This window comes from Caretta caretta, chromosome 13 (genome assembly GCF_965140235.1).
Source record: "Caretta caretta isolate rCarCar2 chromosome 13, rCarCar1.hap1, whole genome shotgun sequence".
Lineage (NCBI taxonomy): Eukaryota > Metazoa > Chordata > Testudines > Cheloniidae > Caretta > Caretta caretta.
Window position 1 is genome coordinate 20187659 of NC_134218.1, and position 136458 is coordinate 20324116.

Below are 136458 nucleotides of genomic sequence, written 5' to 3' on the forward strand. Positions count from 1 at the left end.
TTTTAGTTCTGCTGTAAAATGACTTTCAGTAAGAAAACTGGGGGGTGGGCAGGTTTATGTAGGACGTGGGTAAATTCAGGACTAAAAGTGACATCTCGTGGAATGACCGACTCGAGAGGTTTGCTTTGCACCGTGCTTGGAAGATGCTCAGTATTCAAGGGAACAGAGTGCCGTCTGGTGGTTGAATGAGGAAGTGTTAATCTGGAATTAAGCATTTTCAGAAATAAACAGTGAAGTAAAACTATCCCAGTGTGTTTGGTAATTCAGCGTGCTGAGATGCCCTGGATCCCAGGTGCAAAGTAAGGATATCAGGAGACTGAAGAGCATTTCCAGGTAACTGTGTAAGGAGCATGGTCCAGAACCTCATTCAGTGGAACAGTCCGTTATAAAAACAAAGAACTAAATATGCTTCTCTGTGGTATCACAAACATCCTTAGTGTGAACAGGTGAACAATATTCATATTTATTGTACACTACCTTTTTTTGACTCTATAACACCTTTTACTCTGAAAAGTTCTCAAACCATGTACATACATGACCATGGAAATGCAGCCAGGTCTGGGGTGTGGAAGGCAGATAGGGGCCACACAAGTGTCCTGCATCACTAAATGAGAAAGGTGGCGTGATGCCCTGGAACAAGCTGCGGTGGGAGGAGCTATACTCAAAGGAACCCTGCTGGGGAGCTCGCAGTCTGAATAGACCAGTGACTCAGGAAGGTTAAGGGGAGGGGAATATGTAAGTAGTTCCATTCCAGTCTAACATAGGGTAGAACTCCTTGAAAGAGTTTGAGAGCCCTCTAGCGGTCTCTCTGTGTTCCATGTTTCAGAAGCCCCAGAAACAAGACAAGCATCAGTGTTTGTGTGTAGCTAGGCCTGGCACATTTGTGTATGTTTGTGTGAACATGGTTATTTGCAATTTAAATGTGCTCCTGCAGTCTCCTCGGATTGTGTTTTTGCTGTGTACAGAGCAAAAGGATCAGTAGTGAAGCTGGGTGGGAAGCAGTTTCCTGTCCTGTGAGAATTGGAGAGTTCAAAAAAAAAAAAAAAAAAATCCCCATCCTGAACTGGGATAAATTGTCAAAATCTCAAACATTTTCACAAACTGAAAAGCCTCTCCCCCACCCCAAATTTGAATGAGGTCAATCAAAATGTTTTGACAATTTCTAAATGTTTGGCTTCAACTTTGACTTTTTATTGTAAATTACTTTAAATTTAGAAAGAAAAAATCATTTCAAACCATTTCAAAATCATTTCAAACTCAGGACTTTTAGTTTTGAAAATGTCAAAACGGGATATTTCTATAATCTCTAAACTTGTTTCCAGTGTTTCTTGACACGGGCAGTTCGTGAGAACTGGCCCTTTCCTGCGAGTGGTTTCAGCTTTGGTAAAATTAGCATTTTCTGATGAAAAACGTTGTGTTTAAAAAATTCCCTGGCCAGTTCTACTCTCCCCCAGGCTTTGCTTACAGATGAGATGCCAGCTATGCCGCTCACCCAGCTCATGGCAGAGGTGGCTCAGGATGGGAGGAGACGGTAAGGCGAGAACCGCAGGGAGGAGGGCTCATCACAGGGGACTTTAGGCTCATGCCCTATGATATTGTTTTAAGGCTCATTATCAACTGGCTCAGCTGTCATTTTGCAGCTTTGTTAAACCATTAAATTTTCTGCTGCAAACAGCCTCCAGTGGAAGGGAACAGGACTCATTTTGACTTGGAGTTGGGCCCGTATTTATTCCAGTGCTGAATGCACCCCCCACCTCCACCCCCGATGGAGAAAAGAGCAGCAATAACTTGGAAATTCAAAATAACAAAGTGCTGTATTTGGGGGCTCAGCTACTGCAATGTGTAATACAGCTTAGACCCACTTTGCACCCATGTGAACAAGTGCAGCCCAGCGCCCCTGAGCCAAGGCTCCCTGAGAACCCCCGATTTGCACACATGCATTGGTGGGAGGGATGTGCAAAATGATGTGCTTGAAAGAATGGATTAGGTGCTTGTTACCAATGGAATTTAGTGCTGAATTGACACAGAGACGTGCATGTTGAGCCCCCTCCCTCTGATTTGATGCTGGTTGTGCTCACAAGCATGGCTGTGCAAGAGTTTTGTGTGTGAAGTTGTATGGTTGCTATTGATTTTGCACACACAAGACAAGGGTGCGCCCGCTCTCCTGTGCGGCTTTGAGGCTGTTGACCCTAAGCATATGATTAGATCCTATATCATCATCATCTATGCTCTGTGCTTTTGGCAGGATGGCAGGAGACCCTGAGTGTCAGCATGGGGCCAACATCCTCTTGTCTTGGTGCTGCTTTCCCAGAGGAGGCGAGTTTTTATTTCCTTGAGAAATGTCAAAGTCCACCAGGCTTTTCATGTGACATTATTAAAAACTGTCTCTCCCGCCCCCCGGTGTTTGTGTTTGAAGGCAAGAGGCCCATGGCATGAGTGGAATTCAGGGGCTGAAAGATTCTTTAACTCCCCTCTAGGTTTTATGTCTGAGCCCACCATGTTAAAATTACTCTGCAATCACTTATGACACACAGAATCCACAGCACAAAGACACAAATGAAACACACAGCAACCCATGTCAAAACCACCCTGGGAATTGACAGGTGTGATGTTTGCCGTGCCAAGCTGGGTCCTCAGGCATAGGCTGCCGCTGACAATGGTTGGACAACCCAGAAAGGCAGGGCATCTGCTCACATATTATTATGGCTGTTACAGCGCCCGAGTTGCTAGGCGAGATTGATGTTAAGGTCCCTCATTGCTTAGCAACTGCCTGAGCATGATGTTGCTTTTGGAAGTTGGTGATGGTTTGACAGCAGGAGATGCCATTCAGCTCTCTGCATCTTGCTGGGTTGGGCTGGTTTTACTTTCTAGCCATAGGCGCTGCTGGAGATTTCTCCCTTGCCTTCCTCTGTCACCTTTATTCTGTTCTGTTCCACTCTTGCTTTCCCTATCCCTTTCATCCTCCCCCCATTGCCCCTCCTGCAAAGGCCTGCAGGTAATGCCAGGTCTGACGTCTGGTGCCTTGCTCTGGCAATGGGGCCTGTGCTGCACAAGAGGGTAGTAAGTTCTCATGTGCTTAAGAAACAAGCTAAGTGGGGCACACTCTGTGACTGTCCACTCAAGTACAGCAAGGGGACTGGCTAGAGCTGTCTCCCTGCATCTGGGTGCGCCCTTCCCATGAGTGACCCAGTGAAGTGCTTGGTGGCAGGAATGTGCCTGGAAGAAGCCGGTTTTTAGTGACTAGTGGGGAATATTTGCAGAAGGCAAATGCCAGATTTGTAATTGTGTTTTCCTGGGAAACCTGCTTCGGAGCCTTATGCTCATTCAGTCAGGGAACAGAAAGAATGCTGCGGGCCTTCGGTCTCTGGAGCGCTTCCCGTTCCCCCAGGTAACCCTGTACGGGCAGCAGTGAATGAGCCTGGAACCCCTGGATCTTAAGGCATGAGGCCCAACTCCTCAAGGATATTTGGGCTCCTAGCTTCCAAAGAAATCCGTGGAAGTTGGACGCTAACTACCTCTAAGGACCACTGCCTGAACTAAGAGCCGTCACTGCTAGCTAAAGCTGTAGCCGGCTCATCAACCTCTCTGTACAGCTCAGCCACCCCTAGAGGACAGAGCGCCACACGGAGCGGGTGCGGACTACGTGACCCGGAATCCATATGTTCTGAATAGGGGACGCTCCGGGAGACCTGCTTGTGACTGTGCTACTGGCTGAGAGTTAATTGGCAGATAGAAAATCACCAGACAGAAAGAGGCTGAATTCACTGACTATATTATTGGCTGAAAAGGATTAACTTGTCTCTAAAAAGGAGTGAAAGTACGTGCTCATGAAGGTAACTTAAGTGTTTTACAAGCGTCTCTTTGGTACTTTGTGTCCTTGGGTGTAGAACAAATTCAGCCTAATTTTGTCATTGTCAGTAGGAACGGAAGCAGATAGTCTCCAACACTCAGCTGTAGACAGAGAACACCACGCATCTGAGACAGCCAGGGGCCAGGGATACTCATGCTGGGGTCTTCACTGTAGTCTCTAACTGAGCTCACTAATAGAGGTGCCTTCTTTAAGGGAAAGCCTGACGCACCCACCTCTCCCTGCTGCTCCCTCTCTGTCTCACCTCTATACAACAATACTTGGGAGGCCAAAGGGCTTGAAAATGGGATTCATACCCAGAGGAGTGGACAGTACTGCAGGCCCTAGCTACCTTCCCTTCCTCCTGATCCCATGGCAGTAGCTAAATGTTATTGGGGATCAATGCGCTTTTACAGCCCGCTGAGGTGATGAGAAATTTAAGATGAACGCTGCTATGTCTTGGAACTGACTCCGGAGTGTGGTAAAGTTGTTCACTTGAAGGGATTTTTGTTCCTGATGCACTGGTGTCAGAAGTGAAATTTATTGACATTGCACTGATTCTCTCCTGCAATGGATCCCATGAGCTGGGGCCTGAGCCCTAGCTTTCCCCACCAGCTGGGCCTGCTCTCATCTGAGTGAAGGGTCTGAAGGCTTCTCAGCTTTCTGTCTTCAGAGAGATGCAGAACAGATTACCTTCAGAGAGTGGCCACAGGTCGAGACAGGACACCAGACGCCGTGGACCAGTGCTCTGAGGTGATTCAGAGAATCCTCTCTTAGATGCCCAGGTGATGTGTTGTGCTCATGTAACACTGACAGACCGCGGTTGGCTGCGGGCAGGATGAAATTGGGACCTGTGGAGCTCAGTGTATAAGCCTCTATTGCATGAGCTAAAAGCCACCTGGCTCTTAGCTAAGGCTGTAGCAGACTCATTCATCTCTAAGTGGTTGCTGTGCCACCAGAGGGAACAGAACACCACATCCAGGTGGTGTGTGGGTTACGCTCACATGCTCCAGGTCAAACAGATCATTTGGGGTTGGGAAGGAATTTTCCTCAGGTCAGATTAACAGGAACTTTGGGGAGGGGTGGGATTCACTTTCCTTTGCAACGTGGGGCACAGTTTGCCTGCTAGGATCATCTGGGCATATCTCAGCTCATCAATTCCCTGCTACGGCCGGGACCTTGGACATTCATGGTGCCTCATTCTCTCGTGTGCTGTAGACAGAGCACAGAACAGCTTAGTCTCTGGAAGTGCACTGTAGGGATTGTGACATTACACCCCATATTCTTCATAGAAATATGGTACTGATAAGAATTTGGCATAACTAATATCTTACAGGAGCTATCTTGCATAAAGTATATCATTGGAAAGGTTATGATTTACTGAATGTGATTATCCAATTTGTATATATGTATCATTTCTGTATCTGAAGTTAGGAATATTGATTATGTAACAATTACAACTGTGTGTGTACTTGAGGAAACGCCCACTAGCCAGTAAGCAATCAGCCTTAATGGGCCATTAGAAAAAGACAATGAGTCTTTGAAGAGGGCAAGCGGGTTAATCTGGACTCTCCTCCATTGCCTCCCCAAGAAGAAAGACTGCTGAAAGTACCTGGAGGGACAAAGGAACTAACCTGAGGGGAAAGGCAGGGTTCCAGTCTGTAAGAAGAAATAACTGGAACTCTAAGCTACAGAAACTCTGCAACTTGCCTAAAATAACATTTAGGGTGAGAAATTACTTCTCGAAACCAGACTCTAAGATCTTATGCTTAATATGCATGTTTTGTTTTATTTGCTCAGTAATCTGCTTTGTTCTGTTTGCTATCCCTTATAATCACTTAAAATCTGCCCTTTATAGTTAATACGTTTGTTTATTATTAAACCTAGTTTGTGCAATTTCTAATGGGGGGGGGGCAAGAAGTTGTGCATATCTCTCTTCACATTGAGGAAGAGAGCAAATTTTTATGAGCTTGCACTGTGCAGATCTTTCTGTACACTGCAAGACAGTATTATTTTGGGTTTATTCCCCAAAGGGAGTGTGCAGGTGAGTGCTGGATGAATCCTCTCACACAGAGCTGACTTAGAGAGAGAGAGAGCCTACATCAGCAATCAGGGAGAGGGAATCCAGGCTGGGGGAGCAGAAGGGACTCCATGAAACCCCATTAAATCAGGTGGCATCCCAGAAGTGGGGTCTAACCTATCACAGAGGTATCTGGAGGAAATGAAATGGCTTGTGCAAGACAGCAGGTTGGACTAGATGATTTGATGGTCCCTTCTGGCCTTAAACTCTATTTTCTTCTGGAGGTAGCTCTTGTATGGGCATGTTCATCTCTTGGCATTTCTGCTCTCAACCCACTGGGCAAGAGGGTCTTAATCTTTAATTGATCCTTTGTTTCTAAATGTAAACTATTGGTCACAGTAGCTTTTAGTAAGAGAACAGCCTGAAAAGAGGGCTTTGGGTTCAGATATTTAAGTGAAGTCAAGCAACAAGCTATTTGTGTTAATTATGCTCCAGTCACTATAGGTGTTCAAGGCCTGATTAGATGGAAGGAATGTATAGGGCAATTTGTGCTTGAAGCAAGGGGTGAGACTAGTGGGTCATCAGAGTTCTTCCAAGCTTATCACCTATGATGAATCTGAGTCAGTCCATGCCGTCCAGTAACCATTTAGGCAGTGAGGATTTAATGGGACAAGGAAAAGGTGATTCGGGGCTTTAGCGTGGGAAATCTCTTGTAGCAACATGTCTGGGAACCGAACTGATGCAATTAAAAACCTCAGATGCAAAAAAAAAATTTTTTTTATTGTCACCATTATCAACATTTGTCCTTTAGCTTAACACTGAATTGTAAATCACTCAATTGTCACATATTGTCTGAATAAAACCTACAGACAGAAAAAAAGTACAGGAGAATCCTCCCTTCACTAGAACTGACTCTCCAATGAGATGTGGTGAACACTTTGCACCAAGAGCTACACCTCACTTCACGTACTACAGCATTAGTATGGACAGTACAGTCTGCTGCAAAGGCTTCCAGCCAGGGGAGTCCATACACCTTGCAAACAATGAAATGTGGGAACATTGGAAAAGGGACCCTCTCTGAGTCACAGAGAAATGGGATGCCAGCCTTCTAGCTGTATACAAGTGATCAGTGTACTCTCTCCTCCCCTGCAGTGACATCATGGCTAAGATTTAACTGACTCATGTCCATTACATTTAGGAAAAATACAGAGAGGAGAGTTGCAAAGACACAAATTGCAAGTAGAGGCCACTGAAAGCCAATAGGAGTGAGGCAATGGAACCCTGGGGCTCCTTGCTGGTTATGAACAGAGAATGTTGGATACTTCTGAGACATTTAATTATCCCCAGCAATCATTGAATCCTTAATCCTAGATTAAGGGTCAGATCTTGCAGCACTTATTCCCATAGATAATCCTTACTTGACGAGTCAGTGGGGCCATTTGCATAGCGGCTGCAGCAGGATTGATCCATGAGCGAGCACATACACACACTAGGGAATGTTGCACTTGGTTTTTCTGCGCAGAACATTAAGCAGCTGCACTAGTACTACCAACAGGGTAAACTCCACAGTAGGCTGCCACTGCTGTCTCCACCCCTGAATCACCCAGCCCTGCTTGGAACAACTGCACAGGTACTGAAAAACCAGGGGTGTGATGTCCCAGAGTAGATCAGGCCCACTGCAAGGATGCTGGCAGTGAGGTCAGCCCTAGGGGGGAAGGTGTGCCTTGTGTCACTGTTCTGGTCTCATGCCCCAGGCTGGCAGGCTCTGGCTGCAGAGCTAGTCCCCAGGGAAAGGTGTACTCCCGGCCAGTGGGCCCTAGCTGGAACCATGGTCAGCCCCTACTCTTCCCGCCCATTTGGAATAAGGTTTGGGACCTAGATCTGGGGATTTTGGGGTGAGCATCTGAGCCCAAAAGCAAATTTCCCACAGGGAAAGTGCGGGTGGGGGAGCACAACAAAAAACAGAGTGAGAGAGCACCCCCCCCCCCCCCCCCCAGGTTTCAATCTACTTTAACCCCTTCTCATTTGCATGGCATTTGAGCCTATGGAATCAGTGCTATATTTGCTAGATGCTCCTGTCTCCCATTAATACTGACCCCAATGGCAGGTACTGGGGAAGATCCTGCCATTGATCTGCATACAGACCTACCGTGGGGGCGCTGCAGTTGGCTCCGGTTCATTCACCCATGGGGCAGTGCATCCCCCTATGCTTTTTAAATTTGAAACTGTTTTGCAAGAAGCTGCCTCCAGCTTTGATCCCAAGGATGAAGGTGCCCTGCAGCCTTGCATTCTCAGCCCGCTTTGGGGTAACAGCAGTTCCCGCAGGGAGGAGGCCAGGGCTACACATTTTAACTAGCTTGCTGGTTATTTCTCCCCTGTAGTTCTGCCCTTGGGGCATTAGAAATGGTCACTGGTTTCATGGTGGGTTAGGAGCTAGCTAACAGCAGCGATCTTTTCATGTTCTCTGGCCTGGATTTCCCCCCCTGTACAATTCACTCTGTTTCCATCCTCTAAATATTTCAAAACAACATTCGGTTTTAGAACGATTCAGTGAAACAGGAAACTGGGTTTTGGTACATCAGAAATGTAACCAGCTCAGGCCAAATTTTAAAAGTTTTTAGGTGCCTAAAATGATCCTATTAAGCACCGATGGGAGTTAGACATTAGGTGTCTATCTCACTCTTCAGGTGCCTAAATGCCTTTACAAATATGGCCCCTAGAGTCCTGTGCTGCAGCCTTTACTGAGCCAACAGAGCTTGGCTACAGTGGGGATCTTGCCTGAGTAAAGACTGCAGGATTGGTCCCTTTGATAGGCTGCTGCTCACTGCATGGTGGGTGGACTTCGTCCCCAGCGCTGGGCTGCCCCTTGAATCCTATACAAGGTCCCAGGACCTGGCCTACAACAGATAAGCCCTTCTCTCACTGGTGAGCCCGTTTCACAGCCACACATTGTGCACAGCATACTACGTAAATGCAAAGTCCAACTGTTAAAATATTCTAGCTTTGGCTGCATTTCTAGATATGGTAAGTCACAAAGGGAAGAACAGTTAGGTCCTAAACTGTATTTGCTGGTGCTCTGTAGAGCGTTGTCTCCTCTCTGCCTCCCCCTTGTTTTCAGCAGCTATCCTGCATTAAATGAAACTAAAGCTACAAGGAATTCTCTCCTGGATGTTATTTTCCCAGTTAGCATGCAGTATACTTTGTGTGTAAATATAGACTCTTTCAATAAACCCCTTTCGTGTCTGGCCCAAATTCAGCCCTGGTGCACATGCATACAACTCCACTTTACATGCTTACCCTATGTCTGAATTTGGCCCTTCATCTTTTTAAGTATAGCTGCTATAATGTATGTATCTTTTGAACAATATAACCATGGTACTTTGCATTACAAAGCTCTTTACATCTTCCAGACACTGCCCAAACAATAGCTAGTTAATGTTCCACTAGTGGTTAGAGGTCCCAGTATTATTCTGTCAGGTTCTGCAGTCTACCTCGGCAGCAGCTTGGCAATTTTTAAATCAACGTAGGGATTTCTTCATGAAGTACCCAATGGCCTGCGAAATCTACATGGATTGATCTTAGATTCTCTTTTGAGGTCTAAATTTTATTGGATGCATTATATCTTGAATTTAAAGTTAAAACATTCTTAAAATCTAGTAGATCCTGTTCCTGACAGCTTGGAAAGTCATTAAATCAACCCTTCTCTCTCCATCTTGGGTGGAATTTTTAAATGGACAAATACCATAAATGAAAGGGACAACACCCTTCTACCCCCTCCCCTCAGCGCCTTCAACGAACAGCTCAATACACTACTCAGAAAAATCTCCCTTTAGTTTGCCTGTGATATTCTAAATGAAACAGGCAGCTAGAGAGCAGAGTTGGCATAACCCCAGCATGGAAAGCTCTGTGCAATGGTGGGGGCTGCAGTGGCAGTGGAAAAACAGTCTCATCAAGTTACAAATTCCAAATATTCCAAGAAAATCAGGGAGACTGAAATATTCATAAAGTTTATACTCAAAGTGTTTTAAAAACTGTAGTATGAAGTCACCTACAGCTGTGTTTCATTCTTCATCAAAGAAGATCTTTTGTCAATGAGCAAATTTGTTTTCCCAGAGTCTGTCTATATTGTAATGAACGTTTCTCACATGGCAATAGGCCAATCTTCATTTTTATTAACCATATATTCTAAAGTAATATGGATCTTTTCAGAAGTGATGTAATTAATAATGAAGACAATTATCTACTGTTATCACCAATATGTACTACATCCTGCAAGTCACAATCTGTGCACATTAAATGGAATATATTATTGCTCGTTAGCCTATTTAGACTCTCTTTATAAAATATTTTTATACAGAATACAGGGTTATGACAAAACTAGCTAAGTAGTTTTCATCTTGAAAATACAACATCAATTTCTTCAACAAAGGCTTGGATAGCAGCTGAGACTTTATGAACAGTAACATATTTCTAACAATTTAATGATCAGTTTACAGAATGTTCTATAGGACTCTTTCCTGGTAATTATTTACATGTGCGGTTTTTTTTTAAGTTGATAAAATATAACATGGAACATATGAATCAAAAGAATGAGTAAACTTCATACCAAGAGCATAAAACATTTTTGAAAATGCTAAATTATGTTGGTTAAAAATCATTAAAGAAAAATATTTCTCCTGTTTTAAAATATTAATAACAGTGTATAATAAACTAACTTCAAATGAATTTCATAAAAAGTTGTCTTGCTGTCCACACATTACCAAACATGCTTAGGTCGAGATTCTGCTAATTGCTTCAACATTATAAATAGTTCCTTCCAGAACTTGTGACATTCTGACTCCAGAAATTTTTACAATTTTTAAACAGTACCTTGATAAAGGATCCAGTAATTAAGAACATTAAATATATATATATATAGTCACTCAAACAATCTGTGATTCTCTGTGATTTTCCTTCAAAAATCCTTTGCCAAGAAGTTGGGATGCATAGGTTGGGCGGCCCAAAATTTGCTTAGCCCTGATCCTGCAACTGGATCCACACAGACAAACCCTTATGTTTGGATCAATGGAGGTGCTAGAATCTGAATCAATGGATTCAACTACATGATCAGCACCTTGTTTTGTCTCTATATCATGCCAGCTGGATTAGGGCAAGGAGAAAGCAACACCAGGAGATTTGAAAAATCACACTTTTGCCTGAAGAAGTCAGGAGTGATCACATAGTCACAACTTCAGTGTGTTCACACTACAAACGGGAAATCTGTACAATAGGTCTCGGTTCTAATATTCTGCTCTCCTTGTTCATGGCATTCCCATTGGGAAAAGGTCATTTTGCCCTTAGTGATGTAACCATCATCACTTCCTTAAAGCAAAAGGATAGATAGCAAACAAGGTAACATCTAGGGATTGATCCCCCGTTCCTTTTGCAACTGAACCTCCCATGAACGCTAAGGGTAGCTTTAGGTAGGCAAGAAATGGAGAATTAGCCCTGTGCTCGGCACACAACAATCTGTCCCCATACCCACCCCTTATCTTTACTCACAGATCAAAAACAGAAAAGGAGTACTTGTGGCACCTTAGAGACTAACAAATTTATTTGAGAATAAGCTTTCGTGAAAGCTTATGCTCAAATAAATTTGTTAGTCTCTAAGGTCCCACAGGTACTCCTTTCCTTTTTGCGAATACAGACTAACACAGCTGCTATTCTGAAACAGATCAAAAACATTATAAGTTCCTTTGCTTAAAAACAAAACATAATTAACACCTAGATTTAAGACACAAAACAACTGTTTTGTCTTTTACAAGTCGACCTTTGTTCAGGTTTCAGATGCTAGCCGCTCTAGTCAACTGCTAAATGCTGTAGTCAACTGCTACTTTAACAAACTCAAAGTGACCAGAGCAGAAGTTAGAGCTACCATATCACATTATCTTAGACACTGTCAGGTTAAATCTGAGCAAAAAGTTTGGTTTTGCAAAAATCAGCTTTTCCAAGCGTAAGACCCTGTTGAACTCTCCATCACTTGGAGTCCTTATATCAAGACAGGATAGCTAGCTACAAGATTTTCTCTATAACTATGTTATTGAGCTCAGTGCAGGAAGTACTGGGTGAAATTATCCCACTTGAGGCATGCAGGAGGTTTTGCTAGAAAAGTAGATGATCATAATGGTTCCCCTGGCCTTAAGCTCTTTGATTGTGAACCATTAGAAGGGTTTCTGTGATTTGTTTTGTTTTAATCCCAGTGAAAAACATTTTGTATTTGCTGTAAATACAATCCTTGAGTGTATGAAACCCAGACACTGTAGCATTTCCCTCGCGCACAAGAAACAATGAAACTGATTATCACTATCCAAGTTGTGAGAAATGCAGAAGATAAGCAAAACAGCATAAAATAGATGGTTAACATAGTTTTCAATTGTAATAATTTCTGGTGTTAATAAAATAACAGAGAAAAGAAAATATATATTTTTAAAAATAGAAGTTTTAACCTGACAGTGACCTTTTAATGTGATTAAAAACACAAACAAGACAGTCTATAGAGTTGAATAGTCCTATATTTAACTAAACTAATCACATTTGAGTTTGGAGAGCTTTTGGAGGAAGTGGGACCCCAAAATGTGGAATTTGCTATTCATGGAGGAATCGAGCTTTCCAACTGCTAATCCCAAAAGGAGATTTCTTGAGATGCTTTCTGGCATATTTAATTCCTCCCACTCCCAATTAAAAAGATTTGGGAAAAACACTGCATACCTCTTACTGGACACAGATAAAATGTTACTAACTTGTTATACAGGTAAATAGTATCCAAACAAAATACCCATATAAAATTTTCAAAGTAACTGAAGATAAAACCCCTGTCATTCAGTTATCAGGTTTGGAATGTATTTATATTTTTCCATAGTCCTTTTAAAGACATAGTTATTAAAAGATCCAGTGCTACAAACCACTAAATCTACCTAATCTAATCTAGTTCATACACATATTGTACAATATTGCCTAGTACTTATTACATACCAAGAGGAAAAGGTGTTGACTTGAATTACGGTAAATGTGCTTTTTTTAAAAATAGAGCCACAACATAGTTTGATCAGCATGCAACAAACTTTCTTTAGCTAGTATATAGAAATTGCCTAATACAGTTAGAAAAAATAATTTAGACTGAGGCTAGAGACATATTTGTCGAATGAAATTAAGAGATCAGACTGAAATGTTGGAGCTTTTGCCACTTTAAGACTCTTAAAATTCTCAGGTTTATGTACTCTCCCTCCCCCACACATTACATCAATGTTTACAAAGCATATTATTGGGTCCATTATTTTTGCTACTATTCTGTAATTATTTCAGAATAATTTTAAGTCCCTCGGATAAGATATAACAATAAGCAGCTAAGTTCTCCATCTTATACAACTCGATGCTTTATTCTTACTTATTTGTGGTCTGCATGGAGAAGCTGTCAGTGCATTGCAGTGACAGGTCAAGAATCCATTGGCTCCTAAACATTACATGGGACCTCAGGTTCTTAAATCACAGAACAAAATACTCCCTTGCACCTAGAATAGCAAACCACTTTGAGACAGCAGTCAAGTCTTCATTAAAAATTATGAGGAAAAACCCCTAGTAGAAAAAGCTTAACTGCCACGAACTCTTTGAGATACTCCAGACTCCTAAAAATGCTCCACAGTTTTGGGGAATGGGTGTCTCCAAGCATAAGATTTTGAATCACCTGAATGATCTAGAGAAATACCCCGACTAATCTAGCACATGGTACTGTTTGAGAAAGCTGCTCTCTGCTTAGCAGTTGATCGAATGTACAGTACAGTACTTCTCTTTACTGCATTAACCTACAGGATTTGCTCTACAATTAACACCTGATGTGCCTTTTTGCTGTTCTTAAATCAACAAAATATACATGCTGTGACTACTATGTCTGGTAGATTTCCCCAACCGCTCTCCTGTGCCTGTACTCTGGGGAAGGCATCCTTCTCTTTCGGTTCACTTGACAATGCCTGTGTGTTAATGGGATTGCATTAAGCAACACAACTCTTTTTTTAAAGTGAGGAGGGGCATGTGCTCATTAGCACTCCTTCTTGGGTGGCAAACGGAGGTTTCTCTTTGCTACACCCTGTCAAGAAAGGAAATCTCCTTTCCTGTAGTAGAGTAAAACGGTATTATTTCAGGTCAGTCCACAGTACAGCATGTTAGCAGAGGAAGGTGGCACTTCACAAGATATGTACCCAGAAAGAAGGAACAGAATGCAGAAGCTAGAAACCACCATGATGGAGGAATGAGCAGCAAAAACTAAGGGGGTTTGTAAATTGTGAAACATCGTATCTGACAATGTGCTAGTAAATCACATCTCAAACTGCAAGTCTGATGTTTGACTCACATTTCCAGTGACCAAAATTGCAGCTAATTTGTTAGCTCGCCTCCTCCATTAGAACTGTCCGGTCTAACGAAAGCGTACTCCACTTGTATTCCCATCGAACGTGCTTCAGCAGCAGTGTTCGCCAAGTACTGTATTAAAGACACTTGCTGGTAATTTGGCACAGTTTAAAACCATGGCAACAATCGTTTTATAGCTAACGTGATTCTTGGATGTGGAATTTTTTCTAAACGCACAGTTCCTTTTTTCTTTTCTTTTTTTTATGATTTTTAAGGAGATAGATCTTATAAAAAACAAAAATCCAGTTAAACAGTCAATTCCTGCTCTTTTCAGATCAGATGTTTGCTTTCCAATCTTTCAGGCATCACCAAAAAAAACCCCAAAACCAAAACAAAACCATAAAACCCCACAAAACCTGTATTTTATGAATTTCTAAAACAAAATTAAGAAAAATATCTTCCCCTGCTCAAAAAAACATTGCTGCAATTTTTTAGGGTTAATACTGATCTGAAACAGGGGTGCATGAATGACAGCCAGAGAAGTGAAACAAGAGGTGTATGTATAAATTTCACAACTAGGACTCATGCCCCATGGCACCTGCTACTTGGATTGAGAGGGCATACGGCCCTCCCCCTTATCTTCTGTCTAAGGTCACTCTTCCAGCTCCTCAAGAACTGATTGAACATGCAATGCACTTGAGGTCAGAGTTCCAGCAAACAAAACCTTGACAGCATGTTTAAAAAACAGAAGCAGTTCCCCCCTTCCTTGCTCATTAAGACCTGTCACAGCAGGGTCCCACTGTGCTCTCCAAGGAAAGCTGTGAAGACTGGCGCAGAAGTGGACCTGTAGTGGGATCTACCATCGAGGAGGTAGGGAAAAGCTTGTACCAGCCAATTGCTAAAGTTGTCAAATCCAGTTCTTCCAAGAGAACCCTGGCAACTCCCATGAAGTGTTTGCGCTCCATGCGTCCATAGTTCCCCCAGACTATCACCTTGGAAATGAGAGGTGGGACCACAGTTAGTTCTCAAGTAAAGAGCACCAGGAGATTCATACTTTAGTTTTTGAAAAAGATAAAGATATTCACACTGAGCCAGATCCAAAGCCCACTCAAGTAAATCCAAAGACTCCCCTGGACTTTTATGGGCTACGGATCAGACATCCACTTTTTACATCATGGAAAATACAGTCCTAAATCTGCACACCTTGCCACATCCCATTCAAAATAAAATAAGAGACTTTAAAAAAAGTGTTGGGCTTGTGCTACAAAATCACCGACTGCGTCTATTAGGCCCCAAGTTTATGGTTTTATATGGTTTTGCAAAGCTTAATATTGTAAGATTTGTTTTCTCCCCAGAAAAAAAAAATGTGAGCGCTCTCAAGTGTGTGTGTGTATTTTGTCTCAGGTTTAAATATTCTGCAGAATTTGTAACAAACCCTGCAACATTGGACAGGGACATCAAGTCTCTGTGCCTTATTTCCCCATCTGTAAAATGGGGATACCAGTACTTCCTGTCACCTACCCTTGTTTGGTTAGGCCCTGATCCTGCCAGCTGATTGGCACAATCCCATTAACAAGAATCTCAGCAAAAAAGAATTTTTAAAAAATAGTGAATTCATTCTTAGAGCTGAATCTTTCAGCCAGAGCTCAATTAACTCCCCGCCTTAGTAACAGTGAGAAGAGACAGGAGGTCTGCAAATCAAGTGTGGATCTAGAGGAACAATCTGGCCCCATATAGTCTATTTTTCTTTTAGTTTTGCATTAGCCTGAAGCTTGACACACGAACAAGACCAGATGCTCATTTCTCCTTCAAACTGTTTGAGTCATTTAAGCCTTTTTTAGGAGTGGAAGAATCGGGGGGAAAGTCTAGTGATTTTAGATGCGTTTGGATCTGCTAAAATAAGGGCCAGATTCTGATACACTCACATTGAGCAGTACCAGGACAACTCAGACAGGATTCAGTGGAATGACTCCTGGAGTAAGATACTATACAATGCAACGAAGGGTGACAGATAAAGGAATAAGTGACAATTATAAAAATACAAATATTCTAGGCACTTAAGCTCCCTCAGAAGTCTCTCCTGTGCAAGCATCCTGTACGTGGATCAGATGTTCATGCAAGTTTCATCACATTGTAATTCAGGGGGCAGTATACTTGTTTATATCAATATTTAAGTATTTTAAGTGATCTTTTGTGCAAGCATTAGAGCGGAAATTGAATAGACTGAATGTCACAGAAGAGGCCTGCTGAGAGAGATGGCAGAAATGGGTCCACTGAACTGGAAAACCATGGTTAGACATTAGCTGTCAGAGGACTAAGTAGCAGCATCAAGAGCAAGCTCCATATTTGCTTTTGCATCCAGGCCTTGTGAAACATAACATATGGTGTTGACCCATGGTTACTCACCCGGAGAACAGGCCAGAAGCTACGGATTAGCAAACTAGCTCTGCAATACAGGATGCATGCTTGGAGTTACATGGAGAGAAAGGAGAACAGACAGGGGGAAGAAAGTCTCCAAGACTACAAGGGAGACCTAATGAAAAAAGGGCTGACAAGGACACAGGTGGCGGTGAAAGCAGAATCACACTTACGATGCAATGGATGGTACAACAGGTGCAGCAAGGGCCATCGCAGTGAAAAACAAACAAACAAACTGGAAGCTTGTACACAATCAAAATGGTCCCATTTGGTTCAAGACAGAGGTGATCTGTGACCTCAGAGTGAGGCCTCGGTTCTGCAGAGGAGAGGATGAGCGTGATGATGATGATAACTGAAGATGAATGGTGCCATCTGGCTAATCCCTAGCAGCTTCCAGCTTCCTCCCATAGTCTCTGTATTAGCAGAATAGTGCAGCTTTCTCAGGGCAGAGCTGCTGCCTCACCTGTAAGGTATCAGTAATGGGGAGGGGAGAAGATACATGCCAAATTAAGTCAAATGATTATTCAGAGAGCTAGAATTCAGGGGAGCTAGACACTGAAGTCAGTGGTTTGGCTGGGGTATAAATTAGCATAGAATTCAGCCCCTGTTTTTATTCTCTTTGAATAAGCTACAATGAGACATTAAGCTGCTTTTTTTTTAAGTTACATAATTCAAGTGGAGTGGGCTTGGGAATAGCAGAACCACGAGTTCTGTCCAAGGATCCCACCCTGCTAGCTCAGTGTATGTCATTCCCTGAGTACTGCTCTCCTGCTAAGAGCCAGCTACCTGGGCTATTCCCCAGCTAAGTGAAACATCTCAGAGGGCATCGTTCTGTTGCCTGTGTTTAGTTACTTTTTGTTTGCAAATAGTTTTCATTGCCCCAGTCAGCACTTATGGTTGTAGCTGGGCACAAGGTGTCTAAATGACATGTGCCATGGGCTGTCCTGCACAGCCATCGATCATCAAGAATTACTGACTGGAGAGGTGACTGCCGACTAAGGCCAACATCTATCTTGTCAGACACATGGGTGGAGTTTAAATCAGCATACAGAATGTTGGATACTTCCTCAATGTTTTCCACAGAAGCAGCTGGTTCTCTATGGCCATGAATCTCTTATGTGCATCTGGTGGGTGTGGGTTGGTTGTTTTTTTAAAAACACTAAAATTTCAAGAGGAGGTTGAGGACATGCAGACTACGATAATCATGATCCTGCACTGTGTTGGGTTATGCTGGACTCATCACTTCTCATGGCGACAGTGACATGGACACCCTCCCACCTTACACTGGCCAGGAGAAGGTACCCTTTCTTCTCAGATGAGGAGTTAGCCACTGTGATCCAGGGTAAGTTGTTGAAGCTCACTCTACTTGGATGCAAACATGAAAGCCACAGAGCAGCTGTACCTTGTACAGCATGTGACAATGCATCTCCGAAGAACAAAAGCTGATAGAAGCATATCCCACAGATTTGCCTTATACTCCACTGGCTTCCTCTCCTTTTTGGATTGAGTTAAAATTCCTTATGATTTACATAACTCTTCCTGGGCTTGGATCTAGCTACCTGAATGGCTGTCTGACCAGCATCCCTGAGCCATCAGGATGCTGCATGCCAGAGGAGCAATTTGGATGGGGAAGCTCAGGGTGCAATTCCGGAGCCCTTGGAGGCCGAGTGTTCTCTGCAGCAGGGTCCCAGCTGTGGACATCCTTATTAGAGGAAAACAGGCTGAGCAAAACCCAATCATATTCCTAGCAAACTGCAAGCCCCACGTTTTTGCTAACACATTTTCCCAGTAACACACATTGTACCCATGGGAGTTCGATGGCTGGGATGATGGGACATAAGAAGAACAAAAAAATGAGAAAACAAGGGAGAAAGAGAAAAGGAGCAGAGAGAGAATAGGAAGCAGGGAAACCTAGCACTGTGGGGAGGCAGAGAGAGACCACCTCCCTTGGATACGGGCAGTGGTGAGCTGGAGCTGGTTCGCACCGGTTCGCTAGAACCAGTTGTTAAATTTAGAAGCCCTTTTCGAACCGGTTGTTCCGCGACGGACAACCAGTTCTAAAAGGGCTTCTAAATCCCCTGGAGCACCCAAGGGGAAAATTTGGTGGGTGCAGAGCACCCACCGGCAGCTCCCCGCCCCACCCCCGGCCCCAGCTCACCTTCACTCCGCCTCCTCCCCTGAACGCGCCGCCCCGCTCTGCTTCTCTGCCCCCCAGGCTTCCTGTGAATCAGCTGTTCACGCAGGAAGCTCGGGTAGGCTGAGAAGCAGGCTGCGGCTTCTCGCTCAGGCCCAGTGAGGTGGAGGTGAGCTCGGGCAGGGGGGCGCGAGGAGGGCCACCCGCACCACAGCAGGTAACCCGGGGCGGGGGGGCGGCGCAGGGGAATCGCTCCTCGCCCCAGCTCACCTCCGCCACCCTCGGCCTGAATGTGAAGCCGCCGCCTGCTTCTCTGCCCCCCCCCCACCAGGCTTCCCATGAATCAGCTGTTCGCGCAGGAAGCTGGAGCAGGCTGAGAAGCAAGGCTCAGGCCCAGGGAGGCGGAGGTGAGCTGGGGCAGGGGGGAGGGTGGGGTGCGAGGAGGGCTGCCCGCACCGCAGCAGATAGCTGGGGGGGGGCGCGCAGGGGATCCGCTCCCCACCGCAGCTCACCTCCGCCACCCTCGGCCTGAGGGTGAAGCCGCCGCCTGCTTCTCAGCCCTCCCAGGCTTCCCACCGAACAGCTGATTCGCGGGAAGCCGGGGGGGGGGGGGGGGCGGTGCGTTCAGGGGCGGAGGCGGAGGGGAGGGGAGGTGAGCTGGGGCCGGGTGCAGGGTGGGGAGCTGCCGGTGGGTGCTCTGCACCCACCAAATTTTCCCCATGGGTGTTCCAGACCCAGAGCACCCAGGAAGTTGGCGCCTAAGGCTCCACTTTTGAGGTGATCAGTGGGGGAGCAGCCGCTCCCCCTGCTCCCCCCTAGCTATGCTTCCCCGCCCCTAGGAGCCAGAGGGACCTGCCGGATGATTCCTGGGAGCTGTCCCAGGTAAGCACCTCTGGGACTCCCCACCTCGCCCCCCGGCAGGTGCCTCTGGCTTTTAGGAGTGGGGTGGGCACCCACTACGGTGGCCCACGAGACCCTCCTGCCCCGGTTCTGGGGGCAGTCAGGGGACAGGGGTGGATGGCAGGGGTCGTAGGGGGTGGGGTGGGCAACGACCCCCTCGTGGGGCGAGGGGGGAACTCGTTGTTAAGATTTTGGCAGCTCATCACTGGATACGGGTAGTGCTAAATAAATTTGCTTGGCACTTAGATACCAGGGTGATAAATACAACGGACAGGCAGATTAAATGAGAGGTCCAGAAGAAACCTGACCTAGGATGAGCCAGTTAAAAAGCAGATAGCTGCATATGCAATCTAATTGGCTGCAACATGAGTTCAGAGGAAGCTGCTACTGACTGATAGGGAGCTAATCAGGATGAATTAATCTGCATGCGGGATGTGATTGGTAGCCAATGTTTAGGGCCCTACCAAATTCACAGCTGTGAAAAATGTGTCACAGACTGTGAAATCTGGCCTTTTGTGTACTTTTACCCTAGACTATGCAGATTTCACGGGGGAGACCAGCGTTTCTCAAACTGGGGTCCTGCCCCAAAAGAGGGTGGTGGGCGAGGTGTCGCAAAGTTATTGTAGAGGGGTTGCAGTATTGCCACCCTTACTTCTATGCCGCCTTCAGAGCTGGGAGACTGGAGAGCGGTGGCTGCTGGCCAGGTGCCCAGCTCCGAAGGCAGCACCCCGCCAGCAGCCGCCGCACAGAAGTAAGGGTGGCAATAATACCATTCCATGCCACCCCTACTTCTCTGCTGCTGCCTTCAGAGTTGGAACAGGACCCCTACAGTTACAACACCAAGACATTTCAGATTTAAATATCTGAAATAATGAAATTTATGATTTTTAAAATCCTATAACCGTGAAATTGACCAAAGTGGACTGTGAATTTGGTAGGGCCCTACCGATGTTCCACACTTCAGTAGAGATAAGCAGGAGAAACTTTAAGACTAATTACTCCAACGTTGCCAGCCAATCAACAGCCAGGATTTTTTGTGTGTAATAAATTTGGATGTGAATTAACAGTACAAAACCTTTTCTACCCCCTAAAACTAAGGAGAAAGGTTGGAAGTGTCCATAATGGGGCAGTATATGTATCACAGCCAAAGAACAAAGGCAGATGCAGAGGAGACATCTGAGCAGGAGCTGGATCTAGAAGATCACTCTTAGTCTAGATAAGCAACGAAAACAAGCTGCATTCCATGATTCTTTAGCTACTTTGTACCTGGCAATGAAGAAAAATGGGCATTTTATCAGTAGAACCACATGCCAGTGTAACCCAACAGGGTTTCAAATAAGAACCCATCTGAATAGGAGGACAACAACATTTTTCCTCTATGTTTGTCAAATCCAGATTGAGTGCGTTTGGTACAATAAGTTATTGATTCATAAATATTTCCCATTACTGTTAATTACTCTGATTCCTTAAACTCCGTATACTTTGGTGGAGGCTGAGTGCAGAGAGGAGAAGACATCTCACTTCTTCTCAGAGGTGCTCTTACCTGTAATACTTTGCCTTGTGGGCTCTCTGCAAACAGTAACACCTGGTTGTAAAGGGGGTCTAATGATTTTCGAGCCACTTTTGTCTTCTTTTTTGCAATGCACACTCCATTTTCTAGTAGATATGCCTTGATGTAAGCAGCTGAAAGAAAAATGTATGGTCAAAAAAAGTAGAATCATAATGGTTCATGTTAGAAATGGCAGGATAAAACTTTTCAAATATGATTACAAAAGAGGTGTTTTCAGCAAAGGATTTTCTATCCAACTGTATTTTCAAGCAAGCACAAACAGTATGTGCTCCCAGCTGGGCAAGGCATTCTCTGTTCCAGGCAGAGTCAATATTCTACCTGTCCTCAAGTGCTCCAGGAGGAAGGGGTGCAGTGGGCTCTGAGTCACTTCAAACAGACTGAAACACGCTACCTGGAAGGGTTTTGGATCCAGGTTTGGGGGTCAGTCCTCGGGCCTGAATGATATCCACTTCTAGCTGTCCATTTCGCTCCTGTAAACCAATTTCCACATCTCCTACATAACAAACCGGAAATGATTGAAGAGAATCAGATAGCAAGAAGGCTTTTACATAACAAGTCTGATTGTTAAACTGTTTCAAAAAATCCTCATGTCATGCACTGGCAACAACTGCAAGAAAAATGCTGGCCTAAAGTGCCTGTTTCCCTCCTCCATTACTCGATCACAGCATTAGAGGGGTGTAACTCTGGGGCGATTCAAGCCCACATTTCCAAAAATGATCTCTTATGGTCTTCTAACCCCAGATGTGGAGACTCAGGCTAGTGCCATCTAGTCTCTAATCTCCCCAGAATTAGAGGCCTCTTTGGAAAATGCAGTTGTGATGCACCACAAGAAAATCCTTAGAGCGTTTGTGTGCTTCAGCGCATCGGAGAAATGTGAAGACGCCCAAGATGCATTTAGAGGATGCCCATTTTGGCTTGACCTTGCCTTTCGTATTTGAAGTGTGTCGGAGGGACAGGTAATGCTGCCGCTTACATAGCATTAACTAGAATGGGATGACACAAATCAAGAAAATCTAACAGCCAAGCACATTTTATCAAACTGAGAACAGGGGCATGGGAAGAGAGGTGCTGGGCAGGTTAGTGGGTGGCTTGTGGGAGTGATACATACAGTATGCATTTTAAACTGATCTCTGCCTTTCTGTTCCTTACCCATGGAGGTGGTGGCCAAGGTCTGACGACCAACAAATTGTGCAGGACCCATGCTCCCCAGGAAGTCACTAAACTGCCCGGCAGATGCCAGATGGATTCCACTGAAATTCAAGCTGCAAAATAAATTGATTTAGGCAAATCATTATTTCAGTACTTGAAAGCAACCTGCTGATTTAACAGTCTGATTTAATGTATGCTTGAAATGAATAGCTATATTCCACAGACCTCTTCCTTTCAGAACTCATTGATTTCCATGCAGTCTAGTTACACGTGATGCATTTAAAGTCCCCTTCCCCCATCCAGTAGTGCTGGAGTAGTTAGCTGTGATTACAATATTTCTTTAGCTATAAATTAAACACCTAGGATTAAAAAAAAAAATCAACTCTCCTGTCCCTGGTTCAGGTGCTTCCCATCACCCCTTCCCTGCAGGATTAAAGGTGAGCAATATCTGGGGTGGCCTGTAATTTATTGCCTGGTAGTGGTTCCTCCTTCCCCCTTTTCAAAAAACAAAACAAGGACAATAGTACTTTGGGGCATGGGGGGTTTCAAAGTGATTGAGTTCAGGTGAGGGATGCCAAACTGAGATGCCTCCCCTCCCCCCGGAATATGCATCTTTCCTGACCCCCAGGAACCCCATCTAAGGGTGGGAGTAGTACATTTTGCATTCTGTATCAAATGCTTTTGCAGCCTGGCAGCATCCAGCACGTTCCCAGAGTAGTTTTCATTCAGCAAAGGGTATGAAATGATCATGAAGACTAATCCTGCATCCCAGGATGAATATGCAGGATTTACAGAGTGTACCTTCAAAGGGGGAGCAGGGTGAGAAAGGAAGATACAGCACTGCAGCCAAAAAAAAAATAAAAAATGGAGCTGTTAGGGATGCAAGCGTGTGATATGCCATTTGCAAGGCACCTATGGCCTTGTCTGCTTTGGGGTTTTAGCCATTGGTGTAGCTACATGGGTGCAAACCTACAGTGTAGATGTGGGGCACACCAGTGTAAGCTGCGCGGGTGCAAATCACAGTTTGCGCTGGTGCGCTGCGTTTACACTAGGGGCTTGTGCCAGTGCAGCTACACAACTGCCTAAACAGCCCTTGTAGACAAGGCTTGAATTGTGTCCCACAGGTTCCTAGTCTGTTTATACATATGATTGGCCTGCTTTTGACCCATCTTCCCCACAGAAGCTGCTACACATGGATGCTAAGTGTAATTATGAGTCCTCTGTAGTCACATCCCCACAGGGGGGAGACACGCCTGCTTAGTGACACACTTCACAGCTTCTTAAAATTAGGTCCTTAAAACAAATCTGTAATAAGGGTCAAATGTTCACTAACACTCAGTCTCAAATCAGTACAAATCAATTTTGCAAAATGGTAGTTAACTTACACTAACACGGGCTGGCGAGGGGCTCTGCTTGGCTGCGGGATGGTGGGGAAGAGACGTTAGACTCACGTATATACTATTTAGTCAGCCGCAATTACTCTTATTAGCTATCCACAAGCCCAGCCTCAGCTCACTGCGCATATTTATTTCCCCTTATGAGTAGCAAACCTGCCCGAAGAAATCAGAGAGAGCGGCATGATAGTCCAGCCCGAGCCGCACACAAGCAACTGAGGGCACATCGCCCACTCACACAAGGGCCAGATTTTCGAAAAAGCTCAGCATGCTGGTGCTGTGGAAAATCTGGCTAGAAGCGTCACAGTGGGAGCTGCTAGGTGCTAAGCACCTGAAAATCCAGCCCTGAGCACTTTCAAAATTCAGCCCAGCGCAAAATGCCCACAGATCTGCATTAAGCTTGGGGGAAACCCTCTGCACAGGGGTCAATTTCCCCCTCAGTCTCCTTGAATTAAGAGTTTTCACCATGTGTCTCCTGGTTGTGCAATAGTTCCAGGTGGCATTTCCAGACAAGCCTCACATGATATGATCTAGCACTAATTGCAGACAATGCTGATGCTTTTGCTTTATTTGGGATTCAGCTGTTGAAGTCTGCTTCACTGATTCCTCAGCTAAGAGAGGCACCTCCCCGGTGAAGCATGCTATCTTCTTGGGGAAGGTGTAACTACTGGCTGCAGTCTGCTTCCAATCAATGCTATACTCCCACTTCTCTTCCTGGCTTTCTTCTCCCCGCTCTGCTGGAGGATGGGGTCTGTCTGCTCTGCGGCGACACTCTCCCAAGTTAGCGCTGCTGGGAGCAGAGGAACAGGACAGATGTACTGAATGTGAGCTGGAGCCCTGGAAAAGGGACCTTTGGGTCCAGTCCTGCACAGACACAGTGCTTACTACTGGGAGTAGTGAGTGGCTGGCGGGGGTGGGAGGGCCAAAACGGAGCAAGTAGCATTGTGACCCGGTGCGTGGGAGTCGCAGCACCACTCAGGTCATGATGGGGGGGCCATGGGTCCAAAGCTATGGGGCACTGTGACCCCATGCACCAGGTCACAATGCCACTCAGTCACATTTGGCCCTGTCATCCTGTCATGACGGAGGGCTGGAGGGCCAAACCTGAGAGGACAGTAGGGTGGCCCGTGCTGCTTCTCCTTACCACTACCAGGGAACCAGCTCCTGCGCCAGCTCTCCCCGCCAGGGGCCTGCCTGGCCCAACCCCACTTCCAGCAGCCCATATCCCCTCTGCTCTGCCCCCAGAGCTTACTTAGTGACAGCTTCAAGCCTTGCTACAAATGCAGGGAGCTGCAGTGAGTGCCTGCATGGGGGAGCCGGGCAGGAAAGGGGCAGCAGGGTGCCCGTGGGAGGCGGACATGAGAGGGGTTTGCCTAGGGCTGAGTGATGGGGCTCCGTGGGTGATTCCATTTTGTTTGCTTGCACTGAGCGGGAGTTTTGTTGGAGAAACTTAGAGCTGGAATCCCTTGAGGCACCATGCGTTGGGCACCCCATGTGAAAAAATTGCTGAGGGTGCCCCTGTGAGCAGCCCTGTGGCTGTAAAACCTGCAGTGCAGAGATCTCCCCTCTCTGGATGAGACACATGGGTTGGGGGCGGGGGGAAGATCAGCATCCCCGCCTCTCTTGCTTTAGCTATTGTTCCCACCACTGGATGTTCTTCCAGGTTCGCCCAGCCACTGTGTCCTGCATGCTGCCTTCTCTCCCGCAGCTGGAATCCACCCAGGGTCCCCAGTCGCTGCCTATTCCTGCTGTGGTCTCCCCTGGCCACTGTCCCCACCCAATCCATGCAATCTGGGACTGCTTCAGCTTCACGCAGCCCTAGCCTATGCGGATGGTGCTGCACCTGGGTCTCAGCCGCCCCCTCTTGCCTTGTCAAAAGGCAACTGCCACTGGAGGTGGGGAATGGCGAACAGAGTAACTACGTGGGTGTCCACGAGGCCCCAGCGTGCGTAAGCTGCCGGTGGCACATCCCACGGAAGCCAGCGTAGCTACCCACAGTAGTGAGGCACCATGCTTGGTGTTCGCAGAGTCAGGCTAGTTGGTGGGAAATTCACAAGAGCCCTTCTGTCCCCATAATCCTGTCCCCATAATAATCCTGGGCCAAAACAATAGTTCCTGCCTAGAAAAGTACTATGCACCCTCAAGCAAAGCCACAGCTTCTGCCTGGGGAGAGGAGAGGACAATAAAGCTGTCTAGAAAGTTAGCAAGCCTGAGAAGAAACATCTGCAGAAAGGATTGAGCTAGATCAGCTAAAATAAGGACCTTCAAAGTCAGTTTGATGTATTGTATGTGCTCTAGTGCTTATATAGCAGCTTGGGAAGCTGCACTGGCATCTGCAAGGAAACCACTGGGCTCTTCTGGCAGAAAGTTAAGTGGATCAAGTGAGAACAAATTCTTTCCTTTGCCATAGTTCAGATCAAATGACAGCTCTTGGGAAGACGTGCAACAGATACCAAACTTAGCAAGGGATGCACTGTCCCGCTGCTCTCAGGGGAGAATCATCACTTGGAGCGGTCAAACTCAGGCTTGTGAAGTACGCATGGACACAGTTTAGCAGAAGACCTGCCCCGGCAGGGGGTTGGCCTGGGCGATCTATTCTGGGTTCCAAACTCAGGTACCGCGGCAGACTTTGAGATGTATCCGTTTCCTGGTTCAGTACAAGTTTCTCTTTGGAACTTGCAGCGTGGCTCAAACCTGCAGGACTGAAGCAGAGGATTTCTGAAAGCTCCCTCATTTCCTCCTTCTGAAACTGCGCAGCTGCAGAACAGCTCAAGTGTGACAATTCACTCATTGCTCGGCTCTTTCAAACTCAGGCTCGCTGTTCCTGAGAGTTTTCCCCCTGCCGTTTGCGGCTTCACAGTACACAGGGCACTCAGCAGCGGACTTTCCTGTCAGTCCTTTGAAGAAATTCATCTGTTTCTCTCCAACTGCCTTTGATTCAGCAATAATCTTTCCAATTGAATTCTCAGGTTGGGAGCATTGGCAGAGACACACGATTTACAAGTCGGCCAGCCTCACACAAAAGAGGCAGCTCCAGCTTGGGTTACAGCCAACAGATGGTTTTCACACACACTGGAGTGAATCTGAAAGGGCTTTATTATCCCATCGCTGAGTATGCCTCAGCTCTGGCCTCATTTCCTTTCCTCTCAAATCAAACACAGCGGATATGGAGAAGAGTCGCTTTCCTTCTGAAACCCTCCACCCTACTGTTACAATCTCTCCTGCCCTCAGTCTGTGAAATATAAGCAGAATGAAAAGGAGGACTTGTGGCACCTTAGAGACTAACCAATTTATTTGAGCATCAGCTTTCGTGAGCCACAGCTCACTTCATGTAACTTTTTTTTTTGACACGTGTCAACTTCAGCATATTTTCATACAGTTTAGAAGATGAACTCATGGGGTTCTTTTGTTTCCGTTCAATATTCAAATTCAGATGCTATTTGACAAAAGACCCTCCACCTTAGATAGAGGAAAAGGCCACAAATTGGCTCTGACCAAATAACGTGCTGATTTTTCTTCTCCAAACCCAACAAAAAGCTACTAAAAATAGCTGCCGGAAATAAGGAGGTAGCGTTTCTCATTGGACTTGCAAAGTGCCTGCTGTACCTAGTGAAGCCCCTGGGGCCAGGCAGAGCAGGGTTGCTGCTGCAGTACTAGCTGCTGCTGCAAAATAACACACGCAAAGATTGTCAGGTGACACCTGTCAGCATTTTCACAAGATTGGCAGAGAGTCTGTACTCTGTACCCTTTAGACAGGCAAGTGCAGGGGCTGAAGCTATGGCTGGCCTGAACAGGGCTGCACCCCAGGTCGCGGAATAGAAAAGGGAATCCATTTCTCTTTCACGTTCCTCTACTCCCATTTACACTGACTAGAACCCTTTTGTCATGGTGGCATTTGAATGGAATTAAGGCTGATGGATTTTTCACGTGGAACTTGACTCCTTCACTGACCTACAGGTACGTACAGCACTGGGAAGGTCAGTGGTGCCTGCTGGGCACGTGGAGGACCTGTTCTGTATGATCAGGGGAGATCAAAGGGCAGCCCTGCTCAGTTTGACCCATGGCTGCAATAATCTTCAATAGAGAGGTGCAGACCACAGAGACAAGCAGAACAAACCATGGCTGTGTGTATGAAGATACCATGGCTGTTACTGAGTACTGATCCTGGAAAATTCAATGCCACACGCACAAGCCCCTACCACTTGGGCTAATGGAGTAGACCAGTGGTTTTCAACCTTTTTTCATTTGTGAACCCCTAAAAAATTAGAATGGAAGTGTGGACCCCTTTGGAAATCTTAGACAGTCTGCGGACCCCCAGGGTCCACAGACCACAGGTTGAAAACCAGTGGAGCAGACAGCTAAGCAGGATTTATTATTGTTTAAATTGTAAACGGCAGGCTATTACAGTTGTTGCTGTTACCCACTAGAGGGAGACAAGATCACAGACACAGTCTTAGTTCATTAGATTTATAATGCAATGCACCATGTTAATCCAAACAGACATGCAGCGTTAGTACTCTGATAGACAGATCTGCAAAGATATTAGGTATGCAATGTACTGGCAAAATGTGTATTTACCCTTGTTGGGTTTGCAAATGGAGTAATGACATGTGCAAGTGATGCACTTCTGGGAGGTACATTTGTAAGAACTCAGATGTGCAAAATTACATGATTTGTGCACACAATCCTAATAATTGTGAGAGCAAATTAAGCCTGTATGTGCATATTTTACATATTTAGTTATACACCTTATGCCTTTAGAAATCTGCCCAGTGCTCTCTGCAGGCTGCATGCCTATCCTGAAGATTGGCGCATCTGAAACCTGTCCTATTTAGTTGTCCCAGGCCAGTTGTTGATGCAGCACCAGTGGCCCACCACCTGCCCCTGTGTTCCCCTGATGTTGTGCATAGCCCAAAAATTGCCACTGCTAGTTTTATGCCCTTCACTGCCAAAAGAGACAATTCCTTCTTTGCTGGACCATCTCCCTTTAAATATTCAAATTCCTAAGCTGCTTTTTCAAAGCCTGTTTGGGTTTTGAATTGTGGTTTGAAGAGTTAGGTGGACAATGCCAATGTCAATAATGAATGGTTTGAAGAAAATCCAGAGCACCAGAGGTTATCGCCTCTGTCCCGCGTACGGCTGTGCTCTTCCTTTCCTCAGCCCAGCCCATGCTGTGTTATGCATTAAGTATGCAGAGCTCCTCCCAGCACAGCCAGCTTAAGAAAGACGCATCATTAATTTCTTTTCTTGTCCTTGTGGAGTTTGTGACCTCTTTTCACATCTATTTTTAAATCACTTCTGGGATCTTGTGCACCAGGTGCTGTCATTAAGTTAGTGCAAGTGCCAGGTTTTTTATCTTACAGTTCACATATTCTGGGCTCTTTCTTTCCAGCTTCCATTTGGTGTGTCCTGACTCTGAGTATCAGTGTCCATTGGAATATACCATTCTCTAATCTTCATATTTGAGCCTCCCTAACTCTTTTTAGAAGCTTGCTTTGCCTCTGGTGCAACTCAGAACAACCTGGTGGGTGCTCTAAATCAGTGGTTCTCAACCAGGGGTACGTGTACTCCTGGGGATGCGCAGAGGTCTTCCAGGGGATACATCTCGATATTTGCCTAGTTTTACAACAAACTAAATAAAAGCACTAGTGAACTCAGCACAAACTAAAATTTCATGCAATGACTTGTTTATACTGCTCTGTACACTGCTCTGTACACTGAAATGTAAGTACGATATTTATATTCCGATTGATTTATTTTATAAGTATATGGTAAAAATGAGAAAGTCAGCAATTTTTCAGCAATAAGTGTGCTGTGACACTTTTGTATTTTTGTCTGATTTTGTAGGCAAGTACTGAGGAGAAACTTGGGGTATGCAAGACAAATCAGACTCCTGAAAGGGGTACAGTAGTCTGGAAAAGTTGAGAGCCACTGCTCTAAATTGTGCCAGCTTGCAATAACCTGTTAATGACAGGCACTCACCGCTGGAGGACCATATTGCAGCCTGGTGTGGAACCTCAGTTGTGTCTCTGCCTCAGTTTCCTCTTATGGACTATCAGGAACTTCAACGAGGTTTGTCGATAGTGAACAATGTCCCTTCAGGGTCTTGCTTATGTAATCAACAGCCAAACATGGTATGCAAACAAGCCTTCAATCCAGCATCCTAGCTGGAAGGTTCAGGTATTCTTAGTCAGCCAACCCCCAACTGAGTCCTCCTTTCTACTCCCTCCAGGGTTTTCACGTGTAAGACCTTCGCAACCAAGGACCCTCTTCTGGAGCCAGGCCTCCTGCCCTCAGGAACGGTTCCTTCCCTGGACTCTGCAGCTCTTCCCTGGAGCAGCGCATAGTTCCCCAACAACCTGGCCCTCTTGCCTCTGTTGGTAAAGTCCTTTTGCTGGGGCTGAGCCTCCTGCTAGGGTTTGGCCCCTCGTAGCTCTCTTGGGACCATGAGCACCTTTCCTAGATCCTCTTTTCTAGTGAGCTCTTGAAACAGCTCTCCTGAGAAGACCCTCTCCTCCAGAGCTTTCTCCGCGTTCTGGGGCCTCCTGACTGAGCCCTCATAAGCCTTTTATTAGGCTCAGCTGCTCCTTACCTAATTAAGTACCTGCCAGCCACTCAGACAATTAACGATCCTCAGGTGGGTCTGGGCTGGCTCATTCTCCTTAGCGGAGCCTGTTACAGGTAGGGTGGGTGTCTGACCCCTTCAGTGGGCCAGTTACCCTGTGACATGGCCCTACATCAGCAGTTATGCCAGCACAAAAGAACTGTGGCATGTCTCCTCCTTCCCCCTGTAGGGTCTTGGTGTAGAGCCCTTGTGCCAAAGAGCCCCCCAATGATGGGGGTATTCAGTAACAGCATGGCAGCCCCACGTCAGTGGGGCCATGCCAGACTCCACCCAATGGTGTAAAAAGGGGCTGTATCATACTGCGCAATCAGGACTTCCACCCCTACCACACGAGGTCTGTCCCAACGCTTTTCAACCATGTAAATCAAACGACTCCGTGAGCTCTGCAGGATCAGAATATCCGGCCTGACTTTAAAACCAACAGAGGGAAGTGATTCCCCACTGGGCCCGACTCCCCATTACCTTACACCTGGTTCACACTGGTGGAACTGGGTTAACTTCAGTGAAGTTACACAGCCACAGCATATTCAGACAAAGGCTATTTTCTTTTCACGCCCTTCTGTAATTTTCATGGATTCGCTGACACACTACAAGCAACAGGCTACTTGCGATCAACTCAAAACTTTAAACATGGAAACGTTACTCAGAGATACTACAGTCAGTGCTTTCCACTAGGGGGTTAGGATTCCAATATTTCTCACGGCCTAAAAGGGAATGTCTCATAAACCGTATCTTTTTAAAGGCTCCTCCATTGTTCTGTATGTAGTATGAATATAAGATCGAGAACTCCTTCTGAAATGGCATGTGTTCAAAGACAGGATGCTGCAAGGATCAGAAATGATTATTTCCTAAAGACACATCACCTCCCCCAACTGTCAGTAATAAGTGAGTTGCCTGAATATGACCACACTACAGAATAAATGCAGTGGACAGCCTTTTAGAGTTAAGACTTTCTTTCATAGCTTCATTTACAACACAGGTCAGCCCTCTGTTTCTGTCTTCACAGGCTGTAAGAAGCAGGTGTAGCTGTCTCTCTCAGGGAAAGGAGATAAGTTTCCTGTAAGACTGAGAACTTCTACTTCATCAGCTGCTACTTCATCACTTCACTGGAGGTGCGGAGGATTTCAGAGGTTCCACCCAGCAAGCCAGTTTCCATGAAAGAGGAATGTTCTGTGTAATAACTGGGTATCCCAGCTGTCCACAGGCATAGTTTGATTTCTATATTTGACGGGGCAGCTCCAGTCAGGTCACTGGGGCTATGCGCTGGGGAGGCAAATTCCACGCCTGGCCAAGGCTTGCAGTTTTGTGGGGGGCAACACCCCCCTGCTCCCACCAAACTATGCCCATGGTTCTGTGTAATAATCTAGCTCATTTTTAAGGCCTCCCAGCATTCAGATTTCATAATCTGTCTAGTTTAGTGGCCAGCTGAATATCTGTCAGCTCAGCAGGATGCAGAATTTCTTTGTTTAGGTCGTAGTATATTTAACCCAAACTCTCTCATTTTCAGTGTTGACAGTACACAGTGGACATTATTAGTCATTAGCATTCCTGAATTGCTACAAGAGAATAGTACTTTGGAACATGTCCAGTTAGGCAGCATGAATCCTGTTTCTTCCCTGGGAACCTTCACTTCACCTATCTGTCTTAAGGTTCTCTATAAAACCCACCACCATAGTGTCGTGAAGTAATGACACAGCTCTGTTTAGTCATCTCTATTCAGCTACGCAACATTCTTTGCTATTTGAGCCCTACACCAGCTCTTCTACAAGCTCTGCTGATGCAGTCATAGCTCTGGTCAATAGCCCCCTCCCCACCAGCTACCCTAGTACTTTCTGCAGCAAAGCTTTCTAGCAGCACGACGTACCAGCTAGTTTTCTGTAACATGGTGTTCTCCATTGGTATTGCAAGTTCCTTGTATGATTGTATGATTTTTGGCCATGTTAACAACGTTATCAAAAAGTTCTTCAGTGAAACCTGCACAAGAGACCTCTCCCACCCGCACCTTATTAGGCAAGCTCCTAGTATCCCACCACAAAGTATCCTCAAACGTCCTGGATTCAAATCTACTCGGACTACATTACAAAATTACATCTATTAAGCAACTGAAATTTTCCAGTTCCTTGAGTGGTTGCTTGGGATGGGTTTCCCTGTAATTATACATACTGTCCAGAGTTGCTGGACAGGCTTGCTAATTTCCTCACATATTACACAATCACTCTTCTGCGCCTTCACTAGTCATCACCTGCTGAGCTCTTCTGAGACAAGCAAATCACCTTTGTTTCCTGCATCCTAATCATCCCAGCAGTAGTTAGCAAAAACAAGAAGGCCTACAAGCACCACACATTATAGCTTCTGGCCACCAGCAATCTTCTGTTCCAGGGCTGCATCTCCTCACACAGCATTTAAAAAAAAAGGGCTGGCAGAGGGTTATGTAACAATCCCTGCAGGGGCGCTGGAACAATTTGTATAGTGGGGGTGCTGATCGCCATTGAACCAAACTGTAAACCCTGTCTATAACAGAATCCACTTCAAGCTAGGGACTGATGCAGCACCCCCATCTCCCCTCTGTATCCCTAGTTCCAGCACCTATGAGTCCCTGTTTGCCTCCTGAATGTCATGTAACATCATTTCGTTCAGAGGGAGCAAAACCCCAGCATAACAGAGCTCGAGCAGAGGATAAGGCATGGAGGAACCAGGCTCAAACCTGAATTTCTTTGCTCCTTGTTAAACTATCAGATGTTTATTTGTAAGTTCCACACACAAGTCAAATTCTGATCCATTTGCTCATGACACTGTATGCTGGGAACGTACTGAAACAGGTAACTCTCAAGAGAAATTTTCAAAAATAGGTATTTGAAAATGTCTGAAAGGAAGAAAGTTATTTCAAAGTACCTATTGGTAATAGCACAACTACCGTGCTGAAAAAAAGATTACGTGAGTGAGTTTTTTTTGTATAAGAAAGATTAAAGAAACCAAGAGCGCCATGCTGACATTATAAAGGCTCTGGTAAGCACCTCTTTTTTAGACCCAACAGTACTTTAAAATAACTGTATTCTTATATAACAACTTTAAATGAAATCATCTGGATTTCACACGCAGTGATATTCACACTTAATCCCCACTATAAACTAAGTCATTTAGAATTTTACACGAAGGAAAATTCTACCATTGTAATTCTATTGGATCTGAAACGAGATGAGTACAACTCTTGCTAGCCACACGCCCAATGAATTAAATATATGTGAAATGAGCGCATCAATCGAGTCTCCATTTTTTAAAAGCATGTATAACTCCAATTACTGGGAGCAGAGATTCTGTTCCCTCGTTCAGGAAAAAGAGAACTCCAGAGCAGAGGTCGGCAACATTTCAGAAGTGGTGTGCAGAGTCTTCATTTATTCAATTTAATTTAAGGTTTCGCATGCCAGTACTGCATTTTAACGTTTTTTAGAAGGTCTCTCTCTCTAAGTCTATATATTGTATAACTAAACTATTATTGTATGTAAACAAGGTTTTCAAAATGTTTAAGAAACTTCATTTAAAATTAAATTAAAATGCTGATCTTACACCGCCGGCCCGCTCAGCCCGCTGCCAGCCTGGGGTTCTGTTCACCTAGGCTGGCAGCGGGCTGAGCGGGGCCTGCAGCCGGGATCCCGGCTGGCAAGGGGCCGGCAGCCAGAACCCCAGACTGGCAGTGGGCTGAGCGGGGCCAGCGGCCGGGACCCCAGACCGGCAGTGGGCTGAGCGGCTCAGCCCGCTGCCGGTCTGGGGTTCCATCTGCCGGCTCCTGCCAGCCAGGGTCCTGGCTGCCGGCCCTGCTCAGCCGGCTGCTGGTCTGGGGTCCTGGCCCTGCCATAGAGTAGGTACCTACTTTCTCACTGGTTCTGGCCCATTCTCTTCCTCTGTCTGCACTGAGATGAGGGTGGGAGTGCACTGAGAACAGGGCTGGGGGTGAAGGAGCAGGCTGGGGGTTGGGGTGCAGTGTCTGGCCAAGAGCTAGAATGAGGGAGGGGGCTCAGGGTTGGGGCCAGGAGGTTTGGGTGTGGAGCGCTTACCTGGGCAGCTCCCATTTGGTGCAAGGGATGCAGGTGGGAATGTGGGTGTGTGCAGGAGCTCCCGTTTGGTGCTCAAGGTGGGGGTGGGGATGTGGATGTGGGGGTGCAAGAGTCAGGGCATGGGGTGTGGGGGGGCTGGGTATGTGTGGGGAGGGTGCAGGAGTCAGGGCAGGGAGCTGAGGGGGCTGGGTATGTGTGAGGGGTGCCGGAGTGAAGGCTGGGGTTGTGGGGGGGTACAGGGGTCAGGGCACAGGTCTGGGTGTGTGTGAGGAGGGTTCATGGGTCAGGGCAGAGGGCTGGGGGTGTGTGAGGGAGATGCAGGGGTCAGGGCAGAGGGCTGGGAGTGTGCAGGGGTCAGGGCAGAGGGCTGGGGGGCGTGGGGGTGCTCCCAGCCCCCTGCCCTGAGCGGCTCACGGCAGGGGGCTGGAGGGGATATGCTGATTCCACCCCCTTCCCCTACGTCCCCGGAGCAGAGAGCGCACTGCGGCTCTGCTTTTCCCTCTCCCCCTCCGTAGCAAGGTCTGTCACCTGATCGGCCGCAGGGAGGTAGAGAAGGAGGGATAGGAACCCTGCATGCTGGGGGAAGAGGCGGGGCGAGGGGGAAGCTTGCCTGCCCTGGAGGAGAGAGCGGTGGGCGGAGAAGAGTGGGCCGGGCCGGGCCGGATTTTTAATTGCATGCTGCTGTCCCCGGCAGACAGCAGCGTGCCATTAAAAATTGGCTCGCGTGCCGTTTTTGGCACACATGCCATAGGTTGCCGACCCCCGCTCCAGAGCTTCACCTGCGGACTGAAAGGTACTGAGGATTAACAGGCTGTCGTTAAGAGATCTTCCAGGTAGTCCTCCCTCTCATGGAGGATTATAAGAAAATATACTCTGAGTTCCCAAAGCAAGCACTTTTGGAGAATGGGCCTAGAACCCGTGATCCCTCCTGGAAGGAATTTGCATATTGATGTAGGGCTTGAAATATTGGTGCAATCTTATCTTGTTAAAAATTGGTTTGTTAAAGGCCTTAAGCGAAGACGGTCTCTGTCCTCATTATGTCTGTAGCAGTAAGAAACCAAGCACTAAAAAGAAAACCCTGCCAGAGCTAACGTGGTCACATAAATCTCCTTTTCTCCTGCTGTAATTGTGTTCTGCGGGCTGCGAGAGAGGCAAAAATGGATTTGGTTTAACATAGAGTCTAAATTTCTGGTTCTCAGAACAACTCCCCAAATGCTTCCCTTCTTTGTTAAGAACAAGAATGCTAAAAATAATCCAATATCTCAACATGTTTCTAGCACGTACAGCTTTATGGGCTCTTCGTGCTCTCAACCCTGTTTGCTAGTCACTTATGCTTCTGATGGATAATTGCTGATACCGGAGGGGATTCTAAAAGAGTTCAATTAACTGAGCTGAGGAAAAAAAAAAAAAAGCATACAAAAAACATTTATCACCCTTTCCAGAGGAGTATGGGGAGAGCTGTCCCATGCCTGGCAGAGCCCTCTAGAACATTCTGACTTCTTATTTGAGAGAAAATGGTTACAACAGGAATTTTATAGCAGCTTTAACAAATACGTGGGAGTTGCATGAAAGGATTTATTTTCCTATGCCAAGCTTATAGTTACGTGTTATTTACCTTTGCAAGTGCAGCACACCACAGCACAACGGCATTTCCCGAGGTGCAGTAATTTCATTGGAAGAGGCTTCTATTTCTCTACCAATGCCTGGCCATGTCTGTGTGGCTATGCAGGAATACGGCACAGATGTCCCAAAGGATTGTACAGCCTGCCAGAGAGGCCAAACTGCATAAATGGAAAGGAAAGAATCCTGCCCTGCAGGGAAAGCAGATTCTCAGCCTGCATTGCCAAGGAACAGGGCTTAATCTCTAATCCTCCAAGTCTTGGAGTGAAGGCAGAACTCAGAGTGGCAGGACTGTGTGAGTGTGGCAGGATATTTCCCTGGAGGCAGGTCCTCACAGAGGAGATAAGCTACACTACAGCTTTGGAGTGACAGGATTTCTGCCTCAGAGACAGCTCCTAATTATTATTATTTCTGCCCTGGATGCAGATCTGTGTAGTGTTCCCACTGTTATCCTTGTTCATATATCAAAGGAAAGTTTGGTTTTGCCTTAAAGTAGTTACTTTTCTCATCATACAGTTTTAATTATTATTTATTTTAGAGAGCCTTAGGTCTACATGGGCACCTAGACAGTTCAGTGATGGGTTCATTTGGAATGCCATGAATGAATGGACAGATAGGACAGACAGAAGCCACAGCTGGTAGTTAATACTTGATTCCAATTCAGACTTCAGTAGCACATCTAAACGGAACAAAAACTGAGTTTAGTTACACGCTGTGAACTTGTGAAGTCAGTTACTGCTCTTTCATCCACGTGCACTGAATCTGATGTAACATGGCCCCCTTCTTACTGCAGAAGAGTTTGCCCAAAAAGGGTCCCTCGGAAGGCCCCTGGATAGAAAAAGTGATCATCTCCACACATTGCCTCAAACCATGCAAAAACAAAATCAGAATTTCAAGCAACTCAGATCCCCGAAATGTTGGCCTGTCTGTATTTTCTATGCTTCAAGATTTGTACTGTCATGAAACTGCAAGGCCCAAATCCAGCGTATCATGCTATCACTGTTCTGCAGGCCCAGAAAGGTTTCTAAATATATCGCTCGAAAATGATAACTCAGACACCAGAAGGTTAACACTTCCAAGAGTATAACATGTATTTAATTATTTACTAGAGATTATCTTGCTAGATATATCCCCTTCATCCCTTGACACAATCATTTCCCGTCCAAGGCGTTTGTGGGAGAAGACAGACAACAGAAATGTAACACATTATAAACATCGACACTTGTAATCTTATTTACAATAACCACTCCAGAGAGTTTTCTTTTAAAGGCAAGTCTGTAATAAGTGATGGGTATCCTCTTCAGGTCAGACTCATGAGCATACTAAAAGAAGTGTATGAACAGTAAAACTATTTGCAAACCTTGCAGGGAAAGAACTGCTCTGTTCTGACTCTTAGAGTAACTGAATTCCCTGCCAATGCACCTACAGCATGTGTAAGTCAGACAAATGTATCATCTATCATGTAAGAAGAAATAGGTTTAGCGGGAATGGAGCATTCCAGAAGTGATTATCCAGCTGGCCCCTGCAGACTTACTTTCCTTCAGATCCATAGCTGTTCATACTGTCTTCAATGGATTCATGGCTGGCTTGACGGACCGTCCGGCTTGGCATTTCGACAGCCAGACCGGTTTCTGTGCTCCGCTGGATAGCGCCTTTGAGTCTCCGGCCATCCCCGTCTAAAAACAAGAGAGACATCAAATAGAACCAAGGGAAGGCCTTTCAGGGAATTACTCTTGGAATCCAGAAATCACCCTGCACTTCATTCTTTTCATATTTTGTCGCACTCAAGCCTGTAGCTCTCACCTTTGTTCATAACGGGCCTGAGGTTCAAACAAGCTAGATACCCAGTTGGGCATTCAAAATGCAAATGTAATTGCTAGCCTACTTTGAGCATGCAAATCAGATAATAGAATGTGTGCATGCGCATACACAGACATACACACACACAGCCAAACTGTGTGTGGACTTGCCCAATTAGTATGCACACTGTACAATTATGAGCAGAGATTAGGTACTAAATTGTGGACCTAATGTGTTTGAAAATCTGCCCCATTGTTTCAAGTTGTGAGGAATGCCGAGGAATCATAGTGCCAGGACAGTAACAGAAGGATCAGAGGGGAGAGAAGGGGCTGGACAGTACTAGGAACACTCTGAATGAGAGAACAATAAGGGACTATAAAGGCATCTCCAAAATGGTTTCCCAATGCAGGCCACTCAGAGGGGCTTTAAACAGCAGAAAAGCCCACAGTAAGGGCTACTACATTCACACACGCCCTCAGCTCGAGTCGGGTGGGAATCAGAATTTGGTGTCACAGATTATTTTTCCCTTGGGGGGGGGTTAATCTTCAAAGACTTTGAAATTAACAGCTGCTATTTGCATCCTTCTCTTTAGCAGTCTGCGTTTCTCAGAATGAATTATGTTATCTAATGAATATATAATGAACACCATTAACATTAATTGCTTTCGCTGCTGTTAGGTAGCTGACAAGTTTCAGCCTACACACAATGCTTATCCTGAAATATCGATGTCGGCTGCAAGTTCTCTGAATGAGTTGGGATGTGGGAATCTTTTTAAAGGTGCCCACCCATAAACCTGTATAAGAATGAGCTGGTGTTAACACTCACGTGGCAGACATGTGACCCACCAGACTGCTTTGGTATTCTTATTGAACACTGAACGATGGCAGAGTCCAATGTCCTCTACCAGCTCTGGGCCTCATTTTGCTAGGTGTGACCAAAATGCTTGCAAGTATTCAAAATACCCTGAGAGAGCTGAACATTGCTAAGTGGCATCACTTCCAGAAGCACCACAACTTTATGAAGAGTGCTTCTGTATGCAAAATGAACCGGTTCAACACAACGTCAGAGAGTTCTCAAAACATGGAAGAGGATGGGGCCCTCACAGCCACTTCAGCAGCTCTGGGAGCTCAGTCTGTACACATGGAAAGTATTGTGCTATTCTTTCCTATGTGTATAGCAAGCTGCTTAGCCTGGGAATGGTTTTCTCCGGTTCTCTATGTGAATGGACATTTCCCAGAAATTGCTGGCCTATTAGCAGGGTCCCTGCCCTATGCTCCATTTGAAATTAACTCTGGTAGGTTAACACTAGCGCAGAGCATCTGCCATTAACTTAGCTAAAAAGCCCCCTTTCTCTGCAATACCCTGAGGTTTCCAACTGAGTAAATATTTAGGCCCAAAAGCATTCGGTACCAGCTGCTGCCCACAAGTACAGTACTGTATGCAAGCATCAGACAGCATTTGTATGTTTTGGTTAACATTAAATACAGTTCGTATTGTTTGTGTGCCCAGAGCAATGTGAGAGGCCCATCATATGAATCAGAAAGTCAAACAAACAATTTAAAACAACTGCTATCCAAGTCAAAAAGCTTCAGCCAAAACCAATATTAATCATCGACTTCAGTGAAGGAAAAGCCCAATGAGATGGCCTAATCTAGTCCCAGCTACTGCAGGATTATTCCCAATGGTGTATTTTTTAGTGTTTTCTCCAGCCTTGTTCGAAATGTCCACAGCCTAGAACACCCCTCCTTCACTGTAATGTTATCCGTCCTGATAGCCTAATTTCCCCCTTAATTTCATTTTGTTTCCCCTCGTTATACCCTTTCTACCATCCTCAACAATGCCCCTCCCTCCTTGCTATGCAGACACTCTCAAAATACTCAGATCCTTCCTCCATTGCTTAGTCGCATATTCAGTTCTTTTCTCATAAAATCAACCTGAGTCAATAATCATAAACCAGCACTGAAAAATGTTCAAGTGCCTAACCATGAAATATCTGGTCTCAAGATCATTTGATTTTCCCACTGTAACTGGAGATGGCCAGGGAATGAAATACTCAAATTACCATATACCTGCGGTTAACAACACACTAATAGAGGCTTGTGGTGTGGGCAAGCATTTGGCATCCCAAGGCACCTGCCTGGCACAGTGCAGTGCCTTGTCTCACAGATTTTTCTGGTCCAGTGCGAAGGTTTGCCATACAGCAAAAGAGAGCAATAAACAGGGAATGCAGGACACACTCCAGCACCGTGTTGGAGATTGTCTCTCACTTCCAGCTGGCACTGGATACATTCTGCTGCAGCAGAAAACACACAGCCACGCATCTGCTGGCGTCCTGAGGTGCCTGCCGCATCTCCTTGGCTGTCCAGTTAAATGTGTGACTCAAGAGCAGGGGAAGGGATGGGGAGGAGAACAAAGGCAGTTTGCAAAGGACTGTGAGAGTCTGCAGGTCCTGAACCCAGGCCTCCGGGCCATTGCTGCATCCACACCACCACCTAGGAGCCCTGAGGCCTTAGACTCCGCTAAAGGTACCACCCACAGGGACTTGATTAGAGGAGCCTCAGAGTCCCTGATTGGGCCGGGTACATTATTTAAACCAGAAAGACACGGGAAGTTTTCTGTGCAGCAAAGTGGATGCTGGCTTGCTGCTACTGCTACAGACCCTGCCATCCGCTACCTGACTTCCTACTGCGTCCCTGGTCCCTGATTTCGACCCTGCCCCTGCTTCCAATTCCTGCCCTTAGCCTTGTTCCAGTCCCTGAGCCCTGTTCTCTTGGCTTCCAACTGCTCCGGCTCTGACCCAAGGCTATAGCTCTTTGGCTTCTGACTCCGCACTGACCCTTGGCTTCAGCTCTGACACCTGGCTCTTGACTTCAGACATGCCCATTGCCTCTGGCTCCTAAATATAATGCTGACCACCCAGCCGGACCACCCACGTCCTGGTCACTGGTACCCTCTTCCACAGACCCAGACAATTTGCACAACCCCTCCCACCAGCCCCGGATCCCAGCAGGAGTAGGAATGGATCAGTTGGGACCTCTCTCTGTCCCATGGGGCGCTGGGATCTCAAGAGTGGGTTATCCACCTCCAGGCAGATCACCAGGAGCTGTGGGCCCAAGTGACACAGCTGGCAGCCGAGAACCTGTCACAACAGACATGAGCGGACCAGCTCCTTTCTAAGAACGCTGTGCTTCAGGGGCGGCTTTCAGCATCGCACCCTGAACTGTGCTCCCTGCTGCTCCTGCTTTGCTTCGGAGCGTACTTCTCCAGGGGCCGCATCATCAGTCTCTTGTCGTGGGAATCATTGGACAGGGCGTGCAACGGAGTGCAACAGCCCAATACTAACTGACCAGGGTGCCTTCCTACAGGTGTTCTCCATGATATTTGATACCTGCTCAAGAGAACTTGCCCTGTGGAAAAAACAATAGAAATGTAGGGCTGGAAGGGACCTCAAGAGGTCATCTAGTGCAGCCCTCTGTGCCGAGGCAGGATTAACCACACATTCCTTGACCAACCCTGATCAGTGTTTGTCTAACCCGTTTTGAAAAATCACCAAGGCTGGGGCTTCTACAACCTCCTCAGGTAAATTGTTCTAATGCTTAACTAACCATATAAGTTAGAAAATTTCTCCTAATATCCAACCAAAATCTCCCTTGCTACAAACTAAGCCAATTACTTCTTGTCCTACCCTTGCTGTACAGGGAGAACAATTGACCACAGTCCTCTTTATAAGAAATGCCACAGACGCATCATGGAGAAACAGCACATTCTGCGTGAGAAGGTGGAAGAGAAATAACAAGTGCTAAACATTTATTATTGTTATGTTTCATCTTTACATGTGCAAAGCTCTTCACAAACAGTCACCCAGCAGCGACTCCCACTGACCAATAAAGGAGCAGCATGGATGGGATCTGAAAGGGCTCTCAACCAGTACTCCCTGAGCCCATGTATTGTATCCGAAAGGTAGGAGTGCTAAAAGCTCCTTTGAAAGACCTGTAAAATGAGGAGTGTAATGGTACCATTTGGATGGGGATGTTGCCTGGCAAAATAATTTGTCTTCATTTATTTGTTAGTGCTCTCTGGAATGAGTACAGTGAGCTTTGATCTTTCCTGCCACGTCTGTGGAAGATTTACTCTCTGCACCTTTTCCAATGAAGCAATAAAGTTGCCAGTGCCACATGTTGCTAAAAAACAGATTCTGGTTTGGAAAGATGAACTGCTTTGCCTGGGCAAGACATTCTTCCTCATCAGCTGGTAAATATCTTGTGCACAGAGCACTGTACATGCCAAACAGTCCAGCAGTGGACTAGAGGGAGTGAAAGTGGCTGCCTGGATAAAGCAGCGCACAGATGATCGGACACTTCTGAGCATTCTCTCTCTTCAATGTATTTGCAGCTGTCAACTCCAATAAAAACCAGCTCTTCTCAAGAATGGTGCAACAAGATTGGCAATGCTGATTGCCTTTTGGAATTGCTTTTGTCTCAATATTGGTAAGAAAAATGGTGGTGCTTCTCTCACTTTCTCCTCCACCTTCTTCCACCCCGCACTGGCCCCGCAAGCAGGCCCAGTCTTGCATGGCTCACATTATCTTGTGTGTCAATGCAAAGCACAGGTCTGCAAAGCTCTTGTCTCGGTGCTACTGACAGGTTTCTCCATGTGCAGAGGACACAAAATCCTAAAAATCCACTGAGAATTGTACAGCAATTCATGTAAGGACAGGATTATGCTATTATTGCTATTGGGCACAATTACACTCCAAGAGATGATGGCTTCTCTATTTATTCAGCAGATCTTCCTGACACTTTCAGTCCTCCTGTTTCCCTTTTATTCCCGTCACCTCTTCTCTTCTCTTCTCACTTCTTCTCCCCTCCCACAGTTGCTTTGTTACCATCTTTCTCTCTTCCAGTTTCTCACTTTAAAAATTATCCCCTATATTCATCACTCAATTTTTCTCACGCTTGGTCCATTTGGCTTGAACTCTCCTGGCACAGGAGGAAACTAACGCAATGTGGGTAGAAGTGTCTGAGTGGTGCCTTCCATGCCTTTTAAATTAACTGGCATCAATTCAAGGTTGGGAGTAGAAATCGACTGAATTTAAAACTGATTAGCTTTGCTTTTAAGTTAATCTATTGCTTCAAAGCACAGAGCCTGTTAATATGCACAGTTTACATACAGACAGAACTAAAACACTATCCCACTGCACAATCAAGCCCCCTGTGGAACACATTAATTAGCCTTTTATCTCTCAGTGTTCACGTTTTGGCTTTGGTTGCAAGTGAAAATCAGCTTTGGCCTTGCTCCTAAGTCCCATTTCTTCCCACTGCAAAACTACTTGACAAACATTTTACATACTCTAAGAGAGGTCTGAGGCTTGGAGAGGGTGCTCCAGGTCAAGACTGAGGTGCACCAGCACAGCTGAATCAGAGCAGCAAGACCATTTGTCTCCATTTACTGAGGGATTGATGCGTGGCGATCAATCCACCGGGGGTCGATTTAGCGGGTCTTCACCCGCTAAATCGACTGCCCATCGCTCTCCTGTTGACTCCGATACTCCACCAGAACGAGAAGCATAAGGTAAGTCGACAGGAGAGTTTCTCCTGTCGACCCAGCGTGGTGCAGACACCGCAATAAGTCGACCTAAGGTACATCGATTCCAGCTACCTTATTCACGTAGCTGGAGTTGCTTAACTTAGATCGACTTAGCCCCGTAGCGTAGACCTGCCCTGTGATAGCAGAGGGCGTTACAGGTCAGCACTCAGGGATGTCAATAGAGCAAGACTGGGCTGGAAGGTCATGACTGAGGTGCACTGGCAGAACTGCAGGAAGGAGTTTGTTCAGAACCTGCCTGCACTCTTAACTCAAACAAGGTGCAGTAAATCCCCCTTTACTTCCATAGGCACTAAATTAATTCAATTTTTTTTTAATAAACAGAAAAATATGGATGCATTTTTGCTCACTTCCACATTTAGCAGGTTTGCCTTGAGTTGGTAAGAGGGCTGGGGATTTGGGGTAGCCCTGTGGGTGAAAATAGGCAAGGGGGAGCATTGTGCAGCCAGTGAATATCTCAGAAAGGAATCAAATCCTGGGGCAGACAGTGGGTGGGAGTGAAGGCTCCTCGGGTGGGAGTGAAGGCTCCTCGTTTGCCTTTAGTGACTAGACTGACAAGAGCACAATGAAGCAGGTATTGCAAATCTCCGCTCAGAAGCTAACGAGTGATTAAGCTGAATTGCCGACTACCTCTCGCTACTCTGCCAAATAAAAGTCTTATTTTCAAAGGCTTCTCTGAGAAGAAAACTTGAACGCCAGCTTCTCCATTTATGAACGCTGTTGTTTAAATGGTTTTCTTTTCTGCTTATTCAGATGCTGAGCTGAATCCCCAGCAGACCATTTGCCAGGAGGCATTTCATTATGAATCCATTCTGAGATTAACAAAACAATCCCTTTGTTCAAATCCAAAAGCGAGGGAAAAAAAAAAATCTCTACAGAGTGGCATGAATAGCCAACACTTGTGACAGCCTGCCATCCACATGGAATGCACAAGTCAATTTGCCTGTACGAAGCATACCAAGCAGGCCTTTTTAGAGAATTTGGAGTATTTATTTGTGTTTGCAGCAAGTAATGTTCTGTTCAGAAGTGAATGCTGCTTCTTAGCAAAAATATTGTCGTTTCTGATTGCAGTTTAACTAGCTGACCCCCCCATCTCCCCACACTCGGGAGAGCTGACACTATTGAGAAGCATTTCACATGTCTACATCCTAGTGGGCTGTGAATTACAGCACCTGAAGAGAGGGGGCATTTTGCACTGTGCCCAGAAGCAAGTGGGACTAAGATTGATTATCATCTCTGCCTACATAATCCCCTAGAAGCAACAGAAAATGGCAGGGGATATATAGGAGCACTACTCATCAGCTAGTTCACTTCAGAGTCCTGGTTTCAGCCACAAACCCCCATCTAAGGGCACACTTTCTTTTAAACTTTAAATGACATCTTGGCATAGGACAGAAGAAATATTTTGAGTCATTATTCTTTAAATCTCCTTAAATTAAATGTATCGACACTGTAGAGAACAGTCTATATAATATTTCTTGTGGGGGCTAAAACTAATTAAAGAAGCAATTTTCAAACTGCAAACCTTAAATTGGCCATAAATCACTCTGTTAGACCCTAGCTATGTTTGCAGTTATCAGTAAGTGTTGAAGGAGGGATTCCACCCCATGTTCTACTCACTACACACTAGGGTGACCAGACAGCACTGTGAAAAATCGGGACGGGGATGGGGGGTAATAGGCGCCTATATAAGACAAAGCCCCAAATATTGGGACTGTCCCTATAAAATCGGGACATCTGGTCACCCTACCACACACTGCGCTATAGGGACTGTAAACAGCCTGTGGGGAAATTCCCCAGCACAGTCTCTACATTGGCCCCCTGCAGAAGACAGGCTGAAGCAGGGTTGGAGTACAAAGGGCTACAGCCATTCAAGCCATAGGCAGCGCTAGAGAGGTTACCTACCCTAACTTAGAGTAGTCCTCCTGCAGGGCTGTCTTGGCTCCCCCAACAGCCTGAAACAGGGAGGGCTTAAGTCATCTCTGCCCCACTCCTAGAGATGCAGCTCAGGAAGAGACTCTAACTCTCTCATTTCACAGAGCTCAGAACAGTCTCCCCCCGCCCCTTTAAAAAAAAATAAAACGAAACAAAAAACTGTGTAGATAATTTTTTTTAAGACACTGGTAGAAGGTGCCGGCTGGCTGAGGACCCTGGAGACTGAAATTTTCGTTATCTACTGAACGTGAGCAGCATAAGGAACAATGTCCTCATTCTGGCTCATTTAAGCTGAGGTTTGTAAAACAACGTGTCTATTTTAAAGAGTCTCACTGAAGCTAAACCAAACTCAACCTTCCTTTTCCCTTCTTCCCCTGTAGGTGGTGGGAAGTGGGACACAGTTCTATCAATCTCTTCTACTGAACCTGCCTTACCTCTGCTCTACTGAGGTACCCACTCTAAAATGGGAGCAGCTGGCCTTTTATAACTTCACTCCAGAAGCAGGTGTGTTCTGGGAGGAGCAATAGCTCTAGCTCTTTCTCAGACACTTATATAAGTAGGAAGACCACAAGCACTAGCTTTTAGGGAAAATTTCTAGGTATGCGGTGTTCCAAACACAGGCCCTTTTTCCCCACTAGCATTATTAGAGCAGGAGGAGTTTTCCTCTCTGAGGAGATGTGAGCTGCGGTTTGTTATTAAATCAAGCTGTAACCACACTTATACAGGCCCTTACCCTATCACCCTTCCCAATGCATCTTGCCTTCATAGATTCAAGGGAACTACTTTAGGGGAATGAGAGGAGTGGATTCTCTGTAGCCATGTAATACTTGGTCTTATTGCTGAAAAGTTAATGGGGGTGCCAGTTATAGGGAGGCATCTGCAATAAGGAAAACCATCTGCTGCAAACTGGGCTAAGACAAACTCATGTCAAACACTCCACTAATGAGTCACTGGAGAATAATTTCTGAGTAGGGTTGGATTTGAACCAGTGATCTAGAGGGGAAATACTGTAGTATAACACTGTGGGACAAATATCAGCAGGTGGAGGATCAAACACCCATTTTGCTACAGAGGGTGCTAAAGGCACTCCTCTTTCAAGGAGAGGATGACACTGAACATGAAACCAAAAAAACATTTAGGATGATTGAAGACACTTTTTATTCCTTAGATGGCCAACACCAATGGAGTTGGGATTTCTGAGCAATGGAGCCTACCAGCAGGCTATTCCTACTGGACTGCAAATTAGGCTTGGGATCAATAAACCATCTAGGTATTTTTTTCTTTCTATTATAAAATCTGAAAAAGGTACTGGTCCATTTTTGAGGCTTGTGTGAATAATTCCTGTGACATCATAAGCCTTTTTAAAAAGCTACTTGGAAAATTTTCCAGTAACCTTTCTAGATGGAACATGCCTTTTCAACCAAATTGAGAGAGAGAGAGAGAGAGAGAGAGAGAGAGAGAGTGAGAGTGTGTGTGTGTAAAAAGCTTCATTGTGATTGGAATTTTTCATTTTTCAATGAAAAAATTCAAAATGGAAAGTTTAGAAGTTTTACAAAAATTCATTTTGGCAGGAAAAGCCACTCTCTTACTTCCTTTCACAGGGAAAAGGTAGCGAAGTTTAAAGAAGTGGGTGCCCGCTAAAATGAAAAAAAAAAATCGTAAGTTTTCAGAAGACTTTTTTAAAAACCCCTCTTGTTTGAGGGTTTTCAATCACAAAATTTAAAAAACTGAAATTCTTGAACAAAAATGACAAATTTTATTTCTAAGTATTTAATGGAAATTATTTATTAACCAGATTTATGCACGTCAGAATTCTTTCCACGTTTCCATGTAACTTGTTTGTGACAGCACGATCCAAACAGCTTCGTATGGAGGCTGGTGCTGATTTTTTACTTTTTTTAATGGAACACAATAATTGACACCCCTTGCAGAGAAGAGTCTTGTTTCAATAAAATTACCATGTAGATAAGGAGAAGCACTGCTATAATTACAGTGCTGGTTGCTGAACAGTATAGAGAGGTACAAATGTGTGTGTTTTATTTTTAAATTAGTTTAGTGATCCCTTTGGGACAGAGGAGAAAACATTAAATGCTTCACAGCTGCCACAGAAGACCTGCAAGGCCAGTAGCTTCTTCAGCTTAAGTGACGGTCCAAATGTCTTAATTTATATAAAACAGTAAATTGTACCTTTTCAGAACCCTGGGTGCTGTTGCCACATAGTAAAATGAAAAGGAGTACTTGTGGCACCTTAGAGACTAACCAATTTATTTGAGCATGAGCTTTCGTGAGCTACAGCTCACTTCATCAGCTGTAGCTCACGAAAGCTCATGCTCAAATAAATTGGTTAGTCTCTAAGGTGCCACAAGTACTCCTTTTCTTTTTGCGAATACAGACTAACACGGCTGTTCCTCTGAAACCTGTCATAGTAAAATGAGCAAGGCAAGTAATGCACAAAATGGCACAGAGCAGTCTCTCCACAAACCACACCTCAGCCACAGATCCCAAACCTTAGTGCACAAGCCCAACTCTCAGCACCGCCTTCTCCAAAGCCTGAGGAACGAGGTAGGAATTGCAGTGTGCCCTAAAGGCCAGTAGATTTGGACGATTTTGTATTGTGTGTCTGAGCACACATACACCTGGAGGAGTGGAATTAATTCAGGGCCGCTCCGAGAGAACACACTGCAGGGAGCTCCATCTCTTTTAAAATAAGGGGCTGTGGTGCTTCTGTTGATCTCAGCTTCAGCAAGGTGGTACGAGGAGAGATGCATCTCTCATACAGGGAGGCCTCAGGTCATTTGAACAACACCTTAACTCTGCTCAGAAACTGACCGCCAGCCAATGCAAGAACATGGAGTACCTGACCCTTGGGGAACACACAGCAGCAGTCTAATTGTGAGGTGACAATGGATCAGTTCACAGTAGCAAGACCTGCATCTGAATGAAATGGTCATAATCTCTTGCCCAGAGATAAGCAGAGACAAAAAACTGACCTGGTCAACATGGTTTTATGATTAGCTAATACATACAGCTTGGAAAAGAGACGACTAAGGGGGGAGATGATAAAGGTCTATAAAATCATGAATGGTGTGGAGAAAGGGAATAGGGAAGTGTTATTTACCCCTTCACGTATCACATGAACCATGGGTCACCCGATGAAATTAATAGGCAGCAGGTTTAAAACAAACATAAGGAAGTACTTCTTTACACAACGAAAAGCACAAAAGCAAGTCAACCTGTGGAACTCATTGCCAGGGGATGTCATGAAGGCCAAAAGCATAACTGGATTCAAAAAGAATTAGAGAAGTTCATGGAGGATAGGTGCATCAATGGCTATTAGCCAAGATGGTCAGGGATGCAGCTTGGACTGGACGCCAGAGGATGGATCACTTGAAATTATCCTGCTTTGATCATTTCCTCTGAAGCATCTGGCACTGGTCGCTGCCAGAAGACAGTATACTGGACTAGATGCACCATTGGTCTAACCTAGTATGGTTGTTCTTATGTTCTTAAGCTGGTGGATACATTAACTCAGTTAAAGGAGCATATATAAACCTCAGCAGGTCTTCCAGTCTTCCCCCATCCTGGGGGCATCACTTTTGATTATCTAGCTTTAGCCATCTAGCATTCCTACGCTAGCCTCTACCAATCATGGGGTAAAGCATTCAATGGCTCTAGTGGGATTAGATAAGACCAGGTGTCCCTGGTATACTGACAACACAGAAGTCTGTCTCTTTACTGTCCTTACTAATGGTCCCATATACATATTAGACAAGAGGAGGGACAAGATGGAGGCCCACAGGAGAGGACCTTTAGGACAGTATGATCTAGTGGAAAGTGTAGGTTCTGTTCCTGGCTCTACCACTGACCTGCTGTGCAACAGTGGGTAATTCACTTCCTGTCTGTGGAGGTTTCCTCTCCCACCCTTTGCCTGTCTTGTCTCTTTTAATAGTAAGCCCCTATAGCATAATGGGGCTCTGATCTCATTTGGAGCCTATTCAAAAAGTAATTACCCCAAAATTTATAGCCCATTGTGTTGTAATACTTATTTCCCATAATGAGGGAAAAATGCCTAACCAGATACTAATACATGAAGATGTATGGATTCAAACCTGCAGCCATGTTGTCCAGTCCAACAATCTGAAAAGTTCACAAACTAAGAAGTCCCTGGCACTATGAAATAAACATTCCAGTGCCTTCCATGGGCTCTCTTGCTGTCTTTCCAAGAACCCTCCAGTTCCCCATTTCAGGATAAGGATTTTCTGGACCCGGGATCACCAATGCTAAGAGGTAAAAGTGATCCATGTCCTTGGGTTAAATGTCCTCTTCCATGACAAACGTGACATATTATAAATGTTTGCTCAGTATCCCTACCTAATTACAGGAGAGTTGAAGAACCAGAGCGCTCTGTCCTAGTTCCCCCCGTCTATCTTACATTATTTTTAACTCTGAGGATGTTGTCTCAGCCCAGAATCCGAAATATGAATGAACCAGAGTTGCAGTAAACCTCCAGAGACAGAAGAGAAGAAAGAAAAGGTGTGAAAATTCCAGAGTTAGGTGATTATAAAGTGTCATTCTAAATAAGTGTCACTCACACTAACTATGCCTTTCTCCAGAAGACAGAGGTAATAGTGTTCAAAACACACAAATGACAGAAATTGCTTTTTGTTTGTTTTTAGGTGAATTTTGAGATCATGTAGTTTATGAAAGAGAGAACAGAAGAAATAAAAGATGCTGAACATGTAACTGCCTCCCTTGAGTTCCTAGTGAGAGCTGGTGATGCTTAGCTACAAAAAAGGCAAAGCTAGGTTTGGGGAAAAGCAATTAATTTGTCCAAACTTATAACATCAACATCTTCGCATCCTTACCTTAGCCCAAGAGGTTGCAAGACCCTCTCTTAAAAGGAATGTGCCTGCTGTTTGTCAAGATCTCGTCTATATATAACACCACTGCCTTCTGATAATTTGTTATGAATACAATTAAAGATACAAAGCCAAGTTTTCTGTAACACATGAAGCTCTGTGAATTTCAGTAGGGTTGCAAACACGAAATCTAATGCAAAAATCAGGCTTTGAATTTCCTTTAGCATGATTTATGTTCAGCTTGAATCTATGACTGTTTAAATATATTTTCCTTAAGGAAATGAATCATCAAGCACATAGAAAGTCATCCCAAATTAGAGATCTTGTTTTATAACTTGTGCCCATTTCAGACTGGTTATTTGATCTACTGTAGGTGTAACTGAATCACAAAAATAAAGTCACACTTAACTTCTGACATTAAACTTCAGATCACACCATATTGTTAAATTTTACTATAGCACCTGTCAGTCTAGTATCTTCGGCAAACAAGAACCTGTGTATATGTTTCAATTAACTCTGTGTATCACCAAGAAGACAACGACATGAAGAAACTTCCTAATAGATTTCAGAGTAGCAGCCGTGTTAGTCTGTATTCGCAAAAAGAAAAGGTGTACTTGTGGCACCTTAGAGACTAACCAATTTATTTGAGCATAAGCTTTCGTGAGCTACAGCTCACTTCATCGGATGCATACTGTGGAAAGTACAGAAGATCTTTTTATACACACAAACCATGAAAAAATGGGTGTTTACCACTACAAAAAGTTTCCTCTCCCCCCACCCCACTCTCCTGCTGGTAATAGCTTATCTGAAGTGATCACTCTCCTTACAATGTGTATAATAATCAAGTTGGGCCATTTCCAGCACAAATCCAGGTTTTCTCCCCACCCCCCCGCACAAACCCACTCTCCTGTTGGTAATAGCTTATCTAAAGTGATCACTCGCCTTACAATGTGTATGATAATGAAGGTGGACCATTTCCAGCACAAATCCAGGGTTTAACAAGAACGTCGGGGGGGAGGGGGAAGGTAGGAAAAAACAAGGGGAAATAGCCACTCCCAGTCTCTATTCAAGCCTAAATTAATTGTATCCAATTTGCAAATGAATTCCAATTCAACAGTCTCTCGCTGGAGTCTGGTTTTGAAGTTTTTCTGTTGTGATATCGCAACTTTCATGTCTGTAATCGCGTGACCAGAGAGATTGAAGTGTTCTCCGACTGGTTTATGAATGTTATAATTCTTGACATCTGATTTGTGTCCATTTATTCTTTTACGTAGAGACTGTCCAGTTTGACCAATGTACATGGCAGAGGGGCATTGCTGGCACATGATGGCATATATCACATTGGTGGATGTGCAGGTGAACGAGCCTCTGATAGTGTGGCTGATGTTATTAGGCCCTGTGATGGTGTCCCCTGAATAGATATGTGGGCACAGTTGGCAACGGGCTTTGTTGCAAGGATAGGCTCCTGGGTTAGTGGTTCTGTTGTGTGGTATGTGGTTGTTGGTGAGTATTTGCTTCAGGTTGGGGGGCTGTCTGTAGGCAAGGACTGGCCTGTCTCCCAAGATTTGTGAGAGTGTTGGGTCATCCTTCAGGATAGGTTGTAGATCCTTAATAATGCGTTGGAGGGGTTTTAGTTGGGGGCTGAAGGTGACGGCTAGTGGCATTCTGTTATTTTCTTTGTTAGGCCTGTCCTGTAGTAGGTGACTTCTGGGAACTCTTCTGGCTCTATCAATTTGTTTCTTCACTTCCACAGGTGGGTATTGTAGTTGTAAGAATGCTTGATAGAGATCAGACAGACATCATCTTCCTTTCCAAATGCAAACAGATGGACATCGTACCAAAAGGACTGGAGGTAAAAAATCCATTACAATCTACATACCGCACAGAATATGCTGACAGCTTGTGCCACACGCTCTCAAAGAAACTGCGGAACCACCTGATCAACATCCTCTACAGCAAACAGTGAAAGATAAAGAATGAGTTCTCAAAAATGGATACTCTCATAAAAAAACAACCTTCCACACAAACTTCCTCATGGCTGGACTTTACTAAAACTAGACAAGCCATTTACACCACACACTTCGCTTCTCTACAAAAGAAAAAGGACACTAAACTTTCTAAACTACTCCATGCCACAAGGGGCCACAGCAATGGTTCCCTCAACCCACCCAGCAATATTGTTAACCTATCCAACTATACTCTTAGCCCAGCAGAAGCAGCTGTCCTATCTCGGGGCCTCTCCTTCTGCCCCTCCACCCCCACGAACATGATACAGTTCTGTGGTGACCTAGAATCCTATTTTTGATGTCTCCGACTCAAGGAATATTTCCAACACACCTCTGAACAACATACTAATCCACAGAGACCTCCCTACCAACACTACAAAAAGAAGGATTCTAGGTGGATTCCTCCTGAAGGTTGAGACAGCAGACTGGACTTCTACATAGAGTGCTTCCACCGACGTGCAAGGGCTGAAATTGTGGAAAAGCAGCATCACTTGCCCCACAACCTCAGCCGTGCAGAACACAATGCCATCCACAGCCTCAGAAACAACTCTGACATCATAATCAAAAAGGCTGACAAAGGAGGTGCTGTTGTCATCATGAATAGGTCGGAATATGAACAAGAGGCTGCTCGGCAGCTCTCCAACACCGCTTTCTACAAGCCATTACCCTCTGATCCCACTGAGAGTTACCAAAAGAAACTACAGCATTTGCTCAAGAAACTCCCTGAAAAAGAACAAGATCAAATCTGCACAGACACACCCCCGGAACTCCGACCTGGGATATTCTATCTACTACCCAAGATCCATAAATCTGGAAATCCTGGGCCCCCCCATCATCTCAGGCATTGGCACCCTGACAGCAGGATTGTCTGGCCATGTAGACTCCCTGCTCAGGACCTACGCTACCAGCACTCCCAGCTACCTTCGAGACACCACTGACTTCCTGAGGAAACTACAATCCATCGGTGATCTTCCTGATAACACCATCCTGGCCACTATAGATGTAGAAGCCCTCTACACCAACATTCCACACAAAGATGGACTACAAGCCATCAAGAACACTATCCCTGATAATGTCACGGCTAACCTGGTGACTGAACTTTGTGACTTTGTCCTTACCCATAACCATTTTACATTTGGGGACAATGTATACCTTCAATTCAGCGGCACTGCTATGGGTACCCGCATGGCCCCACAGTATGCCAACATTTTTATGGCTGACTTAGAACAACGCTTCCTGAGCTCTCGTCCCCTAACGCCCCTACTCCACTTGCGCTATATTGATGACATCTTCATCATCTGGACCCATGAAAAAGAAGCCCTTGGGAATTCCACTATGATTTCAACAATTTCCATCCCACCATCAACCTCAGCCTGGTCCAGTCCACACAAGAGATCCACTTCCTGGACACTACAGTGCTAATAAACGATGGTCACATAAACACCACTCTATACCAGAAACCTACTGACCACTATTCCTACCTACATGCCTCCAGCTTTCACCCTGACCACACCACACGATCCATTGTCTACAGCCAAGCTCTGTGATACAACCGCATTTGCTCCAACCCCTCAGACAGAGACAAACACCTACAAGACCTCTATCAAGCATTCTTACAACTACAATACCCACCTGCGGAAGTGAAGAAACAGATTGATAGAGCCAGAAGAGTTCCCAGAAGTCACCTACTACAGGACAGGCCTAACAAAGAAAATAACAGAATGCCACTAGCCGTCACCTTCAGCCCCCAACTAAAACCCCTCCAACGCATTATTAAGGATCTACAACCTATCCTGAAGGATGTCCCAACACTCTCACAAATCTTGGGAGACAGGCCAGTCCTTGCCGACAGACAGCCCCCCAACCTGAAGCAAATACTCACCAACAACCACATACCACACAACAGAACCACTAACCCAGGAACCTATCCTTGCAACAAAGCCCGTTGCCAACTGTGCCCGCATATCTATTCAGGGGACACCATCACAGGGCCTAATAACATCAGCCACACTATCAGAGGCTCGTTCACCTGCACATCCACCAATGTGATATATGCCATCATGTGCCAGCAATGCCCCTCTGCCATATACATTGGTCAAACTGGACAGTCTCTATGTAAAAGAATAAACGGACACAAATCAGATGTCAAGAATTATAACATTCATAAACCAGTTGGAGAACAATTCAATCTCTCTGGTCACGCAATTACAGACATGAAAGTTGTGATATTACAACAGAAAAACTTCAAAACCAGACTCCAGCGAGAGACTGTTGAATTGGAATTCATTTGCAAATTGGATACAATTAACTTTGGCTTGAATAGAGACTGGGAGTGGCTAAGTCATTACGCAACGTAACCTATTTCCCCTTGTTTTTTCCTACCTCCTCCCTCCCCCCCGATGTTCTTGTTAAACCCTGGATTTGTGCTGGAAATGGCCCACCTTGATTATCATACACATTGTAAGGAGAGTGATCACTTTAGATAAGCTATTACCAGCAGGAGAGTTGGGTGGGGGGAGAGAAAACCTTTTGTAGTGGTAAACACCCATTTTTTCATAGTTTGTGTGTACAAAAAGATCTTCTGTACTTTCCACAGTATGCATCCGATGAAGTGAGCTGTAGCTCACGAAAGCTTATGCTCAAATAAACTGGTTAGTCTCTAAGGTGCCACAAGTACTCCTTTTCTTTTTCCTAGATAGAGTTACATTTACTTGCAAATGAAAAATCCACACTGGTCTGCAGCTCTGGCACATACAACTGTAGGTGACCTGAAGCTCTGTATAAGCTTGAAAGTTTGTCTTTCACCAACAGAGGTTGGTCCAATGAAAGATATCACCTCACCCACTTTGGCTCTCTTGTACAACAAAGAACAGAGTCCCCTTTTTAAACATTACAAAGAATGGCACCCAGACATCAACTTCTAACCTGTCCACAATGCAAAATCAGCGAGTGAGGAGGGTTGTTGTTTTTCACGAAAGCTTGGGGAACAGTCCAATGTGTTTTTCACAGGCAGTTTTGTTACTGACACAGTGGGACCCAGGCTCACTAATTGGCTCTTCCTATTTGCAAATGAGAGCCCTGCTCCTGCAAATGGATCCATGTATTCTTAAGGGCCCATCCACGTGAAAGACTTTGCAGAATCAAGGGTTAATTTAAAAGCCCCACTACCTGGCGAGAGTTAAGGGAAAGCATCCTGTGAAGCAAGTACAGAGCCAAAAAAGATAATCTAGGGCCAGCATAATAATTTGCAAGGTTGCATGCAACTGCAGAATCCCAGACTGCCTGGAGAGAAGGTTGGTCTCCAACTCAGGCTGCGCTAGAAGCGGAGACAGAACCAACCCTTGAGTTGTAGGTTGCATGAGACCATGTGATCCAATGCAACCACTTTGAGATCAGCTCTGCCAGGACACTCGAATCACGAGTGGGAAATAGACATATATCAAATCTACTGTTTTGCACTTGGTAAGAATCTAGGGAAGTCAATCAGTGCACATGAATCAGTAGGCAGCATGAACAGTACCCAAATTGTTCAGAGGCTCAGTTAGTTCTTGCATGTTCCACCAACGCCCTTGCAAAAAATAATGTAGAACCAAATTTTCGAAGGACCCTAAACCCAAGGTCTAAACTTTCTCATCCACCGATCTGGCAAACTGATAACATCTTGGCTACATCTGGGATTAGTGTGCAAACAAAATACTCTCAGATGTGAAAATCTTCCCCAGTGAGTTAAAGTGGTTTTGGAAATTTGGCCCAGAGTTTAAGCAGAGTACTGTGTTCTCAACAGAAGAATAATTTAAAACTTGGTCAGGGTAGGAAGAGACACAATTTCTTCATCCTCAGTGAAGAATAGAGGAGGATGTGGGAACCCATCCAAAGTATCATACTTTTTTAAAGATTACTGAGTATTAGAAAAAAAGCCATCAATGCAACAGTAGAATATACTTGAGGAACAACAGCAAGATCTAGTTTTAAACAGAAGGTTCTCTATTTGTTGTTACCAAATAGATGAAGGAGAAATCTGTGTCAATCACAGGGATTTGGGGGAAGCAGGAGGGAAGGGCATGGTATTCAATATTGTATCAAATGGAATTTGTTCTAGCCACTCTTATCACAGAATAGTTCTGTGCCAGTCAATCAAATGGCTGGCCATTATTCATGGATACAGTATGACTGCACCTAGCCATGACCACCCCATGCCTCGGGTACATGTGTGACCCCAGGGTAACTGAAAATCCTACGGCTGAGGCTGCATAGTTTTGTTCAAAATATTTCTAAATTTATTTTGCAAGAGAAGTGGAGATGCAATGAACTTTCTAAAGCACCTTACTGGGTTCCGTACCTCGTTGCCAAGGGGGAGTAAGAGAGGACAGAAGAGAGGGGAAAAAAGACTCTATACTAAGTTGTGACTGAGCCAGTGTAAAAATAACTTTGCAGACTACCATAAGTCATTCAGCCAGACTAAACATTTATTAGAGGAGCAGGTATCTGCATTTAGGGTTGAGGAAGAAAAATCAGTATACCATAATGAACAGGAAAATATTTGATGTGAACTGATTTATAAAATGTACAAGAAAGGTACAAGACACAGTGTTTAAACAACGTCAGTCTACAGAAAGAAGAGGGGGAGTAGAGGCTGGAATATTACAGACCTTGTAAATTATTCTGATGTATCTACACAGCTGGACTGTTTTCTACCTGTAGTTATTGTAATTAGCTAAGGAACTGGCAGAAATTAAAATGTTGTGGAATTTCTTCTGAGACAAGGTGCTGATAGTGGCAAAGGAAATAAATTTTGGATACAGTGCAACAAATTTTCACAACATTTTATTCTGCGACACATACTGTATGAGTGTTAATATTTTATGTGCATCTAGTTACACTGCAGCAGGCATTAGTGCTAAAATGAAGCTGTGCCATTGAGACTTCAGATTCATATTTGCATCAAATATGGAAATAGATGCAATGAGATAATAAAGAATTATACACACACACACACAAATGTAATTTTAAAACTGAACTTCAGATAAACGCCTTAGATCCCAAATCAGTAACAAATCTCTGTGCATGCTTAAAAAAAAATCACAAACATTTAAAATTGAAACAAATTCATTTCCTCCTTCATTTGCCAGGCAAGTTTTGAGTTCAGGATTCTGTGTTTCCCTGGCAACAGAGGAGGACATCACAAAGATCTTGTAGTAGCAGGCGGTACAAGGAAATGCTTTATTTTTTTTGCCGTGTCCTTCGTTGCCAAAGAAACACAGACACCTGAACTCAGGACCTGGCAGGTGAGTGAAGGAGGAAATAACATTCCATTATTTCCATTTAAAAATGTAAGTGTCTTTGGAGATGTGGAGCTTGTACAGAGAGAGTTAGTGGATGGAAATTTCCAAAGCGAAAAGCTCCAAAGTTCCCCTCTAAATATAAATGATGGGACTGAAGAGTTGGGAAGAAACTTCAGCTTGTAAATTCTGTCAATATTCACTTTGGAAAGCATTCAAAATGAAGACTTCAAATTTAATAATGTCATTTTGGAGAGGAATTTTGCCATTCCTGACTATATACAAGGGAAATATGTTCTTGCCTATATATTGTAATATTAAAAAAAAAAAAAACACAACAACCAATAAACCAACCTAATGTCTTATATTAGGTTTTGCCTTAGCCACAGCTCTAAGGCAACACACAGGCAAGGGCTTTGTCACCATCCCAATACCAACATCCCATACCAACGAGAGGGCCAATGAGCATGTTTGTTGTATACTAGTGCAGGGAGCTACCATGAATCAAGCTCTGGGTGGGTGGAAGTAAAGCTTTTGAGTAAAAAAAGCCACCCTTCCTATTTCAGCTTTCCAATCTGTTGTTGTTGTCGTCCTGCAATAATCATATCAGGACACAAAAGTTAAGAATACAAAGGATCCAGTACAAGTTGTTGAGTTCAAAGGCTAGATCCCAGGTGTCCAGTCTGAAAAACTTCATGTTTCCTATGATATTACATTCAAAAGCATGGGCATGTGTTAAAGCCTGATCCCAAAACATCTTGCAGAGTGGATATATCTTAGGTCCATCTCTATTGATTTCATTCCTGCAGTGTGCCCTGTCTGCAACCTCACAAGAGTGGATGTTATTTTCCAGATCAGAGGATCTTTTACCTTCTGACCATTTCTTTCAGGTAGTATTCCCCTTGATAGAGTGTCAATAATCTCAACGGGTATCATTCCATCCTGAGTTTCCGATCTTCCAGTTCTGGTCAGGTCATCAGCTTCCTCACTCCTGTATATACCTGAGGGTGATGGAATCCACTGAGAAGGCAAATTCCATGTCTGCCTTTTAGCTATGTACCGTGGGAGGCATTTTAAACAGTAACTGCGAGAGGCTCACAACACTGCAAACTGGAGGCAGGGAAACGGAATGACAACAGAATGTCAGGCTGACGTCCAGTTCATGTTACCAGTCTCAGGAACACTGGTAGCAAAATACCTGTCTGTAGTTACACGTGGCAACTGAGACTCTCTTCTGGGGTCTCCCCATGACATGGCTCTCTGAAGATGCCTCCAATCCTGCTACAGCTGCTTTCTTTGTTACAGTACAAGAAAGTGCAACAACGTCAGCCTCAAACAGCAGCACCACTCTCCCATTCATGTCAGCAGACAATTCTACATTTCATTCCTTTGTATGCATAACTCACTGGTCAGTATGTGTAAGGAGTCTGGTGCTGCCCTCAGCTACAGAGCCCAGCTCTGTAGCTCAGGCTGTAGAGGCTCATGCATTTAGCTCCAGAGGTCCTTGGTATGCCAGTGAAAATAGTGACCATCAACTCATTCCAACTGAATCTTAAGGACCTTCTTTTTCTGCCTTCTTCAGTTAACTAGCCCCACTGCCTTTACATTTCTTTTGGCTGCTGCTTTTATTTTAGTTTCATTGTGTAGCTATTTAACTCCAAAGCACTTTAGGAACCTTTTGCATGGACCACACTGTGGACCATAAAGTTGTATTGTAAAAATCACCTGTCTCCCAAGAGCACTATTCCCACCCTGAATGGAGAATCCTGGATGTGCTGCACAGGGATGTTGATCGTTGCTTCAGAGTAGCCAGTACTACTTAGTTCCCCCGACTTCTGGCTTCACCACTCATCTGTAGAAGCTGGGGTGTCAAGGGACATGGAGAAGATCTAGAATCAAAGCTAAATACGGTGTACTTTGTCAGCCACTTCCATGGTGAAAATTCAGTTATATTCACTGGAGCCTGTATCAGTGTCTTGATGAACTCAGGATGGGTAACAAGGAAAGGAAGTCCTAAATAAAGTTGACAGGAAAAGCTGTCACTGCCATTGTGAACCATCCTCAATTAGATGGCTGTAGATTTGTTCCATATGAAAGTGCTCAAAGAAATCAAAGGTTCCCCTCCCCAAACCAATTCTCAGACTGAAGCTTTCTGACCTTTCCTGGGAGCTGGCCTCTTCTCAGTTTCTTCTCTCTCTCTCTCTCACACACACACACCCACCCCTTGCTACAGGCACATGCTGGGTTTTAGCCATACTTCCATCAGAGTCAATGTGAACCACACCCCTAAAGCCCTGTGTATCAGGTTGAAATTTTAATCTCAGTCAGTGACCTTGAGGCTCAGCTGGAGTTCTCTGCCTAAGAAAGAGGCAGATAAGCTGCCTTGTCTTGTCTGCCAAAATGGCCCACTAATCTTATTGTCATCCACTGTCAAGAGTGTTTTCTGTGCAGTGGTTTAATACCTGTGCATACACCTTATAGAGCACTTTTCTTCAGTAGGTCTCAAAGCGCTTTACAAAGGAGATCAATATCGTTATCCCCATTTTACAAGTGGAAAAACAGAGGCAGAGGGAGATTAAAGCAACTTGCCCAAGGTCAGACAGCAGACCAGTTACAGAGCCAGGAATAGAGCCCAATTCTTCTGAGACACCACTATCTTGCTCTGCCCTGCACACTAAGCCACACTGCCTCACTCCAAGGCAACGACTAAACAAAATCCCAAATCTCTATTGTATATACTACAAAGTCAAAATAATAAAATAATAATAATAATAAAAAGTCATTGGGCCACATCCTTAGTTGCTGTGAACTGGCATAATTCCACTGACATCAATGGCAAGATTTCCACTTATGATGCTGACTGAATTCCTGCTAGGTCCTACATGGGAGAACACCCTGATAAAAGTGCACAAGAAATTAGTTCACAGCATCAATATCGGAGGGGCTCCTTGGATATATTCTGTATGACCTAATTATATATACAAATGACATTAAAAAATGTTAAGGTTGCAAAGTCAATGCTCTTCTTTCTCCTCTGCCTCTGGGCTCCTCCTCCCACTTCCACAAGATACTAGGGGTACTAGAGCTTCTCAATTAAACCATTTTAAGAATGTCAAACCATGACAAAATATGTTCCCTAACCTCATTCTTGGAAACAGTTCCGTCATTTTAGATGAAACTTTCAAAAAAAAAAAATTCAGCCTGAAGCAGAGACGTGGTATAGAAAATTTCATCCCAAATGGTTGAAGTTTTTCAAAATTATAAGCAACTGAAAACAGGGTCTTATAAATGAGAAATATCAGGTAACCTTAACCTATAATAAATATGTTGGGTCATCAAGACATGGCCAGTCATCACCTTAATCATGCACACGTATGATGTGTCCCTTTCTCCTATCTTTTGCTTTTTTAGATTGTAAACTCTTTGGGACCATGGGGGAGAGGGACCATGTCTTCCTTTACGCACATTGTACAGCATATGCAATGTGTGCTAGTTGTAACTTTTTCAAGGAGCCCTGTAGAGTAATTTTCAGCTTGACCTAAAGTTTGTAAAAGTATTGCATAGATATAGAGCAGAGGTGGGCAAACTATGGCCCGCGGGCCACATCCGGCCCATGGGACCGTCCTGCCCAGCCCCTGAGCTCCTAGCTAGGGAGACTAGTCCCCGGCCCCTCCCCCATGGCCACGCGGGCAGAGCGTGCCCACCTCCCAGGCTTTCCAATAACCCTGTCCTGCCTCTCTGAGCGGCAAGATAAGGGGCTGCGGGGGGGGATTGGATATGGGGCAGGAGGTCCTGGGGGGCAGTCAGGGGAAAGGGGGTGGTTGGATGGGGCAGAGGTTGGGGGGTCGGTCAGGAGATGGGGAGTTGGATAGGGGGCGGGGTCCTGGGGGGCAGTTAGGGATGGGGGTCCCGGGAGGGGGCACTCAGGGGACAAGGAGTGGGGGCGGTTGGATGGGTCGGGGGTCCCAGAGGGCCTGTCAGGGGGGCAGTCAGGGGACAGGGAGCAGGGGAGGTTGGATAGGGGGTGGGGTCCCGAGGGGGGGGCAGTCAGGGGACAAGGAGCGGGGGGGTTGGATAAGGGATGGGGTCCCAAGGGGGGGCAGTCAGGGGACAAGGAGCAGGGGGGGGTTGGATAGGGGGTGGGGTTCCGAGGCGGGGTCGGGGACAAGGAGCAGGGGGGGTTGAATGGGTCAGGGTCCTGAGGGGGGCACGGTCGGGGACAAGGAGCGGGGGGGGTTGAATGGGTCAGGGTCCTGAGGGGGGCAGTCAGGGGGCGGGAAGTGGGAGGGGGTGGGGGCCAGGCTGTTTGTGGAGGCACAGCCTTCCCTACCCAGCCCTCCATACCGTTTCACAACCTCGATGTGGCCCTCGGGCCAAAAAGTTTGCCCACCCCTGATATATAGGTATCAATCATATTACCAGGTGGCAAAAACAGCCTCCAGATTATTTATACTCACTGACATGCCATATTGCCCTGTTCACTAAGACTATGCAAATAATGATAACATCAGAAACTGCCTATCAGAGACATGGTAACAAGGCTAGCTTATCTGAATAAATCAATGAAAACACGGACACTAAATAATTTGCAATAAAAGGCCGACAATACAAGGCTACTGAGAAATCTTAACCAAAGCCCTCTCTAATGTTATGCATTAAAGGCTAAATTCTGCCCTCCATTTTGCATGTGCCCACTGAAATCAATTACAGCTGTGTACTCATAACTGAGTACCAAATTTGGCCTTAAGTCGGTGAACATAAGATTCACAATATCATCCTTCCAAATTTATTATAATTTATTAATATCTTCAGGCTGGGATTTGGCTCCTGAAGTCTGGAACGTGTACTCTTGGCTGACCAAAAACTTCCTGACTAGCTGTGATAAGACTTTGCCCCTCTTTACTGAATCTATGCCGTTAGACCTTAAAACCATCATGTGATTCCTTACACAGCCCATGGAATTCTGACACACAGGACCTCAAACTGAGATGCAGTATAAATTTCTTCTGCACTTGAGCAATTCAATTCTTATTTAACAACTTGAAAACTGATTAACAGTGAGAGTTTCTGTCCCTCTCTGCGCGTTCTGGCCATGTGCAATTTTTTCTGAGCTCACTTCCAAGACCATCATATTTGACCAATATGCTATACAGCCTTTGGTGTCAGTGTGTGTCAGTGTAATGGGCCTTTCCAAATGCATGCAGATGACTCATTTATATAATATTTCCACAAAAACAAATTTTCATAACACAGCTTCTGTCACCCGGCTTGTCAGTGACCATAAAATCGAGTCAGTGTCAGCGGGGTGGGGGACATTGCCTTACTCAGAGAAATGGCAAACTCAAATTAAAGCACAACTCATTGAACTTCCTCTCCATTTACTGCTGTTACTTTAGCTGCAGAGCTCTTTCAATGAAACGTCCCAGCAGGGCAGCTGGTCTGGTGCTCCAGACTGTTCAGCATATGTTCCTGCAGGTAGAAATGCCAATCCTTTACTTTCACTGAATAGCTCAAAGCCACAAAAGGGGATGAAGATGCACTTTCAAAAGTGCCTTAATTAATTAGTACATGTGCAGCTTAAGGAACAGGGCTCGGCACTAAATGTCCCAAAGACCTGACCTTTGGGTTGGACGAGCTATTTGCTCCAATGATGCGGAAAGAAAAATCATTTCACTGAATTCTCAAATGTACCAAAATATTGAAGTTCACTGGGCGCCATCTGAAATTTTGCCCAAGGCCACCACTACCTGCAGGAATCCTGACTGTTAGGACCATCTCCAGATATGTATGTGCCTCAGGGCTTGAACCTGTGCCCACTGAAGTCAATGGTAATGCTCCCATTGACTTCAATGGGTGCAGGATCAGACACAGAGTAGTTAGAGGATCTTATTATTGTAACCCTTCTCCTACCTTTCCCTTTCCCCCCAATTTTGTCTTTTATTCACTTTCATATGTTGAGGCACGTCTGAATTTAGACTGTATTTAGAATGCCCTTCAAGGCACCTCCAGGTGTCTTCACCTGGTTCTGTTACATTCCTAACATGCTTTGGGGTATTTCATAATAGCAACAACCCAAAGATCTCATGGTTGGTTACCCAGAGGCACCGGTGGATGAAGAGACACTCTAATAATGAAAGAGGCAAAGAGTCCTGAGGCACCTTATAGACTAACAGACGTATTGGAGCATAAGGTTTCGTGGGTGAATACCCACTTTGTCAGATGCATCTGACAAAGTGGGTATTCACCCATGAAACCTTATGCTCCAATACATCTATAAGGTGCCACAGGACTCTTTTCCGCTTTTACAGGTCCAGATTAACACGGCTATTCCTCTGATATGAATAATGAAAGGAATCTCCATTGCTCTTTTCACAGTGACAAAAAGTCTGAGACTTTCATTAGACAGACACTCACCCAGTTGCAGATTAGTTCAATCATTTGTCCTTTCTTTTTAAAGGAATGTTTATCATTTCTGTCAGCATTTTATTAAGTAGGCAGCTGAGAGACTTATTCCTGTCTTAGTTACTTCAACTGATTTGTGTAATTAGTGCTGGGAGAATAAAATGGCAAATTATCTGCTGAAGTTTGCCTTTTCCTCTTCATGAATTGTCCAGGAACAGTTTGATTTTTAAAAAAAAAATATTTGTTTCAAAGAATTCTCTGGTCAATAATTCTTGGTTTGTACACACGCAAGTTGGTGTGCCTATTCGATATGGAACATTCAAGCACAGACAGCTAGCTTTGAGAAGGCATAGGTTATTGGTTTTTGCTCCCACAAGAATGATCCTTAGAATGTTAGGGTCATGACTGCAGTCTCTCCAATTTGTTTTTTGTGAAAGAAGTGTGGCAACTAATTGTGATGCTCATGTGATGTGATGTAACAATGTGACGTGTTAGTGTCTGGTTGAGACATGGGGACCTTGGCATGAGCTGGCACCTGACCTGTCAGCATCACACAAACCTGATGAAATTCTACATTAGACTTTGTCTTTACAGATAAAGGCTTGGCCCACACTAGGAATTAGCACAGTATAATTATGTCACTTGGGGTGAGAAAAGTCCACACCACTGAATGATGCAGTTAAACAGACCGCCCACCCGGTGTAGACATCACTAGGTCAATGGAAGAATTCTAGCTACTACCTCTTGGGAAGGTGGATTACCTACGCTGAAAGGAGAACCCTTCCCATCAGCGTAGATGGTGTCTTCACTGAAATGCATCAGTGCAGTGTTTTAAGATGAGTCCAAAGAGGAACTGCTCACACAACTAAAAATTAATGTTAGCTTAGACACAAGTGATCATGACTTGATCACATTTATTATAATGTGGAAACACTAAGTCCAACCAGTAAGATATATATACTTGGTACTTTCTAAGGGCCAGTGTCACAAAACTGAAAACAACTATGAACCCCAAATCAACTGGGAGGAAGAATTTAATCAGAAAAATTTGAAAGATGATTGGGAATTGTTTAAGAACACTTTACCAGATTCTCAAAAAGCCACAACCCCACACTTGAGGAAGAAGGTCATATTGGTTAAAAAAATGACCTGGTTTAGAGGGGAGGTGAAGGCAGCTACAAAAAAATAATTATATATAAACACAAATGGAAGAAAGAGAAATTTGAAAGTAATGAATATAAATCAGAAGCTAGGAAACGTTGAAAATTGATAATTTACATCTATGAGTTTTAAAAGAGTTAGCTGAGAAGCTCACAGGACTGCTAATGTTGATTTTCATTAAGTTTCAGAACACTGGGGAAGTTCCACAGAAAAGAAATCTGATGAGGTTCAATAAGGATAAGTGCAGGGTCCTGCACTTAGGACGGAAGAACCCAAGGCACAGCTACAGACTAGGGACCGAATGGCTAGGTAGCAGTTCTGCGGAAAAGGACCTAGGGGTGACAGTGGACAAGAAGCTGGATATGAGTCAGCAGTGTGCCTTGTTGCCAAGAAGGCCAATGGCATTTTGGGATGTATAAGTAGGGGCATAGCAAGCAGATCGAGGGACGTGATCGTCCCCCTCTATTCGACATTGGTGAGGCCTCATCTGGAGTACTGTGTCCAGTTTTGGGCCCCACACTACAAGAAGGATGTGGATAAATGGAGAGAGTCCAGCGAAGGGCAACAAAAATGATTAGGGGTCTGGAACACATGACTTATGAGGAGAGGCTGAGGGAACTGGGATTGTTTAGTCTGCGGAAGAGAAGAATGAGGGGGGATTTGATAGCTGCTTTCAACTACCTGAGAGATGGTTCCAGAGAGGATGGTTCTAGACTATTCTCAGTGATAGAAGAGGACAGGACAAGGAGTAATGGTCTCAAGTTGCAGTGGGGGAGGTTTAGGTTGGATATTAGGAAAAACTTTTTCACTAGGAGGGTGGTGAAACACTGGAATGCGTTACCTAGGGAGGTGGTAGAATCTCCTTCCTTAGAAGTTTTTAAGGTCAGGCTTGACAAAGCCCTGGCTAGGATGATTTAATTGGGGATTGGTCCTGCTTTGAGCAGGGGGTTGGACTAGATGACCTCCTGAGGTCCCTTCCAACCCTGATATTCTATGATTCTATGATTCCAGAAGACTGGAAGAAAGCTAATGTTGTGCCATATTTAAACAAAATAAGCAGGATAATCCAGGTAATTATTGGCCAATCAGTCTAATGTCAATCCTGGGCAAGATAATGGAGCATCTGATACAGGAGTTAATTAATAAAGAATTAAAGGAGGGTAATATAATTAATGCCAATCAACATTGGATTATGGAAAATAGATCCTGTCAAACTAACTTGATTTTTTAATGTGATTTCAGGTTTGGTTGATAAAGATAATAGTGTTGAAGTAATATACTTAGACTTCTGTAAGGCATTTCACTTGGTACCATACAATATTTTGATTGAAACACTAGAACAATATAAAATTAACATAGCACCCATTAAATGCATTAAAAGCTGGCTAACTGATAGGTCTCAAAATGTAATTGGAAACGGGGGGATCATCATCAAGCAGATATGTTTCTAGTGGAGTCCCACAGGGATCTGTTCGTGCCCCTATTTTTATCAATGATTTGGAAGAAAACAAACTCACTCATCACTCAAAGTTTGCAGGTGACAAAAATTGGGGGAGCGGTAAATAATGAAGAGGATAGGTCACTGATATAGAGCAAACTGTATTAGTCGAGAAACTGGGCACAAGCAAACAATATGCATTTTAATACAGCTAAGTGCACATGTATACATCTAGGAACAAAGAATGGAGACCATACTTGCAGGATGAGGGACTCTATCCTGGGAAGCAGTGACTCTGAAAAAGATTTTGGGGTGATGGTGGGTAATGAGCTGAACATGAGCTCCCAGTGCAACGCTGTGTCCAAAAGAGCTACGCAAGCCTTGGATGCATAAACAGGGTAATCTCAAGTGGGAGTAGAGAGGTGGATTCTCCATCCCTGACAATTTCTATATAAAGTCTAAATGTTTTTCTAAAAGATCTGCTCTAGGAATGTGTGATGGGGTGTTCACTCCACACCAGCTGTGAAGGGGGTAAGGTGGCCCAGGAGAGGCCGATTAACCTTCACAGTTGCATGTGATGGGAGGCCCAGAGAATTATAAATATTAATTACAAATAAAGGCCAACTGGGGGAGAAGCTGGGAAAGGAATATAAAGAGAGGATGTTTGGAGTAGCAGGAGGCTAGAGGGAGAAAGTCTGCAGTCACTCTGTGGGAGCAGAGAGATGGGGAGGTGGAGGATGAAACCCAGGGGAGAGAATAAAGTGTGGAATAAGGGCCAATCCCAGATGAGCAGTAGGGAAAGAAAGGCTGCTAAAACAGGGTAAGAAGAAGCCTAGGGGAACAGCAAGCAGGGAGACTGTGTAAACCTTAGCTGCTGGTTAGTGTGTCCCTGGGCTGGAACCCAGTGTAGAAGGAGGGCCTGGATTCCCATATCAGCCACTAGAAAGACTGCTGGAGGTGCCACCCGAACAGCTGATCTAGAAAGACTTTGATGCTCCAGAAAGGGAGGGACCGGAGAGTGACCTAGCTGCTGGGCTGAGTCATGAAGAGACCATTGCAGAGATGGAGTGACCATCGGCAGGGGGTGCCACACAGGAAGACTGCTACTACACCACGCGCAGCCTGGAGGAGTGGTTCTGCTGTGAGTGAACCCCGTTACAGAATTATTTGTGGGAAGTTCTGTAGCTTGTGCTACACAGGAGGTCAGACTCGATCTAACGGCCCCTTCTGGCCTTGGAATCTATGAATATTCTCCAATATTTGCTGAAAACACCCCATTTCCCCAAATATTCATGCCAGGAAGCTCCTTCACTAAAATAATAGCAGAAAATGATCACAAGAGGGGCCCAATGGCAGCTGAAGCAAATCTATTTGCAATGCACATTCACAGAAGGTATTTTGTAGTACTCACCCAGCTCTGGCTGTAGCCTCCCTGCCGAGAAAATTTGTAGGACATAATCTGTGCTGATGTTTGGAGGCTTGGTCCTTGCCCTATTTTTGGGAAGAGGTAACATTTTGTTTCTGCTCTGGCTGCCCATGTCAACCAGCGTAAATTGTAAGATTACATTTGAATTTGAAATCACTGCTAAATCTTGCTCCTCTGTATCCATGAGCAGCTTTTGCCATCTCTGTTCCAGTATCCCCAAACTATGGTTGTGCCCATCCTCTTTGGAACATCCAACTTCCAAGCATGAATTGAATCCTATGCTAATTACAGCGTATAATACTTGCCTTGTCAATATGTTTGTGTTGTAGATTGTTCACCTTTCTTCTAAATTTGACATTGCAATGGAGAAGCAAATCCTCTCAACCCACACATACACACCTTCGGTGTGCAGCTGCTTAATAAACACAAAGTGTAACATTTCCTTCACCGTAGCAAGGCATAAAAGAGATGCAAATCATAATTGTGAATTGAGATAGAAAGCGCAATACAATAAGTCCTTTCCACCAGCCTGCCCCGATACACCAGGCAGCACTTACTGTATATACACGTTGCAAATAGGGTTTGTGATGAGCTAATCAATCAACATCAAAAAACAGAGATAGGATCAGTGCTTGGAAAATATAGTAAGTTAATTTAAAGCAGTCATTTGGCACGTGCAGCTGACAGCTCCTTTCTGGACGTCATTCCATATGTGGTGAACACATTGCTATAGCTGTTAAGGGAGTGCTGAGAGGTTTCCTGTGCTAACAAAATATAATTCCATATTTTTGCAATAACCTAAGAGATGTTCTACTTTTTCCTGATTGGGAAACAGACTAGAGTGGCACACATTCTATACAGGAAAGTCATGGAAAATCAGATACACCACCCTGCACATTCACTGCTCGCACTTACACCAGGCTTTTTTGGCCTACATTTCCCTCCATTGCTAACCCTGGTTCAGTTTCTCTGCCAGTGGGAACACTAGTGCAGGTATTTCTCAACCTTTTTGATATGAGCGACCAGTTTGCTGCTTTCCTCAACTGTGTCAGGGAGATCTCTGGGACCAGTCAATGAGAAACACTGCACTAGGGTATGCAGATGGCTGCAGGTATCAAACACCGTAACATTTAATTTTGCCTTAGGCAGCTCAATACAACAAGTTCCACAAAACTTAAAGCTCATTTATTTATTTATTTTTCAAAAGCTACTTTTGGCACCTTGGTTGCCCACCTCTGGCGGAGCTGAATCAGTAGCAGAAACAGCTAGATGTGTGCTAGCTAATTTGGGACAAAAGAACCTAGCATAAACAAGACTTACGGGCTAGATAGGATGTTAGGATACAGATATTCAGGCCTGTCTGTAAAGGCCTATACTCTAAGAATTTAGGTGTATTCTTATCACTTGGCTAGTGATAGAGGTATAAAAGAAAGAATCAAAACCACTGTCTGCCAGTGTAAGGGCCTTCTCTTACTGTGACAGTTTGTGGCCCTGTGCTTAGGCTCAGGCCTTTGGCTAAGCAGCAGAGGCAGCCATAAGCTGGGAAGCGAACGGTCACATCCTCACATTCCAAACTAGTCACACTGAAATAAGGTGCTATTGGGCTGTTAGGCACTATCAGGACAGGATTGTATTCCTATCACCTCCAGAGAAAGGGAAGTGCCTAGAAAATGTAAAAGGAAACTTAGTTTGATAGCATCCTGTCTGGCAAGAACTCACTTATCAATAGCTGGGATGTGAAATCCTCACTTCTGTATTGTTTTGTCATTATAGTTCCCACTTTGCTGTTGTTTGTCTGTATAATCTCTGTCTGGTTCTGTGATTGTTCCTGTCTGCTGTATAATTAATTTTGCTGGGTGTAAACTAATTGAGGTGGTGGGATATAATTGGTTACATAATCATGTTACAATATGTTAGGATTGGTTAGTTAAATTTCAGGAAAATGATTGGTTAACGTATAGCTAAGCAGAACTCAAGTTTTACTATATAATCTGTAGTCAATGAGGAAGTGTGTGGGTGTGGGTGGGGGTGGGCATGTGGGTGTGTGATGTAAGTGTGGGTGTAAGATGGGAACAGGGAATGGGGGTAAGAAAATTGGAATCATGTTTTGCTAAAGGGGGAGATGGGAACAGGGAATGGGGGTAAGAAAATTGGAATCATGTTTTGCTAAAGGGGGAAATGGGAACAGGGAATGGGAGTAAGGAAGTTGGAATCATGTTTGGCTAAGGGTAGGAATGGGAACAGGGACACAGGCGTAAGGCTCTGTGGTGTCAGAGCTGGGAAGGAGGATACTAAGGAAGGAAACTGGAATCATGCTTGCTGGAAGTTCACCCCAATAAACATCGAATTGTTTGCACCTTTGGACTTCGGGTATTGTTGCTCTCTGTTCATGCGAGAAGGACCAGGAAAGTAAGTGGGTGAAGGAGTAAGCCCCCTAACATAGGATTGTGCCTTTTCAAGCACTATCCCGTGGAGGAAGGATGTGGGAAGGGGATCTGGGAGGGGACGTAGACTGTGTTGGCTCAGGAACGCCAGAGAGACTTCTAGCTAAGTTAGCCAGAATTCCTCCTGGGACTCAAGGGAGAACACTGCAGCAAATGCTCTGCCATGCGAAGTGCATCATTCACCCTGACCAGCTCTACTGGCTGGTACATGCATGGGGTGTGGAGGAAGGATTGGGTGACTGGCCCTGCTTTCTACCCTCTCCTTCTTGGGGGAAGCAGGTGCCATCAGCAGCTAGTAGCACAATGAAAATGCTCCCTGACCTCACTGTGGGGAAAGCTTCTTACAGCCACTCTTCCCCCCGCCGAAAACTGGCGTTAAGGATTCCTATGTGCACAAGATCTGCTTTGTCAAACCTTTGATTCATGTCCAAAAAGTCTCACAAAGAGAAGGACTTACTCAATTAAATAAAAGAACATTCCTGGGTCCAGAACATAGCGTAATGGAAAATATTTGTTTCAGAGCAAAGCCACCACTTAGGGTGAGCTCCACAAAGGGACATAGGCTTGGCAACACTGAGCATCACAGCATCTAACATTTAGGTGCCTACAAAAACCACAGGACCACCACTGTGATCCACAAGACCTGAGTTAGGTGCCTAGGCTCCCTCTTTCATGTATGGGGAGAACTAGGCACTTTACAAATGCCCATGCTAGCCAATGGGCAATACCAGTGACAAGGGGTGTGCTAAGCAGCTCTGACTCGGTCTCAGAGATAGGCACTTAAGTCCAGGCTGCAGGGAGGCCCCTAGCTCTGTTCAGTGACCAGCAATGGGGAACCAATCTCCTGGAGGTAGGATAAGGACTTTCATGCAGGAGTGAGTTAGGGGCCTGCCTCAAGCCACACAAAACAGCCAGAGGGAGAGGAGGCGGCAGCAGCGGTGGTAAGAGGGCCCACCTCATAACTTTTAGCCCAGTGGGTAGAGCACTCACCTGGGACGTGGGAGACCTGGGTTCAATTCCCCCCTCTCTGGCAGAGTGGGAAAAAGGATTTGAACAGGGTTTCCCACTTCACTGTTCTACTGTGAATAAATAATTAAACAGTCATTGGGTCAGAAAGCAACAGTGACTCTGCAGTCCAGTGGTTAGGGCAACATTCCCCAACCTTGGATGGGAGGTGTGAGATCCCCTTCTGGCAGAGAGGGGAATTGAACCTACGTCTCCCACATCCCAAAAGAGTTTGCTAACCACTGGGCTAAATGTTATAAGATAAGTACTGCTTCCACCACCTCCTCCTGCATTTTGAATGGGACCCTACCCAGTAGGCAGCCTCTGAGCACACCTATCAGATCAGGCCCCACACACAGTTAGGCAGCCGAATGTCTATCTCCCTGTGGCTTATGTCGGAGATAGGTGTCCAGATGCCTAGATAGATGCATGCCCAGAAGCAGAAGCAGAAACGTAAGTACTTAGGGAACTTTTACTCTGATAACGTAGGTGCCAAGTAAGTTTAGGTGCCTACCGGGTTCAGTGGGAATTCTGTGGATCACAGTGGAGCCAAAATTGGGACTTAGACACTTAAACCCCAGACTTAAGTGCTTAAGTCTCAGGTTAGGCATTTAAGTACCTTTGTGGATCTGGTCCTTACTGCCTGGAGTTAGGAAGGAATTTAGAGAATTTGCTTTCTGTAACCTGATATTCCTGCTCCTTGGTCACATAACACTTCTGCTTCCCAACTGGGTGAATCCCAGAAAAAACTTTCAAGACAGCTACACAAACTCTTCTGATGCAAACTCTCAGGTGATTACAAATTTGCAGCCGTACTTTTGTAACCCCTTTTTGTCTTTCCCCAAATATTTTTGCAAAAAATCCCCTCACAAATGTTTACAAGTAGTATGTAAAAAGGGGTCACAAATAGAGTGCAAGGAAGTCTGAGGGTTTTGTTTGTATGAAGTAGACAATATCTTTTGGCAGTATTTATCCAGCTCTAGAAATGAGTGGGAGGATAATACCACCTGGCAATTTCATATAGTGCTTTATAAACATCATCTAATTAAGCATCACAATCTCCTTATGAAGATGAAAAGTGTTATATAACCTCATTGCACATAGAGAGGAAAGGTAAGATATAATGGCAAAGATTAGTTTAGAACCCAGGAGGTCCAGCCTTCTTGTCCCATGCTGGATACTAGGAGACGCTGTGTGGTTAAAACCATGCCTGTTTACATTTGCAATCTGTGCTTAATACAAGTCTTGGTTTTACTTCACTGTGTTATAGCATGAGGACAGCCTTCCAAGTCAACTCATTAATAAATCAAAATGACAATAAAATGGTTGGCAGGAGATAAATTATTGAACTAAAAGCAATTTACTAGTCAGACACAAAACTAAACTACATAAGCCAGGAGCTACTGAACATGGAGTCTGATTTGCCTGGGGATGGTTTTTCTTGATGCATTGTAAATTGTCAGTCTAGCAAACACTAGAAAGAGGAGGGAACACACTTCTGATCTCTTCATTAAAGCAAGACAAGTAATGACATTAGTTATATCTCTCAGACAATGTCCTTTTAATGACATTAGGTACTTTGACAAGGCTATGTCCCTTCTCCACCCCACTGACACCAGGTAGTGCAATTATTATTGAAACATTAAATGTTGTGGGCCAGATCCTCAGCTGATGTAAAGTGTCACTGATGTCAATGGAGCACACCAATTTATACCAGCAGAGGATCCTAGCCCACTGTGCGTTTTCACTGTATATTGTAAGTTCACATCAGTGCTACTTCAGCTCCTGTAATTATCCATGTAATGCACCTTGATCATTCTCAGGTGTTGTGCTGCCTAAGTGTTAGCACTTCTCCTTTGGATTCTGTATATTGTAGTCCCATCTTATCATGGCACACTGCACTCCTAACCATCTGTACAAAATGAACCCAGCCAGCTTGTCTTCACTTTGCTAGAGAGCCCAGCTGTCCAAATCAGCGGTTAAAGTTCTTGCACTGGAATATGGAAGCAAGTTGAACACAGATAAGAGATTGCACTGAAAGACTGCTTTGCAGGGTGGATATTATGTGAGGAGAGAATATTCATGATTCAAGGAATCTAAATAGATAGCCCTGGGGGATCTTTTCAGGTCCCAACGGCTGATTAACTACCGAGACTGTAGCCTGCTGGATAAATGACAGTTACCTATTTACGGATCTGTGACTACTGTTTTAACCTGGTTTATATGGCTAGCCCTGGATAGGAGTCAACCCTATATTTCCTATATACTGTGTACTCCTTAGATCTCTTATTTTACCCTTCAAGGCCTGTAATTCCATTTACTCCAGTGGGAACTCTGCACATGCACTGAGGGGAGAATAGAACCTTTCATTCCAATTGCCAAGAGCTAAACAGTGCATTTTTATTTTAATTAAAACATTTTCTGAAGGCATTATAAACATGTAGCAGTTGCATTAAATAAAATCTTCTTTGGACATTTATGCTTAACACACACACACCATTGAATTTATCAAACATCCCTCTATATTATAAAGCACTGAGTAATATGAATCCATTTCTTGTAGTGTCATTCATTCTGCAGAGTCAGAAAGTGTTTCATGGCTGATACAAAATGTATGGAAGGTTTTATCTTTGAACCTTAATAGATCCTTAATATGCAGCCTCTAATAATGACTTTGCTGACAAGATGAAAGCTGCTGCAGACATTTTGAAGAGAGTTAATTATTTACTGCACTGTTCCAACTAAGTTACAATTCACCCCCCAGATCTCAGACTGTCTCAAACCCACAAAAGCCAGGAGATTTAGATAGACACTGATGCTGGAGTGGGCTCTCAGCAACCACTTGTTAAAATTCCACTATCATCTTTCAGGAAGGTTTCTGGTGGGTTTCCTGACTCAAATGGCATTCATCTGTTCTCTCTCTATTTATTTCAGTTTATGAAGCACCTATCCATACTGCTAGGGCATCCTACAATAATTCAAACACAATAGTCAATAAAATCTAATCCCAAAATAAAAAAGGCACAAATCAATAAATGTAATCAAAACTATGTAATCAGAATGTAATCTGATGTAAAATGTAACCAGAACTATTGTGAATCCTCCTAGACCAACCCTACTATGGAGGATTTTTTCCTGAAGCAAGCTCATAAAATACTTCTGATGAATATGCTTTCTTACCTTTTTGCAATGCATGTGATTGAACCAGGTGTCAAGTGTGTTAAAAGAAAATGTCCCAAAGGAAGATATACCCAGAATCTCTGAAACGGTCTTTGACCCACCCTCTCAATTTCTAGTTACACAAGATGAATGCTTGGATATATGGATAATATATTTGGCATATTTTCAGAGACAAAGTCTGGATGCTACTAGGAAATGCACTTGGGACCAGATTTATTTTTTTAAAGGTTTTTAGGTGCCTAAAGGAGCATCTAGGCACCTAATTCCTATTGGTTTTAATGGGAGTTAGACATGTAGGCACTTTTGAAAATCCCACTAGGTGCCTCTCTGCATTTTTAGGTGCTTAAATACCTTTTAAAATCTGGCCCTTAATCTCAGTTTGTTGCCCAGTGGTGCTCTCTCTCTCTCCTTGGTTGAATCAAAAAAGACTTTTAGTATAAAGGGACACAGACAAATTGTAGTCTAGTCAGTTTCAAGGAATGACACTGAAGCAGTTTAAGGTCCTACACCTGTCCTCTCCCTGCTCAATGTCCCCCCCATGACAACTTGTGTGGCTTTATAGTCACATTTGCCTATTTTTGAAATATTTTTTTTCTCTAACATGGAGAGAAAGACCCAACAAATAAGGGGAAATGGCTGACTATACCCAGAATACAGGAAAACTGATCACACACAAAGTGCTGTCCAAGTAGAGAAGCTAAACAAAATGTTATTTCATTTTTTTCCTCTAATCTCTGTTACAGGAAACTATGCATCTGATGAAGTGAGCTGTAGCTCACGAAAGCTCATGCTCAAATAAATTGGTTAGTCTCTAAGGTGCCACAAGTACTCCTTTTCTTTTTGTCACAGTAGTAAGTTTAAACAAAAAAAAAGAAGAGAATAAAATGTGATTTCCACCCCCCACCTACCCAAAGCTAACTGTTAAGTGGGGAAACAAGAACACATCCCCCAGTACCACCTCCACCCTCTGTACACTACAATACAAGGGGGTTTACTATCGACAAGAATTTTAGTGGGAACTCCTCATGCAATATTAGCAGCACATCCTGGGAATTAAAGGCTGAAAGCATGTTCTTAACTCACTTTTAGTTGCACCAAAAGCTTCCCTGGTCCTACAGCTTTGCTCCAAGGTTCCTAACTGAGGGGCTACATCGACCGTAAACCTTTGGTCCAGCCAGACCAAATTTAAGATGGCATTTTCACTCTGATTCTCTTGGCTTTTACCAGTTTAAGACCTTTAACACTGTTATGATGCACTTTTGTGACATCTAAGGGTATATCTACCCCACAATAAAAAAAAAAACAGCACCAAGTGTCAGGGCCTGGATCAATGGGGTGAGTCCAGCAACCCCAAATCACCCAAAGTCCCAAAAGTCCAATGACCCAAAAGTTTCTGTCCCTGGTCAGGGCAGCCCCAGAGTTCGAAAGTTTATCTGCAGAGCTTTACCTCCCAACCTGGGTGGAGATGTGGGGGGGGGGGGAGAGGTAAGGGGCACCTTACATGATCTGAAGCTGACCACCCCACAGCTCCATAGGCCTCCGCTCCGCTCCACCAGCCACCCCACGAACTGCTTCGCTCGGCTCCGCTCTGTGGCGCACAAGCAGCTCCTGCCGTCCCACGAACTGCTCCACTCCACGTCCCACAAGTCGCTCCTGCTGTCCTATGAACCGCTCCACCAGCCTGTCCACAAGGCGCTCCAGCCGTCCCGCAAACTGCTCCACCATATATCTTCAGGCTCCCCCACTACTTAACACAACGCTCAGTGATTTCAGCTCTTAGTCAGTTCAGCTCTTTGGTGAATTCAGCTTGTAGTAGAGGAGCCTCAGTGCTGGTGCACCATTAGCCCAAAGTGAGCTCAGCAGCCTGTAACCAGACTCCTAACGGAATCAACATTAGCTCTGATAGTCCACAGTGGAGAGAGGAGGAAGTGCAATCAGCATATAAAGCCTTCACCAAGGGGCCCATGCCACCAAGTATTAATACTTGTCTCCAGCCTCTCTCAATTCACTGAGTTTTGGAACCCATGACCCTTGCCTAGCGAGTGCTACTTAGTTGATGGTGAGTCCCTCCATCATAACAAAAGGCCAAGTACAGTTCCAAGCACAGTTCCCATAATCAGGGTAACAACAATTTATTCTTCCTGCCCCAATAACAGAGACACTGGGGATCCCACAGCAGCCAAAGTGACCATTTGGGCAGCTATGGCCTCATTCTAGGCGGGGTGGGTGTGCCTATGCAAATGAGATCGGCCCCTGAAGTACTTTTCCACAACTTGCCACACCTCACCACCAGATGTCAGGGTGGAGCTCATCCTGACACTGCTTACATCTGCTATTATTTGATTTACTGAGGACAGGAAATAACTGATGTCACAAGCATGGCAGAGGGGTACCTGTTGTTAAGAGTTGAGCTTTTAATGGTGACCACAATAGTTAAAGACGGAAAATGCAATTTAGGTCACTGATTCAACCAGATCAGACACTCAGTTGCTGCTATGCCAGATAGTAGCCAGAAATCCAGAAGGAAACAAAGGTTATACAAGTATCAGCACAAGTATATCCCCAGGTCCATTTTTGGAGTATTTTACACAGAATATTTTCTCTTGCATCGTGCAGCCATTAGAGAGTCACAATATTTAGTCAATCCTTTTATTTCCACAGTTATTAATCATGCACCATTTAATCACCTTTGTCATTTACTTTCCTAATCTCTTTCAAATCCTTCTACTTATTTTCACATAGTTTTTCCAAGCCGATTTTATGTGCCTTGCTAATTACACTTCTTCACTGCCACACACTGTGTAGCACACACACATTGAGCCAAAAGGTGACTTGATCATTTGCTTTGTTACATGCCCAGTGAATCACCTGCTATTAAAATACTCAAAATGCATATGACATTACAGTAAGAAAGTCATATTTAATTAGCTAGATAGCCTGTTAGCAACACATTGGAGAGGAGGCTGCATCCCACAGGGAGAACATGTTTCTACAGATCTTAGCACCAAGGATGAGGAGGGAAAAGGTGTGCCCAGAGTTTATTCCTCTGCAACTAGCACAGAATTTTTTACTCATTTTTGACTGGTCAATTCTAAAAGGGATGGTCATTTGTCCTAACCTGCAATATCAGTGCATGCTGGATCAGCACCTCCCGCTAGCTACAGAAGGATCACAGCTCCTAAGGTATGTGTATGAGCCCAGCACAAGAGGTCCTGGTCAACAGCAGCAGCAAAGTCATACAAAAGGTGATGAGCACTGTAGATGGATGAGATAGAAGCAGACAGCACCTAAAAATTTAAACACTCACAAATGAATTATTCATGGTCAAAGAAAGACAAGTTTCAGAGTAGCAGCTGTGTTAGTCTGTATCCGCAAAAAGAACAGGAGTACTTGTGGCACCTTAGAGACTAACCAATTTATTTGAGCATAAGCTTTCGTGGGCTACAGCCCACTTCATTGGATGCATAGAATGAAACATAATGTAAGAAGATAAATATATACATACATACAGAGAACATGAAACGGTGGAGTAAGAGGCAAATTAATTAAGATGAGCTATTATCAGCAGGAGAGACTGTCCAGTTTGGCCAACCTCTCCAGCGCATCATCAAAGATCTACAACCTATCCTGAAAAATGATCCCTCACTCTCACAGATCTTGGGAGACAGACCAGTCCTCTCTTACAGACAGCTCCCCAACCTGAAGCAAATACTCTCCAGCAACCACACACCACACAACGAAAACACTAACCCAGGAACCTATCCTTGCAACAAAGCCCGATGCCAACTCTGTCCACATATTTATTCAAGTGACACCATCATAGGACCTAATCACATTAGCCATGCCATCAGGGGCTCATTCATCTGCACATCTACTAATGTGATATATGCCATCATGTACCAGCAATGCCCCTCTGTCATGTACATTGGCTAAACCGGACAGTCTCTATGCAAAAGAATAAATGGACACAAATCTGACATCAGGAATCATAACATTCAAAAACCGGTAGGAGAACATTTCAACCTCTCTGGCCACTCAGTAACAGATTTAAAAGTGGCAATTTTGCAACAGAAAAGCTTCAAAAACAGACTCCAACAAGAAACTGCTGAGCTTGAATTAATATGCAAACTAGATACAATTAACTTGGGTTTGAATGGAGACTGGGAGTGGCTGGGTCATAACATGGGGAAATAGATTCAATATGTGTAAAGTATCCTCACACCTTCTTGTCAACTGTCTAAATGGGCCATCTTGATGATCACTACAAAAGTTTTTTCTCCTCCTGATAATAGCTCATCTTAATTAATTAGCCTCTTACTCCACCGTTTCATGTATATATTTATCTTCTTACTATATGTTCCATTCTGTGCATCGGATGAAGTGAGCTGTAGCCCACGAAAGCTTATGCTCAGATAAATTTGTTAGTCTCTAAGGTGCCACAAGTCCTCCTGTTCCTTTTAAAGGAAGACAAGAGGAGGGGCAAAGACAGGAGAATGAGGATGGAGAGAGAATAGGGAAAAGGAGGAACCGAGGGAAATAGAGATTGACTAAGAAAAGGAGTACTTGTGGCACCTTAGAGACTAACCAATTTATTTGAGCATGAGCTTTCGTGAGCTACAGCTCACTTCATCGGATGCATACCGTGGAATGCCTCCCATCGGATGCCTCCCCTGGTCAGCAATGGGCCAGCTCTTGGAAGTAACCAGCACAGCAAAAGCTGCAATAAAAGATCATATGCTTCCCGTGACCTTTCGAGAGGTAAAACTGCAGTCCCTGGCCGGGTACTGACTGTGCAGTCATACGGGGGACCGCATCACTCAAAGAGCTTGTTCTCTAATCTCGCTTTTCTTTTTCGTTCTTTTTTTTTTTTTAAAGAGTCTCTCGTTGTTGTGGTTGCAAAGAGCCTCAAATATGAGTGTAACTGAACCAAAAGTAGGACTATAGGGGTGCAACTTGTCCCCTTCATCTCAGCGAGGGGAGAGACCCCCATGTGTTTAAATTTAAATATCAATATTGCTAATTATTTTGTAATGATGTAAGAAAGGAGAGGAAGGGGCACTGCTCGGCACAACTTACTCTGAGCGACCTCTCACTTCGGTGGCGTTTGGAAGATGCCACCACTCCCCCCCCCCACTTCAGTCATGAAAGAACTCAGCATCCCAAGCCCCTGGGCACAGTCAAGCCCCACCAAGGGGGAATGAAGCTCGAAGAGCCCAGTGGAGCTCAGAAACACACACATGGTCATATTTTGAGACCATGCATCTCAAGTGGGCAGAGCTTGGAAGAGTATCACCATTCCCTCTCCTCCCCCCTCCAGTTCAACACACGCGGATTCCAAATTGTCCAATTAAAAAAAATACTGGTGGCATTAAGGCTTGATTCACTCATTTCACAAATGGTTTCTGATTGCTCCTGGACATACCTACACTGAACCCCTGGGCTACTTGCTTTCATGTGAAAGTGAAGCATCCCCTCATTAATTACTCATTCCAAATGTCAAATACATTTTGTCCCCAAAGCTGTCAGCCTAACTCCTTTCAATATCAGTAAGATACACTGAAAGAATCTGCTGTAAAAATAAAATCTGGCTGCCCAAGAAGTTCCTTTCCTGGCATATTTTGCATTTGTGTACACCTAATACTTTTGGACTTTCAGATGATCGGTGTTTGTTTGTAGCTGTTAGTAAAACTTGTTGCTAAATGTAGTTACAATTATGGAGCTATTAATATGCTGTAACATCAGTCAAGTCAGTTTCCGAGTGAATCACAGTTACAAGCTTGTAGGTGTTCCATAGCTAGTTGTCAGGCTGAAATAGAACTGTGTTAAATATAATCCAACTCTGTCCTAGTTTTTTGGGTTTTTTTGGCAACACTAATGGGCTGAACACCTGCAGGACTGAGGTAATAAGTACTCAGAAATCTAGACAAAAACTATTTATGACCACTTAGATCAATAAGATTTAAAATGTTTGCTCTTGGCTGTGATTTTCCTTATATTTAAAGACTAGGAAAGTTGAAGAAAGTGGGTCAATATATTTATTATGAAATTGAGTCATGTAAGGTGTACGTGTGTAGGGATTTCAATCTTTTTTCTTGGCACCTATTTCACAGCAAAAGGTGCATCCTCACAACCTCACGTGAAAGACTGTGATAACCTTCCTCTGCATAACTGGTTAGCACTATAGCTGACAAGCTCAATTTCCTTACATCATTTTACAGAATACCAAAGATTAAATCCTGTTCGGATTGTACGTGGCTACAGCTACATGGACTACATTTGGGTTAAATGAGCTGCAAATTAGGGTCTGCTCCCGACCAGAGCTAAGCAAACAGAAGGGAAAATCATTTATGAATATTTTGGCAAATTAGATGCTGAATTTCAGTTCTTCACAATTTCACCTCTTTTGAAATCACTTTTCCCAAATATTAATTTGCGCTAACTCCTGGTGGTACGAATGGTCATGGAAAAACCCAAGCCTGTAGTGGACACCTATTTAGGGAATAGACAATTTTACACATTTTAGGGAATTAAAATTATGGGCAGAAGTAGCAGGCTTCCTGCTTTTCCTTGTCAATCTGTCCTAAAAATCTGCTGTCTCTTTTCAGCAGACAGCTATAGTGAACAGACTGTGAACACAAAGAAAGCCAAATTCACCAGCTAAAATGTCCTGGGAATAACACCAGGCAAACTATTCATAACAAAATTATTCCCATGTCTGTCTGTCTTGACTGACCCTCTTGAATTCAGTGGTCCATGAGGTGTAGGTCAGGCAGACTTTAGCCAGCTGCTTGAGAGCCCAAGGAACAGGGCTGACACCACACCATACTAAAAGCTGCATTTGGTTGGTTTGAGCGGGGGGAGAAACAAAAGCCTCTGGACCAGCAGTGTTGCAGATGGAGGGTACTTGGGTCACAAAGGTGGCCTTTGCCTGTTACTAGGCAGCAGATGAGAATTCAGCGGAAACAGATTAAAAACCAAGCTTCTAAGAAGCCAACTTGGTGTCCTGAAAGTCTGCGAAGCAAAGAATGGAGGGTCTGCAATAGCGCAGAAGTGAGCCCAGAAGAACAGGTCTGATCAGAAGCTCAACTGAACTGTCCTTTCCCTCTTTTTCAAGCTGTGCTTTCTTCAACCTTCTATTTAATTCTTTGCATCATTCCTGCTTTCAAGTAAAACACTTGAGACCAGATGTTAAAACTGCATGAGCATAATTCTTACCGCACAAGGCCACAGCTGTGTAGTGGGGTCACCGTGTAAATGAGAATCAGACCCTGGATGTGCAATTGCACATGCAAAGAGATGTGCACTCCCACACTTATTTTGCATATCGACGTACCTAATCTGCACGAGCTGTTGTGGTAATTGTGTATGCAAATATGGATGCCCAGTGAGATGAATAACTGGCTAATTGCACATGCAAATTAGATGAACATCTGTGCATGCACAGATTTGGGAAATCTATCCCTTTTTTTATTCCTGCTCATATGGAGTACACACAGTCTGCCCCTTTGAGATGAGATCTACCTATTGTACCTAGAGTGCCAGTCATCATGGTACCAAGATTGCAAACAGAATTGGCAGGTGTCATTGTGTGAATGGCTGTAGATTGTAACAAGAGGGGCCACACAAGAAACACCTTGCTTATCTATGCTATACACTTAACAAGCGACTGTGCACCATCCAGGATTGTAGCTTACCAGTACAATCAGCAATACAGAGAACTGTCTTCCAAGAGTCAGGAGTAAAAACCCAATAAATGTGTATCTCCTGCATAAATGAAAAAAACAGACTGTAAGAATGGAAAATAAGACCTGGAGGAAATGCATAAATACAGAGGAGGATGCAGAGAATCCTAGAGGGACTTTTTTGTAAGCAAAAGTAGCAACTGGTTTGAATTATTTATAGTCAAGATAAAACACTGATTAAGAAATGAATGAAACCAGGAGAGCTGTGTGCAAAATTCTACCCCAAGACCTCAGGCTCCTGTCTAAAAAAAAGCCTGATGATCAACAGTGTCAGATGCAGCTGACAGATCTCACACAGTAATAGCCATAGAGATCAGACCCTGTGAGGCTGCATATGGAAATCAGTGGCTAACCCTCTACAAAGCATTCTCAAGACTAAAAGGGTTAGATCTGAAACATGACTTGAATGTTTTCATACACTGAGTGATCTTGGAGCTGCACACCAAATAAGTGTGCGCTAGGAATCCAAATGTCTAAGCCACCCAGGTACACAGCAGATGTCCTTCCTAGCTGCCTGACCACAGACACAGGGTCATTTTAAAGTACAGGATAAAAGAGAAACAGCTCTTCTCAATACAAAGTGATAATCACTGTGTCTATAACAGGAAAGCCTGCCTTAGTAAGGTCACCTGTAAATCCAGAAGGGGCTTCTCTTTTGAACTCAGTCTCAACTATCATCAACCTACCCTTACTAAAAAATACCATAGGATTACCACATAATTTTTTAAGGTCCCACATGGAGGAAGAAAGTATAGCCATGGTAGCTTGTGCTGATCCCACAGCATAAGAACAGGTACCATGGAAATGTTCTCATACTGTGTAGTGTTTTGACACGGTCTGTTTTACAAGCAGCAATCACATGGCCATCTACAGAGCTCACAAAGTGGCTGGCTGATAGAGTTCACCACAGTTATCACTGCAGCCGACAGCCAATTCAAACTGTCTGGATGTTGGAATTTAACCAATCTGGCAGCGATCTGTTCTAAAGTGCATGAGGAAGCTTTTTTAACAGAAACAGTCCCATAAATCTCACAATGATACAGTATCCATTATCTGCAAGACTGAACATCGGACTGTTTATCTACTTTCTACATTATTTTTCCTGGCTTCCAGAGCAGCATTTGAAACACACTTCCTCAATTTATTTGAATTACTGTACCTAACTCAAAGCCTGCTACTTCAAATGGATAGTCCCATTGGCTCTGATACGATTCTTCACATGAGAAAGGGCTACAGGATAATAAAATCACAGAAATGTAGGGCTGGAAGGGACCTCAAGAGGTCATCAGGTCCAGCTCCCTGGACTGAGAGAGGACTAAAACCTAGACCACCGCTCACAGGTGTTTGTACAATCTGTTCTCAAAAACCTCCAATGATGGGGATTCCACAACACTTTCAAAGCCTACTCCAGAATTTAACGACCCTTTATAGTTAGAAAGTTGTTCCCAATATCTAATCTTAAATCTCCCTTACTGCAGATTAAGATGGGTACTACTTGTCCTACCTCCAGCAGACACAGACAACAATTGATCATCATTCTCTTTTTAACAGCCTTTAACATAATTAAAGACTGTTATCAGGTCCCAGTCTTCTTTCTCAAGACTAAACATGCCCAGTTTTTTTAACCTTTCCTCATACGTCAAGTTTTCTAAACCTTCTATCGTTTTCTTGCTTTACCCTGGACTCTCTCCAGTTTGTCCACATCTTTCCTAAAGTGTGATGCCCAGAATTGGATACAGTACTCCAGCGAAGGCCTTACCAGTGCGGAGTAGAGCATGACAATTACCTCCTATGTTTTACATACAACACTCCTGTTAATACAACCCAGAATTATATTAGCCTTTTTTGCAACTGCAACACGTTGTTGACTCATTCACTTTGCGATCTACTATAACCCCCAGATCCTTTTCATCAGTACTACACCTAGCCAGTTATTCCCCATCTTGTAGATGTGAATTCGATTTTGCCTCCCTATGTGTAATAATTTGCACTTGTCATTACTGACTTTCATCTTGTTAATTTCACATCAATTCTCCAATTTGTCACAGACATTTTAAATTCCAATCCTGTCCTCCAAAGTGCTTTCAATCCCTCCCCTGCTTGGTATCACCTGCAAATTGTATAAGCATACTTTCAACTCCTTTATCCAAGTCATTAATAAAAATATTGACTAGTACTGGACCCAGGACTGACACCTGTGGGATCCCACTAGATACATCCTCCTAGTTTGACAGAGAACTATTGAGAGCTCCTCTTTGAGTATGGTCTTTCAGCCACTTTACAGTAATTTAATCTAGATCACATATCCCTAGTTTTCTTATGACAATGTCATGTGGGAGTGTCAAAAGCCTTACTAAATATCAAGATATATCACGTCTACTGCTTCCCCGCTTCCAGTAGGTCTGTAACCCTGTCAAAGAAGGAAATTAGGTTGGTTTGGCATGATTTGGTCTTGACACATCCATGCTAGCTATTCCTTATAACTCAGTTATCCTCCAGGTTCTTACAAATTGATTGTTTACCAGTATCTTTCCAGGTAGTGAAATTAGGCTGACTGGTCTATAATTCCCTGGGTCCTCCTTTCCCCTCCCCCCTTCCATTTTGAAGATGGGTATTATTTACCCTTCTCTAGTCCTCTGGGACCTCACCCGTCCTCCCTGAGTTCTCAAAGATCATCACAAATAGTCCAAAGACGATTTCAACTAGTTCCTCAAGTTACCTTAGGATGAATTTTATCAGGTCCTGCCAACTTGAATACATCTAAGTTATCTAAATATTCTTTAACCTGTTCTATCCCTATTCTGACCTGTGTTTCTTCCCCCTTGTTAAGATTTGTATTGAGTATCTGATCACCATTAACCTTTTTAATGAAAACTAAAGCAAAATAGGCATTAAACACCGCAGCCTTCTTGATGTCATCAGTTATTAGCTCTCCTTCCTGGGTAAGCAGAGGACCTATACTTTCCTTCATCTTTCTCTTGCTCCTAATGTATTTAAAGAACCTCTTCCTATTGCCTTTTATGTCCCTTCCTTGGTATAACTCATTTTGTGCCTTAACCTTTCTAATTTTCTCCCTACAAGCTCATGCTATTCAACATTTAAAATAAATATGGCAAAATTCCTATTGTCTGAAAACAAGGCTATGTTTTCACTGAAGAAAAAGGTGTGTTTTCACAGTGAGGGAGCGAATTTGAATCAGCTGTCTTCTTGTGAAATTCTAGGAGAGACTATGCACTCTAGAGTTTTTATCTCAATGTAACAAGTCAGGATAAACCCTGGGGGTGGGAGGGTGTAATATAGGGTTGAGTTTGACTAGCTATCTGTGCCTTTTCTCCAGGAATATTTTACAGAGAGAAAACTAATACAAGGTCATTCTCTTGCCTTAAAAACACAGCCCAAACCACGGATAACTCCAAACCACATGCAAGACTGGAGGTCTATCATATTTTACATCAGTTAACAGAGGGTTTCAACCAATGGGACTGTAGCATGTAAATGACCAAGACATAAGCGATTGGCTGAGCTACTCTACTTTGTCTATAATAAGCCTACTACTCAGCAATGAGCTGTTCACAACAGCCAGAAATCAATCTCATTTTAAAAAAGCAAAAAGTCTTTCTCCTGTCTTATTTCCCTAACGATCCTATCAAAACACAAATACGCAAAAAAGAGTCCATATGAAAATCTGGTTCAAGATTTTAATATTGTGTGTGTATCAACAAAGAGAAGAAACCCTGAATAGGGGGCCCGGGATGAAGCATAAGCCCAGAAATAAAGGGCTAATAGGAACCTGAAAGGCAGTAAATCCATTGTGTGGCACCTGAATAGTGCCTAGCTGGGGACAAGCAGACCAGGTGGGGACAAGGTGGGGACAAGCAGACCTAGCTGGGGACAAGCAGACCAGGTGATTCCAATAACTAGAGGAAGGACTGCAAGGCCAAAAGGGGAGAACAGAGAGGAAAGCCGCAGACAGGAGTGTATAATTTGGGACTGGCCTCGAAGGGAGAGGGCAGATACAGCAGGGGTGAAGGGGTTCCAGGCAGCTCTCAGTGAGGCCAGCTGCCCTGACAAAGCTCCTCTGCAACAGGCTGGGAAAACCTGCAAGGAAAGACGAAATTCCAGGGAGAGAGGACTGGAGAACACTCCTCCATGACAGACTCCTGCCAAGAGGCAAAGGGAGGAATCAGCCCAGGGAACCAGAATTTGGAACATAAGAAACAGATCCTTACTGCTTATCAAAAGGGCCCTGGACTGGAACCCAGGGAAGAAGGGTGGGCCTGCGTTCTTCTACGCCCTTCACAGGAGGAGTGAGCTATGGTTCAGAGCTAAAGGGGAAAAGGACTACTGCCCAAGGCCCGCTACATGGCCACTAAAACTCAGTGTTTTCATTTGAACTTTTTGGTGACCCTACAAGCAGTGAGGCTTATCAGAGGGCTGAGTCATAGGAAGGAACTAAACAGAATGGCTTAGTAACTGCCGACAAGAGATGAAAAAGGCTGCTATGCCACAATTAGCCCTAAGGAAGACAGAAAATCTATGCCCACACTGGTCCAGGAGCTGTACATAGACAGAGTTATGATTATGTCTGTTTTTACACTGTTGTGGCAAGCACAGTGGACACGGGTCTAACCCAGGGATGTCCAACTTGAGCCTGAGAAGGAGCCAGAATTTACCAATGTATATTGCCAAAGAGCCAGAGTAATACGTCAGCAGCCCCCACATCAGCTTCCTCGCTGCCCCACCCCAGCTCCCAGTGCCTCCCGCCCACCAGCAGCCCCCCCAATCAGCGCCTCCCCCTCCCTGCACCTCCTGATCAGCCATTTTGTGGCGTGCAGGAGGCTCTGGGGGAAGGGGGGCGGGAAGGGGTGGAGCAGGGGGCAGGGCCTGTTGCAGAGCCAGGGGTTGAGCAGTGAGCCCCAGCACATTGGAAAGTTGGCACCTGTAGCTCCAGTCCCAGAGTTGGTGCCTATACAAGGAGCCGCATATTAACTTCTGAAGAGCCGCATGTGGCTCCGGAGCCACTGGTTGGCCACCCCTGGTCTAACAAGTCTATTGAAATTATAACTGCAGCTATGACACTACGGAAAGGACATGCATAACACAGGCCCTAAAATGACTGACTAAGCACCCTTTTGGCAGGTTCTTTGGGAAGCTTCCACCCTAATACTGCTTTCTACATACACTTCTGTTATTGACACACCAACTGCAGTTTAGTTCCAGTTCACAGAATGTAAGTGGTTTTCAAGCATGCTGCAGTTAAGCTGTGGGTGCTGATGGTGTGCAATGCCCCTGCCATGGAATTCTCTTCTTTTGGCTGCTGAAACCATCCATGAAGTAAAGCAGAATTCATGAGGCCCTGATGACAAGGCACATTAGAAGAGGTTTTCTATTACATACGTTTACAGAATCATAGAAATGCAGGTCTGGAAGGGCCTTCGAAAGGTCATTGATTCCAGACCACCGCTCCATGGCAGGATTAAGTATATCTAGCCCATCCCTGACAGGTGTTTTGTCTAACCTGTTCTTTAAAAATTCCCAATGAAGGGGATTCCACAATCCCGCTGGGCAACCTGTTCCTCTGCTTAACTATCCTTGTAATTAGGAACAAACTTTTAATCTGAAACCTATAACTCCCTTGCTGCAAACTACTCCAATTACTACATGTGTTAACCTCATCCACATGGAAGAATACTTGATCACCATCTTTAGAACAATCTTTTACATATTTGAAGACTGTTATATCCCCCCTCAGACTTCTCTTCTCTAGACTAAACACGCCAAATTTTTCAACCTTTCCTCATAGGTCATGTTTTCTAAACTCCTTTTTATTTTTATTGCTCTTCTTTAGAGTCTCTTCAGTTTCTCCACATCTTTCTTAAAGTGTGCTGTCCAAAACTGGACACAATACTCCAGGTGAGACCTCACCAGTGCCGAGTAGAGCACAATAATTATCTCCCATTTCTTATATGTGACACTCCTGTTAATGCATCCCAGAATGACATTTGCCTTTTTCACAACAGCATCACACTGTTGACTCATTTTCAATGTGATCCACTATAATTCCCAGATCCCTCTCTGCAGTAAAGCTGCCTATTCAGTTCTTCCCCATTTTGCATTTGTGCATTTGATTTTTCCTTCCCAAAAGGAGCGCTTTGCACTTGTCTTTACTGAATTCCATCTTGTTGATTTCAGACCAATTCTGTAATTTATCAATATCATTTTAAATTCTAATCCTGGCCTCTAAAGTGTTTACAAGCCCATCCAGCTTGGTGTCATCTGCACATTTTATAAGCACACTCTCTACTCCATCATCCAAGTCATTAATGAAAATATTTAATAGTACCAGACCAAGACAGACCCCTGTGGGACCGCACTTGACATGTCCTGCCAGTTTGACAGTGAACAATTGGTAACTACTCTACACCGTCTCTGCGTTACCCCACACTTAAAGGCAACACAAGCCTTCGTGTTTAAAGTAGTATTTCTCCATACTTTATTAAGGCAACATAGTTATGAACGTGCATTCCTGTAGGTCAATTACATTTTCAATTACAGTACAGGGGGAAAAATGTGAAATCTTTCTCAACCTGTTATAATCTTGAAGGTGCTGATCACTCAGAGCATTGTATAGGCAACTAGCATTCTGCAAAGCCAGCTGAGTTCTTTCGGAGTTTGGGTAAAATGGCATAACAGAGTAGTGAGGCTGAGATGAAATGAGGTATTGACTGCCATTGTGATTTTACTGATTTGATTGTGGCTGGATTTTGTTTGAGGGGTAGGGCTACTGAGGTTTGTATTATTTGTGTGTGTTATGCAATAGCAGAGCTTCCAGGGTCTTTATATGGGTGCTTTTTATCATTTTACAAATCCAAATAAATAAAGTGTGCTGCCCAATTACTATGCCAGCTAGATGCTCAAAATGCGTGCGCAGTTCTGTGCCTAATTTGTGCAGGCAATTATGTACCTAATTAGCCATCAATTGCTGCTCTATTCTCTTTTGTCTTGATATCTGTTCACAGATTATACACTTTAGATTTCACCCCTTCATTCAGAAGACAAAACAGAACTCTGTAGGAATATCACTTTGGTAGATGTACATTCAATGTCTTCTAAATAGTTACAGTCTATTATAAACATTACATGGACAGACCAATCAAAGAACACATTAGTGTGAATCACACCCTGGTAGTCCACATTACTGCTCCGCCGTAGATAAGCCCTTAGATACAAGTAATTTTTGGTGGTTTTCCAGTGTTTATTTGATAAACGTTCCTTGGGCGGGGTTTGTATCGGGGCTGTTTTATTGGTCTTTATCAGATAAATCCAAAATCAGAAGCCATATAAATAGTTCTGAGGAAAAGACAACATCCTTATTTAAGCGTGCCAATGGCACTTCAAAGTGCCCTGTATGGTCTGCAAGACATATCTGTGGAAGACAAGATTGCAGTGATCAGAGCCCTGTGTAAACCCATCAAATGCCACGTCAAACTGCAGTGCTGAAACATGTTAGCAACTCACAGGTTTCTAAATGAAAACGTGCACATTTCTAATCTAGCCCACAGCACTCAGAAATATGGGCAGGATAACACACAATCTCAAAAAAAAATTGTACAAATAAATTATTTCTCAAAACAACTGGCCCAATTAAAGTTTAATTCCTCTCTACACAAAGCAGATGCATACATTCTGTCACACAGCGATGCTGAAGTAAAGTAGTTACAGCATTTCACAACTCGTCCTCATGTAGAAACCCGACAGAGTAAAGGATTTTTTAGCTAGGAGAACTGTGCTTTTGACTTAATAAATGTTGCACTAGAATTAATTTTCCATGAATTAGAAGTGGCGGAGAAACAGTTGCTCTTAGTCAGAAAGATTTTCAGGGACAGGCTCTCCTACTTAGAGTAAACTGACAGCAAACGACCACACAAAGAGACATCATGGAGGGAAGGGTTTCTGTTCCCCATGCTTTGGGGTTCAAAAGATAGTGTATAATCAGCATACTTCATCTTCTGTACCAGTCTCTTTAAAACTCACGAATAGGTGCAGATGGACTCAAACGTAGCTACGCTGCTATAAAGGAAATCCACATGAGATTTTCAAAAGAAGTTTGGCAAACAGTTGGAGCACTGAGGATTCCCTGATATCCTCAAATACAGATTTTTCAGGTTGTTGGCATTTTTCAAAAGTTGAAAAAATTATTTTGGGTTAGATAAAAAAAAAAATCACAAATTTCAAATTTCTGGCAAATGGAAAAAAATTGAAGAAAAGATTGTTTTGGGTCAAATGAAATGTTATATTTGGATTTTGAGCATTTTTTAGACATTATTGAAATGTTTACAAATAAAATTAAAGGAAATTTCAAAACAAAGTAATTTCAAACTGAAAAATAAACATTTTGTTTTGAAAATGTTGAAATGAAATGTTTAGATTTTTCAGAATTTTTTAGGATTTTTTTCCTTCTAAAAACCCAAACAACTGAGCAAAATCAACACATTTCTGAATCTGCATTTTTTGACCAAAAAAAGTTTTCTAAAATTTCATCCAGAGCTGGCTAGGCCTATAGAGGGGAATATGCTGTAGGCATGGTCTATGCACACTGGGGAGCTGCATGAGGAATTCAGTTTACTTGAGTCAGAATTCCTCGTATCTTGGGCAGTGCACCTCTGGATTATCCCCAGTGCAGGCCACTGCCCCATAGGCATAACTGAGCCCCTAGTTAACAATAGCCTTTGCATGTCACTGTACTACAATCAAGAGACAATAACGACTTCAGTCTGACATGTATTAAGAACACATTTAGGATTTAAAAATTACCATTCTGGTCATGCAGCGCACAGATGTTCTTGCTACCTCCTACATACTATTACCATAAACACGGGGCACTTGCATAACAGAGCACCGACCAATTACCCTGTAAGAGGAAGCTTATAGGGTCCTCCAAAACTTTCCAAGGCAATCTAAGGGAAGTCAAACCAGCCATATGAACTCAAAAATGAACTTCACATTATGGAATTCACTTATATTAACAAACAATTAGCATCTTCTATAAAACTGTTTGTATTCAATTGCAGCACAGCACTGGAATTGAAAATATCAGTGGGAACTTTAGAACACACAGAGGCACTTTTTATTTCATAATTTTATACATATTTTAATGCTTAACAGTACAGAGAAATTCAGCAGATCCAACCCAGACAAAGACGTTACAAACTTCTCCACAAGCCCACAGCAATCACGTTACTCTAGTCCAATATGTCTTAACTCTGTTTTTACAGCTCCATTAAATTAACATTTTATTTAGCTTCTCTTCAAAGCACATGCTGGTAATAGAATAATGGCTGTCACTCCGTGACATTGTGTACAAGCAGCAGCACCATAGTTGCTTGGACATGGTTGTCATCAAGAAACGGGTAACTCTACTGCTTCCTAAGCGGGCATCTGTGTAAATGAGGATGGAATTTACCAACATTTGGGGAGACAGTTTGACATTTTGACAGTGGCAACCATTTTGTCTCTTGGTCACAAAGTTAATTTGGGTACTTTATTCTACCCTCAGCAAGTTTTATTTTCAACTCACGTTCACTTGCGATAGTTCACCATTTGGCAAGTCAGGCTCTTGCAACAGATTACTACTTGGATACAAAGATATAGAATGTTTGATTTCAGCCAATCCCAGGAAAAATGTACTGTCATGTTATGGCACAGTTAAGATTTCTATCTTGATACTAATAAAAGTATGCTCTGGATTAAGGCTCACATTTTCAAAGTTGAGCACACAAAAATCCACCCATGCTTATGCACTTAATTTGCATGTGCAGGGACCATGATTGTGTTTGCAGTCAAGATAAATACAAACTAAAGCCCCAATCCTGCAAATTACTGCTTTTGTGTGTCTTAGACTGCTGTTACCACAATGAACTCCACTAGCTTCAAAGGCATTCCAAGCAGGTGCAGGATTGTGGCAGAGGTGAGCAAATGCATTCATATTTATATCCATGCACAAATGTGAAAATTCAAGCTTCACTTTAATTTCTTCTATTTAGCTCCTTTTCGTCTATTGCTTTATAACTGTACAATGATCAGAGCTAGGACAGACACTTCTATAAATTATAATAATGATATAATAATAAAGACCCCTGTTTTGAAGTTCTTGTCCCCACTGACATGGATGGAAATTTTGACTGAATGAGGCCTGCTAGACTTGACCAATAGAAAGCACAGGAAAGTTACATTTATTAAGTTTAAAAGTGTTGGTAACCCATAGTTCTTATGCTATTTACTGTAGACAGTAATTTCTCCATGTTACAGCACTGCTGTGTCTTAATGGTGAGCAGACCCTGTTGCTCATTTAGGACACCCTTCTCTGGATCAGTCTGGATACTCCTCAGCTATTGATGCCGTTTAGTAATGCAAATTTCAGCACCACTTCCTACCTCCCATCTTTTCAGACCCATGAAACCTGTAATAGGTCCTGCATGCAGAAGGGCACATTTGCAGGTCAGTCAATCTCCCTGGCATAGGATGTAGTTCAGGGACTGTTCATTTAGTTCATTTCAGTTGAGAAATCATTTTACTTACTAGAAGTTCTGCATGTCTATCTGCATCTTGTGGACCCTGACCCCACTGCCCTTGCATAGACTAGTATGGACTGCAGCTCTTTCTGTACCCATTTTACCACTGAGAAGTCAGCGGAAGCTCTGAAACATCAGAGGTGTGCAGACTAGGTATTATTGGCATATTGGCAGACACAAGAGATGTGAAAACAATTCAGCTGATGCCAAGACCAGGGACAGTGAAGAAAAATGAGGCCCAAGACAGGAGGGGAGATCTTCTGCAATTAAAAGCATTTTCAAAGGTTATTACATACCAAGTTCAAAATCTGGCCCCTTTTCCAGGCCAGTGTTAACTCTATCCAATCAGTTGAAGGTAGAAATGCAGGTACCCTTAGGTTCAGTAGTGCTATTTAGCAAAAAGAAAAGGAGTACTTGTGGCACCTTAGAGACTAACCAATTTATCTGAGCATAAGCTTTCGTGAGCTACAGATTAATCTCTTCTTTTCTATTGCTATCTTCTACAGATGATATTTTGCCAAATGCAGTATCCATTATCCTGTGCTGTGTATCAGATCTTTTTTTAAAATCAGAATTCATAATGCAATTAGATCTGGTCAGAATCTTGTGAATTTCAGAAGCTTGCTTAAATCTAAATGTTATAGTCTCATGTTTGTCACAATGTGATTATTTATGATTTCTCTAATTTCCACAAAATATGTTTTGTCCAACAAAAATTGTTATTTATGCTTATTTGCATTTTTTGTGAAAGAGGCAACAATCCAAAATGTCACTTTTTTCTTTCTGAAACCACCAACAGAAATAGCAGCAGTGTTCATAAAAATATGAATACAAATTCATATTTCCAAAATAAGGGACAATATTGCAAATACTTATTACCAACCATAATGCCTCCTACCTTGAGTAGTTATATTAAGATTAATGGGTCTAACTCAGGGTAGTAAGCAGTGCTCCAGTAATAAGTGCTTGAAGGATAAGGCCATAACTGAAGATTTCATGAATTCAAAGGCATATCTTTTTATAGGCTCGAATATTAACATTCATGAGTGATTGTTCAGGAATGAGAGAGATCAAGTAAATAAAATTCTGACTACAACCATATATCTTTAGATGTTGGAATAGGAAGAAGCGTTCACTTAATGTATCAGTCTTCTCAGACCCAACATAGTCAGCCCTTCAGTGAAGAAATATCTGTTCACGTCACTGTGTCAGGTTCTTGAACTCCAAAGCGTCTCACCAGAATTAATTTCTGAAGCAACATCAGAGACTTCTCAAAGCTCCCGTTATTGCCTTGCCTGGTCCTCCAGTTATCACAATCAAATTGAATATGAAGAGCAAATAAACCACTTGTTGAGATCTCACACCTCTTCTTCTATGCAGGATTTTAAACATACTAAAATATATTCAGTTGGAGGATGCTAAAACCTCCTTCCTGTCCTTTATCTACACTTGCTTGCATGCTGATAGAAGTTAATCACTTCTGACTTTTATATATTTATTTTTTACTTTGATTCTTCTAAAAACAATAATTTTGTGTGTGTGACATCTCACGTGCACATGTACCTATCTATTCTTGCGGGCAGCTGCATTTCTTGGGATAAATTTACAAGACAGGTATTTGAGAGATGCAGCCAAGATGGCAGGTATTAAAATACTCATGTACCTCTTAAGTAACAATCTCTGCATTTGTTACACAAAAAAGGGATTAAAATATATTACAAGAAAGTGAGCTTATGCTTAAAGTGCAAATCATTACACATTTTCACAATAAATTGATAGGAATGAAGAGCATGCTTATATCCCACTCTCTATATAACCTCATTTTAATACATCCTTTTCCCACTCAGCTTTGTGTCTTCTACCATGCCATCCCGTATGCCTGGAATGCTCTCAAGGATCTTTCTCTCCTGTTCAATCCTACCTCTTGAATTTCTCTCACCTTCATGTGTCTCCCTGTTAATTACCCTTTCTCCTGAAGCATTCTGTCTTGTCTGTTTTACACTACGGAGTAGGGACTATATTTGCAAATCTGGATAAATCACTGCCTAAATTCTAAAAGAGCCGTTTAAATATTACCAGTTTAGTGTATTTAGTCTGAAGAGTTCATTGTTCACATTGAAAAGTACTTGGAGCTTGGACACAACGTACAGCAGAAAATGCCTTTTTTGTTTAAAGTACAGTCATCCACCATCCTCTCTGGAGGCAGCTGAGCATAAGAGAAGGATTAAGATTTGCACCATTCCTTTGTGAAGACATTAATTTGAGAGAGTGAGAGCATTTCCTTATACAAAAAATCTCTCTTTTTAATCCCCTCACCCTAATGCAGGTTCCTGACCCCATGTCTCACTATACACAAAAGGTGCTGGGCAGCCATTAGTGGATGGCTTAGGGAAGTCAATCAGTGGATGGGTCTCTGTCACACCCCAACCCCTCAACTGAGCCAGGCAGGGCTAGAGCCAACACATCACAATCCCACATTCTCCCGCTAAAAACCAGCAAATCTTCAAGCCCTTCCACCCCCATGGCCGGCAGAGTCACAGCCACCAGCTGCACTCACTCCTTTGTAGCGTCAGTGCTTAGCTCCAGGGTTGGTGGGAGACATTTATATCTCTCTATACACCCCCCATACAACATGCTAGAACCCTCCCCCCCCCCCCCCACACACACACACAATGTCCTGAGCTGCCTCACTATTTCTGCCAAGTCTATCGGGCCCTCCCCCATGAATTCATTCACTGACTACCTCACCCAGCCACCCTCATTCATGTGTTAGCTGCCTCCCCCGCTCTCCATTCACAGCCCCTCTGGACCCGGAGGCACTGGCCCTCTCTCTTCCCTGCCCTCCACTGATGCCCCTAGGGTCCCTTTGCCCCCATGCAGAATCTCCGGTACCTCTCTCCCCGGGGATGGTCCCCTCTGCCCCAGGCATGGTCCCCACCCCTCGGGCCAGCTCTCCCCCATACGCATTACACCCCCCGCCTGCCCCACAGACACCCTTCCAGCGCCCCGGGCTCCCCGCCCCACGGCCGGCCCCCTTACCCGCGTCCTCCTCGTCGAAGCTGTTCATGCAGGGGAAGTAGATGGCCAGGGCCTCGAAGGAGGCGGACAGGCTGAGGCGGCTCTGCGAGCGCTCCATGAAGAGCCCCGGGCCGGGGGCGCTGCCGGGGGCCTCGGCCGCCGCCTGCGGCTTGGGCAGCTTCGACGCCCCATTCTTCACTCGGAGCACGGCCCGCGGCGTCTTGGCTACTGCGGGGGCCCCGGGAGGCGAGACGGGGGCTGCGGCGGGCAGGTGGGAGGCGGAGGGGCTCAGCCCCGCCCGCGGGAGGCTGCTGGACTCCCCGTGGGATCTGGGAGGAGGGCGCTGCTCGCTGCTCCGGGGACGGGCGGAGAGCGATGGGCAGGCACCTGCCGCCGGGGCCCCTGGGCGCGATGCAGGCTCCGAGGCGGCTGCCCCGGCCGGTGCCCCTGGGCGCGATGCAGGCTCCGAGGCGGCTGCCCCGGCCGGTGCCCCTGGGCGCGATGCAGGCTCCGAGGCGGCTGGCGCTGGCGGACCGCAGGCAGCGGTTAGCTGGAGCAGGAGGCAGCGATGGAGGCGGCGGCGGCGGTCCTTGGGAAAGGCGGCGGGAGGCTGGAAGGAGACACTGGCGGCGGCTGCTCAGCGTCTGCTCGCCGCCTTCCTATGGCTCGCCCTTCCCCGGCGGGCGCGGCTGGCCAGATGTGTCCCCTGGCGGGCTGCGCTCTCCTCGCCTGCTCCCGACGCCCCAGTCCTTCATTCAGCGGCGCGCCTGGGCGGGGGCTGCCATGAAGTCATCCCGGGAAGGCAGCAGCTCCAATCAAAGCCGACGGAGCGCAGGGGCGGGGCCGCTGCCTGCGCGAAAGGGGGTCGGGCTGCTAGTCCCCCCAGGGCTGCGCCCGAGCACGGCTCCTCCCCGCACACCTGCCCCTGGAGCGCTCCCCTGGGCAGCGCCCGGGCCCTGCCACTGCGTCCTGCCAGGCGGAGCGGATGGGCAAAGCCAGCCCCTGCTCCTCGCTGGGCCAGCGCAGCCCCGCCGTGCCTGGTGCCGTGGAGCAGGGAGCGCTGGGGACTGCTGGAGATCCTCGAGGGCCTGCATTAGGGGCTGGGGGCTAAAGCCACTCGACACAAGAAGGGCGAGCGTTTGGGGACCAGCCCACAGGGAGGGGGAGCGGTGGGGCAGCTGCTTCCCCATGCACTACAGGGGAAGGGGAGAGGGAGAGTGCGCTCTGGTTTCAGCAAAGGATGGGGTCTCACCCCCCCCTTCCTGTTAACCCTTGGGCATAGGTGCTGGAACAAGGGGTGCTGCCGCACCTCCTGGCTTGAAGTGATTTCCATCTATAGGGGGTTTACAGTTTGGGTCGATAGCTCTCAGCACCCCCACTATCCAAATTGTGTTGCTGATGGGTCTGGATGATTAACCTCTATAACTGTGCCGGTCTTCCCCCCCCCTTCACCCCGCCGCTGCCTCCGTTTCTCCCTCCCTCCCCATTGTTCACAGCTCAAGCCTGAGGCTTGTGCTGTTTCAGGACTTCCTGAGGCCAGGGTTGGATTTAAGGATTTCAGTGGGAAAATACATTGGGGGCACCTTTCATGAAACCCAGGTGGACCGTCCCACATTGGTGAGAGCCGGGTAGCTGGAAATCAGGAGCAGCAGAGGCTGAGAAGAAGGCTTAATGGGAGCAGGAGATGAGCTTGGGGAGATAACGGTGCAAGATTTCCTTTCCCTTGTTGGCCAGAACGTAGTGGGTGGGTATGAATCGCCCTACACAGTATTCTGGATATTAGCCTCTCTCTAATCAACAGAACAGCATTAATTCAACCCCCTCCTACAGTTTTTCTTTCACTCCTTTCCTTTCCTCCATGTTTTTTCTTTCAGTCTCACCCTCCCACCCTTTCCCTGGGGTGGGCTTTATTCCCCTTTTCAGTTTCTCCTTCTTCCTTCTCTCATGTCCCACTCTGCTGTACTCCCGGGGTGTGCCCTCTTCACACCCAGTGCCAGCCATGCTCTCTCACTTATAAGTAAGGCTAAAATTTTGTCATGGTTACTTTTAGTAAAAGTCACAGACAGGTCACGGGCAATAAATAAAAAGTCACGGAAGCTGTGACCTGTCTATGACTTTTGCTGCTACGGCTCCATGGTTTCCCCCACCACCGTGGTGGCTGGGAGCTGTGGGGTTCCCCTCTGCCCGTGGCAGCTGGGAGCGGCAGGGTGACCATATTTCCCAAAGAGAAACAGGGACACCCCTTTTCCCCACACAAGGCTGTCGCCCGTCACTGGAACACTGAGGGCTCCCTCAAGAGTCTGTCACCTTTCGCTGGAAACTTGCAGGGGGCGGGGGCTGTCACCTGTTGCTGCTGTCCCGGGAACCCTGCCAAGGCCCCACTGGCCATAAGCGCCGACTTCCTGATTTCTTGGGGGTGCTCGACCCCTGCCCGTCCCCTCAAAGCCCCACCTCTTCCCCCAAGGCCCTGTCCCACCTTGACTCTTTCTGCCCCCATTCCGCCCCCTCCCCCAAGGGCACCCCATAGACAACTGGTGCCTCCCCATACTGAGGTGGGTAGGATCTAAAGGGGAGGTCCTATGACTGGGCACATGTCATTGTTGTTCCCCACCGGGAACACCCCCCATGCCCAGCCCGGGGCCACATTACTGCGGGGGGGGCACTCTATCCTCCCTCTGCACCTGCCTCCCCCCCCCGGCACATTCCTGGCAGGAGGGAGCTCGGGTGGGAAGTGGGAGGGAGCTGCTGCTAATGTGGACCCCTCCCAGTCACTACTCTGCAGCCCAGCAGCTGCCTGAGAGAGCCTGGCTGGGGAGGCGACTTCCGCTCCCTGCCCAGGCTTGGCTGCTGGGGACCGTGGCTGAGCAAGCTGGAAACATTCCAGGGGGAGGGGGGCTCTGGCTCACTTGCCCCTGGTCCCTGTGTGAGTTTGTTCTTACTCCCCACCTCCACCAGCCAGGGGAGAAGGGGTAACTGGGAACTTGCAAGCAGGGAAGGGGGGAAGGAGAGAGGAGAGGATGGCACAGAGCAGGGCTGCCTGGGCCAACATCACATCAGTCTACAGGAGCACCCCAATCTTTGTTTACATTAGTGGTTTGGTCCTATTAAGCATGATATTGTCTATTATCCTTTATCTCTGCCCCTCCCTCACCCTCTATCTTTCCCTCTCTTGGAAGATCCCACTGCCACCCCCAGCACATAGCATCATCGGACTGGAAGGGACCTCGAGAGATCGTCCAGTTCAGTGGTCCCCAACCTTTCTGTGGGAATAGCATATTCCCATTCCCAGAAGACTGTGGCGGGTGCCAGACACCCCGCTGCCGAAATGCCATGAAAAGTGGCAGCGGCAAGAAGCGTTGCCGCCAAAATGCTGCCGAGAAATGGCAATGCTTCTCGGCGGCATTTCGGCAGGCGGCTCTATGGCAGCCGCGCTCGGCGGTGGAATTTCGACAGCGCGGTGTCCTGCGGGTGCACACAACTGCCTTGGTGGGTGCCATTGCGCCCACGGGCACCGCGTCGGGGACCCCTGGTCTAGTTCAGTCCCCTGCACTCAGGGCAGGACTAAGTATTATGTAGACGATGTTATATTATCCCTGACAGGTGTTTGTCTAACTGTCTCTTAAAAATCTCCAATGATGGAGATTCCACAGCCTCCCTAGGCAATTTATTCCAGTGCTTAACCACCCTGACAGTTACAAAGCTTTTCCTAATGTCCAACCTAAACCACCCTTCCTGCAATGTAAGCCCATTGTTCTTGTCCTATGCTTAGAGGTTAAGGAGAACATTTTTTCTCTGTCCTCTTTGTAGCAACCTTTTATGCATCTGAAAATTGTTACGTCCCCTCTCAGTCTTCTCTTCTCCAGATTAAACAAACCCAATTTTTTCAATCTTCCCTCATAGGTCATGTTTTCTAGACCTTTCATCATTTTTGTTGCTCTTCTCTGGACTTTCTCCAGTTTGTCCACATCTTTCCTGAAATGTGGCACCCAGAACTGGACACAATACTCCAGCTGAGGCCGAATCAGCATGGAATAGAGCCGAAGAATGACTTTTCATGTCTTACTTACAACACTCCTGCTAATATATCCCAGAATGATATTCGTTTTTGGGTTATTTTGCGCAATACTGTTAACTCATATTTAGAGTCCGCTCCCAGATCCCTTTCCTCAGTTCTTCTTCCTAGGTAGCCATTTCCCATTTTGTATATGTGCAACTGATTATTCCTTCCTAAGTGGAGTATATCTAGCAGCCTCTCTTTTAGGTATGAGTCTACTGCTTATTTTAGATGTGGGCCCTCAGAGCTGGAAAAGAGATTGAGTTTTCCCCCACACTATATTTTATAGTTAAGAGATTATCCCTTCCAGCCCTATAGAATTTATAAATTGGTGAAACCAATTGTATTGTAGAGAAATTATTCTAAAAGTAATTCTCAGGAAAGAAATTCTCTCGAGTTCTTGAACCACACTGTAGTAGTCTAATCGAGAATTAAATCCCAGCTATAAATTCTGTAATATGGGTCTAAAACTTTCTAGACCTCTATAGGACTTTTCCAAAAAGAGTAGGTTTGAGATAGGGCCCTTTATGTGCATCAGATCTGTGAAGTATTACCATTTTTCCCTAGCTGGCCAGTAAATGTTTATAGATGTCTTAAACAGAGCTCCTGTCTGTATTACACCTTTATAAGACACTATAGCCACCAAAGTGTTATGGGAAGTTATGACACTAATATTGTTCCAGTTATTTAGTTTACAGTGGCTGGAATTGTCTAGATACTCACTATATGCAGTGTGGATAATCATTTAATGGGACTTGTTCTATCCACCTTATAGTCTTAGAAAAACATCTGGATCCCATGTTTCATAATAAGTGTCAGTGAAAAGCAAATGTTCCATATCTCGGAATACAGGGAAACCCTTCAGAAAAATAGCCACCATGCCTACAGCACTGAATGCTCTTGATCAAACAATTTAGTAAAACTACAAATGGTTAAGGATGCCTTCCCAGAGCAGCTACAGCATTTGTTTCTTCACTGTGCATTTTATTGGCTGCATTAAGTACAGTAGCAAAGGCTACAAGGTAAGAACTAAATATATTATTAAAGCTAATGATAAAATTATATAATACGCAGGTTGAGAAAAGAGTGTCTGTACATCTGGGTATAGTGCTTAGATTATCCACAAATACAAAGTTTGTTTTTAAAGTCATAAGAGACATATAGTACATAATTAGCAATAACCCAAATGTAGGTGAATACATTTAAGAATACAGTTTAGATATTAGCATCCAAGTATTCGGCTACATCACTCATGAAAAGTTCATACAGAGAGTTGGTTGTGGAAAGCAAATATAGCAATGATTGAAGATTGTCCCTCAGTAACTGAGAATTTAGGATAGGTTGTCCATTTAGAAAATACAATCCATGAGGGAAGTAGTTCAGTTACTTTCCCCACTGTACTTCTCATTGGCACTCCAGCTCATCCCTCCTGGTATTGTCAATGTCTGATGATGTGTTCTATGTCCCTTGACCATCTGATGGCATCCAACACCATGAGTTGCGGCATCAGCTGAATTTAGGATTGACCAATTCCACATTCCCACATTCACTCATTACTGGGGTCCCAGGGGCCCAAGGCTCCAATGATCAGTGCATGTGTCTGAACCTGGTAACCCTTAGCTCTCAAGGTCTTGGCCAGACAGGCGTATTTCTCCACCTTTCGAGCTCAGGCATCGCAGAAGACTGGGGTCCTGTTCTCAAATGGCACTGTGATGTCTACCATGATGATCTTCTTCCAGTCTTCATTGGTGAGGGCGATGTCTGGTCACAGTTGGCCGGGATGGCAGAGATCACAGCAACCTTCCCCACAGGTGGCGGCATGGCTCTGGCCAGGCGACTCAAAAAGATTTTGTTGACCAAAGAGAACACTGAGACCCCCTCGCTCTCAGTACAGTGTTTCGAACATCAAGACAAAGAACGCCATTCATACCTCCTGCAGACAGCAACAGACCAATCCACATCTCCTTCCATTCCACAAACTTCCATGTTTGTTACAAATTATCTGCAGTTAGTCATCAAAAGGGTGATCTCAACCTTCTTAAAGGAGTCTGCACCAAACTAACATGGATAGCACTTACTTCCCTGCATAAAAATATACCTGCTGCCACCATTCATCACCAGAAATGTGGTTTCTTGCCCCGTATGCCTGAGTCTTTTCAGGCATTGAAATTACTGTTTTAAGGTCCCATGGTTCCAGGCAGAAAGCATACACAATCAAATGATTTCCCCTAATCACTGATAGGAGAGTAAAAATAGACTTGAAAGATGCTCTTTTCCCTTAGCTCTTTTTCACAAGCAAGCAGAGGACTCCCTTCATCTGGAACAATGCAGTGGAACCATGGAAGTGCTCCTACTGAAATAGGGGCACCCTCCATCCAACAATTCACAAAGAAGATACGAGGGCTCTGCATCTTGCTCTAACTTCTAGCTCAAGCCAGTTTTGTGGTGGTGGAATTGCATTGCATAATACACCAAACATTATACATTAGCAAAACACCAATTTAACCATAAATTCCTTTATTCCTAAATCCAAAGGCCAAATGGTATTTATACAATTGCTCTAAACATGCATAAAAAGACTAATAAGCAATTTACTACATCCAAACATAAGAACACCCATACCGGGTCAGGTCAATGGTCCATCTAGCCCAGTATCCTGTCATCCAATGGTGGCCAATGCCAGATGCTTCAGAGGGAATAAACACAACAGGTCATCATCCAGTGATCCATCCAGTAGCCCATTCCCAGCTTCTGGCAAAAAGAGGCTAGGGACACCATTCCTGCCCAACCTGGCTAATAGCATTGGTGAACCTATCCTCCATGAGTAACCAAATACTTATAAGCATTTGATCAAGATACTTACAAATGTGCTAAACTCTCAGAAGTGCTTAGACCATATTGGTTGACTCCAACGTGGGCAGGCAGGCATTAGCAATGAACCCTTTAACAAACAAGTGATGTCATTGCCAATTACTGACTTCAGCTAAAAACTAGTTTGAGACAGTTCACCCTTATTTCTAGTCTTCATTTGGATAAGACATACAGCCTCCTTCTTCCTCAAGGTCTTTCCTTTCTTGTTTCTTCCCCTCTCCCCCACCCTTACCAGCAGAATACTGGGAAGGTTTGGGCTTGTTTCTTTTAAGATCATTTTTCTTTGTCTTGTTAGTGCAGCTCTGTATTTATTAATTACTTTTGAAACTACATTCTTCCCCCACTACAAGTAATTTACTTACTTTTCTTATGGCTTCTTTACTTGCTGATTGGGGCCTTCTTTACAACACATATACATATCCTTAACCGAACTTAAGCTAACTTTAATTCTTTAATTTTATTTTCATCCTACATATGGCATCTGCTTTGACAGACTTGGATTGGAATTTGGGGTGCTACATAAACAGTGGAGAGAGTTTTAGACCATTTCCCAAAGGCTACTTTCCTGGGTTTATCTTCTGGCAAACCTCCTCCAGAATTACTGGCTCTAGATCAAAAGTGCCAGCTGTCCCTTGGAGCTAAACATTGCTCACTCAGGAAGCTCAAAAGCAGCGTAGGCACAATGGCATCATTTACTCCCATTTACGTGAAAGCCCATAATATGGAGAAATCCTTTCTGGTTGACTAAACCTCAGATGGAAAAGGAGATGGAGGCACATCCTCTGCTATTAACTTGGTCCACTAGTACTAGACAGTCTTCTCTGGTGGCACAAAGAAAAATATCACCAGCATATTCATTCCATCCACACTCTGCGGTAACCAACTGCCATCACAATTAAACTGCATGCTTGTCCTTGCGACTGCAAATGCAGTTCAGAGCCTAGGGTGTTCTTGGAAAAAATACATGCAGATAAGTCCTCTGCTACAACTAAGTGTGGCAGAATTAGTCCCTGCAGCATTTCCTCCTCTGAAATGCTCAAGACAAACTACAAAACTTCAGAGGGCACCTGAACAGGGTGTCTTGTGGTCAATCATTCATGTACATTTCTGCTCTAGATACCATTAGGTGTCTGGGGCTGGGATGTAACCAAAGAACTGATGCTTGTAGATACTGTATTTGTTTACAGATGCAGTAAGCAACATAAATATTACTACGTGTTATATTGATACCTCTGACTGTCTAAAACAGCCAACAAAATTGAAGGCCTTATCCTGCCTCCATTGAAGTTCCACTGAGGATAATTGGCTTGCAGTGGCGTGTGGCCTGCAGAACCTTTATTACTGGTGATGCACAAGAAGGAAAGAGGCTGACTTGATTGTCAGATCCCAGGCTGAGTTTTCAGGGCTAGCAGCTAGAAGAGAGACTTTTTTACTTGAAATACTGAAAATAAGTTGAGCTGGAGTCACTGCATGGCAATAAAACATGGAACCTCATGATGGCACTTTCACAGACACTTTTCACAGCAATTTAAATTCCATTTTCAAAGACAGTACAGCAGAAAGAGCAGAATGAACTTATTGGGGATAGTGATGAAGCCAGGTACTGAGTTCTGGATGGAAGAAGAACTATGAGGAACACGTTACCATATTTTTAACAAGGCATTGCAACAGTACCAAGAAAGACCTTAGCAGCAGCAATAGTGAGAAATCCCTGTACACTGAAGCTGTTAGACAGTTCCTGTCTACAGTCTTGGCAACAGATTCAATGCAATAAGCAAGAGACATCTATGAGTCAAAAACTACTTCCAGGTTCTAATGCACAGAAGCTGCCTAAAAATGATGGGAGCCAATTTCTATTTATTTAAAGCTTACATTTAACATGTTAGAATAAGGAATGAGTTTATGCCCTGGCTAATGGTTTGGTCATCTAGACTAGAGTACTGTAAACCCTCGGAGGTTTCCTTTTTACTACTATCTAATCTAGAGAGAGTGTTACCTACTGGATAGTGAACTAGACTGGCATTCAGAAGATCTGGCTTCTATTTACAGCTCTCCCACTGACTTGCTGGGGGACCTTGATTTTCCCATTCTCTGCCTCAGTTTTCCGATCTGTAAAATGGGGATAATGCTACTTCCCTCCTTTGTAAAGTGCTTTGAGATCCATCAGTGACCTGATCTGTGACAGCTAGGTGGTATTATTTCCCAAAACATAGCATCTAAATAATCTTCCTCTCATGCTGCTTCAGATATGTTCCCTTCCCATACTTGCCTATTCCCTTCACAGGCTTCCTCTCCCTTTTCAGATCAAATCCAAGCTCCTTGTCCTCACATTAAGGCTCCGTACAGCTTCTCAGCCCTTGTTGCCTCCAAAGTCCCCTCTTGGGCTCTTTACCCTACCTGCTTTTTTCTCCTTACTGCTTCCCCTTTCCCATTGTCAACTTCATGTCCCCTATGCTTGGAATAGTGGCTTTCTGCCTGTGCACGGTGCAGTCTCCATTGACACTTTTCTCCTTTAGCTCCACTTCTTCTTTCCTTACAGCCTTCCACTGACCAAGCCAGCTGTCTGCTCTCCCACTCATGCCTTATCTTTAGAATTGTTTGTATGCTATCTGCCCATTTCTGAAGGTTTGCTCCTCAAGGCAGGGCCCTGCCTAAGCTGTGCTTTGTGGAGCACGACATCCACCAGCAGCATGCTGTTGTGAGGGTTACATGGAATCCTGTTCAGCATTAGACAAGTCAGATAGGTCCAGCTCAAAATAAATAAATTCTTTAAAAAAAAAAAAAAGTCTATCTAATGTGAGGCAAAGTTGCATCAGTGGCATGTGAAAAGGACAGAAAGATCAGATAGTGCCCCAATGATAATGCCCCAATGCAGATGCCTTGAGGAGATCTAGGCTATGGGCTATGTGTGCAAGGAAAATAAAGATTCACAATGGAACCAAATGTTTATAATATATTCAGATGTTTCCTTCTCCATCAGCCTGGTTAGATAAAAAGGCCAGTGCTGCAACATACAGTGTCTGAGGACAGGGCAAGGAGGAAGAATCGTGTAGTCTGTTGTATGACTAGTTGTAGATAAACTGGGCACAGTTGAGAGAGAGAAGATAAACACTGAGATTTAGCACATCCAAGTCACTAAGAACCTTAACTAAGGCTGCTTTAGTGAAATTGGCTAATCTATTGATTCCTCAACAAAAGCAGTCTCTGACTAGCTGAATATGGTAAGCACTGGCTGGATTTTTCCTGCTGGCTTCTTCTCTTTCCAGTAATTATGTAGCTTGTATTTTTACCTTGAGTCTTAGATCTCTGGAACAGCCTAGGAGATGATCTTTATATGCAAGGGTAAGAGAATTTGCTACTTTCCTCTCCCCTAGGGTTCTGTGTACTGCTGTTTGTAAATAAACAATCATTGTTTTGTGTTTGTTGTTCTTTCTTCCTTGTCCTCCCACCACTTCCTCAAAAAAGAATCCACATGTTAATTAATTCGGGCGCTCAAACGCAGTTGTGAGGCAACTCCTCCCAGTAGGGTAGTAAAGAAATGCCACAATGAATTTGCCCAGAGTAAATATAGCAACATGAATGACAAATAGCTTCCAGTGCTCTACAGTCTGGTCATACTGCTTCACCGCGCCCCCAGGAAAGGCTGACATAAGGCCATCATCACTGCATACTCAAAACCAGTGCCATTCAAGCCACACAACGCTCTCCAGGACCCCAGATGCAGCTGTGGCTGATTCTACATGTTTCTCATGAGGTTGCATCAATACCTGAGATGATACTGAGTTGCAGTGACACAAAAGATCATGTTGCAAACCTCTAGCTAAAAATGTAACTTTCCCTGTATTAGTGTAGTTTAATGAACATGTATATAGCCGCAGACATTAGCATTTATTCATTATTTGTATTACAGTTGTACCTAGAAGCCCAACCAAGATTGAAGTCCCAGTGTGCTAGGCTCTGTACAGACCCCTTGTGACCTGCCCCAAAGAGCTGGCAGTATAAATAGACAAGACAGACAAAGAGCAGAAGAAAGGAAGTTGTTATCTCCATTATACAAATGGAGAGCTTGTGGCACAGAGCGTTTAAATGAGTTGCCCAAGTGTCACAAACTTTGTGGGTGACAGAGCAAGGAACTGAATGCAGGTATGCCGAGAGCCTTACCCACAAGACCAACCCTGCTCTTGTTCATGATTCTTTATTAACATCAGCGCTTACAATCTAAATGAAATTGTACTGTCCATAGGAAATTCTACATCATTTTGAAAGCAGCCAGACTGGCCTTCACATGACCTTTGTTAGAGTAGTATTTAGTTTATTAATGTCCAGGCAGATGTGCGCACTGTTCCCTAGCCTTGCTGCTGTGTCTCAAACAGCCTTGCCAACTAGGCCAGCAGAATTCCATGCTATGTGGTATCCTCTTGTTCAAAATACACATTCCACCTTGAAGCAATGGCTGCAGCTTTCACCATTTGCTAGTCTTCTGTCCTTCTATCTTAATATCCAGTTGTGACTTGGGTTCACACATCTCTCTCCTTTAGCTGTCAAGAACAAGTCCACAAAGTCGCTAAGCTACTAGCTAAAGAGAGACGAAGCTGGGTATGTCAGTAATGAGACATTGGCCTGCCAGCCTCAGGTTGCTTGTTTTTTCCTCATTGTTTCCTTTTCTTCTCACATTTGTCTAGTCAATCTTTTCCCAAAGGGTAAGAGCATGTTAAACTCCACTCCCGCTGCCTCACAGTTCGCTCTATTATCCCAGTTGGCAACTATAAATATGGGCACGATCATCTATTTCAGGGGCTCCCAGACTTTGAGAGGGACTGTGCCATTTCACCAAACTATGGCTATGCTGTTCCACTCTGCACTGTCCAACCTGATCTGTGATTTAGTCAGCAGAGATGGGTGAATAAACATTATTTAAATCAGGATTAAATTCCTTCCCTCAGACCCCACATGATCTACTGAAACATGGACTAGATCCCAGCCTGTTTGGGATCCAGGTAATTTTATTTTGGTGACTTTTCCCCATTGAAATGTACCAACTCAGCACCCAGTCTAGGGGAGGGGAAAATGCCTTCAGATAGAAAATGCTGTTACTACCAAGAGCAGGTGTTTGCACATCCACTTTACTGAAATATCACAGGAACAGCATGTCCTCGGGGCCTGTGATATTCTGCAGCACTGCAGGCTGGGAAATCACGGTGGAACCAGGCAGAGAGGGGAAGAGAAGCTGGAGGAAGATGAGGCAGAGGGTAGGTATGGGATGGGACAGGGTGCCAGACAGGAAAAATAACAAGGTTGGAAGAATGCTGAGCTGGCTGAGTGACTAAGGGAAGGCAGTATTAACTGGAGAACAAGGGCTTGGAAGAAAGGAGGGGAATTGGCCAGGATTAGGCACAAGAGTGCTGGAGAAATGGGGGAGAACCACAGATTTGGAGCAAGCAGACAGAAAGGTGCAGTGCATAGACCTGAATGGTTTACATGGCTCTACCCAGCTCCAAATGTTACATCCATACAGAGAAAGAGAAATCTGGACGTCAGAGCCACAAGTGATCATGTGGCTTGTGTTTAAGTAACAGATTTTGCACCCACAAATAAAGTTCATGATTGCAAATCAGGCAGTTAAACATCTATCCTGCTTGTGGGTGAAAATTTATAGGTTGTTTTTGGAAGTTTGTCCCATAAAGTCTTAGTTTAAAAAAAACTGCAGACGTTTTGCGCAATATATTGGGTGTGTGGAGTGAGCAGCATGTGGTTGAATGTGAGCATAGGATTATGCAGACAAACTGCTTCCTTCATTCATACCCACTCATGCCACAGGCATTGTCACAGACGGAGGCGATGCTGGAAGTGACAGGTGGAATTTAATGCATCTGAATTTTAATCAGTCATTTTGGCAAAACACAATAACACTTCAGCTGGTGGGTAATTCAGACTCAGTTCCACAAATACAGACTCATCCACTACAGCTGTAATTTCCCCACCTCTTACCCTACTATATAGAAATATATGAGTGATAGCCAGCAAAGCAACGATGGCTTGAAATTAGCTTGGCTCATTATTATGCTGCCAAATTACTAAGTGATTCTGTGGCATTCTGCCCAGGTCATGCCTAGAAATATTTAAATTTAATCTTATCCTGGACTTTACAAGAAAAGATAGTGAGTGAACCTGATTCTCTGAGGGTTTTATAATATAGTTTTATCATTAAAAGTCAATGCCAAGAATATCAAATTAAATATTCTATGGGGATGGGCTCTTATGATGTCAGCTGTGTTGGCCCTAAAGAATTCAGAAGGTAGGTTTTTTGAACATTCCAACATCCTCTCTTCTTGAGTTTCAAAATTTGGATCCAGATGTTGGACTTCCATAATTCAGGTGTCTTTGTACAACTGACTCAATTTTGGCTGAGAGTGGGGTTTCAATGCCTGACCTTCAGCACTGAAAGCATTAGCTCTGACCTCTTGCATTAAAGGAGTAAATCCACACACCTGGACCTGGTGGCAGATCCATTAACTTCTGTGTATCAGCTACTGAAGTGATCTGTGTCACACATTGACCAGGGGGTTAATTTGGGTCTGGCTGTTTGGTTTGGGCTCACTTTTAATTAATTTGTATGCACAAAATTCTGCTCTCAGCTGCACATCTCATCTCAGTTTCTGCTCCCTTGGTATGTGTAGAGCTCCAGGAGTTTGAGGTGTTATAGCAGGATGTACATTTCTTCCAGGCTGAGGTTCATTCACTGAGCAAGTTCTCAACCTGTGAGGCTTTTTTAAAATGAGGCTGCTGAGTTCACAATAACAGCAGGACAGAAATAAACCTACATAGGAATTTATGGGTTTTGGTGCTTGTAAAAGTTGCAGTAAATTGATTTGCTCTGGGTTGGGATGGTCATCAGCAGGTTAACACAATAACAGATGATTCACTATGGCACCTAGAGCAGAATCTCTGCCTGGAAGAAGTCATCACTGCAAATGGGAATAGTCAGTGCAGAACAAGCTTCCTTCCCATTCATGTATTTGTGATGAGGCTGGACCCTACAGAACAGCTCAGAGGAAGAGGTTAGCTATTGCTAATAATTCTATGGGGAAGGCACTCAGATACTGTGGTGATGGGCAGTAGGATAAACCCTCAGATAGAATAATAAATGGCAGAAATGTTGCCTTCATCTCACAACAGGCCAGCAGAAGTTTGGTAATGTTTGTCTCAAGGCATCTTATAGGATGCCCCATTTCCCCCACTACCCCATAGGTCCAGTTTTGACCAATGCATCCTTCCTACTGAGGAGAGCTTGTCAGCACCCTCTCCCTGACCATGAGTTGGCAAGAAGAGATGTGTCACTCTTAACCAAAGTGCTCCCTGCTGATCAGGGCCCACAGCACCCAGTTCTGAATTCCCTCAGAGAGGAGGGAAAACAGACAGTAGGGAAAACCCATATGGGGAAGTGGGGATGCAAGTCTGGTTCAAAGAACTCTGCTGTATTGAAACTCTGACACTCCAGAGCAGAGAAGGGTCTTGAACTAATGCAAAATGAAGATGAGCGGTCAAGGGTTATATCCTTAGGAAAAGATAACACAGCTTCATTCAAGCGAAGATAGGCTAGACTGGGCTGGGCGAATGAGATTCTGCTAGCGGCGATAAAGATGAAGGCCCCGGAGAATGCAGCCACTAGCCTACGGGAATTTTTAGAACGTGCCAATAAAGTAGTGGACAAAGGAGAACCAGCTGACGTAATTTACATGGACTTCCAAAAGCTGCACAAGAGGCTTCCAAAGAAGTCATGCGGTGAGAGGTAAAGTATTGTCATAACCCAAAACTGGCTCGGAGACAGAAAGCAGAATGGGAATGAGATGGGTAATTTTCATCACAACAAAAGGTTGCCTCCAGGTTCTGTACTAGGCCTCAAGTTGCTTTTGACCTTTATTGATGATCTGGAGAAAAGGGGTTAATAAATCTGACCCTGTGTCCCTCACCCACAGTTTGTAGGTGCTGCTGTGTGAGGCGCCACCCTGCACTTAGTCACCTGCTGTGAGAAGGGTCCTTACAGCTAGCATCCCTCTGAACAGGTGCCACAGACATGAAGCTGTGTCTTTCAGACACCTACAGAAAGTGCATGATCTAAAGAAACACACCAACGGCAGTACATGGGCACTGGAATGTCACAGCTGTTTTCTGCATTACTCCAAACTCTCTTGGAGCCAATGGGAGGTTTTCCCTTGACTTCACAGGGCTTTGGATCAGATCCGGTGTGGGAGCCAGGCACTTAGGGGCAGGTGTCACCCATTATTTTAACCCTTCACACAAAGGTGGATTCACTGTGTGCCTCACACATGACCATAGCCAATAATAAAGCTGAGACCCATGTGGTTCCCTACGCAGCAGCTTTATATGCAGGTGAATCAAAGGGAAACCCCTCAGCGGAGTTATGCTGAGATGGGAGTCTCCTCCCCCTGGCTGAGCTGGCAGGAGCCATGCTGAGCTGGTCTTGGCGGGGGGTTGCCTCCCCTTGGCTGAGCTCATCTCAGCTGGAGCAGGTTGAGAGCAGAGGTTCAGCCATCATGGTCCATTTCCATTACCGAGTGGTTTCATGGCAGATCCCTGATTGTACCCACAGCTTGGTTTTCCTTTCTGTGGCTTGGTTCTAGAGGCCAGGGCTAGCTCAGATTTATAGGACTAACTGCAGAGTAGATGCTTCTACCTGAATTACTTGCCAAGCATTCCTGGGTCAACGGTCTCCTGAGGCTTTGGCCCTTTAACTAGGCCGCTTTAAATGAAAGCCAGTTAAAGTTACTGGCCGGTTTTTATAAAAGCCTCAGGCTTTCGAAGGAAACACTAGATATTTATTTGTAAACAGAGCTGTTTGGGTAATTTAATGCCAGCTTCCTGCATGGAACCCTGCTTTTCCTAAAAATACTTCTGTAGTCACTGCCAGCAATACCACAACTCATGGAGGCACAGTATCCCAGAAGCGGCTGGGCAGAAAACACCTCCTGCACATCAGACTTGCAGGGTTTGCTCCCAGCACCCTGACAAGGAAGTAGCACAACAGTGAGGGGGCCTGAGGCTGTTGCCTATCCAGCTCTAGGGGGTGGGGTCGGTAAGCTCAGAGCAGAGAATGATCATGCTGGAGCTGGGCCTGAATGGTTCATGCTGGGTGCGAGGCTCTCACTCAGTTAGCTTCTGACCATGACAGATCAAAGCCTGTGCTTCCGGAGTCAGCCAACAGGAGGAGGCTGGCTACTTAACCACCCCATAATGCTCAGTATGCCCTGATATGGAGTGCCCACCATCAGCCACTTCCCCCAGAGCCATTCTACAGGGCTAACAGAAGTCTGCTTGAAGCCCCACAAGTTTGATTGTGTAAAAGCCCATAGAACCTAGGGCTGCCTCGATTTCCCATCCCTGGCTATGGCACACAGAGTAGATAGAAGTTTGATTTTTGGAAGGAATTGGTGGTGCTACTTCGTATTAAGGGGACTTCTCCAATGCACTGAGATGCCTTCCACTCGGTGCATAGCAAGTGAACTGCAAGATTAGTATTAAAATGCAGAGGCTGTTGTTATACAGAACTCCATGGTTTTTCTGGATACTCCTCCTTGCTGGAAGGTGCCTTTTGCAATAATTTGCCTACTACTGAGAAATCTTCCTCAGGCTGTTTTGTTTCTGCTAGTGCCTGACCATTTGTTCCAGGTGAGTGCATGTCGCAGTCAAATACAGCAGAGACCAAAACAGCTCAGCTCCTTCTCATACTTGTGTTCAGGATATGGCAGTCGCTCTGTGCAATGAATATCGCAGAGAACCTGCCTCTGTCGTCCTCACAGAGGAGAAAGAAACACAATTCTGCTGAAGGACCTAGGCAACCTCAAGCTGTCTGCTCTCAAACCATGAGTCATGCTAGTTTCTCTTTAGAGGACACATCTCTTATGTTGGAGGTTAATATTTCTGCTCTGTGCAATCATGGGCTGGCTCTTTAATGTAGTTTCAGTTGTTGACTAACATTCTTTGCTCTGAAATTCTGGCATTTTGCACCCTCTCCCCAGTGAGCCTGTCTGAAAAGAGCTGTAGAGAGAGAACAGAATCCATTCACCCCTTAAGGATAAGCAGGGGGGTTTCTGTGTGGCTCCTTCTAGGAATAATCCAAGATTCTGCTGTACAATGATGGAGGATTTCACCGCACTTTTCTCGCAGGACAGCCTGCAACTATAGCTGTTTGGTGCTGTTCCCCCACAATATTCATGCGGTCTTCTGCTGAAATGGGTTTGAGCTGCAAAGTTTGTTGGAGGTGGATCTAGGGGTTTGATCCTGGCCCATCTCTAATCTTCTGGTTTCACAGTCAGAGAGCAACAAAGATGGGTGCCACATGTGCAGGAGAGCCCCAAGACACAGAGAACAGTGTACCTGAAGCAACAGACCAAAATCTGGTTACCAGCCTCTAACCCCTGCATGATTTCTACACTTGGTGGATTAGTTCCAATCTGTATACATGAATGGTTTGAAAACTAGAACCATAGGGTTAGAAGGGACTGAAAGGGTCATTAACTCCCTACCAAGATGCAGGAATTTTTATGTCAAAACCATCCAAGACAGATGGCTATCTAGCTTCCTTTTGAAAACCTCCAGTGAAGGAGTTTCCACAACCTCCCTAGGCAGTCAGTTCCATTGTCCTACTTTTCTTATAGTTAGGAAGTTTTCCCCTGAGATTTAATCTGAATCTGCTATGCTGTAGTTTGAACCTGTTACCTCTGTCCTGCCCCCTGTGGCAAGACAAAACAACTTTTCTCCATCATTTTTATGGCAGCCTTCCAAGTATTGAAGACTGCTATCATGTCCCCCCTCGATCTCAATGAAATGGGCTGATGGGAACACTGTGGAGTTTTGAATGGGGCTGCATGGAGGACAGAAGTTTCATCTTACAAAGGACTTTGAGATTTCAAAATCAGGTTTTGTTCTGAATCAGAACGAAAACCAGAAATTTCAAAGTTCTCCATGAAGGAAAATTCACCCCCAAGCTTTTGTTTTGGATCAATCAAAACTTTGGTTCGATTTCAAGTATTTTTAATTTTTTTCTATTATAATAAAATTCAGAACAAAAAAAGTCAAAATATTTTGTTCAAAAATGTTAAAATGGGATATTTTGACAGTGTTTGAACTTTTTATTTTCTGGTTTTTCTTCCAAAATGGAATTCTGAAGAAATCAACCCAGTTTCGTGAAGCATTTTGACTTTGATGCAAGTGCATATTCCAACAGAATATGGTTCCACTGAAGTTTCTCCAACCTGCTCTAGTTCTGAGCTGGGAATGGGTAAAGGAGAGAGCAGTACAATGACATGCTATCCAATCCTCTGAGACAGTGTCAGGGAAGTTGGCTGGTGCCCCATTAATAAACAATCTGAGAGGCTATGGAAGCATGGGATAAGAGCAGCCATCACTAGCCAAAGGGAAATTTAGGATCCAGGGAAAAGGTAGCCCAGAATGAGAGCTGTGTGGAAAATCCAATGGCCACATTTAGACCACGCTGGTCATATCAGTCTCCTGGTTGAGCAGAGATACCTTTTGACATTGTAAACCGGTTGACTGTCACCCATGCAACCCTTCGGGGTCAGGGGTGCTCCTGCCTTCAATTCTCCCTTTTCCAGGTCCTTTTCGGCTCTTACAGACACCACACACTTTGCTTATCCAATCACAACACCCTTACTGGGGCCTGTGTTTATTCACACAGAACAAACTCAAAAGTAAAACTCAAACTCCCAAAAGTCTGCCCCAGGGCCTGGCTCTTACCTCAGAGCCTGGGTGAACAAAAAGGGTCCTTCACAGGGTCTTTTTTATTAGTTCTTAGGCAGTGACCTACTCTGGGGCTCAACTTGCAGCTACCGTGCTCAGAGCTGACTTCAGCTTTCTTATGAGGAACCAGCTGGTTGAGGTTCCTTCCCTGCACCAGAAGTCTCTGGTTGGTTCATTTAGCAAGCCTGCTCTAGGATTCAAGTCTCCTGCGGGAACCTCCCTCCCTCCCTTTGTTCTCTCACAGGCATATGCCCCATAGCAGTGTAAAGGACTGGCTTTTAGCCATGTCACCCTCTAGTGGCTATAGTCCATAAAATGGATGACAGAGCTGATGTAGATAGTAGCGTAAAGGAGTTCTCTTTTAGTGCAAATGATGGAGGCCTGCACTGTGTGGTGCTGAAGGCAAGAGTTCTAGTCGGTGTGTAATTTATACTGTAACTGTGTGTCTGATGCCTGCGAGGAAGGTTAGTCTTGTGATTAAGGCATTGGACTGGAACTTGGGGATATGGATTCAGTTCCAGGCTCAGCCAGAGATAATCTGTCTGATGTTGGGTAACTCTCTGTGCCCCAGTAACTTAGCTATAAAAATGGGAATAATATAATACTTCCTTTGGCTAGTTAGACTAAGCTCTTCAAGGCAGGGATGGCTTCTTACGCTGCCTTTGTACAGCACCTGGCACAATGGAGCCCTGATTTCGGTTACAGCTACTAGGCACTGCTGTGACACAAATAATAATAGTCTGCAGATGTTTTTGTTACATCAGAATGGAGGTGACATCAGAATCTACGTGCACATACTGGCTTCCTACTGATGCAAACAGAAGTGCAGACAGAGCAAAATCAAAGAAAAGTGGAGGCAAGAATCCAGGTTTTGTGCTCCTGGGAGCTGCAAAATAGGCTAAGATTCTAAAAATAACCTGCTACTAGTTCCAGGCACTCCAGCTCTTTACAGAGACAAGGAAAGCTCAAGCTGACTTTTAACACAGGTTGCTTGTTCCTTCTGAGTAGTGTCATCATTCCCAGCATTCCCAGACCAGACCAGCTGAATGACAAGGGAGTTCTTCGTTCTTCTTTTGTTCCAGTTCTTGAGGAGATCAGGGCAATTATTGCAAAGGTTTGTCAGTGAATATTCTTCTGACTTTTTAAATGGATAAGACTCACTCCTGCAGCCTGTTTGTCTTTGCTCTCTGTCAGGATCCTCAGGAATGAGTTTAGTGGCAGGAAAGTTCATGGGAACAGCAACATTTAAGCAAATATTGGAGAATAGTCACAAAAAAAAATTGTGAATTCACAATTGCCTTTGCCTCAGAAACCTTTCTCTAAAGGGTTATACTCATCTAGTCAGGACCACAGGTGCTTCTGAAAATTTAATCTAGTATTTATCTAAGTGACTAAGGAGCCCAAATCCTATTACTTGGCCTCATGGGCTTCAGAGAGAGATTGCCTGGGTAAAAAAAAAATCAGCGAGGTCCTCGGGATTTGGCCTGGAGAGTCTAGAACACAAACTCCTGGGACATTCCTCCCTATGTCGAACAGAGAGGAAGAGGAAATAATAAGGCTGATTGGAAAAAAGCGAGATAAACACAGGATAATCTCCTAGGCAATAATTCCTCATTTAAGAGCAAACTCAAGGAAACAATTTAGTAGCTACCGTGGCATTAAACAGATGGACTAAACCACTTCAACAGCAATCAGGTATCTCAGAGCTCGGATGTACCCATCTGTCTACAAACCAAAGGGGGGAATATGTTCGGTGGCACCGGTATTTCCAAAGCCAGAGTCACACAAACCTCTCACTGTTGTTATTATTATTCCTATTTTATGAAACATTTGTATGAAGTGCCATTGATGTTTCTGGTGCTTTACAGAAAACAGAAAGAGATGCAATCCCTGCCTGATGTGCTGATGCTCTCACAATGGACTGTTTCGATATGCAAGATATCGGAGAGATATATCCTATCTAGAGAGAGGTTCTTAGTCCATTTCTACAGCTCCCGAGCCTGCACCCCAATCTGCCTGAGACCTTGGCTCTGTCCTGCTCATGCCCTGCCACAGCAAGAGTTGCAGGCAACTACCACCTTCCACAAATCCCTAGTGCTGATTTTCTGAAAAGAATGTGCTTTTAACCGCTTTAAACCCCACAGGTACAAGATCAGTCATCCCAAGTGAAAAAAGCCAGCCAACTTGAATTCATTTAAATATAAAAGCACTCAACTTTGTTATATCTTAACCAATTGTTATCCTCCCCAAATGGTTTATTTAGGTTGTAAGCTCTTTGGGGCAGGGCAATATCTTTTTGTGGTGTGTTGGTACAGCACCTAGCATGAAGGGCTATTGGGCCATAGCTACAGCGCCTAGCTACAGCTAATAATAACGTACAGAACATACGGTCTGTGTAGGGTAGTATCATAGAGACACAGACAATAGAGTGCTGGTTTCAGAGTAGCAGCCGTGTTAGTCTGAATGCATCCGATGAAGTGAGCTGTAGCTCACGAAAGCTTATGCTCAAATAAATTTGTTAGTCTCTAAGGTGCCACAAGTCCTCCTTTTCTTTAGACAATAAAGTGGAAGCAGTCATGTTAGCGCATCTAGTAGAGTAAGGATGACCCACTGTTAGGACACTATCCTGTGACTCAAGGGATCTGCATTCAATTTCCTGCTCTGCCACAGACTTCCTGGGTGACCAAGGGCAAGTCACTTAGTCTCTCTGTGCCTCAGTTCCCTATCTATAGAACAGGGATAATAGCATTTGATAGATAATGGCCACTATCCTAGCTCAGGGGTGTTGTAGGGATGAATATATTAAAGATTGGGAACTACTCAGATACAATGGTACTGGGGCTAAAGAGGTTTCTAAAATAGATAAATCTTCTGGTGGCCAATGCAGAATTGTTTCCTACAGTATCTACACCTGTGTTTTGTCTAGTCCAGTTTTAGACATGCCAAGGGGCTGGGGCTTGTTCTGCAATCCCTAGCCTTGGAAGAGTATTCCATAGTCTGACAGAGCTGCCCATTGCAAATGCGGATACCACAGTGGTGAGTATAGTATAACTGAGGACATATTCCCTGTTTTCAGGCCAAATTGAGACCCCTCACCCTTGTATGAGACAGAGACACAGCCACTTTCTCTCTTTTATGCTGGGCAGCAGAAGAACAGAATGTTCTGAAATAGAGAAACAAAGCCAAGCAAGTGACAGCCCCAGGAAGAGGCCATCTCTCACCTTACCCTGTACATTAATGATACTGGTAGAAATCCTGCTCCCTTTTGCCATTAAACCCTTTAAAGTCAATGGGCCACATTCTCCACTATGGTCTGGCCGGAGGAGAATGCCCCTTCTGGGGGGGAGAATGTCCCAGCAGTGTAATGTGGGACTGAAATAAGTTAACTAAATAAGAATGAGATCACAGGTATGAAATAAACTTAAGGGTTATGGCTTTAGGGGGCCTGTGGGCTTCCCCTCAGATCTATCACTCCCTCGCCTGCTTCTATCCTGTCACAGCCCAGAAAGGGGACAGATGCTTTGCAGAGGAAGCCAGGGATTGGGTCATGGAGTATTTTTCTCACCAGGAGAACGTGTTTCAAGGTTAAGGATTGGACAGGCCCCATCTCACCTCTGAAGTTAACTGTGGCCCAGTTTACAGCCACTACCAAAACCCTCTGGCAGAGACAGTAACAAAGGGAAACTGAGCAAGCACAGAGGGGGGGCCGGGGTCCTTTGTCAGCCATCGCCAATGTTTAGAACTGATATGAGTTTTGGCAATTTATTCCTGATTGTGCATAGGAAGTATAGAGCCAAAGTCCACTCTGTTACACTAAGTGTCAATTTGGAATAACCCATGTCTCCTTCCTCCAACTGTCTTGCTTGGGTTACAGCCAGAGTGGGGAACACACTAAGGACTTAGACTGTAGCAACTGGAGGGAGTACATAGCTCCAGGCTGAAATCTCTCTGGGCAAGTTGCCCTCCCCATTTCCAAGATAGTTCCATTACAGCTCCGCAGCCACATAGCACCCAGTAAATATTAAAGAATGCTCATTGGTTTCATTCTGCACACGTGAGATCTGCAGATAAGAGCAGAAGAAGCCAGTTCTGTTGCAGGCAGGCTAGTGCTGCTGGGCCAGCCTGCTCTTTCTTTCGGCTCAGAGAGTGTGAAATCCAGGGGTAAGAGGAGAAATAACAAGTACACAGATGCTGCTGATGCTGCCATGTTCCCATTGTGAAGCTGCCACTCAAACAACTTGTTATGCATGGGTATGACGTCAGATCCAAGTCTAACAAACTTTGCTGTCAGTCAAAAGCCTTTTAACTAATGGATATGGTGACAGCTTTGCATTACAAAACTCCACCCATTCCATATTTTGTTTTCCTTTTATAAACTGACAGTTTTAAAATTAAAATTCTTGGTCAATTGCGACTCTCCCTGTCAAGTAACTAACAGCTGTGGCCATGCTGGTTTATAAATGAATTGTATGAGGAAATTTCTCTTGAAGCTAAGTACAAATGGAATCTTTATATTAGGTAATGAACTGATTAGTGTGTATGTGTCCTACTGTCCTCTGTGGGACAACATCAGAACTCTTCAGCTGTATGTCATAGGCCCTATACTGCTAACAGCTAATGGCAAGTCTCCTTTAGAGCAAGTGATAGAAGCTGATGGTTTGGGAGCGAAGAATCTGAATTCTATCCCTGCTGACACTGTGATGGTCCAGTAAATGCAGCATAATGACAACAATCACAAAGTCCTAGGTGGCCAGATTTCTGTGTGTCTGTCTGGCTAGGCATATATACCACACCCATCTCCAGGGTGTGTCAGTGTCTTACAAGTGCCAACAGTTATAACTCTGTTTTATTTCTTCCTTGCCCCATTCATAGGGGTCTTTTTCTTCTGCTATGTGGGAAAGCTAAGGTAAAGAGGCAGGTTTGCACTCTGTTCTGAAGGTTCTTGATCATTCCAGTCCAACTTGGGACAGTGGGAGAAGACAAATGTCACGGGAACTTGATCTCACAAAAAGAATAAACCTCCCGCTCCATTCTTATTACTGTCACTGTGCAGCTCATTACACTGAGGTAACTGAGGAGGGCAACTCGGCCTTTGTAGTTTGCTGCAGAATAGAATCAGACCCCTCCATCCAACCTGAAGTCACCACCCTTTTCTCCTTCATCCTGAGCAAGCATGATGCCAGATCTCAGGCAGTGTAATATTTGCTTTAACAGGTCAGTAAATGCCCCTTGTACTCCAAGAGGTCACCTTCCTTAATCTGTGCAGTCTGGTTACGTAACAGAGATACTGAACAAATAGCTTAACATTTAATCTTCATTTCCTTCCATCTCAAGCATGGCAAATCAATTCCTGGGCAGAAGCTGCTGCAGCTCAGTGCTGAGAGCACACACTAGTCACATTAACTTAAAAAAGGGCCATCTGAAATGAGCTAAAAAAGCAAAACTTGGCATGGTTCCCCTGTCCCTCTGAGCAACACCCAGCCCACTCGGGGTCCTAGAACAGAATAGCCACATGCAGTTCCAAAAATATCAGACATCCTTCCTTGCCCTCCAGATGCAGCCTTATGCTCACTCCAGGTGCTCAGAGAGCATGGGGATGGGCAGAGTATAAGAAGCTAGAAGGATACAGGAGCTAGGTAGCCCCACTTCCTGGACTTCAGAGCCCGAGTTCCAGCTCGAGCTGGAACACCTACATGGCTACTTTTAGCACCATAGCACGAGACTGACAAGCCTGAGTCTGTAGACCTTGGCTTTCAGGCTCATTGCCATGGGATTTTTTTTTTTCTTTTTTTTTCAGTGTAGGCATACCCTGAGTTTCTCAGAGCCCTCAGTGCCCTCTGGATGCATGGGTCTGTGGACATGGACCCTCTGCCTTTATGATAGATGGAGTTTTGGGATGGAACACAAAGCACGAGGATTGTATAATTTAACATTTACTGGGTTAATGTCTAGGGGTCTTAACTGGTTGGGGTCCTGCTGTGCGAGGTGCTGTACAAACACACAGTAAATGACAGCCCCTGCTCTAAAGACGAGCTAAGTGTGCACGGTTAGTGCTTTAAGAAGTTAATGGGACTTCATTTTCAGGGGGTTTATAACCTGGAAACTAAAAATGCATTCAGTGTAAAAAGATCCTGTTTAGCATGCGGTTCCTAGTGCAGACTGACCCATTTGGGTATTGAAGAACAAAAGGCTACGCAATGCATGAGTCTCCTCTCTCCAGCGCTGTCTGATGGCTCCTACACAATCACTGTCAAAGCCCTGCATGGAATTTCAAGCAAATGCCAAAGCAAACAAAGTCCAACCATTCCTAACACTGCAACAGGGAAAACAAAAGCTGAAAGGCACAAATCTAAACACTGGCAAGGTATTAGCATCACGGAGGTGGAGATCGCTGCAGGGGGAAGGAGCACTGAAGTAGAAGCACCCGGGGGGAGGGAGGGCAGAGAGCTCCAGCACCCAAGCCTTGTCTAGACAAGAGTTTAAAGTTGTGATGTTAGCACTTGTTAGCTAACACACTGTACAAGTTTAATGTGGACAAAGTGCACTGCCTTTAACATGTGCTATGCTGGTCAAGTTAAAACCTAGGGGATTCTAGACCTGCTTAGCACATTTTAACAGCTGTGCTGCCTTGTCTGTACTGGGCTTCTGGAACATGTTAGTTAGCATGTTAGTTAGTTAGTTACCCTAGTCTAGACAAAGCCCAGAGTGTGACATTTAGAGATGGGGCTTGAAAGAAGGAGGACCATGCAGACATCAGTATTCTAGAGAGAATTAATGCATCTAGTGATCGGATCCCAAATATAATATGGGCTATCACCATTTTCAAATTCATCTTCTTTATGGGCAGCCAAAATTCTAAGTCACTGGGGTTCGACTCTAGCTTTGGCTAGCAGGGAGAGAAACTCTTCACCATTTCACAGCTGTTAAAGTAGCTGGTGGGTCACAGGCCAACCTAGTGGGCACATGTCCACATCACAGAACCTACAATGTTGTTTGCCGGGTTGTGATGGCCAACAAAATATATCTACAAAAGCTATTACCTCACCCACCCTGTTTCTCTGTAATCTACAGCTGGCACGCTAGCTGCCATTCTCATCTGACACACTAAGGTCTGACTAGGCCATATAGACTGAACTGCCCTTCCTTACCCCTCAAGATAGGTGCCTCTGTGTAACAAGCTTGTTGGCAAGGCAATATGGTGCAAGGTTTTGGGATGTGGAGATCTGCTCACAGCACTGTGCTGAAATCCACCAGTGCACTTCATAGCAACCACCGAAAGGGAATGCATTTCATCTACTATCAGATTCAGGACCCTACCCTATCAAAGTGAAGGGCTCCATCTCTGATTACCACTGCCTGCACCATCTGGTCTGCCAGAGACTTCTTGTTATTCAATGACCCTTGTTATCTGAGGTGTCTGAGTTATTGTAATTGAATAGTTTGCATTCTCTGCTCCTTTAGCCATGTTCCTGAGAGAGGAGCCTCCCCCTGTCAGCGATCCAGCAGGTAAGTCCTGTGGAGAGGACAATAGCCATCCAGATTTAAATCTTTGCTTTGGTGAAGGAAGCTGGACGTGGGCTGCAGAGAGAAGGATTCAGTTCTCTTGTATCATTTCCTACTCATTTTTCTTTGGATTGTTAATCACATCTCATATGATGGGGGTGATATTAATAGGACATTTCAATTCATAATGTCCCCATCTCCCTTCCCTCACTCTCTTCACTTCCTGGAACCCTGACAGCTTCTTTCATATTTAATTAAAACAAATAAGCAGCTCCTACATCTCGTTAGAGTAATTCTGAGTTCAAACCCATGAGCAGTTTCCTCCTAATGAAAGCTACGGAGGGAGTTGACAGCAAAAGCATCTACTTCCTTCCTCGTGCGTTTTCTCTCTACTCCCCTCAGAATAATGATGTGCTGTTAACTTCCGTTCTTGGCCTGGTTCCAGCTCAGGTAATAACATTCTGCCTCCCTAAATGCCCCCTGGGCTTTCAAAGGATACATTATTCTTCATCCCTTTCTGTCCTAGATTGTTGTGTAGCGTTGCAGCACAGAATGAGCGTTGTCATGTTCCACCACAGTGATTGCTTGTAGATCCCTCCCCGACCTCGCAGTGGGATTAGGAGGAATAACAACGTAGTAAGGCCCAGTTTTTAGCTGGGCCTTAACCCAGCCTTTAAATTTGTGCCCCTAAGTACTTGTGACTGCACTGTGCCGCGAACAGGTAGATGTCTAATTGCTGCCATTTACAACCACAGTTTATCGCAGGCACAAGACTGGAGACCACCTCTGGAAAATACAGCCCTTCGTGTGTGCGAAGTGCTTTGAGATCCTCAGAGGGAAGATCCCCAGAAATGCAGAGTGTTATTTCTCAACTCTCCTTTACATGATGCAGTGCCCCGCAATAGGCTCTCTCTTGCCTCAGCCAGGGGAGTGTCACATGCATACGTTTGTGGGATCTGAAGGGAGATTTTATATATAGTTCTCTCCTTCCAACCTTGCATTGTTCTGTTCAGGAGTCAAATCAGGTGAGTTTGAGTTCAGCCAGAGATTCAGTAATTAAGGAGAGGTAGGTGCTGCAGGGCTTATGTCCGGGGTCAGAGCCACTGCAGAAAATGTGACCTGGAAAGGCTGAGTCCCCACCACCCCCACTCCGTTTGGTGGGTGGGTCATGTTTTATGTTTGGGGATTTACGTAACAATTTTGGACAGATCAAAGGATTAAGACCAATTTCAGGTTCCCTTAATACTCTAATTCTTTCACTAAAAAGTCTCAGTGCACAGAATCTAGTGTGTTTTCCCCATCCAGAAAAGGGGAGGTAGGCAGCACGGACAGCACTGGGTATTTAACCAGAATCTATTCAACTCCACACAGGGGAATTAATCCTGTGAGTGTGGGACTCAAGCTTGTGAATGGCTTTGGCAGGGAAGCACCTGCAAATTCAAGAAGCAGAATCAATGGAAGATGCAGAGCGAATGGGCAAGAGAAGGGGAAGCACAAGAGCTGGAGCAGCTGCTTTGGGGACAGGAAGCTGAGCAGGTGATATTTGCACCTAGAGATAGCTGGGGAGTAGGTGAGTGGTGACTTGCACCTGCCACCACGATGAGGCCTGAGAGGCAGGATTGCCCCTCTTTGTCCCTGGACCACCCCAGGTTTGGAGCCCACGCCTCCAGCCTCTGGCAGAGGCGCCTCTGGGCCCAAATTAAAAGCGTTAGCCTCAGATCTCCTAATTTACCCAGAATCTTCTCTTTAATAGTATTCACTGTGGAGCCATCTGGACTGGGCACTTTATTAGCTTAGAATAATTTAACTGCTTTGTTAATCTCATCCCATTTCATAGCTTTGCTCTAGTTTTTCTGCAGCACAATCTGGGATAGCAGAGACCCAATGTGCTGATGATACTGGATTCAGGCCTCATCCTGCACTCGTGACTTAAACGAGAAGGCAGCCTGCATAAGGGCTGGAGAATCAGAGCCCTTTCTTTCTCGGGGGGACACTGCTATTCCAGCCACTCAGCAATGCTGCTGCCCTGGAGTAGCTCTATATAGGTTCCTGTTGTCTTTTTGCTCCTTCCAGGCTCTCTTTGCTCAGCCCCAAATGCTCACCCATCTTCCCGACACCTTTCCTCCACACATCCGGGACTCCTTCCTCTCCATCTGCTGCCTCCGACTTCCCATGACTCCTTTGGGTCCCTTCTCCGAAGCTATTTGTTCTAAGAGCCTCATCAGACACTGTAACACACAGACCTCACATGGACATGGAAAGTGCAGCCACCGAGAGGCTGCTTTCCTCCCTCACCCCAACGCAACATCGTACTGTCATCACTCTCGGCTCGCTCTCCCAATCCCTCCCTGTGTCTGTTCCTCCTCCTCTTGTTCCCAGCTCCCTTGGATTGACGTCTCTTTGGGGCAAGGATTCTGGCCCATCTTCTGCAAAGGTAGTTAGGTATCTAATGCCCTTTGAAAGGAAGTTAGGCACCTAAATACCTGGGAGGATCTGGGCCTCCGTCTTTATGTGGTTTGCAAAGCACCCTGCAGGTCTATGGCCCTGTACTAGGAATAAAGAATAAAGCTGGGCCAGACTGTCAGCTGCTGTAAATTGGCTAAGGCCCAGTAGTGATGATGGTAGCTTCCTCTGAGAAAGCTCGTCTATGCTCAGAGTGACATTCCAAACCCCGACCCCCTCGTTACCCCATCCCAACCAAAAACGAGGAATTTATTAAAATCTAAACTAGCAAGCCCAACAGTGCTACTCCAAACAGGGTTTTGATCCTGAAACGGGAAAAATGCCAGAAACTTCATGAAGTCTACCATCAACTTCAGTATTATTGCTATTGATTTTACATGGAAGGTGCACAGAAACCAGGGTGATGGGGAGCCCTATAAAACACTGCGATAGATAGATTTAGGATCAGACTGTATCCCATCCATCATCCCCATGCAGGAGAGAAGGGGGCATAAGGTTATTCCCCCTGCATTGGCTAGCCATACTGCAGGCAGCCATGCCAGGAGGAAACAGCCTGCACAGAGCTGCTACTCCCCCTCCTATGCAGGTGAGTGGTGGCAGGGATTTGGCAGAACCTTGGCATGCCGGGCATTGCACCCTGTAAGTGTGCCAGGTGAAATGTAAGCTGTGGCATGAGTAGGGATGATCAGAGGATGTCCTTCTCCCCACCCCAGAGCAGGGGGAATTAGGCAGATTTTGCCATTGAGTCAAAGTCTGCTTTGCCGGCTGCTTTTGGACCAATGCAGCAATGTGCTGCCCCCTAGATAAGCTTGGAAGGATTTGTTTTTTATTGGTATATGTCGGTAAGTGTCTATTTCACCGTACACACAAACCAAAATAAAAATATATTTGATAACAATCAAAATTTGCAGATAGGCAAAGTAAGAAAATGCTGCATGAGAAATCAGAGCTTGATTTAAGGGTATTTACTGTGTACATTTTGACGTGTGATGTCGACAATTTGTGTTTTAATTGTTATAGAGCTTTAACTTTTTGACTCTCAACATCTACTGTCATTAAATAACGATTGTCTGACACACACCCCATAATTTCCTGCAACTGGGAACATTTAAATAATTGAAAACCAGAAAAAATGCTTAAAACCATTTTTCACAACTGAAAACTTAAAAGCGATAAAAATAGGAAAAAATGCTTAAAAATAAACATTTATATTTTCTGTCAAAATTATAAAAAAAAACAACAACAGAAATTCTACTAAGCCAGCCCCAGTACGGGGCTTGTGGCAGAGCCATGACTGAGGCCTGAGCAGCTTGAATGATTAAAGTGCCCTCTATAGAGAGATGCTAATTTGCCAGCCTGTGCCTTTCTGGTGTGCCTGTCACATTAAGCAACCTGCAGGCCAGTGTCCAGCATTCAGAGGGTGGCGTTGATGGGAACACCTCACTTGGCGGCTGGGGCAGGCCCTGGTTCACAGAGTGGAGGGATTTAACTGTCTGGCTGTCGGGTTTTCACCAGACTTCCCCAGGAATGCGTGGGGCTCTGAAGCCTGAGCACTGCTGTCTGTTGTTTTCTCAGCTATGTTCCTGCACCCACCGTTGCCACCTGCAGCAGCACGGCTAATCTGTCCCAGCCCCCGACACTTCACCCAGCTCTCTTGAGAAATATTAGGAGCCACGTGAGCCAGATCATCTGCTAGGAAATTATTCACATTGAATTAATCACCTGAAGCAACAGCAACTGCATGGGGAACAAGCCAGTGCCACTGGGGGGAATGAGCTGGTGCCTTCAGGAGAGAGATCATGGCACTAGGGGGCCACTGTTTACAAAATGGGCAAACAGTGGCCCCCTAGTGCCATGATCTCTCTCCTGAAGGGCTAAGGGGCTGTTTAATTGCGGTGTAGATGTTTGGGCTCAGGCTGCAGCCCAAGTGCTGGGACCCTCCCATCTCGCAGGGTCCTAGAGCCCAGGCTCTAGCCCGAGCCTCTGCAGCGTGGGGCATGGGTCACACACTGGAGGATTCTCTGCACATTGACGTCTTTAAACCACAATTTGAGGACTTCAATAGCTCACACATAAGTTAGGGGTTTGTTACAGGAGTGGGTGGGTGAGATTCTGTGGCCTGCATTGTGCTGGAGGTCAGACTAGGCAATCACAATGGTCCCTTCTGACCTTAAAGTCTCTGAGTCTATGATTTACACTGCAGTTAAAAAGTCCCGTAGCCTGAGCCCCATGAGCCCAAGTCAGCTGGCAGGGGCCAGGAACAGGTTTCAATTGCAGTGCAGATATATCCTTAGCGTACCAAGACCTTCTCAGCCCTTGACAAATAAGCATGAGGCACCTTCCTAGCGGGCATCTAATTGCAGCATAGACACGCCCTCTAGGAGTAGCCTTTTGCACATGCATTTGCCCAATTTGCTTGCACAGCTGCAGCAATTGTGTGCAAAATCTGTGATGTGCTGTTGTGTGCAGACTTGGCTTTCTACCTTTGGAAAGTGGGACCCTTTGCACTTGGCAGTAAAACAGAGGCAGGTGTCAGCAGGGACTGAAAGGAGACAGTTCAGACAGAGCAGGGAAGTGTAGCACACAGGGTTGGAAGCTGAGTTCTAACTCTGGCTCTTTGACACTGATTCCATATGTGGCCTCAAGCAGAGCCATCCCTTGGGTACGGCGAATCGGGGCGACCGCCCTGGGCCACACGGTTGGGGGCCCCTGCGCTCTCTCGTGAGGAGGTGGGCAGGGAGTGAGGCGGGAGGCATGCGAATGGGGTGAGGAGGCGGGCCCCCCCCAATCAGTGCCTACTCCTCTCTCTCAGTGCCTACCACCTGCCACTGATCAGATGTTTTGCGGCGTCAGGAGGTGCTGGGGGAGGGAGAGGAGCGAGGGTTATGAGTTATGAGGAGAGGCTGAGGGAGCTGGGATTGTTTAGCCTGCAGAAGAGAAGAATGAGGGGGGATTTGATAGCTGCTTTCAACTACCTGAAAGGGGGTTCCAAAGAGGATGGCTCTAGACTGTTCTCAATGGTAGCAGATGACAGAACGAGGAGTAATGGTCTCAAGCTGCAGTGGGGGAGGTTTAGATTGGATATTAGGAAAAACTTTTTCACTAAGAGGGTGGTGAAACACTGGAATGCGTTGCCTAGGGAGGTGGTGGAATCTCCTTCCTTAGAGGTTTTTAAGCAGGTTGAGTGGAGTCCTGGCTCCCATCCCTGCCCTGCCCTAACCATTAGACCCCACTCCCCTCCCAGAGCCAGGGACAGAACCCAGGAGTCCTGGCTCCCAGCCCCATGGCCTATCCACAGGACCACTCTGCTCCTCTATTATCCAAATATCTATTTGGATATTAGGAAAAACTTTTTCACTAAGAGGGTGGTGAAACACTGGAATGCGTTACCTAGGGAGGTGGTAGAATCTCCTTCCTTAGAGGTTTTTAAGGTCAGGCTTGACAAAGCCCTGGCTGGGATGATTTAACTGGGAATTGGTCCTGCTTCGAGCAGGGGGTTGGACTAGATGACCTTCTGGGGTCCCTTCCAACCCTTATATTCTATGATTCTAAGGTCAGGCTTGACAAAGCCCTGGCTGGGATGATTTAACTGGGAATTGGTCCTGCTTCGAGCAGGGGGTTGGACTAGATGACCTTCTGGGGTCCCTTCCAACCCTTATATTCTATGATTCTATGATTCTATGAGGGTGCAGTGTGCTCGGGGGAGAGGGTGGAACTGGGTGGAGAAGAGGCGGGGTGGGGTGGGGGCGAGGCCTGGACGGAGCCAGGGGGAGCACTCCCTAGGCAGATTAGAAACTCGGCACCTATGTCCTGGGTCCCGCACCCCCCTAGGGATGGCCCTGGCCTCAAGCAAGTCATTTTAACATCTCTGTGCCTTTGTTACACAACTTGTGAAAAGGGGCGAATACCACCTTCCTGGCGAGGAGAATCTGCGGGTAAATCTGTGTGTAAAGGGTTAATGGTGTGTTAGTACAGAACCAGAGCCTGCTTGGTTCTCATGGAGACGGCATTAGAGGTATGCCCTTACCAATCCGGGCTGTTACACCCATCACAATCACAGCAGTTAGGACACAATATTTGACATCTGCAAGGTGTGAAAACAACTGCTGTCAGCTGAGACAGGCTTAGCGCACACCAGAGGTCGGGCTGGCTGACAAAAGTGCTCCAGAGAACAAGGGCCCCGATGCAATCCTGCAGAAGCCACCCTGTATCACTGTGTGCAGAACTTCTAAACCAGATGTTCCCCTCTTCCCCTGCTCCTCCTCTTGGGACGTCCTACTTGCCTGAGCAGGTCCTAGAGATTCCCGGTTCTCTGAGGCAGCAATGACCAAAATGCAGCAGTAGGAAAGGTGCTGCTCACTGTCCCACTCTTTGGCCAGACCTGTAGTTGTGGGAGGGTTTCAAAGTGCCTCCTCTGTGTTTCAGTATCCACAGGGGACAATTGTGTGGCTGCCTCAGCCCCCTACCCATCTGCAGTGACTGCCCAGTGATCCCGCTTTCTGCTGGAAAGGATCCTCAAAGATTGGGCCCCATTGATCTACAGTCTGTTGTATTGTGTACAGTCTCTGCCTGCAGCTCTGCACGCAAAGCCAATTCTCCTCGCAGCCTGTGATTAAGCTATTGATAATAGAGGAGCGTGGCTGCCAGAAAACATGAAATGACTTCCCTCTGTCACTGTAAATCGGAAACATTCCTCCTGCTGGGAGAGCCAGTCCTCTCTCTAATTAAAAACCAGCACTGGCATAGCTAGTCTCAGCCTTCTGAAAGCTGCGGCTCCCATCACAGTGACTGCCCCCAGCAAAGGGCTGAGAGTCTGGCCCGAAGAGCGAAACAGATTGGAGTCACTGAATCACAGCAGTTAGAGATGGAGAAGACACAACGGCCCATCTTGTCCGTATCCTGGTCAGGGCAGGATGCGTCCTTACTTTGTGTTTCCCAGTGTTTTCTCTAATCTAATTCATAACCCCCTGAAATTGCAGTGTGTTGTCCCAGCAGGAAGGGACCACTGCATATAATGGGGTGTGATCCCTCACGCCCCATAGCATCCTGGGGTAAGTTCTTGTTATGTCAGAGACACAGAGAAGTTAGATAAAAACAAAAAAACTGTTCCTGGAAGGTTGCAGCATAACACTGCTTTATTTCCGAGAATCCAGAACTCGGACACACAACAGAGAAACTTGGCTGTTCCCTAAGGCAGAGGGGCACTACTCACCCCACCTTGCTCTAGGCTGGCTTTTTGCATGAGACAGTGACCCAGATCACACGCTTCCCTACAGAGCTCCCTAGCCTGCAAGCAGGACTAGGAAACCCTTTAATCTTAAAGTGATAGCTTCTCCTTTTAAATGCAACTTTCCTTTCAGGAATGTAGTATAAATGCCCCAAAAGATAAGAGAGAGAGGCTTGGCTTCCACCAGTCCAGAGATCAGGAGGTTGGAGGGCAGTCAGAAGCACCAGACATGTGCATGAGAACACAAAGGGACAGTCCCTGCTTTGAGGACCACACAATCAAAATCAAACTTACAATACAAACCCAGGTCTGGGGTATTATAGTTCAGCCTGCTACAAATGCAGGGCCCTGGTTTCTGCCAGGGAAATGTTGATGAGGGAGAAGGGAATGAAACTATAAGCAGGGCCCTGAGCCAAGGCTTTTAAAATTCCAGGGATGCCACTTTTCCACATGAATTCCATCTACATTCCACTGCCCCTTAAATGGTGGTATTTAAGTAGAAAGGCTGACCCTGTTATACAGCCTTTTAGAGGATGGAGTGAACATCTATCCCCTAAAACAGGGTGGGGGACTATCAGCCCTCCTGTTCACCAATAAATGGGGGAGGGGAGATTGCACTGGAGAAGTGGTCAGCACCTTGGAAAGCACACAGGCCCTACTATGTCTCCACAACAATGTCTCTGTAGCAAGTGAAATGAGGGAAGGGTAATGGGAGCTCCCTGGGAACTTGCACCAAGCTGAAATTGACCATTTCAGCAGATATTATTCATGATACAGCTTAGGAGCCAGAAATGAATTCCAGCACCAGAAAGCAAAGAGTCCCACTTGGAAGCAGCATAGCAGTGCTATTAACGCAGCCAGAGTTCAGAACAGATTCCATGCAGACGGTGACCCATTAAATAGCAGAGAAAACCCAGTAGGTGTAGCAGCTGCACTGCCTTAAGAGATGACACAAGACAAATAACTTATTTTCCTTATCTTGTGAGCAACAACGGCGCAAGTCCCCGACAGGGCACCTAGAGTCCCAGTTTATGGCCTGTGACTGTGACCAAGGACAGCTTGGAGAACCGAAAAGGCACACCCTTCTCCCGACATTGACACTGAGCACAGAATAGCTCTGCCCCAGCAGCTTGGTCTGTCTGGTATGCACATGTTTTAGCCCTCAAGCTGTCAGCCCCAAGAGTACATTTCTGGGTATTTGGGGCTGGACCCGATTTGTGCTTAACTTTACGCATGTGAGTTATAAAAACACCAAGCTTTTTAATCAAGCACTTTTCATCCACAGCTCTCAAAGCACTTTACAAAGGAGGTCAGCATCATTATCCCTATTCCACAGATAAGGAAACTGATGCACAGAGAGGGGATGTGGCTTGCCGAGGGTCTCCCAGATGGCCAGTGGCAGAGCCAGGAATAGAATCCAGTTCTCTTGATTCCCAGTTTAGTGCTCTAGCCACTACACTACACTGCCTCCTGATTGACCTAAATTGAACAACTCCTGCTTAAAGTTAAGCATGTGCTTAAGTATCAGGGACAGAGCATTCAGCACCTTGCTGGACTGAGCCCTTATTGCCTCTGGTTGGGCCAGACGGCCATGCAGCAAGGCCAAAGACCAAGTGACTAACTCCCCCAGGAATTGTGCAGCCATCACTGCCATGAGACATAATTTGGATATTATCACGTACCAGGAGGAGAGTGACCTTCTCCTTTAATGGCTCTTACCAACACTTGGGACAATCCGCTCCATTTGCCTTTCAAGCCATCTCACGCTACCCAGTTCAGCAGAAGTCAGGTGGGATGCAGATGGCATAACAAGTAAACCTCTCCGAAGGACCTGCTCTTCTTAAATAGGGTTTTCTGCCCTTTGATACTTTAGAAGTCTGACCCAACACACTGCACATTTCATATTTTAGTTCTTTTAGGCCTGTCACCCTTCTACAGAAGCTAATACCCAGGGGTCTCTGAAAACATTTGTTCAATGTGCAGCACCAGTCAAAAAAGCTAACAGAACGTTAGGAACCATTAGGAAAGGGATAGATAATAAGACAGAAAATAGAATGTTAGTATATAAATCCATGGTGTGCCCACACCTTGAATACTTTGTGCAGTTCTAGTCCCCTCATCTCAAAAAGGATATATTAGAATTGGAAAATGTACAGAGAAGGGCAAATAAAATGATTAGAGGGTATGGAATAGCTTCCATATAAGGAAGATTTAAAAGACTTGGACTGTTCAGCTTAGAATAGAGAAGACTAAGAGGAAATATGATAGAGGTCTATAAAATCATGAATAGTGTGGAGAAAGGGAATAGAAAAGTGTTATCTACCTCTTCACGTAACATAAGAACCAAATAAATTAATAGGCAGCAGGTTTAAAACAAACATAAGGAAGTACTTCTTCACACAATACACAGTCAACCGGTGGAACTCCTTGCCAGGGCAAGTTGTGAAGGCCAAAAGTAAAACTGGGTTCAAAAAGAATTAGATAAGTTCATGGAGAATAGATCCGTCAATGGCTATTAGCCAAGATGGTCAGGGATGCAACCTCATGCTCTGGGTGTCCCTAAACCTCTGGTTGCCAGAAGCTGGGTCTGGATGACAAGGGATGGATCACTCAATAATCGCCCTGCTCTGTCCATTCCCTCTGAAGCATCTGGCACCGGTCACAGTTGGAAGACAGGATCATGGGTTAGATGGACCATTGATCTGACCCAGTATGGCCGTTCTTACATGGGTGTTTCTACACTGCAATCAAAGGCTTTTTTTTAAACTCCCCCTGCCCCTTTTTTTAGTAAAAAGAAAAGGAGTACTTGTAGCACCTTAGAGACTAACCAATTTATTTGAGCATGAGCTTTCGTGAGCTACAGCTCACTTCATCAGATCTCACGAAATCTGATGAAGTGAGCTGTAGCTCACGAAAGCTCATGCTCAAATAAATTGGTTAGTCTCTAAGGTGCCACAAGTACTCCTTTTCTTTTTGCGAATACAGACTAACACGGCTGTTCCTCTGAAACCTTTTTTTAGTAGTTTATGTTTAACACAGTTATGGCTGTAATTGGAGCAGGAGTAGACATGCCTGAGCTAGCTCTGATTTAGCTAGCATAAATACCAATAGCAGTGAAGCCATGGCCACACAAACTTCAGCACGGGAGAGCTGCCTGAGTAATTACCTAGGTTCCAGGCAGGCTTGTACTGTCCATGATGCCGCAGCTTCACTGCTATCAGTACCTGAGCTAGCTAGATTAAAGCTAGCTCAGGTATGGCTATGTGTGCTGCAATCACCACCATCCCCAATTGCACTGTAGACATACCCTTAGACTCCATGCCATTCGTCTTTTCAATCACTTTCACCAGGAGCTCAGTCTAGATGATTATTCCCCTGGATAGGAATTTGTTCTGCATATAACCCCTATTTACTCCCAGTACTTCAGCTGGAATCCATTGATGGTCTACGAGCGAGTCAGGCTAATGCAACTAGCAAGCTACTTTGCTACCAAATTGACCCCCAGAGAAGAAAGCAGCTGCTTAGCCCTCCCCAACCACTGCACGTTCCTGCCTTCTGGGCATGATATAATTGGAGGCAAACTTTGTTTTGCAGTTCCCTGTCACCAATGGCTGCCTCCCAGCTCTTGGCCTCAGCGATACATTTAATGACACTAAATATAAATCAAATAGGCATCTTGCACAAATATGCCTGTTTCCGATTAAGAAATGACGTCTGTGTTCAGATTTAGTAGTCAGACAAAAGATAAATGCTGTGGTTAATTTTTCCTCTGGAGAAATGAAACAGAATCCATGTATGTTTTGCTCCGACACATCAGCCTATCTGCCTTGTGGAAGAAGAGGAAATGCTGGAGATGCAACGTGCCTGGGAGACAGACTGGCTGGGCACAACATGTGTCCGGATGGGCCCATTTCACACAAGCCTAAATAAATCCATCAGCATCTATTATGTACAGAGTGCCACAGATGTGCATGAGGCTCGCAGAACAAAGGAACACCAGAGTTTACCATCAAAGAGCTGAGCAACAGGAGGAGTTAACAGAAGGGGGTGATGATGAAGAGTAGGTCAAAGAGAAGAGCAAAAGGATGATGCACTCCCCTGTCAGACTCACTTGTATGTCTTAGCTGTTACAGTGTTATTGATAGGTGTTTAAATGTAATATCCTTAGTAAATAGCACATAAAAAGGTAGTGTTCTACTTTACACATACAATCGCATTCAAACACAAACTCGTGTGCATGCACATGTACAGACATGTACACACACATATACATGTGTAATCTAGTGGTCAGTGTGTGTTATGCACCCCCCGCTGTGTCCAATCCACATAGGATGTGAGTCCATTACAAACCCACAGCTCTACAGGTTAGCTCTTTAGCTCAAGCTGTAGAGATCTGTGCTTTCAGGCCTAAAGGGCCTTGTTTCAATCACACAGGGATGCATGCACACAAATATTGAAGCGGCTGGAGTCCAGGGTAAGTGAAATAATGGCTTTGCCCACAGTTTTTGGTCTCAAGGATGTGCTGTTGGTCTGCCACGGGCCAAAGATGGAATGTCAGAAGTTTTGGCTGCAGACTGCTTGTTCTGATCCATCTCTAAGGCGACCGCTTCCTACAAGGGGGCTGGAAAGTAGCAGAGTGGGGGTAGGAAGCAGAGAAGATATTAAGGTGGAACAACCTGAGTATGACTGTCAGTGAACTCTTCATGACTGCACCAGCCAGTGATGGGCCAAGGTGAGCGTGGGGGAGGGGGAGATGCAGCAGATACACGTTGGCTGGTGAATGACAGAACTGCCAGGCCCAAGCTCAGAATCAGAAGGCAAACTAATGCTAATGCCTGAGATGCCTCCCCAGCATGTCAGGCAGCATAAACCCAGTTCAATGGCCCCACTGTGCATCACAGCACCTTGTCCTAAGAAGAGCAGGAAGCCCCAGGGCCAGGCTAGAATGCATTGTCCTTTCAGGCACTAATCACTGCATGCTTGGTGAGTGGCCCTCCATCACCTAATACCTGAGAACCATCCCGCAAAAACAGGTGAATCAAACTTCATCACTGACTAGGGGATAAAGCCATTGCTGTTAACCATGCGTTAAAATCACAGTGACCAAGAGAGCTCTCTTGAGGAGAGCTGCATGGAGGAAACTCTGAGGAGAACTTTGTTCTAGTTCCTTTATGCAAAAGAGAAAATAAGTCTTTTGTGCCAACAGGCTCCCTGCTGCATTTCAGGCATGGACATGCAGTTTGGGATGGGTGAGAGATTACAGAAGAAACAGGGACTGAACCTCCCCAACAGCTGCAGCCCAAAGGTGCCCTTAATAGTCATTTTGATGCCAGCAGGGTTTGTCTATGGTTTCTGAAATGTCCTCTAAGAACCGGGAAACCTGATCACTTTGGCTGTTAGTGTCAGGGTTCCTTCCCCACTCTGAACTCTAGGGTACAGATGTGAGGACCCAAATAAAAGACCCCCTCACTTTATTCTTACAATCTTAGGTTAAAAACTTCTCCCAGGTACAAACTATGCCTTGTCCTTGAACAGTATGCTGCCACCACCAAGTGTTTTAAACAAAGAACAGGGAAAGAGACCACTTGGAGATGTCTTCCCCCAAAATATCCCCGCAAGCCCTACACACTCCCTTTCCTGGGGAGCCTTGAGAATAATATCCTAACCAATTTGTTACAAAATCATCAAAGACCCAAACCCCTGGATCTTGGAACAATGGAAAAATCAGTCAGGTTCTTAAAAGAAGGATTTTATTAAAAAAAAAGAAAGGCAAAAATCATCTCTGTAAAATCAGGATGGAAAATACTTTACAGGGTATTCAGATTCAAAACACAGAGGATCCCACTCTGGGCAAAACCTTAAAGTTACAGAAAACAGGAATAAACCTCCCTCTTAACACAGGGAAAATTCACATGAAACAAAAGATAAACTCATCCGCCTTGCCTGGCTTACCTATACTGGTTGCAATATTGGAGACTTGGATTAGGATGGGTTGGAGAAGATGGATTTCTGTCTGGCCTCTCTCAGTCCCAAGAGAGAACAAACATGTAAACGAAGAGCACAAAACAAAAGCCTTCCCCCGCCCAAAATTTGAAAGTATCTTGTCTCCTTATTGGTCCTTTGGGTCAGGTGCCAGCCAGGTTAGCTGAGCTTTTTAACCCTTTACGGGTAACAGGATGTTGCCTCTGACCAGGAGGGATTTTATAGCACTGTATACAGAAAGGTGGTCGCCCTTCCCTTTATATTTATGACAGTGCCCCATTATCCTCATTAAAGGTTTCATCTCCTCTTGCTGCTGACACTTGAAATCTCTTTATAGGTAACTGCAGTTGGCACTGAACACAAGCAGCATAACCACAGCTCTCCTTGGTTGCAGATAATGAGGGGGAGTAGTGTGTGCTAGTGAATAAGGCCCATAGTTTAGTGGCAGTGTAATACATTGCTAGACACTAGCCCTCACCAGTGAATCTTGTGGAATTTTACAACGTTTAGCTTTACAAGTTTTTCCATCTAACCTGTAAACTGCTATTTTGTTCTGTGTTTTATTATTCAAAGCAATTATTAATAGGGCTGTTTTGAGCTTT

At 44.9% G+C, this 136458-nt stretch overlaps 1 protein-coding gene and 1 long non-coding RNA gene across 2 annotated transcripts; one reads left to right on the forward strand and one right to left on the reverse strand.

Annotated features, from left to right (window-relative positions):
* Positions 1 to 6626: 6626 nt before the first annotated feature.
* On the reverse strand, positions 6627 to 96771 carry RIMS4 (regulating synaptic membrane exocytosis 4). The gene is made up of 6 exons (XM_048819639.2): positions 96000 to 96771; positions 37643 to 37784; positions 22418 to 22530; positions 21660 to 21761; positions 21242 to 21381; positions 6627 to 15238 (listed from the first exon to the last, which is right to left on the reverse strand). The coding sequence occupies exons 1-6, from the start codon at positions 96094 to 96096 to the stop codon at positions 15020 to 15022; spliced, it is 813 nt and encodes a 270-aa protein (XP_048675596.1). The 5' UTR covers positions 96097 to 96771; the 3' UTR covers positions 6627 to 15019.
* LOC125622073 (uncharacterized) lies at positions 27572 to 33691 on the forward strand. The gene is made up of 2 exons (XR_007352641.2): positions 27572 to 27768; positions 31443 to 33691. It is a non-coding gene; the product is annotated as an uncharacterized LOC125622073 (long non-coding RNA).
* Positions 96772 to 136458: the final 39687 nt, after the last annotated feature.

Coding starts and splice junctions, on each gene's coding strand:
- RIMS4 (XM_048819639.2), bottom strand. CDS start 96,096: ATGGAGCGCTCGCAGAGCCGCCTCAGCCTGTCCGCCTCCTTCGAGGCC. Junction 21,382..21,659: donor TGGATCCAAAACCCTTCCAG/GTAGCGTGTTTC, acceptor TTTTTCTTTCAG/CTGCTTACATCAAGGCATAT. Junction 15,239..21,241: donor CACAAGGCAAAGTATTACAG/GTAAGAGCACCT, acceptor CTCATTTCCAAG/GTGATAGTCTGGGGGAACTA.